The sequence below is a fragment of the Glandiceps talaboti genome, chromosome 13, assembly GCF_964340395.1.
Source record: "Glandiceps talaboti chromosome 13, keGlaTala1.1, whole genome shotgun sequence".
NCBI lineage: Eukaryota > Metazoa > Hemichordata > Enteropneusta > Spengelidae > Glandiceps > Glandiceps talaboti.
In genome coordinates, this window is record NC_135561.1 from 15,231,724 (window position 1) to 15,375,902 (window position 144,179).

At 35.9% G+C, this 144,179-nt stretch overlaps 7 protein-coding genes across 7 annotated transcripts in view; 3 read left to right on the forward strand and 4 right to left on the reverse strand.

Annotated features, from left to right (window-relative positions):
- Nucleotides 1–4,172: 4,172 nt before the first annotated feature.
- LOC144444753 (amyloid beta precursor like protein 2-like) lies at nt 4,173–45,271 on the reverse strand. The gene is made up of 10 exons (XM_078134279.1): nt 45,102–45,271; nt 18,215–18,388; nt 15,026–15,155; nt 12,542–12,772; nt 11,165–11,436; nt 10,616–10,774; nt 9,757–9,988; nt 8,853–9,077; nt 8,290–8,429; nt 4,173–7,454 (listed from the first exon to the last, which is right to left on the reverse strand). Exons 1-10 carry the CDS (start codon nt 45,174–45,176, stop codon nt 7,197–7,199), a joined length of 1,896 nt encoding a protein of 631 aa, XP_077990405.1. The 5' UTR covers nt 45,177–45,271; the 3' UTR covers nt 4,173–7,196.
- Nucleotides 45,272–47,702: 2,431 nt separating this feature from the next.
- Nucleotides 47,703–65,828, forward strand: LOC144444980 (putative lysosomal cobalamin transporter). Its single transcript, XM_078134529.1, has 16 exons — nt 47,703–47,765; nt 51,421–51,499; nt 52,400–52,497; nt 53,109–53,172; nt 53,738–53,832; nt 54,869–54,936; nt 55,346–55,434; nt 56,115–56,188; nt 57,808–57,933; nt 58,316–58,536; nt 59,629–59,731; nt 60,339–60,443; nt 61,601–61,744; nt 62,925–62,979; nt 63,297–63,400; nt 65,444–65,828. Exons 1-16 carry the CDS (start codon nt 47,703–47,705, stop codon nt 65,558–65,560), a joined length of 1,605 nt encoding a protein of 534 aa, XP_077990655.1. The 3' UTR covers nt 65,561–65,828.
- A 5,725-nt stretch (nt 65,829–71,553) lies between these two features.
- Nucleotides 71,554–74,935, reverse strand: LOC144444322 (uncharacterized). The gene is made up of 3 exons (XM_078133736.1): nt 74,889–74,935; nt 72,521–73,114; nt 71,554–71,597 (listed from the first exon to the last, which is right to left on the reverse strand). Exons 2-3 carry the CDS (start codon nt 73,053–73,055, stop codon nt 71,554–71,556), a joined length of 579 nt encoding a protein of 192 aa, XP_077989862.1. The 5' UTR covers nt 73,056–73,114; nt 74,889–74,935.
- Nucleotides 74,936–78,697: 3,762 nt separating this feature from the next.
- On the forward strand, nt 78,698–84,713 carry LOC144445070 (uncharacterized). Its single transcript, XM_078134621.1, has 3 exons — nt 78,698–78,893; nt 83,185–83,354; nt 83,912–84,713. The coding sequence occupies exons 1-3, from the start codon at nt 78,709–78,711 to the stop codon at nt 84,523–84,525; spliced, it is 969 nt and encodes a 322-aa protein (XP_077990747.1). The 5' UTR covers nt 78,698–78,708; the 3' UTR covers nt 84,526–84,713.
- Nucleotides 84,714–93,684: 8,971 nt separating this feature from the next.
- Nucleotides 93,685–124,167, reverse strand: LOC144444166 (tyrosine-protein kinase JAK2-like). Its single transcript, XM_078133578.1, has 18 exons — nt 123,814–124,167; nt 117,109–117,928; nt 111,259–111,390; nt 110,437–110,594; nt 109,499–109,653; nt 108,384–108,509; nt 106,849–107,102; nt 106,018–106,218; nt 105,105–105,256; nt 104,525–104,660; nt 104,010–104,163; nt 102,229–102,407; nt 100,156–100,272; nt 99,160–99,358; nt 98,648–98,772; nt 97,947–98,128; nt 95,785–95,889; nt 93,685–94,983 (listed from the first exon to the last, which is right to left on the reverse strand). The coding sequence occupies exons 1-18, from the start codon at nt 123,849–123,851 to the stop codon at nt 94,782–94,784; spliced, it is 3,435 nt and encodes a 1,144-aa protein (XP_077989704.1). The 5' UTR covers nt 123,852–124,167; the 3' UTR covers nt 93,685–94,781.
- An 84-nt stretch (nt 124,168–124,251) lies between these two features.
- LOC144444167 (ubiquitin-ribosomal protein eL40 fusion protein) lies at nt 124,252–127,774 on the forward strand. Its single transcript, XM_078133579.1, has 5 exons — nt 124,252–124,303; nt 125,429–125,536; nt 125,903–125,989; nt 126,671–126,773; nt 127,591–127,774. The coding sequence occupies exons 2-5, from the start codon at nt 125,434–125,436 to the stop codon at nt 127,682–127,684; spliced, it is 387 nt and encodes a 128-aa protein (XP_077989705.1). The 5' UTR covers nt 124,252–124,303; nt 125,429–125,433; the 3' UTR covers nt 127,685–127,774.
- Nucleotides 127,775–131,167: 3,393 nt separating this feature from the next.
- LOC144444514 (leucine-rich repeat-containing protein 58-like) overlaps nt 131,168–144,179 on the reverse strand; it is a 17,493-nt gene continuing 4,481 nt past the window's right edge. Inside the window, exons 2-3 of the mRNA XM_078133957.1 lie at nt 137,286–137,692; nt 131,168–136,842 (exon numbers count right to left, since the gene is read on the reverse strand). Of these exons, the coding sequence (XP_077990083.1) occupies nt 136,640–136,842; nt 137,286–137,692 (610 nt within the window). The 3' untranslated portion in view covers nt 131,168–136,639. The remainder of the gene's footprint in view (nt 136,843–137,285; nt 137,693–144,179) is intronic.

Below are 144,179 nucleotides of genomic sequence, written 5' to 3' on the forward strand. Positions count from 1 at the left end.
CATAACTTCAGTGTACGTCACACCGAACCAACAAAACATCGTTCCATAGATATAAATTTCAGCTGGTGTACCAAGGACGGTGATTGCAGACATGAAGCTAGCCGTTAACGACATCGCCACTGGTACGGCATGCATGTTACGGTTCGCAAGCAGAAATTCACCGGAGCTGCGCTGCTTTCCTCCCGCAATAGCATGGTAAATACCGATACACATTGATATCCCTAGTGTACATCCGAACACTACATAGTCAGCAGTTGAGAAAGTACCTACTTCGCCGGGAGTACTAGTAGACATCGTTCTGTAGGATTCGGACAGACGCGACTTGAAGATAAATGAACTGTGGTGCGTGTATGGATGTTGACTTGTGAGAATGACTTTAAGAATCGTGTGTTACATTGACTCTTCATATCGTTTTCTTCAAATACGCTCTTATCACTAGTTGCTAAGTCTGTTTATCTTTTGATATATCTTGGCCTAGATTTATGTGACAAGGTTATCAAAACACACTGTTGGCGGACTTTGAATTATGGTTTTATACAAATATTAATAATAATTGTTTCTGTAAATACACCTTTATGGTGGCCACATTTTATGAATAGATTATAGTTAACTTGGAATGATGATCAATTTACCAGTGCGATTTGTAGTCCCCGTTAGGGGAGCGCCCTCAACATATGAGCAAGAAATTGCTTTTGGCTTTCGTTTTCATGAAGGCGGGTTAATAAATCTTTCTTGATTTCATATTCTAATTAATCCATAACCATGACCCTTTATAGCACGTCATGTCTTCTACACCTGAAACAGTGAGTATTCCCCCCCCCCCCCAGAACACTGTACATAAGATATACATTTACAGCCAAAACAGGTAGTGTTCCCCCAGAAGACTGTACATCACTGTACATAAGATATACATTTACAGCCAAAACAGGTAGTGTTCACCAGAAGACTGTACATAGTACATTTACAGCTAAAACAGGATGTTTGCCAAAAGTCTGTACATACATTAATACAGCTAAAACAGGGAGAGTTCGCCAGAAGACTGTACATAACATATACATTTACAGCTAAAACAGGGAGTGTTCGCCAGAAGACTGTACATCACGTGTACAGCTAAAACAAGGAGTGTTCCCAGAAGACTGTATATCACATACACATGTACAGCTAAAACAGGGAGTGTTCCCCCAAAAGACATTTTCTATGTCAGCTGTGCGATTTCTTATACTCCAATATTTTTTCTTCGTTCAGCCAAGGAAAATACAAGTCATTTAAGGGCTCTTATCACAAGTAGTGACAAAACCCTTAGGTCACAAGTATTTTCCGACTGAATGAGATCACCTTATTAAACATAATTCATGAAATATGGGAATAATTAACGGTGATTTGGAACGTTTTGATCACCGCAGAACCAGTGACGTAGACAGAAGTTGTTGTGACGTAGGACGACCAGTGTATATAATCCATATTTTCTGTTCAAAGATAATACCTTTAGTATAATGACTGTTATTTGCACTGTAGAGAAAGATGTTTCACACCATTGTTTCAAAGTAATCCAAGTTCATCAGAACTTTGATATCTGCATAAAAATTGTTACCAGTTGTCCTCGCCACAATAAATGGTGTCAGCATTTTTCTAGTACGAAATATAAATGAACAACCATTGCACTTTTTACTTCTTATCTGATTTAATCAGGACAACTGCTAGCCAGTAGTGAGCCTTTGAAATATTATTTTGCAGTGTCACCAAAATGAGAATCGTCAGTCTAACCCCCCGCCCCCTCCCCCCCAAAACAAAATAGTTCTGATAAATACCGTTAATCACATTTACCTACACTAACAGTCAAGTTGAGTGCAATATAATGTATTTGTATTTATCAGAGCTGTTGTTTACTTTGACTGAGTATTCATCTCTTGTCGTTGCAATCAAAGAATATTTGAAAGGTTAGCAACTAAACTAGTAAACTAGTTGTTCAGGTTAAAGAAAATGACAACTTTAAGCTCTGCATTGGTTGTAAAGAACCGTCAGCGGTTGTGTGAAGACTGCCCTCATCAGGTCAGTGTCAGAAAGCTCGACTCAAAATATCACCAGTGTAAGAAGTATTTTCACGATTAGGTGAGACCACGATCACATGAACTAAAACTTCAGAAGTCCAATAGACATGGAAATACGAAAGTCTGTCTGTAAGTGTGTTGTAGACGTATGTTGGAGTTCGTGTGCGAGTCGCAATGAAAATATTGACAGGTATTATTGATGTACTGAGGGGTTCACTTTGGGAATTGTCGATGTACTAAAGAGTTCACTTTGGGAATAAAGCAGAAGGCTCACATTATACAGTATAAAAGTAAGCCAATAAGATGACAAATATGGTATTTGGTTAAATGACAAAACTAAAAAAATATTTGATGGTATATTTCTATGGGAGTCCAGCTTATTGGAGACCAGGTAATAAATCTGACCTTTAGTATCTGAAGTGTCATTTACAGTGAAAAGTTCCCAAGGGATCTCTATATAGCGTTATAGCCTATGTATAAATGGTATAATTAGTATGCAGAGTTGGTCATGATAGTAAATCGCTGTCTGACAGACTGGTTAATATCTATGGGTATTCCTAGGGGAGTCTTTGAAAATATTCTAACCAATATGGAGTGATCAGGTATATAAGCTGAGACATTGACCAACATGTCAAAGATATATATTAGTTTGAGAGATTGTAATTTAAACAGAAGGTGAATGCATAAACACTTTATATACTAATGTCTCTGTGATCTGCTGGATTTTATTTTAACTTGGGGATCATGATGATACATTTTGTGTATTGTAGCTTTGTGATGTACTTTTGTAGCGAATTATTCATGAGCTTGTCACCTTCTATGGAACACAGACACTGACAGACAGACAGACAGACAGACAGACAGAAACACTGACAGACACACAACACAGAGACATAGGCATATATACATCATTCTCTCATTGTAATGCCATACCGGTATCCTTTTTATAACTGATAACTGCCATGCAAATGCTTAGGTGTTTGTATGATGTTTCTTAGAGCTTTACTATCTGCAACTGGATTGTACTCTCTTTTTCTTGCTTGTCGTGCATATTTGATTAATTAGATTTGCATATTCTCTTGAAGAGACATTGAAAGGACAGTTTTCACGTTTGGGGCATTTTGAATCCCCTTTTAAAATAAATTGCTTCATTACATATATGACTTAGTCGTAATATCGTTCACCCTGAACATTACTGAATCATGTGTGGGTTAAGATATATGTGTAGCTGTACACACATATTATACTGTACAATAAATCTGATCAAATTGATTTTTGGGTCTGCACCCAAGCATCAGTGCCACCAATGCAATCATGATATCAAATCTGTCATTGTACTACTTAATAGCTAAAACTGATTTCTGACAATGTCTAATTATTGGTATTTGAATAATTGTCAGTGAATATATTGTTTGTTGTCTGATTAAAAACACAGTACTCCTGTTACAATTAGCGCAGGTTTACAATATCAGTACTATGAACAATTGTTGCCCTTTCAAGGGATACTTTGAAAATGCTATAAATACCACAGTTATTATTTCCAGATTAAGACATGTCATATAAGCTATCTGTATAAAGTGTTTGGCCACTTCAAATATTCTGCCATTTATTTGTACGCTAAATGTTGCTGAGTAGATATTATTCCTCATTATTTTTTTTTCATGCAGCCAAGGAAAATCTTTGTGACCTAAGGGGCCTTGTCACTACGAGTCGCTAGATAAGTAGTGACAAACCCTGAGGTCATGAGTATTTTCCTTGGCTGAATGAAGAAAAATATTGGAGAATAACGAACGTAATTACAGAAATATGAAAGAAAAATCGAGGAAACTAATGGTAATTTTGAATGTTTTGACTCATATTTTGAACACAGCAGAACCAGTGATGTAGATACGTAGTCATGATGTAGAACAACCAGGGTATAAACTCCATATTTTTTTTGTTCAACTTGGCTTCTGGCATGGTATAACAAATATCACATTATCAGTTTACGAAGTGACACTGACAGCAAATAAAGTAGCATACATGTTGTATCTTACAAACTAGTGTATACATACATCTCTCTTCTCGCTCATCATGAACGACAAAAACACAACGACAAAAACAACAACATACAACATTTGTTGATTTTTTTTTGTGGAGTATGTTTAATAATAAAAGTGATAAAGATGTTACAGCACTGATAAACTGACTGACTCACCAACTGACTGACTGACTGACTGACTGACTTAACATTATAATGCGGGACCAACTAGTCATATGGGTGCCTTAATAATCTATGCTGGTGGGTCAAATATCACACAAACTCAGGCCTGCGTATACATTATATAATAGCTATCGGTATACAATGTGATTCTACAATAGAGGCGTTTTGAAATAGCAGAGGACTTTCATTTACAATTGAACACTAGTATGATAAAAGTTGGCATACACCACAAAACACATGACATTGATGATTTAAACCCCTTGTCACTATATATATAGACGTATTACAACCAACACTTAGAAATTAGCCCTGTAAACATCACCTTAGCTTCAATTTTTATATCATCGTGCTGTAGCCAGTCATAGTATACTATCCTTTTTTGTTATCCTTTTTAGAGACTTTGCAAGTATTGCCCACATTTATTGCATCAGCGCATGAACATGCCATAAATCCAACACAACATGGAACTATTATATATATAAGTAATTGGTCTAAGTCGCACTGACTATTATTTAGTTGCAGCTTAGGAAGAGAGAGGCTACTCCTCCTAGAAGCAGTTGATGAGATTTTTTTTCTGAAACTAGAATGAATGTCTGCAGTCTGGTAACATCTTCTCATGGTGTACTTGTTAGATTCATGTCCTCAAGTGGGTGCTGTGAACTAACAAAGCACCTGTCTTGAAAGACTTTCTATACTTTGTCAAATTGTACAACAACAAGAAGCAATACAAATAGTCCATGCTGGGATGGATTTCAGTGTGACCAGGATGGTAAACTTTTTTTTTCTTTCAATTCGTTATCTCTCTCTCATCACTTATCAATATATTTGAAGCGAAAAAGCACATGAAGTTAAAACGAGTAATGATGGTCTAATAAATATTTAGGAATTGGTCAAGTAATATATCATTTTATGAATAGTCTAATGCCACTACACCCGTCACTCTCTATCACATTGGAAAAAAAACTGAAACTCACACTAGTATGGTATACGAGTACGTTTCTACACCATTCTGTGTGTGCAGCGTGGTGGTCTCGTCCACTAGTTCTATTAATTACTACTACAATATATAAAAAATTTAAACATGATTACAAAAACCAATCTTCTTCTCTCTTTTTTTTTTTAAAATCAAAAAATATATCAGTATTGGAAGATTAAAAGAAAGCAAGCCAGGGAAAGTGTACTGGTCCCCATCTCAAGTACAGTGGATCGACCTAATATGAGGAAACAAATGGACTATTCCACGGCTGAGATGATAATGGGGGGTATAGCAAGAAGTAGACAATACAACAATCCCCTTTCTTGATTAAAATTGTAATCATAGTAAATTCCAAAAATTAAAACCATAGTTCCCTTGTCAACAACTGATACACGTCTACAGGGATGAGAGTGTGGCACCCCTGTAACAGGAGGTGTCATCCTAATCAACCTTGTCAACAAATTATACGAGTCTACAGTACAGGGATGAGAGTGTAGCACCCCTGAAACAGGGGGTGTCACCCTAACCACCCTTGTCAACAAATGATATAAGTCTACAGGGATCAGAGTGTGGCATCCCCCGAAACAGGGGGTGTTACCCTAACCACCATTGTCAACAAATGATACAAGTATGTAATAAAATGATACTGTAACTTGTACAAACAAGTCTTTCTCCAGGCACAAACTTAGGGTTTGTAACTGTTGACGCTATGGCAACCAATCAAAACAAAAATGATAAGTATAGAGATGAGGTTTTTGGACAACAACAGAATACTGAAAATGATGTAGGACACACTAAGTTCATCTTGCAAAAACTTACATAATAATCTTTCTATCTTGGAGAATTGACAATAATGTTTCAGTTTGTCATTTGCTCAGTACAATTTTTTTTTTTTTAAACAATGGAACGGCATTAAATACTTCAATACTTTTTATCACTGATTACATAGGTGCATGATTGCGTGAGTAAATACCATGAAACAACAATGACATACTATCCTATGCACATCCGGCACAGTTCATAGTTCTTCTGATTAACACCTGTTTTCATGTAGACATGACACACAACACAATGACCAATATTGGGGACAGTGTTAAGTTACAGCAAAGCGATGAACAGGAGGCGGGCGGGGGGACAGTGTGCATGGCAACAGATCGTTTTTTTTGTGTGTGGTTTTTTTTTTTAGATATGCAATTATGTCTGCTGTTCACTTTTAATATTTCATACCTTGAGGTAAATGCGTTGGTAAACCCCCAACTAGGTAATTTCGGACTGATAATTTTTACCTTGACTATGCTTGTCACCCTTTTATAATATAAGGGCCAAAGTTGTCTGCTGTGTCATGTTTTGAAAGGAACACGTTGCCACAGAAACACGATAACAACATGCAGGGAACAATTACGGATCTTGACTTGGAGTATAGGAAAGGGAATGCAATACAGTAAATATATTAGTCTCTTTGTGAACTGCATGAGACATTGCACACTTAGGCAATAATTACTTGACGAAACAACAACACCACAGTAACAGGTGAACAGAGTGGGTAAAGATATGGTTTCAGGACAGGATCGTGTACTATTTACAAAATAGGAAACCACCCCCTTTCAATTCAACCTACAGTTGCACCCAGATATGTTCAGTTTACTTGAAATCTTTCAATGTCCATCATAAATTGGGTGGAAATAAGAATAGATATACATCTCTCATGCATTTCACAAAGTACTTCACACAATCCACCTTCAAATGAACTTGAAATAACATCGCTCAATTTTTTTTTTCAATATTCAAAAAAATGAGCCTGAAATTCGATTATCGTTATTATGACAATACATGTATATCTTTTCCTAACCATTGTTGTGTTAAAATTGTTACTGTATACAACTATATAATGTACTAAATGTCTGGAAAGATCATTTCTGACAACAACTGAAAAGTTCATTTGAGAAGTGGATCTGAGTCTGCCTAGCTTCTACTGCATTTCAAAGTATTTATATGTGGGGTTTTCATATCCATTCTGTTGCATCATGTTGATGTGCCTCTGTTCCATGGTCATTTTGGGATCCACTTCAACGAAGCCATGATTGACTGGTACTCGCTGAGACTTCTTACGCACAACCACCAAAGCGATAATCACAACTGTTGCCACAGCGACGGCGCCACCAACAAGGCCTAATGCAAGGGCTGATTTCTTCATGTAGGGCATCTTCTTCTTAACCACTGATGGTTGCTGTTGACAAAAAGTAAGTTGTAAATTTTAAGTCTCAATGTTACATGTACAAGACAATTTAGCTGTATGCCATGGAAGGGTTCGATTATTTTCAGGTTTTTTTTTTTTTTTTCATTAGGTTAAAAGTTTTCATAAATCATGGATGCATTCTGGCATCTGCTATGTAACAAGAATAATTAATCTGATATTTCAACTACATCAGTACGGGAAATACAATGACAAACGCTATCACCGTCTTGCAATTTTCTACTAATACCACGCCTTCTTTTGTGGTGATGACATGATGATATTCGTTCCACCACTTCATTCAAATCTTTTAATGTTGACATATGCATTCAAATTCAAACCCAATCAGTGGTATTATAGACTTTACATCAGATCTCTGGTATTATAGACTTTACATCAGATCTCTGGTATTATAGACTTTACATTAGATCTCTGGTATTATAGACTTTACATCAGATCTCTGGTATTATAGACTTTACATCAGATCTCTGGTATTATAGACTTTACATCAGATCTCTGGTATTATAGACTTTACATCAGATCTCTGGTATTATAGACTTTACATCAGATCTGTGGTATTATAGACTTTACATCAGATCGCTGGTATTATAGACTTTACATCAGATCTCTGGTATTATAGACTTTACATCAGATCTGTGGTATTATAGCTTTTACATCAGATCTGTGGCACTGACAACGATACTAACATAACTGAAACACTAAAAGTAAAATATACACAGGTATTGTGGGGGTTTCATTGCCACAATTGTTATCTGAATACAATTCTGATGATATTTTGTGTTACATCTGAACAGCATACCATACTTACGTCAGCAAAGGCTTGCTTGACTTTGAAATTACTGTTCTTGTTAGCGGCATACTGTTGAGCCATTGGTTTATGTTGTTCAGGTAGGACAGACTCGTCTTCCTTCGTTTCGTCGTCATAAGTTGTCTCCTCAGGGGCGGCAGCTGTAAGATGATCAAATTGTCTCTGTATAAGTTATGATTGAACACTTTACACACACACACCGTACGTTATTCAAAAATGTCTGGCCACTGTAGAATCCATGTCATGTCATAGACTGTAATTTCAGTATCATTCATGTATTTCCAACAAAAAGTACCATCTGTGTCACCCTATTAGAGGGTTACGACAGTTAACCCTTTCAGGACTAGAAACTTTCCTGCCAAAATTTTTGAACAAAAATTCTTGTTTCTCTAATTTTTGGAAAAAGATCAACTTTATTTTAGACCAGAATTCAAGAAATATTACTTCCCAATGAAGTAATATTCTTAAATTTTACAAAATGTTCTTACAATCAAGTTTCTATTTATTCCAATGTCGTCTCTAGGAATGAAAGGGTTAACATCCTACAATTATTGTAGACTTACTTGTATCTACGAGCATTTCTTTAACATCTGGGTCCATCATTTCCTCCTTCTCATTTTCATCTATCCAATCAAACTGAGCTGGTTTTTCTACTTCTTCCATTTCGGGTTCTTCCTGCTCAACTTCAAGTGCTACAGGTTTGGTGTTGTCCATTGCGATAATTGGTTCAGGCTTCAGGAAGAGTGAACTCTCAATGTAGTCTTGGTCACCATCACTCACCATATCATCTATGAAAACCGTGTACAAGTTAGTTTATTCAATGTACATGAAAAATTCAACAAATTACTTATAGTATTTGAAATACAACGAACACATCTCAGTAAGATGCGACATGTCAAGTTTCATAAACATACATGTATCATGGGGTGGGGGTGGGGTTAGTCTAGTTTCATGACGGACAGTATACACACTGTTACCGTCGAGTTAAGGTCCCAACGAAAGGTGTCAAGTGTGTTTGAACGTCATGGTGAGCGAAGAACAGCGGCGCATGTCAGTAGTAATCCATCACAAATTGACAGGCTGTCATCATTAATAATACATTTGATACAGCTGCTTTTGACCATGTTTTGACTATCGTGGGAATTTAGCACATAATAATGATATGCAAATGTCTAACTCCTCCTCCAGTTTGTTTAAACTAAGATGCGAGGGCGTCATTGTGTTTATATGAACCCTGTGGGAGGAGCACAGAATTATGTGCAATTGTTGGGGACCTTGACTAGATGGTAAAAGTGTGTATACTGTCCGTCATGGAACTGGACTAGGGTGGGGTGGGGTTCTTATCAAGATACCATCAACAAGAGCTAGCTACCAAACAGCCTGGCATCCATGCAATTATGTTTCTAGAAATCATAGACAGCACTGGTCCTAGTTTAGCTACAGAATACAACGATAGACAACACTTACTGATTTTATCTTGTAGGACAGAGTACATGTTTGGTAGTTGTTTCTTCAGCATTGCAATACTCTGGTTGATACGGTCTTCAATTTCAAAGAGGTGCTCCAACAGTGCTGGTTTGATTTCAGTAGCCTTCTTGGGATTTGATTGTCTCAGATGTTTGAAGTGGTGGACACTGTGGACACGGTCTTTGTACTCAGCACGGATGAACTTTTGTAAACCATGCAGGATGTCTTTAGGCTGTAAATACACACAAATAAAGTAGTACTTCATCCATTGTTTACTTAGTGAGTGAGGCCAAACATTTTACTCATTTTTTACATAAAGATACACACATATATCAACTTCAAATACAACATGTTATACGGCATTAAAAAAAAAAATTGTGTGGTTCCGATTACATTCGATTTTAAAATATGTGGGGTGGGTAGATTTTTCATTTTATTGTATTGTATATTTTTTTCTGTGCGAGTGTCTACTTCAGGTTTTCCACTGTTTTCCAAATGGTCTCTGTGTTGTTTATTTCTTACTATCAGACGTACAGCCATTACAGATTGGAAGAATAGTTTTATATTGTCTTTTTAAGTCCACTATTTCTTGCGAGACTTCACAATTTTTGCGATTTTATTATTTTTCTCGAATACTTAAAAAAAGTTGTCTTTTTAAGTTGATGCCAGTTTCCGCACTCACTATTTCTTGCGAGACTTCATGATTTTATTATTATTTTCTCGAATACGTAAAAGAAAAGTTTATGGTCGGCATGAAAATCTAGGTGGGGTCGGGTAACTGGAACCAAAAAAAACTTCTTCTTTTTTATTTGGCCTACACCAAGCCAATGATTTATAAGTATGGAATACAGTTTCCTACCTTGGGGTTGCTAGCTTGGAGTGCCTTAGTGTACATATCCAGAGCTTGTTCCTTCTTCTTGTTGATAGCCTTTTCAATGCGAGTAAGATGCGTATCCCGTAATTGTTGTTTGAGAGCTTCTGCCTCTTGTTCTAGTGACATTACAGTGGTCTGGAATCTCTGCACCAAAAAAAACAACACATATTGGATGAGTAAAGAGTACATTACTGAATTGTGAATATTCATTAATGTCAGTGAAACTTTGGGATTAGCTTCTCAGAAATATTTTGACTCTTGTGAGTACAAATTTTCACCAGTTAGAGACCAGGGTGGGAACATTTCGGTATTTCTTCCCTGTTTTCCTTTTTGCATAAAAGAGAGTGGTTCGTAGTATGATTGATATTTTGTAAGCTATGCAGAATGTCTTTGTGCTATAAATTCACACAAATATAGTACGTCATCCATTGTTCACTTAGAGAGTTATATTTTTGCTTTAAGAAGGTGCTCAGAAATTACACACCAGCTTGGTACTCTTGCTCGGAGAGAACGCTAATGTGTACATCTACTCACCTCCATCATTTCCTTTCTTTCCTTCTCAGCAGTTACTGGGTCAGACTTCTTCAAATTCTCGTAGTTTTCCTCGGCTTCCTCCCACTGTCTCATCACTTTGGACATACGTTCTTTATGGTGCTGTTCCAGACGTTCGCGGGCTTTCTCAAATTCAATATGCTCTTCTTTGGGATCTTCCTGTTCTTCATCCAGAATGAAGTAAGCGTCATGTTCATCCTCACTAGGGTCAACTCCATCGATGCTCAGAGGTTCAACATTTGGGAGTGGTTCAGCTGAAGTAGAGAATGATCAAAATCAATTATTATTCAATAAATCCAGCCTAGATTACATGGGTGTACAGAGATACAGCTGAAGAAATGTTCTGCTTGGGCTGCAATGCGACTGTGTTTGTTCTGTATTTAGTTATTTATGGTGAGTTGAAGTAAACCATATTAGTAGTCATCGTGTGAAGTGATCTCAGGCCCATACACTGGTAAACATGGTTTTGCTGACATAGCACAATCATTGATACAGCATGTATGTACACGACATACTGCTTTTATCAATTAACATCAGACTGAGACAGTAATAGGTAATGGGAAAGTAATTCTACAGCAGTGCTATGGTTGCTATACTTTCATGTCAATGAAATGGAGCTTCGACAGACACCCACAGTCAATGTCTTCACGAAGAACCTGAAAACATACTTATTTGCGAAAATTTTCAATATGTAAGTGTACATCACCTCTGAACTATACTTTGTCTTGGATACAGGTGCTCCATAAATTTTCTTATTGATTGATTGATTGATTGATTGAATGTACATGTACATGCTAAGCATCCTATGACTTGTGACACCTTTGGAAAGTCTACTGAAACTCCTAGAATTACTCCAAAGTTTATTCTGCATGCTACAGTACATGTAGTACCAGTATGTGTACCTTTAGATCTACACTGTAATACTATATATACATGTACAGATAGAAACTCCTAGAATCACTCCAAAGTTTATTCTGCATGCTACATGTAGTACCGGTATGTGTAACTTCAGATCTGTACAGTGGTCCATCTATAGCTTTTATACCTTATTCTATGGATGATTAGTTTGTCCATTCGTAACAATTTACCCATGAAAGGTAGGCAATGTTGACATATATGTATCATATACAAATGTACTTACTTTCTTAGTAATAATATGTTCTTGTACAACGACCAAGGGTTCTCATTACTTACGCGTAACATTTGCCTAGCGGTATAAAGCCAGCAAATGGACAGATTGACAAAGCCTGCCAACCTGAATAGGTAAAATGTTACTTGTAAATAATAAAATTGGTTGTGGTACAAGAACGTAACTATGTTTTACCGACCAGATGAACGTACATGTTTCAGGACACTTACTTTCTTTCTTCTCTTCTGGTTCTACTGGACAGCATACAAATTCCACACCACTGAATTTATCAACGTTACATGGTAGCAGCATGCCATACTTGTGTATTTCCATCTTTAGGTTTTCACAGGATTCCTTGGCTTGCACACGCCACTTGTCGTGAGTTGTGCACAATGATCCGTGTATGTGTGAAAACTTACAGCCACTGGGTACCATTAGTGCGTCACTCTCAAACTGACCAACTGCACAACGAAACACAAATATATCATTACAGTCGCCATTGCGTAACAAATTTGGAAAAGGCACTCTTTGAAGTTTGCTGAAGCTCACATTTTGTACTCGCATAAATGCATAACAGAAACTTTCTTGAGTCATATATATGTTAATGCAGTCAACAAATACCTTCATTCTTCAAAACCTTGGAAAATTTACATTCTTTGCCATGAAAATATACAAACAGCTATTGGAAGAAAACCTCTCTACATAAGATGATTTATTTATTTATTCTATGTTGAACATACTTTGGTGACCATGAACCATTATTCTCATTCAGATATGTACATTTATGGCCCATGGCCTACAGTACCGAATGACAAATATTATTATCATATATATATACATACAATGTATATCTCATGAGCTGATTTTGCATGTGTACGTGTTTATCAGTACAAACTGTATTTTTTTATGTTATTTGTATGCAAAGAGATGGTGTTCCCATAGAGGATAAATAAATAAGGGTCTGTCATCTAAGATGAACTACATCTACTGCATATACATGTAACCCTTATTAAATCAATTACCTCAAATGTCATTTCCGTTCTCTGAGAACCTAGGAAATGGTGCCTGCCTGACTGACTAACTGCAAGGCCTTGAAAATATCACCTGAGAAATGACATAGCCTGAGAGCATCCATGGACCCAACAATACATGTATAGGACCTAAGAAATGACATACCCTGAGAGCATCCATGGACCCAACAATACATCTACATCTATAGGACCTAAGAAATGACATACCCTGAGAGCATCCATGGACCCAACAATACATCTACATCTATAGGACCTAAGAAATGACATACCCTGAGAGCATCCATGGACCCAACAATACATCTACATCTATAGGACCTAAGAAATGACATACCCTGAGAGCATCCATGGACCCAACAATACATCTACATCTATAGGACCTAAGAAATGACATACCCTGAGAGCATCCATGGACCCAACAATACATCTATAGCATCTAAGAAATGACATACCCTGAGAGCCTACATGAGACCAAACAATGTATCTACACCAGAGCAGTAAGAGAGCCTAACATATAGATCCCATTATACAGAAAGGTTTAACCCTTTCAGGACTAGAAACGTTCCCGCCAAAATTTTTGAACAAAAATTCTTGTTTCTCTGTAATTTTTGGAAAAAGATCAACTTTATTTTAGACCAGAATTCAAGAAATATTACTTCCCAATGAAGTTATATTCTTAAATTTTAGTAAATGGTCTTACAATCAAGTTTCTATTTATTCCAATGTCGTCTCTAGGAATGAAAGGGTTAACAAGAGTGCCAAAAATAGACCCCATGACAAATCTATAGTAGAGCTGTCATAGCAATGTGTACACTGCACTTCAATTTGGAGCAATACTGTTGGCCTCCTCAGTACATGACTATCCATATTAGATAATGAGGGAACATGCTTGATCAAATGCCTTTAATACTCTAACTGAAAGAGTCACTTCCATGCCTATTATGCAAATGGTTAAATCTTTGACAAACTTGTTGAGACTTGAAAGACTTCAGATACCACACAATGCTTGCCTAGAAAGCCCCATTAGGATTAGTCTTAAAGTGGCACAAGCTGAGTTTCTAAAGTTGTTACTCAAGTCAAAAGAATTACACAAAATCTCAATTGACAATTCTAGCATGATGTTAATGTTGGATGCATGCCTTCTATAACATTTCAGTTGTCTTCTAGCTTTGTACAATAGTTGAGTGCATAATAGTGATTTCCTTCACATTTATATTTGTCAAAAAATATGTCATAGCATCGTTTTTATAAGTTATATCTTATTACCAGGGTTCATTCAATTGCAAGTGACGATTAAGTATGCTTCAGTAAATAGAATACTGCGAGTGCTGTTTGAAACATGTAGCAAAATATTATGCCCCACAAATGTATTAAACACAGCTTATGCCCTGTTAAAATTAGAATGAATAGGGCTTTCCAAAATTTGCCAGGATGGCGTTCTACTTCCTGTCTATGTCTACCTTGGGGGTATACATGATAGGTTATTTGGTTAATCATAGAGCACTGCTGCTTTCCTTAATGTCTGAACAATGTGAAAAACATCCCTGATTTACACTTCTATAGAATACCAAGGGACAAAGCTCTTAAGAAACGGTACTATGAGGTAATGATACCCCAATCTGAGCGAGGGCGCTGTATTCTCAATTTCCTGTTTGCAGACTGCAATGGCCTGTTAGACACACTTACCTACACATCTGTAGGGTGTCACTTTGTGTGTATGTTTACATTTACCAATGTTACCAATCTTACACCACTCATTAACTTCTTCTTTGTCATTAGCTTCCACAATATTGGTTATATCCATTTCTGGGTACATCTGTAATTGGTGAATAAATAAAAACATCTTACTTACAATGTATATTTGTCTGCAGTGTGCCCTCTATGTCAATTTGATGCCACTGATGCACACAATTTCTAGTGATGCACCAAAATTTGGTATTCCCCTATCTCTTACTATGTGGTGACTCATACAAAATTCCATTTGTTACCATTTTGACCCACAAGAAGAAGATTGTGGCTGTCATCAGATGGCACACTGATTGTCTGTTTCTGTGTATTGGAACATGGGTTTCAAATTTCATTGAAGAAACTGGGTGTGCACCTTTCAAAATGTCTACTACATCAGTAATTTTAACACAGAAATTGTTCTTAAGAACATTTCTTAAAACTGAAATCTGGAGAATAATCACACTATACAAAATTGATTGACTGATTGATTGATTGATTGATTGATTGATTAACTGATATGGATTTGTTTTAGAAAGTTGTCTTCACCAATATCATTTTCATGATGCTGTATGTTAGTATTTTGGATACTAAAATATCTTTATTAAAATATTTTAATTTTAGTATTATATAATATATATATATATATATATATACTTTTTTTAATCATACATGTATATACTTTAATTCTCATGATGCTGTATATTAGTATTTTGGATACTAAAATATTTATATATATTTTCATTTTAGTATTTTACCAAAATATAATATGGATTTATACATGTTAGTGTTTATTAAAATATTTTTAGAAAATAGACTAGCAGAATATCACTTTCCTACAAATTCAATTCCACAAACTATAAAAGATGATTTATATGACATGATTTATCCTTTATTTATTACCTTTATATGTAAAAAGAATGACTATCTTGAAATAATCATGTTTTATGAAAAACCTGCATAAATTTTCATTTACTGCAAACATACATGTATAGACAGTACATATATATTTATAGAATTTGAGTCATAAAATACAACAACATTCACTGTAAATGATCAGTGTGCCCTCTACCCCAATTTGACGCACCACTGATGCACACAATTTCTAGTGATGCACCAAAATTTGGTGTTCCCCTATCTCTTACTATGTAGTGACTGACAAGAAATGTCAGTTTTTATCATTTTGACTCACAACAACAAAATTTTGGCCATCATTAAAGGGCACACTGTGAGTGTTTGTTTCTGTGTATTGGAACATTGGTTTCAAATTTCATTGAAGAAACTGGGTGTGCACATTTCAAAATGTCTAATCAATCAGCAATTTTAACAATATTTGACAATAATTCTTAAAACTGAAATTTGGAGAATAATCACACTACATTTTGACTCGTAAACAACAAAATTTGGCTATCACTAGAGGGCACACTGCACTGGATACATAAATTTGCAAAATGTACATGTACACACGGAGTCTGCAGTTAGGGGAATTAAGACATGAATACGTAATCTACAATCGCTATGCACTGTATTCACTGTCTGGACCTACACAAGCAGTAAATTCCCCCTACATACGACTACAAACCAATGAGACCCATATTTGCATTATTCACTCAGATTAAAGAGTTCAGATAGCAAAAGACTTTAGAAAATCTTCAGTTTCCCTTGAGTATTTTGACCATAATTTAAGGAAACTTGACTAATATGTCTACGAAAAAACTCTGTTAGATTTTACATACTTCATAATGCTGAAGAAAAAAAATCCTGCCAACAGCTACTGTCATTAATATGGATGTCACATTTATACATCGTACGTGTAAAGGGGAAGCCATCTTGGCTATACATACAGCATGCAATAAAATGGGTGTGTACATATTTCAAAATGTCAACTCGGCAAATTTCATTGCCAGCAAAATAGATTGACAATATTTCCAGTATTTTTTTTAATCATGATGCCTTTTTCTGCTTCATGTTTCACCATTTGAAAAGGGGTGTACATTTTATCACGTTTTTAAATCTCTGTTACTATGGTTACAAAGCCTTCAGTAAAAACACTACGACTGAAAAAGGTTAATACTCAAATACTAAGAGTAAGAAAATGAAAGTCAAACAACTGCTAAATGATAATGTCAACGGTCAGATGGTGGACTACATATTAATTTACGGTCAATTGTTTGAGATGTTTACTCTATAATTTGTAGGTATTGAGTGTACTTTGAATAAAGGGCAACAGTTTTTTAAAATACTGATGATATATCAGAGACTAGCGAAAGCTGTCCTTGAAAGGCCATCTACGAATGTATCTCATTAAATAATTGCTATTAATGACAGTGCATATTTGTACATCACAAATGGTATGTTAGGTTAAAATTTGTTGAATTATTAACTTGCAGTCCAGTAGACTTATTTTAATACCAGTTATTATCATATGTTATGTTTATACACACACATCTTGTTATTAAATTTGACACTGGGATTATATGCAGTGACCTCAGAACAATAGTACACAGACAATGATGATATGTACACACAAATTATGAATATTTCTTTTGACCTTTTTACAGTGTGGGAACAATACACAGACAATGATGACATGTACACACAAATCATGAATATTTCTTTTGACCTTTTTACAGTGTAGGGACAATACACAGACAATGATGACATGTACACACAAATTATGAATATTTCTTTTGACCTTTTTACAGTGTGGGGACAATGCACAGACAATGATGACATGTACACACAAATTATGAATATTTCTTTTGACCTTTTTACAGTGTAGGGACAATACACAGACAATGACGACATGTACACACAAATTATGAATATTACAGCTCACCAGGTTTTGTTCTTTCCTCTTTTTATTTTTACACAGGTTTACTGGATTCATTTTAGCTTTTTGTTCATTTTCTGTATTCTTATTCTTTGCTTCATACTTTTTTTTTGTATTTTAGCCCTTGAAAAAGACTATCTGTGCACAATTGAAATGTTCGGATTCAAATAAAGTAGAAGTTTTAACCAGACTTACATGTACACTTGTCCTTTTATTCAAACTCAAGTTATGCCATACTCAAGTGCATCTGTGTTGCAAAGTTTATCGTACCATATCACTGAAGTTGGACTGATACATATTTGTAATTACAAACTCACCTTTTTACAGTAATCTAGTATTTCTGGTTTGGTTTCAAAACAATCAGAACTGTCATCTTCATCATTTACCCATTCACCTGTTGTGATGTCGATATGTTTGTTGATCTCTCCGCATGACATTGCTATCCTTGGAGCTGGGTGTCCATTGGACAGGTCAACTGCACTAGCAAGAGCCTACAATAAAAAACATACAAAACATTCTTACATTTAATTTCATCATATACAGTATGTGCACAGGTATTTTCATTCACACAAAATTCATGTCACACAAAAAGTTGTACAGACAAGACTATTTATAGCATGAGCCAGGGAGGAGAAACAACACTCTTTTTAAATCATCTTTATTTTGAGAGTATGAATATCTATTTTATAATAATTATTTCATCTAGCCTTTCACTTTTATGTTCAATCGCAAATAAAGAACTGTACGGTGATCAGGCTATATGTACATACAAGACATGTACATGTACATGCTCAAGATTAACATTACAGTATTCATTACATGTGTACATGTATGTCCTTTGCGCAAGGTTAATGTAAAAAGTACATGATGAGCACACACACACATTATCATTTTTTACATGCAATACAATTCAGTCTACATTGTATATGTGTATATCCAACTACATGTATACAAGTTATTCATATCACATACACACTTTAAAGTACAGAATGGAATTCTTCATTCTACTTTTGAGAGAGAAATTACACTTTAATCACAAGTTCATGGTCACTGAGTTCTGTTCCAGTATCCGTAAAAAATTCATCAAATCCATCAACACTGAATACATGTAAATTGTGAACACAACTACATTTTGTACGTCACACCCAGTTCAGGGTCACTTCTGATAACAGTGTTCTCTCTGCATTCTGACAAGTTTGAAGCCATTTATAAATCGTCAAGGGTACAGTAATTTACATCTACATGTACACTGTATATCATCATGGGAATTAAATACAGGGATGAATTCACCTCATATTCAATGAATTATTGCAGTCAGAGAACAACTGACAATTGATCACATTAATTAAGGCTGACCACAGACAGCATTACACTGATAGTGCTGAATTGACTATATCTAAAAGTGGGATATTTGGCAAAATAATGGAGACATACATTGTAATGGTGCCCTTATCAATATTCATGTGATTTACATGGTGATTGATTTATGTCTAGACACTGGCAGAACACTTCAGCTATAGATAGATAGATAGATAGACGTAGATAGATAGATAGATAGATAGATAGATAGATAGATAGATAGATAGATAGATAGATAGATAGATAGATAGATAGATAGATAGATACTAAGATAGATAGATAGATAGATAGACGTAGATAGATAGATACTAAGATAGATAGATAGATAGATAGATAGATAGATAGATAGATACTAAGATAGATAGATAGATAGATAGATAGATAGGTAGATAGATAGATAGACAGATAGATAGATAGATAGATAGATAGATAGCTAGATAGATAGATAGATAGATAGATAGAGACAGATAGTAGCTAGATAGATACATGTATATGTAGATACATGTACAATGTATATACAGATACATGTACATACATGTATGTAGATAGAGGCAGACATAAATAGATAGACAGAGATAGATACTAGATAGAGATAGATAAAGACAGATATATATAAGACAGACAGATAGATAGAATGTTGATAGATAGATAGATAGATAGATAGATAGATAGATAGATAGATAGATAGATAGATAGATAGATACATGTAGATAGATAGAAACACAGTAGATAGATGTACAATGTACATGTTTGTACATGTACTCTGTTCATATTACAAAATGTATCAGTCTATACATGTACATGATGTACATATGTACAAATGTATGTATATTACATGTCTTTCAAAGTACAATAATAATCAACTAGTGTAAATTTCTCACAGACTTCTCTAAACTATATTACATGGTACATGTACATGTATGTTATACACAACCCAACAAATATCAACTCCAGATATTTTAATAAAATGTATCGATAGTACATGTGTACATTGTATTGCTAACTATGAAATTCACAACTGAATTTGATATTACAAAATGTCCATCTACAATGTACATGTAGTTAAGCATATGGAGTGCTAGCCATGGTTGTCTGATTTGTATGTAATGAGGTTATAGAAATACCTTGAGGCCAGCCCACTGAAATGCGTGACTGAGTTAGTGTAGCGCCATACAGTATTACCTTATTCTCATTACAGTATGGGTCAATGCTTACTGCTACAGATTTTCATCATGTCTATAGCTACACCTAGGCTATATGTGTACATAAATGTACCATGCAGATGTCCCTGTACGGATCATACAAAACAGGGCCAGATATTTATTGAAAACAATTTCCTTTCAGCTGCAATTTTGCACAGCATGACATACGCAATACTGTACATTTCTACACACATGTTCTCTGATTTTATTCAGTTCTGAATAGGTATTAGTTGAAATAAATATTCTTATCATATGTATGGCATACATATACATTCACATCTTGACTTCTAGAAAATTCATGTACATGTGTATGTACGACTATAAAAATAATAACATTTATATTTTATCACTAACGACACGCCTACTACAGACATGCCTGCTGGCCATTTCCCCATAGTGTTTCCAATAAATTAGATAACACTGTTTTTCTTGATGTTGGCATAATTACTACCAAACAGTTGGAATTGCAGATGATTAAGCTCTATTGAAATACACAGCAGGGGGGTTACATCACAAGATTAAAACATAGTGTGTATGTTATTTATATACCATTTGTTTTTAAGAGTGTATTACTGCGGTTCCAGAAAAATTCATGGTTGAATATACAGTATCTGTATGCATATAATTTTTCAAAGTTTCCCCTCCCATCCCCTCGTAGAAGGGTTGCAAATTTTAGCAGAAATGCCATATTAATCACACACCACAAATGGACACTGGATTTACTAAACAACATCAGCTGCCAATGCCAGATGGTAGTTACATTGAAACACAATAGCTGGCAGCCATTTCCACACATAATCAACAACCCTGTCTCTCTCTCATTTTAGAGAACTAATGTCAGTGACACTTCACCAGGAGGTTTTTTATTCTTGGTTTCATGTATCAAACAGAAGCTCTAAATACATATCTGATATGGCTCTAACTGTACATTCGACACCTCTCACAGGAGTACATCAACAAGAAATACTACACAGTGTTATGATATTTCTTTACTGAGTCACTACTGAATCTGAATGTCCTCTCTGTTGTCTTCACCACAAAGCGATGATACCACCAAGTACTTCAAAACCACATACACATTCTTTGTGATCCTGTTACCAATGCTTCTAAATCATCTCTACAGAACTCACCACATGTACATTTTGTACTTGTTTTTCCTTTTTGATACTTGTATTCTCTTCCTCAGAAAAAACATGTCACAAAAAAAAACGCAATGTCACAACTTGACATTCATGATTCATAACCTACATGTATGTGTACGTAATCATGTTAATCAAATTGTAGATATTTTTGTTTTCGAAACCACAGACTACATACATGTTTGTTTCTCATCAAGTATTCACAGCTGTACAATAATTTCTATAACAGGTTGATTTTCAATAACCTTGATTATGACACAAACAAAGATACATATCATTCTTCTCTGTGTTTGAAAACCATATTGTGTTCAGCGTTTTTGTTAGGGACTGTAAGCAGTTAAAATCTATCTGAGTTCGTCTGACATTTTACTGCAGTTCATGGAATGAAACTACTAGTACATGTATGCCAATTTTACCATGTTCCCACTTTCTGTTACTGGGGTTCCCCAACCTTAGCAAAAACACTGGTGTTTCTTCTTTAGATTCAACTGTAAGCATTCGATGGATCTGTCATTTCTATTATTGAAACCATACACATCCTGTTTTTTAGAATAGTTTTCACTACTTAAATACAGTTTGCTATCTCTATCTAATAAGTTGATTATCCACTTGAAATGTTCATCTTATCTGTACACTTCAAACCCACCCTTATAAACAATTATGTCTCTTTATGGTAATGGTATTCAGTGTTTTAGCCGAGAGCTGGTCACCATAAGTAGGTAAAATCCATTTTACCTCTTTCTCCCTTTCTGTTACAGGGGTTCCAAGGCTTAGCAAAAACACTGGTAATACAATGTACATGTACAAGTTACAATCCATTATGTCTTTTTATCATTTATGGCAATGGTTATACATTCTGAGAGACTAGAAAACCGTAACAAGAATGTTGAAAAACCATACAAATTCTTGGCTATACCCAAAATCCTGCCACAGTAATTATCTTTTACATGGACTGAACCTGAAGAGGGATACTCTACATGTAATATTGTACCAACATTAATACTAGTCATTTTCTTATCACCTAGTAAATGACACAGGACATACATAGTACATGTAGCCTGATTTCTCAGTATTTGAAATGTATCATGTACATGTATCTCACATATCAAGAATAGTATAATTTCACTAGTGTTTTAGTGTGCAAACATTGGACAATCTTTTGTATGCCATTAGTTTATTTATCAATGTTCAATGATTGTTAGTCTGTATGATGAAGATATTTGTGCCAGCTATCAGCCACCACTCATCAAGAAGTTCAGAAGCCTAATATTATAATTTATAGGGCTGAACAACATGATATATATCTATCTTACTAATCATAGTTCTTACAAGTTAGTCTATTAAATGATTGTCAGATATACATTTCTAAATGGATAAAGTGTTTTTTGTTCATTATTAACAAACCCATGACATGTCGCAAGTGGTCACAATGTACAGTTAAGCTGCTTACCCATTTTCCCCGAGCATGCAAGTTCTGACCATGACATCAAATTGACTTGTTTGCATGGGGTCAAAGTTCATGTCACAGTGAGTAGAGGGTTTATTCGTAACTACATGTACAAAATGTAATCATGTACGTTTCTGTTCCGGAGCAAGGTTATGTTTCTGAGTCCACAGTTACTGGCTAGGTTTTCATTATAGCAAGAGACCCTAAGGCACACTTGTGTGAACTGAATAACTGTCAAGCTCTATTCTACAGCTACACAAGGGAAAATGCTAAAATTTGCATACATACTATTTCAACCAAATCTACAGTGAAATGACCCTGGGAAATTAAAACCTACGGATTACCACAAGATATTCAGCGCAGCAAACTGAAAAGCCAGCTGAGTTGACTTCATCCATTTTGCAATATTAATGTTTCTAGATCTACAAAATAGGTCAGGAACTGTGAGCCAAGCACAGAAAAGTGAGCGTTAGATAAACCAGTCCCACAACTGACATTTATTACAAACGCTGCCCTCAGAGACTATCAATTATCTAACATGTCAATATTCTGACTCGGGTTGCAGAACATCAGTAATAGAGAGAAGCATTTAAACTATGCTTCATTTCCTATACCTTTGTCTACAATTATGAGCAAGAAGAACCCTGATAAAAAAAAAGTCAGGGGTCTATAAAAATGTTTTCAATCAACTGTATAGTGTGACCTTAGTGAGTAGACGACATCATCTATTACAGAAAAACAAATTTAATATTTCAAAACTTTGCGATACCATATTAAAAAGTCTCTACTGATTAAAATTCCAAACATTTCAAATTAAACTTTCATGACGGATCACTGTTTTCAATAAACAATTTAAATTGGCCATCTGATGCTATTTACATCTTATTCAAATTACTGTCGGATGAGTTTTGTTGACAGTTCATTTTTTTTGTTTTATTAAAATTAAATTGATATATATTAATATTTATAATTAGAATCATGAAAAAAAAATTGGGGTGCAGAACTCATAAAGAGTATTTTTGTACTTATACATTCATGAATATATTTTGTACTGGTTTACATGTACAATGGACTCACTCATGCATGTATATATGTATATTTGAAGTATATTGGACTCTGGTAGTGATGGGCCAATCAAGAGCCCAAGAGAAACTGATGAAAAGACAATACCCCTTGAAATAGCTGCATTGTAACTCATTATCTCTAGTACAATGCACAATATTGATATCTGTAGATTCAGTAAACTGTGTTTAACCCCTAAGGTATGTGATGATATCGCATCTCCATATCTCTCTGTAAACATAACAGTATGTGCATCTCTCTGACAACACTGACCACATGTTTAGTGACATCTCCATATGATGTCGCTTATTAAAAATAATGATGTACATAATGAAAATGTACATCTCTAGCAATAGTCAACACTGACCACCTGTTTTGTACACCATAACGTGATTTATGTCATATCTTGTCTACTTTTTTTTGTACATGTTTTTCATTTCATATCTACATGTACCTGTTTTGTACACTGTAACACGATTTATTTCATTTCATATCTACCTGTCTTGTATACCGTAAAATGATTAATTTCATTTCATGTATCTATCTGTTTTGTACACAGATGATTGATTTCATTCATATCTACCTCTTTTGTACACCATCACATGATTTATTTCATTTCATATCTGCAAAATGTGCCTTCACCTAATTAATAATTCATCAATGCTTAATTGCAATGTTTATTTCAATAGACTGTTCAATTTTAAATTTTAAATAAAATTACTACCTGTACACCAGTAGGTGTCTGTCTTCATCTAAGAGAGATCACTCTCTGAGGGAGTAAAATCAATATAAAATTTTAAAATTTAACAGTGACATCTGCATATATGACCTGGTATACCATCAGTAGCAATCCTAAACTTAATTAATGCAAATTTTTCACATTTTTCTAATTATAAACTTGACATGCCTGTGTCACTTAATCACGATAATGACCCATGAGAGGGAAACATAATTATCAAATATTTTGTGACAACACGTGACAATTATTCATATTTCTGGTCTCCTATCTCATCAAAATACCCATTGTATTCATAATGTTATTTTTAGTCTAACTGAAACAGGAAACAAAAATACCTTCAAAAATAACACTATACGTAACTGGTATATAGACAAAATGTTTGGACTCTGGCCTGTAATATTACATTGTATTTTAATATTAACATGAAAAGAATGGCTGACCAGTATACATGTACATTGTATGTGTACATTGTCCCCACCATTGTCACCTGTCAATTCCACATACTACTAATGGAAATTATATTGACAATTATAACGATTATCAATCATAATCATCATCATCATCATCATCATCATCATCATCATCACCTCAAATATATGATAAACCTAAACAAATGTGATCAGAACATTTCGCCAAATATAACATACATCAAATATTCACATATTCAGCAACACACTACATACAAAAATGTACATGTACATGTACATGTACGTATATTTTACCCACTATATTATACATCCTGTTTGCAGTACATGTTTGCAAATATTGACAGCCAATTACCACAGTAATTTCATTTTGAATATCATGATCATATTTATCATGTCAAACTAATTCCTATCTGGGGAATTGATCCTCTTTCTACATCACACATTTCTTATCACTTATGACACAGTAAGTCGTAATATCCATTATGGATATCAAGTTGCCGATATGAACACCTGTGTAATGCTATGTGTCGATATCAGAATCCGCTCTAAGAGGTGAAATATCGTTTATAATATGAGAAAAATGGTCATATTTCTTCAATATCACTTCTGATATAATATCCTATTTTATTTTTTATGTATTTCCTTGCTGTTGTTTGCACCTGTGAAATATTGGATGTTGATTCACTCTACGGTATTTCTATGTAGTATTTCATTACAATGTATAATGAGATTTCACTGCTGTCATAGATGAGTCATGCCATGGTTGTTCTTCTGATATATTCAAGTATAGAACACAGTTTATTGATTTCATTACACTAGCTTGAGGGACTCACTGTGAATCACACTGACTCATCCAAACCAACGTACATGTTTCCTTCACCATTTCTTCAAGGGCCATTATGCAAATACAAGATGTACATGTAACATGTACATGTCAGTAAAGATGTAATTTTCTATTTTACTGCAGTATGAATAACCTTTTTTCTTTTCTTTGACAGTAGTAACTCTTTTTGTGTTACCAGTATTTTTTTTCCGGAAATGTTTGGGAATACCGATGACGTGGGAAAATCCAGAAATATTTGAAAACAGATTTAATACGTCATGGTTATAATATAATAGAACTATAATTTCAGTGTGGTGAATCAGGTAAAAAGAAATTGGGGTCTCAAATTTTCCAGATTAATATTATCAAAAATATACTTAAGTACATACATGTAGGAAAAATTGATGTCAGTCCCCTTAATTTACTAGAGTTCTCATCAAAACTACATGTATATGACATATTAAATTCAAGGATACTCAGTTACTATGGTAACATGGTTCTGAAGACTTACAAAAATGCCCATGGTAAATCAAGATGTAATCCTTGAATATTACATGTATAATTCATTAGGTGAGATTGGTTTACAGTTTATAATATTTCCAATTCTCCAACTCATAAAAATATAATATTCTAACTAGGACAACAATGGGACCTTTCCCACTTAGTAAAGAGCTGCATTTGTCACATTTTGCAACTCCTCTTTAAGATTCACATGTACAATGTACCCAGTAATTAATAAAGATCTGATTAAGGGAATGAGTTTGCCCTTCAACTAAGTACGTGTGAAATGCTATTATGGAACAGTAAAATTTCAATGGCACGAACACAATGAACTTGAAACTGATTACTTATATACTTGAATATTATAAACTACATTATCCTAACAAGTGTTGTGTGATATTTACAATGCAGATGTTAGTCGCCAATATTTGTCTTCATTCAGCCATGGCACTTATGAGTGACCTAAGGGGCTTTGCCACTACGAGTTGCTAGACTCGTACAATGTAGTGACAAAACCCTTAGGTCACAAGTATTTACTCGCAGAATTAAGAAAAATATTGCTGAGATTAACATAATTATACCAGCTGCCTGTAATATCACAGAAAAATCGAGGAAAGAAATGGCAGTTTTGAATGTTTTGATTCATACATGTATTTCGAACATAGCAGAACCAGTGATGTAGACACATGTTGTTGTGACATAGACACGCATTACTGTGAATGACCAGGGCATAAATTCCATATTTTTTTATTCAACTTGGCTGGTGCATAATATAATACACTACTATATAAATCAACATTATATACAATGTATGCAGTAGATGTACCCAGGAGAGCCGTATTACGTAATAGATACACTTGTCTTTATTTCACAATCGTTTCAGAACTTCTCTCTATAATATGTACATATCTTTAACACTTCACAATGGCAAATTACATAACTTATACATGTATGTGGCTACATGTATGTTTTGAATGAAATGAACTCTAATGTTCTCAATCTGATTTTCATAATATGGTAGAGACAAAAATTACAATGTATGCTGGTAGGACATTTTAGAAACAGTTTATGATTACAATTACAAGAACTGTAGCACTAACTAACTGTCAAACCCTAGATTTTCATATCATAACAGAGAAAATGTTGCACGACCTTTGTCAACCACTTATAAATTATTCATGATAAAAAAACAACTAGTGATTGTATTATGTTTAAATTATTCTGATCACTCAATGTTTTATAAATATCTGTGGGTATAACTACAGTGGCAAGGAGAAGAAAATTCTAGTAAAAGTAGAGGGAAGACTGGGTAGATTTTACTAGCTACCATGTTTTGTCCTTCAACAACAGCATGCTAATAGTAATACTCATTTGTAATTGTACACAGTTCAAGGATAGAGACATGATGTAAAGTGGGGTTAGTGGGAAAATAGGCTCTAACTGTCCAATTACTGACAGCTCTACAGTTTTTTGTACTTTGCATGGCTGGTTATAAGTGTCCAGATGTCAGCTATTTGTCATCATGACAAGTATTACAAAACAACCTTGACAGTACAATCAGCTCAATCTATTACTTACAATGTAAAAGCAGTGTTCTCTCAGTCTCACCATCATGACAGTGCCCTCCCCCCCCCCCCTCTCTCTCTCTCTCTCTCTCTCTCTCTCTCTCTCTCTCTCTCTCTCTCTCTCTCTCTCTCTCTCTCTCTCTCTCTCTCTCTCTCTCTCTCTCTCTCTCTCTCTCTCTCTCTCTCTCTCTCTCTCTCTCTCTCTCTCTCTCTCTCTCTCTAAAGTGAGATGGTAACAGGTTGTAAATACATTAATTTTACATACTCACACAAAACAATTTTGTAAATAATCTTTTTAGTAATAATCTTGTTATGACATCATAAAATGACAGCATCTGTCAGCATATATATCATATTTATGATATGTAGAATGTAACATCTGGCAGTTTCATACAGTGGTACAACAAGAGTTTATAACTATAAAGCTCTTTGCTAACGTTAAAATTGCTAACAAAAAATGTCAATTTACAATTCATGTAACGATGTTTAATGTTAATATGTCAATGCATATTTTTAATGACATTAAAATATGTGTTCTGGCATTCTCAGAACTGCTAAGATTGCATAGTAGAGCGTTTCTGTACATTTTTGTATATGTATAATAAATAACATCATCAGACCATTTGTAAGTTATATCCTAACACCACCTTTGAGTTCAGTGAATTGCAAGTAATGGTTAAGTATACATCAGTAAGTAGAATGCTGCAAGTACGTTTCAATATGCAGATATACATGTAATTAGTAAATTACATGTACATCAACAAAGCATATAAACTTAACTTGTGCCACTTTAAGTTCAATTTATAATTTTGATAGTAACAAAGTTGTACATGTAGATACATTATCATACACAACACAACACAACACAACACAACACAACACAACACAACACAACACAATGCAACACAACACAACACAACGCAACACAACGCAACACAACACAACACACATATACATGTCATGTATATGTGTGTTGTGTTGTGTTGTATGATGTATCATACTACATTTGTACATACAATTATACATGTAGCAGTTCATGGGGTAATGTACATGTACATATTATATTTTCAAAGAGATGAACTTCCAAATAACTCTTTTATATTGATTTATGATGAATGAAATGATAATATATACATGTAATCATCTGTCACCATGTGTGTCACGCTAATGATATGTAGAATATGTAAACTGGGAAACTGAGATGGAAACATGACCTGTTGCCATTGGGGAAACAGCAACCTACAAACAATGACCTACCACCAGGGTGCCCCATATAATACCAATAACAAACAATGGCATTGTTGATAACTAAGTGAAGCCATACCAACTTGTCAACAACTCTGCTCTCACATGACCCTAATTTGCATACAATAGAAGCAAGATACATTGAACATCCCATAGATGTTTGTGTTGTTAAAGTGTGCTTGTGCACGAATCTTACAGGCATATGCTGGATTTAATATGAGAATGATTGTGTGGCAGAGCAGCAACAAAGGTTGGATATGATGAGCAAAACAAACAATCTCATCGAAGTCTATTGGCTGTACTGCAAAGATAGCCCTAATGGGAGAACTTAGAATTGAATGAGGGGTCTTTGATTGGATTGGTTTCATTATCATCACACATTGAAATATGCTATTATAAACCCATGAAATCTTCAAACTGTTACACTGAATTCAACTGATGTAGATAGTAATGCAGATACAGATATATAATATATACTGTGTAAACATACACGTAGATATTTTCACCACGAGAAAGTTTTGCGATTTTACAGGTCTTCAACTAGTTCTCAAACTCAACCACTAAATTTTTACTAATTACCAGACTCATACATTCTGTTCATGTACAAGTAAAACATTTTAGTCACTACTTATTTTTTGCATTTTTATTGTCCTGGGAAGTAAGTGAAAATAAATCTTGAGCAAAAAGTTTTACAAATTACAGTAAGTTCCATTATCAATCAACAAATACAGAAATTTGTTTTTGTTTGTACATGTACTTGGTTTGACCATTGTACTTTTCTCTGTTACACAGGTACATGATGTACATACCTATATGTATGTACATAAATTATGACCCAGGTGCATTGTTCTTCGAGTTTAATGACTTCATGCAGCTGTTCCACAAGTACCACTAATTAATTACATTATTCTGAATTTAAGGCCACAATTTTGTCACCGAAAACACTTTTTAAAGTATCAGATTAAACTTAAGACCAAGAACTGAATATATGATATTCTGTCAGGTGGTTATTGTCTTGATAACATTTTACATGTAATGATAAAATAAGACGACTTGTTAATTTTCACCACTTTGGGATGGGTGCGGAGTCTCAGAAATAACAAGAGAGGGCTAATCGCCTTAGTTACAAATGGACACTCATGAGAATATTGTTTGGAATAAAACACTGAATTATCATACCATTAACATATCATATCAAAATTTTCATTTTTTTTATAAACATGTAAACTTTGGGGCAAACAAGGGACTATTACTTTGTAACTTACTGAATTATCAAAATGAGTTTTGATGATTTTTTGGGGGGCAAAGAAACCTTAAATCTGTTGACATGTGGAACAGACAGGAGATATACAAGGCTGAATAAATTACTGCTAACTACACGATGTATAGAGAAATATGGCTGCAGGGAATATTACATTAGGCAATGCTAAAATGTCTGATATCTCACAAATTGTAGGCGTAATTTAACATGCCATGTACAGATCAATAATGAGCTGTTACCTGTACATGTACTGTACATTGTATATGTACCTTCACTAGTCAAGGAATGAATGTCTACATGTACAATGTAGACTGTCCTTTTCTAAACAGGAAGTGGTGCTGAGTCAGGAAGAAACAAATCCAAACAAGTATTTCCTATGTTCATCTAAATTTCAACCAATACTACAGTCACATTATACATGTGTTAGTACCAATTTTTTAATGATGATCTACATTTTATTTTACATGTACCTTTAAATTTTTATAATTACACCTGTAAAAAGAATCTTCCATGTAGAATACTACACATGTAATAAGTATGGGATAACATCAACTTATACCATCAATATGCCGGAAATATGGAATTTATACCCTGGCCGTTGTACGTCACACAACAACGCATGTCTACGTCATGACAATGTGTGTCTACGTCACTGGTTCTGCTGTGTTCGAAATATGATTTCAAAATATTCAAAATTGCTAGTACTTCCCTCGATTTTTCTTTGATATTACTGTCACTGGTATAATTACATATTTTATTCTCCAAAATTTCCGTCATACAGCCAGAAAATACTTGAGACCAAAGGGGTTTTGTCACTACTTATCTAGTGACTCGTAGTAACAAAGCTGCCTTCGGTCACTCATATTTTCCTTGGCTGAACAAAGAAAAATATTGGAGAATAACAACATCAACTTGTACAGATACAGATGCAGAATATACATGTAGATAAAATTTAGCTCCGTCTGATTTCTTCCATTTTTTTTTGACTAGGGTTCAGCATTATTAAAATTATATGAAAATTTATGCATATCTTTTTCAGATTTCCCGTTACCATAGAGACCAAAGTACAGCAAATATACATGTCTTAGGATCAAATACATCAAATGAACACCAACACAACCATTTCTCTCTCTCTGTGAATTGACATATCAAACCATAGACTGTCTATTTAGCCTCATGAAAGATCTAGGCGTTGTTTCCACTTATTTAATGCATTCTCTCACACCGTTGGGTGGTGTGAAATGGTTACACAAGTGGACCAACCGCAAGACTTTTCAGACTACTGTCTATGGTGAAATATATATCTGCAAAATGTCAGCCAACTCATTTTGTGACATCGTAAATGTCAAAGGTTATATGAGATCAATTCCACTCAGTTTTAAATAACTACCGAGACACTTCTTTTTCAATAATATTTCAATGAAAAACAATACCTGAGAGTGAGAACATACATGAATACATGTACATGTAGTGTTACCCAATCTCCACTATATGCTGATTATAATACATGTACATGTACAGTAAGTAGTACATTACGAATTATATGTACACAGGGTTGTCGCATACATGTAATACATGTACGTACATTATATAGCTTGTGTACTCCTTACAAATGTACCACTGCAGTATGGGTTCAAACCTGCCTAGAGCTGGCTGGGGTTGATTAAAAAAATTCCAAGCTTAAATTGTATATTAATGTACATATACATGTAAGATGGGTGATGCTCAGTTTGACCCTAGTGAACATTGCAGGTTTTCCATCTACATACTCTGGCTTCCTCCTGTATTTAACATTAGGGCACTTAGTGTGGGTACTGCAAAAGTGGTGACTATATTATTAGAATTTATGTATTTGATTTGGATCAATAAAGCATTTCATTTTCATTACTACATGCTTACAACCAAATGTACATAGCTGACTTGTCTGTTTTACCTTACTGTATTCAGGAAAATGTCAAAAGTTACCCGTACATGTACATATACAAATGTAGGCGAACTGCCTCATGTATTTCACCCTTTTTTTGCGGCTCAATAGAATGAACGACAATCCCCATTAGAAAACAAAGGGAATTTCATGCATACATCCAGGGTACAAACAGTTGACAACGCATAAATTATGTATGTACCCCTATGTACAATGCATCATAGATGTTGTCAAGGGATGGAGCATGCGAGACATCTTGGAACCGATAGCCGATTCATCATTATCCTTTAGTTCTTTGTTACCATTTTTTCTCCTTTTCAGCTGCCTGTCCTAGACACATCTTTCATTCTATCCAACATACATGTATTGTTACATTCTGTAATCCCAACAGAAACCAAACAACGTGGCTGTATAGGTGCATGGATTTTCCTTCACACTATGAAACACTCATTCCTATATATTTTTTCCCTCACAAAGAGTGTCCACAGTATATAATATGAAGCTACATGTACATGCTCGACATGTAGACAAGAAGAAGAATGGTGAATTAATCAATACTTAATCCTGTTATACCCAATTTGAGTTTACTTGTAGTCGAAAGAAAATTTGTAACCATATACTCTGTAAGCCCCAGCTTGAACTTAGTTGTATATTAAGCCTGACATACTTCACTGCCGAGTCAGGATTATTTGTAGTTGCCTCCTTGAAGGAATGTTGAGCTCCCCTGTGGGAGGGGAAGGCTGTCAACACCCTTCACTTATGCTGGCATAGTTGGGTGGTAGTCAAGCATTACTATGGTAATAACTGACTTTTCCACCACAACCACGGGAGAAATAGTGTGTCTATAAAGAAGTCACTTCTTTTTAAAAGATACCATTTTTTGAGCAGAGTGAAATCAAGTTGGATTGGCCTGGACACGTCTAAGTACAAGGCAGACTATGTATTGACAACGTGAGTACAATTCAATATCTTACCACTTCCAATGAGTCTGACATGGGTGGCTTGTAATACAAGTAAGCCCTTTCCTGCTGAGCACTGCTACAATAAATGTTGAACCGATTGGCCTACATTACAATGTAGTTTGATTCAGACTACTGTGCCTGATAATGACTTTGACTTGATCTCACTTCACTGCAGTAATTTATGGCTTGGATTGTTATCATTTGGAATGAATTTCTGCATATAAGCTTATTTGGATACAAATGGATAGATACAATAACAGTGTTTCCTTCATTGTTATTGCAGGATGTAAACCAATGCATGACCCATCCCCAAACTGCATGCTCCATGTCTCTACGAGAACTTTCCAGTCTTAAAATTACTGACAATGAAACGTCTATTCTCACAGGTGATGCATTGACAAGATCAGGTGACACTGCATGTAGAGTTCACCTTGTATTTGATGAAAATGATGTTGCTCGACCAGCAAGTCCCGCAGGGGAAGGCAATGACAACACAAGCCCAGCGACAGAGACACATAACTCCCCAGAGCAAGACAGAGGGGAAGTACCAATGGATGAACGTATTGATAGTGAGGATGATTATCTGAGATGTGCGGTATATAGAAACTGTCAACAGCAAGCCGAAAATACAGCCAGACGTATTGCTCATAGGCGCCGAATGATGGAAATTGCATCTGAACGTAGAACAGAAAGTGATCAAGACAATTCTAGTCTTGATAGTGATGATGAGGAGTATATACCTTCTGAATTGTCATCAAGTAGTCTCCCTTCTTCCTCAGGGGAGGAACAGTTTTCATCTGATACTCAATGTTTGACCGAGCAGGCTCGTCGGAGGGTGCGACATAGTATCCTTGAAAGGATTGAAGCCACATGGGTAGATGACGAGTATTCAGAGCCTGATGAGTACGAGCATACTGATGAAACTGACAGTGAGGTAGAGGATGATGGTTGGTCCCCAAGACTGACAGAACGTCATCCATATGCCTTTGATAACAGTGATGTACCTGGTCCAAATATTGAAATGGGTGCCAGATCTCGCCCCTTAGAGGCATTCTACCATATGTTCCCCTCTCGCCTTATCCGTAGACTTAGACGGGAAACAAATCGTTATGCTAGATGGAGGCAACGAAGCAGTGGGCGTGATAAGTATTGGTCACGGGTAGGGGATGATGAAATGCGTGCTTTAATTGGTGTAATGGTGTTGATGGGTCCAGACCCTAAACCAGAGATTGGAGACTACTGGTCACACCATCGCACACTGAGAAATGATTTCATTGCCAGTGTAATGCCACGTAATCGTTTCCAGAAGTTGATGCAATACTTTCACTGCAATGATCCCTCAAAAGATCCAGCTAACCTCCCAAGTGGACGTAGACGGACAAGGGAAAGGTGTCGTACACCCTTATACAAAGTGCAACCAATACTAGATGCAGTCTTGGACCAATTCACTACGGTGTACAACTTGCATGAACAACTAGCAATCGATGAAGGAATAGTTGGCTACAAAGGAAGGTTTGCTGGTATCCCAACTGTATTTATCAAGGGAAAACCAAGAGCTAAGGGCTTCAAAGTCTATGCATTGGCGGATGCTGTGACTGGCTATATTGGCAATATGAAGTTCATGACCTCCACTGGAAGCCATGAGAGGGATTCCCGAGATGTTTCTCGAACCCAGAAAATCTGTGTTGATCTCCTTCAACATGTAATGGGCAAGCATCACACCCTGTACACAGACAGCTTTTACACCAGTATTGGTATGGCTCAAACACTGCTTGAGGACCATGACACATACCTCATTGGCAGTATAAGACAGGATAGAAGGGATTTCCCCAATGCATTACGCACAAATGCTCGGAGAAACCCTGACAGTGCCCAAATCAAGAATCTACAGAGGGGACAGTTTGTCTCTAGGCAGAAAGGTAACATGGTCGTGGTGAGCTGGAAAGACTCCAACCTCCTAAATTTGCTGACAACATGTTACGAGGGGTACAGAACTAATCATCGCAGAGTGGTGCGATTTATTCGCTCACGGGAAACAGGAAGAAAACAGCCGTATTCTCTCCCTGCACCAGAAGTCGTAGACCAGTACAATCAGTACATGGGTGGAGTTGACAGAGCCAACCAGCTACGCTGCTATTATACAGCACAGAGGCAAACCCACAAATGGTGGAAGTATATATTCTTCTACCTGTTAGATACAGCAATAGCAAATGCATGGCTGATGTACAGAGAAAAAGTTGATCCAAAAAAGTCCCATAAGAATTTCCAGATTGAAGTTGGAATGGCACTTATTGGTGGATTCACCACCCGACGCCAAGCTTTGAGAAGCTCTGCACCTCCACTTGATACATACAAGAACCACACACTGATACACAGCCAAGCCCGTGCTGCAAGCTGTAGGTTCTGCATCCAGATGGGAAGAAAAACAAGAAAGGGATGCTACGTCTCTACCGTTTACAGATGCAGGGAGTGTGCCATCAACCTGTGCAAGGACTGCTTTCTGCCATATCATCGGGTTGCCACTGGAACCCCCAGCACAGTTCAAGAGACACAGTATGAGCCTGAATTACAGGAAGAGGCCAGAAGACGTTGGGAAGATGCATCAAGGCAAGGGCGAAGGAGAGGTGCAGCAAGACGACGACAACAAGCTATAAGTTCTCGACCTACTACCAGAAGTGGACGTTAAAGACAATAAACTATTGTTAAGGACTATAGTGGGCCCCTGGGTGGGGTGTCCTCAAGATATTCTCTGACATACTCAGTGCCAAAGTGTGGTAACTGACCCCAAATATCTTATTTATTTTACTGCAGGACTGGTTGTAGCGGAAAGAGATATCCGTACTGACCCATACATAGTATAATAGGTATACCCCCAGTCCTATTTGCAGGTAATTTTTTGTCTGTGCCAAGTCAAAAATTACCAACTATGAAGTGAGATCAAGATGTACTTACATTTCCTGATGGTAGACTAAATTGTATTACGTTGTACTTTATGCTCAGCCAAGTCAGACTCTTTTGTAGTCAAGGCAGCTAACTCGTACTCAGTTGTAGTCAGTCTGACCAGTTCGTAAAAATTGTAAGTGACAGAAAAAGTCCAACTTGCTATTAGTTGTACTAGTCTATTTTTACTTGTACTAGATTGTATTGAAGGTATATGAATTGTACTCTCTTGTAGTTCGACCAACCAACTTGAAATAAATTGTAGTTGCTGAAACTGCCCAACTTGTAGTTAGTCAGTCTGTCAATGCTAAACACTAACCATTGGCAAGGACCCAACTACAAGTAAATTCAAGCTGGGAGTGAAAGACTCAAACCCTTTGGGAAATAGAGGATTAATAACCATTTTGTCATGCAGTTCTCAATAGGTAGTGAAAATTATTCATTGTGACTATATTTTACCATACTCTTCTTATCAACAGGGAGCACAGTGTTTCCATGACAACACTGACTAGTATTTATTAGTTATACTGCAAGTGTCTGATCCCCTGTGAATCTGTTTTCTGTCAGCCACTCCCATTACACAGGTGATACTCACAACACGTAAATGGCAACACTGTCGGAATTCCCAACTACTTCCATATTAATATGCATCTGTGGTCATGTGACACGGGACACTTCCTGTGATTGGATTGTTCAGTCTGCTAAAGACAACCACAGGGCTTCCTGGCATGCTGTTCCTCTACCTCCTGTCTAGTTCACCCAAGACCAACCTGTTTCCTTTAAACACAATACAAGTCTTTCAAGTCTAAGCCTATAAATCACAGGATACAAGCTTTTATTGATAGTGCCAGCATACCATTTTCACGTTCAAACCACTATATCAGTGGAAGGCTTTTACTTCATTTATCTCTCTATGCAATCAATTCAAGTGATCCCAGTTCATTATGTCGGGATCTAAAATTGCAATACTGAGAGCAGCGCGCAGTCGACATTTTACAAATTACATTCATATCAACATTTCAATTTTTTTTGTGTTCTGAGGGCAGGTTAATACCTTTGTAGTCTAAAGATATCTGTGATATAGAAGCTCAAGACCTCGGGGTCAGAGATGATTTGATATTGCTGCTAGAATCTAGACTAATATTACTGTACATGTACCTTCTCAAATTCTAACCTATTTAACCTGCAAGAGTGACATGGACACACAATGTACATTTGTAATTGTAGATGGATACATGTGTACTTCAAATTTTGGCTGATATTGAGGATCACGATATTAAAACTTTCCCATAATGGATAAATTACTTGTCTTATAATTGCCACTACATATATTGTATAATTATAATAGATAGTATTCTCATGCAATTAACCAAAATAATCTTTCATTTTGATCACCACATTTCATCGCATCTCACTCAAATACACCAAATGTATGTGAAGAACTCAATAAACCAATCTCAAAGTCGATAACATTTTGGCCAACCAATCATTAAATCTACATTTTGTTTGCTGTCAGGCAGTCTCGGTGTCGATATGGTATCGAATCATCTCTATTCTAACCCTACAAGATTCAATGAAGGATACATGTAGCACTAGACTACATGTACATTTTGTAGCAGTCAAGGGCCATTGAACCCCCCCCCCCCCAAAAAAAAAAAATGAATATGAAAAATCATACACCTTGAGCAAATTTGCATACTATAAATGCATTTTCATGACTCAATGATCAAATGTGAGAGAATGAAGAAGACACTGAATGAAAACTGACGCCTACATAACACATGAGTGCACCCAGACAGTCTGATATGAATCCTGATCATGTCTGTAGCAACCATTGACAGTTTTTAAATTACACATCCAAATGTACTTATTACAGAGTCTATACACATAGTGATTTGTATCAACCTAGCTAAATTTCAACATGATGTAACGAAGATGTTTCTTGTCACCCTACTGTCTAAGTTACAGTACATACAGTACATGTTTACATGCAGTCACGACTTACTTACATTTATACCATGCACGAGCCAGGCTCAACAAAAAATATTGAATATGTCATTCTACATATACATCACGACTGCATGTACACTGTATATCACGACAACACGTGTCTACATGTACGAAACTGGTTCTGCTGTGTTCGAAATATGAGTCAAAACACTCAAAATTGCCATTACTTTCCTTGATTTTTTTTTAATATTACTTGTGCTGGTATAATTATATTATTCGGATTCCACAATATTTTTCTTCATTCAGCCAGAAAATACTCATGACCTACGGGTTCTCACTACTTGTCTTGCGACTCAAAGTGACAAGGGGTCCGTAGGTCACTCATATTTCCCTTGGCTAAACGAAGAAAAATATCAGGGAATAATATCTACATTGTAAGTACATTCACAATACTGTTCTTATTTACATGTACATATTTCCATTCAATTTCTCATACTAGGATGGTGTTCAGAATATAGTTTTAATATCACTTAAAATCTAAAATGTACATTTGTATACCAGTAATGGCAGTATAAAGATAATGAGAATGCTATATAAAATGTTGTAATAGTCTGATTTTCTTATAGTACGTGAAAGGGATTGACAACAAGTACAGTACATGTGCAATGTAGTTTTTAGTGAAAATAAAGACCCGCCCATACACTGTATTCTTCTATTTTTGAATACAAATGTACATGTATAGTGAAGCCAGAGATGAGCAGTATCCCCCCCCCCCACCACACCCTACCCCACTCCATCTGAAAGATTTTGAAGGAAAATGATATCAGAAAAATACAACAAAGTTAAATCCCATCAGAAAAGCAAGTATTCTGTGTGCAATTATGAAATATCATGACAAATTGCACATTCAATTGATCACTTTCATGTAACTTGCCTGTGATACAAAATGTAGCACTTAGTCTGGTTGCCAACATGATCTCTAAGCCTAACGTGTGAGTGGAGGTGTAAATGGTAAAGATACCGTACAGGAGGAACTAGACTTGATAGCACACTGGCAGTGGCATGAGCGATGACTGACAGAGATCATTCTGACATACATGTAACCTCTGCTGGATTTTTTATACTGGAATCTGTGCTACGTGCAGAAGTATCTACCACATACATGTCATGTAATGTATCAAATACAATTATCATCTTAAAAAACATATATAATACAATGTATAGTAATTTGGACTGTCACTTCTGTATATTGAAAATTTGAATGATCAGTTGTGCATAGCGTTGCACTCTATTGAACACACATAATTCAATTACTGAAATAATTGCCAGTAATGCTAGTCCTTTTTCTCAAAACTACCAAAGTTCCTCAGGGTTTTTTCTGTGGTTTCCTGTCATATTTCTGCTTAAATTTAATAGGAAACTGTTGATTCCAATAGATTGTTCCCTCTTTTTGTTTGCAAAGGCACAGAAATAATTAAATAATACTAAATGCCAATCAAACATACAATTTTGAGTTTTACATGTAAATATGAGGTCATTCATTGTCAGGACTGAGCTGTTGTCTTGTTTACAGTTTGAATTGATTCCCTTGTGTACTACATTGTTTATTACAAGATGTGTCAAACAACAAGTACTTGTACATTGTACTTACCCATATTAAATAAAACACTAGTTTCAGATCGGAGGTGACTAACTAACAGAGATACATGTATATGTAAGAAAATACATTTAAAATTCAGTTCTTTTCCCAATCCTTGAAAAAATTTTCTTAAGGGCAATAAGTACATGTAGGTAAAATCTAAGAGTTTCCCCAATTTTTATTTATAAATGTACATGTACATGTACCTGCAATTCCAAATTGGGCATTATGGTTCAAAGTACATGTACAAATGTATGCAACACTAAGCGCAAGGAATACCAAATAATTTTCAACCCCCCCCCCCCCCCATCAACTGTCAGTGTTTCTAAATCTTAGCAAAAACACTCTGCTATTGGTAACATCACAACTTAAATTAATAAATAAATAAACGACTTGATAGAAAATATGAGGGACTCAGATACATGCACATACACGTACTTCATATATTACAATGTACATGTACTGTATCTGTACATGTCCTTACGTTTATATGTACATGACTCGAAATTAACAGTAGTCCTGTGTCCACAGACTACCAATTCTTGTCATGGGGCTACCATAATTTGCAGCTGGTAAGCCGCTCAGGCTACCACTGATTATGTGATGATTTAAAGGATGGAAGATTTACAGACATGAAAGTATTTTAATAACAAACATATTTCCAATAGACACACTCCTGTTTTCAGTTCAGGAATATAGGACTATTGTCACTGTCCTTGAACTATGACTTTCTGAAATTGGTAGCCCTCTAGGACTACCAAAGAAAAAAAGTTAATTTTAAGCCCCGATGTACATTGTACATGTACATATCATTGATATACGCGACAATTTTTTTTTTCTTTGAAAGAGCAAAGTTACAAGTAGATAAAGACAAAATCTGACACTTATTACTAGATACATGTAAGTTTGTTAGATTATACATGATCAGAAAATAGAATGTACATATTATAATACAGAAAAGCTTTGGAATGTGTCTGACATCATGATGTATGACCCTTTGCAACATTACATGTATAGAGAAGAATGAACCACAGACTGAATTAAATATCGCTATAAATACACGTAGAGTCTTTACTTGTTTACTTCTTATCTATAACAAACTATTATTATCACTATAATAATTATGCAAATTAGAATACAGACTATACTGACATGATAACCACGCTTCTGTACATGTACATGACAAATCCAGGTATTTTCTATAAATAATCACCGCCATGTAATTCCTACACCTGCATATACCTTCTCTGACCCCACTTCACAGCACCTACATTTTACATGACACGGCATCCGTAAGTTGGAAATTATGAAATTTTCCAGTTATATAGTGTACCGATCACCAGATAATCAATATTCTATAAGCTTAGCAGCTGCATGGTAAACTGAACTCCAACACTTTTGTCATTTACGGCCATTTCAAAATTACCTTTATTCATGGCGATGTTAATAATTTATGTTACAAGTCTCCTGTATAAGAAGGGGCCCACTATGTATTTTCACTGGGCCAATTGTAATTCTATGTTATGGATGGATGGATGGCAGGATAACAGATCTAAAAAAATATGAAATCCTGAAAATTATCAGTCAATTTATTGAAATCTTTTGCTACTTTCTGTACTTTATTCTGAAATGAGTGACAACAACATGCATTCTACCCAAGTTCTTATTTTATTTCATAATCTTACCAGAGCTCTCCCACAAAATCTATGGTTCCGGTTGCATGTAAAAATTCATGCGCCAAGAGGAATTTTTAGTAACAATTTTACCTCATATTCCCTACACTATGACTGGCGTTCTCAAAGTGCTTTCAGAATACATATCAAAATTCATAAATTTTCAAATTATATAATGCACAAGTTATATAAATCATCAGTGATAAAATTGACAGATGGATTTTTTTTTTAAACACAACTTTATAAAATTAACACCCTACATGTAACTGTTGGTAAGGCTTTTCAATAAATTTCCACACAGCAAAATTTCCATATATCTTTTTAATGAGAAAAGTAAATATAAAACTGCTATGCAGCTCAGCAATGAAATGAGAAGACAAAAAAACAGAATAGTGTATAATATACATACATTATGTATCACACGCACAATGGCAGAAATACATGTACATGTACCATGTATTTTGGCTGATGTACAAAATGCAAGTTAACAGATTTTCTGTCCGAAAAAAAATATTTTTCCTTACGTTTTCATCATCTCCTTCACATTTCTTGTCAATTTTTTTTGTTTTTTAATTTGCTGTAAGATTTGTGAACCCTGATGACAAAAGATGGGAAATTGTATAAAACTGGCTATAGATTTACATCACGCTCTGTTGCTCATAATTATTGACGATGAACCCCAGTAAAATACGCTAGGAACTCTGGCAGATTTTATCTACTTACAGCACTTTTAACAAAAGTATGGCTTATTGAATGAGAAAATATTGGTACAGAATGAATACATGTAATTTCACAGTTGAAATTCATTTGGAAAGCCACAAGCTGTCATCCTGTGAGTATTGCTCAATAGATTCTCTAACAATGTCCTCCCCACTTACCATATCACATATTTGACAGAATCATACAAAAAAAAATGTACTTTCGTTTCTACTGGCAGAGGTGAGTAGATGTAATGTTTTACCATTTTTGTTGTTGTTAATTTTAAGGAGAAATACACCAAAGCTTTATTCTGAATACCTGAATCAACTATTTACTCATCACTGATGATAGTACTACAGTATACATGAATACTAGATTGCTGTCCATGAGTAAACTGCTTTGAATCAGATACATGTAGACCTGACGACTTGTTTGTCAACAAAATGTACACGTAAACATGTGGTATGAATTCAGGGTGTGAGTTTAACTTCTACACTTGGTAGTTCGATTTAGCTCAGTGAACTGTTTCAGCTACAGTTTTCTATTGATTTCCATTGATGTAACAGATTACCACCTTAGAAATGTTGTAGTCGAGATACAATGTTTAGTAGTCTACAGTGTATATGTCCTGGACTACTGCTAATTTAGTAGTCTAGATACAGTGTTTGAACTTTAATAGTCTACATTTTTTTGTATGTGCCCTGGACTACTGATAAATTTGAGTTCTATATGATGACATGACCACTTGTAATCATGTATATCACACTAGAAATTCACTTCAAGTACGAGACAATAAACCCCTCTCTTCAGGTCAAGTTCATGGAAAAGATAATGACGTGGCAGAATTAGGGTTTTATTTTAATAGAAGTCAAAAATATGCAAAAAAATATCTTGAAAAAATATCATTCCAGTTAGTTACTGCAGGCTTTAAATGAGGTAAAAACACCAACCTCAAAACAACAAAATATTGAATTATACAGGATTACCGAACTACATATACATGTACATATTTTAAGTTAGTGTCATTTGACATTCAAATAGGTAAGCTGTGTAAACCAATGGTTTTTTCTGAGTCTATCAATGACAAATATCATGTTGTCATTCAAAATACTTATACACAGACATAATTATATGGCTCAAGAAATGTAGTCTCGTCAATCGATGTGTCTGCGATCAGATTGGGGCTACAAAAGGATTTTGAATGTAAAATTTCAATTGACATTCAAGGCCAGGAATCAGCTGACCTTCACCAAAGGTAAACTGATGGTAAGTGTATAACAGAATGTTAAATTGCGTCTGACAAACAACTTGCATACTAATTGTAATGGGAGGACAGACATAAAAAAGGTGTCCCTCAAATAATGCATTAGTAATGTGGTTATAAAATGTCAAATATTACCAAATATACATCAGTTCACTTCAACTAGTCGTGATTTTGGGTGGGTAACTCAATATAGAGCCTGAATTTCTTCATCAAAACTTGCCACAAACTCTTGATAGACATTTTTAATCAAATTAATACATGTATACTGTAGGTTCATCATGTGATCAATGTGTCTGGGGATGACATCACGAACAGTAACAACCTCACTTTCCCTCTAAACGTACACCGAGGTAATAATGTACATTTGTAGGTTCTGGGACTTTACCTGATGTGTACTTTTTTTAGTTAAAAAAAACGAGTGACGTCACAAAACTTTGTACAAAAGACACAATAACTCGAATGAGTAAGTGAGTAAGAAAAGCCGTGTCATAATATTCACTTCCTGTCGCAATGACTGAGTGACAAATTTCGCGATGTTGGGCAACTGACTAAATAATACATAACTTCAAATCTAACCTATCTATACAGTATCAATATGAACCTACCCTTCTATTTCACAATTCGACATCTATATAGGATTAGTAACAAACGTACGTGTTAAATTCAATCTACTGAAACTAATTATGCATGTACACATCTTCTTTTAATTCTTTCCTATGAAGCACTACTTACAAAATATGCAATATTTATCAAACTGTCACACTCGTTTTACTTTCCAATTTCAGATAAACAGTTCACAGATAAAACGTGGGCCGTAGCGAAGGTCTCTGCGGGAGTGAGATTTAAGATTAGAAGCCATTTTGGATTCGAACGTCAACATGGGCAGTTTTCAAATAACTCGCGTGATCCATTCGGACAGTGTTCATTACTTTCAGTACAGGTTATCTTCGCCAACATAGCAACTCTTTCGATTTGAATTTCATACACAATACAATGTATCTATAATTTAAACTCACGTCACAGTACTTGGGAAATGACGAACGGTATATGTTCGCACGTACGTACTTGGCACTGGGACGGCACTTGGCCAAACGCTGTACGTACTTGAAAAGCTAGTACGTAAAGACTAAAGTCTCTTTCGTGAGGCGGAACCATCGATCATTCACTTTCAAATTTCTACTTTGAGACTATACTTTCTACTATTTCTACAACAGACACAGTAATTTACTAAAACAGTGATGTCGAGTAGTTTCATTTCATCATTTTCGGACACAAAAGTAGCGATATAATATTGAGACGACAACCCTTGGACTCGGCCCCCATGATCGGCTTTGTTGTGCTGTCGGACAAATGAAATGTCACAAATAAAAGAGACACATTACCTCAACATAGCTTGCCTGGCTTCCCGTATATACAAGAGCTATCAACGCCAGTAAAAAACACGTCGCCCGCACCATTATGGCTACGTTTCTTGTCAAAAAATCACTCAAAAAGATGACTGTGTATCCGTCTGCGTGAAAATCTTCCTGTGGTGGTTCTCCTGTCTCAAAGGGTTCTTATTTCATATGCAAATGACGTAATTTTGAATACCCGAGCATGTAAAACCCACTGTAATTGGATATTACCCAAACGGGAAAGTCATCGCCAATGCAGTATAAATGATATTATATCATGCATATTGTTTATTGAATCCCGTTATAGAATAGTTTTTAAATAATCGAATCGTTATTTTATAATAAAAAGACTGGGAAGATACAAAATGATGGTGTTGCAGTCCAAACTTAGTGTTTGATGACATCCAATAGAAATCGTCGTTTTAAACAGAGGCTATCAACTGGGTAAGCACATACCATATTTACATCAGCATTCGTGCGTTGTTGTTCACGCACTTCCACTTAGAAAGCGCCGCCATCGTCAGGACTACATTTCGTTCCTAAACGTTTGCAACTTGAACCCCATATTCATATTACATATCACCATCACAAAACTGTTTTACTTTTTTTTCACATAATACGAAGAAAATCAAAGTAAAATCGAAATGCAAAGCAATATAAAAGTACATTGACAAAAAAAATTAATCAAATCGAAAAGGAAAGTTCAATAAAATCAAAGGAAATGAAGTTATATTAGTAAAATCAAAATGCAATGCTGAAGGACAAACGTCGCAATCATATCAAACCGTTTAATTATATAGAAGTAAACTGTTTTAGGAACTGTGTCTTCTATAAAGACTAGTATTATTGTTATTGCTGTTATTGTTGGGTTTTTGTAAAAATACACAAACATATACCATGTTCATTTTGTAGACACAGCCCATGCACCTCAAGACTTGTTAAACTTTGAGTTGGGAGACTGTGGGATTATCGAAAAATAAATTGCAATCTAAGCTTAAATATAGAAGGTAAAAAAAAAATATCCGAAACTGTATGATAGAAGAAAAAAGTCAAGGGATACGAGTAAATAAGTTGCCATGCAGGAGTTGACGGTTTTAAACCATTTGGAAAAAGCCAAACATTGGCGACAGTTTTCATTTGAGTCGTGGCATGCCTTTGTGGCATACCGAAGTTGCTTCGGCAGAAATATGCGCTCCTTGCGAGATTGTCAGAATCGCTCTTGCCTGGAAAATGTCTGACTACTGATTTCACATAAATAGGGAAATTGATTTTTATAGCATTATATATCTTGACAGTAAAAGGTATACGGAAGAGCTGGACTCGGAGATGGTGATATGTTCACCTATCATCAGACCCATTCGGGCAAAACCATTCTTAGGCCTACAAAAAATAATTGTTTGGTTCAGGTTACCCGACCCCACCTAGCTTTTCACTGCCGACCCTAAACATTTTTTAAACGTTTTCGAGAAAAAATAATAAAAATTGCAAAAATTGTGAAGTCTCGCAAGAAACAGTGGGTGCGGAAGCTGACATTAACGTAAAAAGACAAAATAAAACTGTTCTTCCAACTGAGCAGTGGCTGTATGTCTAGCTGATAAGAAGAAATAAACAACGTTACAGAGACCATATGGAAAACAATGGAAAACCTGATCATGAACTAAACGCTCACACATGAAAAAAAAAATCTACCTACCCCACCTATTCTAGTAATGAGCGGAATCGGAACCACAAATTTTTTTTATCAGGCCTAAACACTGACATAGCCATAGGGTTGAATTATATTCTTGGGCACCATTACCATAAAGGTCATCGCATCTGATGGTTGTATCATTGGTAGGGGAGAATTGGAGAATTTCTTTAATTTAAGAGTCTTTTTAAGTCAGTTTTTAGAGTATTTTAAACTATACAGAGACAAAATTAATAACATCACGACAGTAAAAGGTTGGTGCATCTGATTGTTAGATGAATGAGTACCCCTTTCATCGGGGGGGGGGGGGGGTGGTGAGTCCTAGGGTACGCTGCCCCCCTAAAAGATCTTAAGGTTTTTGGTTCTAGCTCGATCTGTTTAAGGCAGCAAAGATAACATTCACAGCTTGGGAAAGCGATGCATAACAATTTGAGATTAACTTCAGCATTAACTTGAAACAGTCGGTGATGTTCTGCAACTAGTGTGATAGGTAAAGCATGGATATGCATAGTTATAGTTATGTTTCAACGCCACTCTAGTTAAAGTATTGAAGAATATAGGTAAGGAACAGAAACAAGAACACAGTTCAGACAAGGTCATGCCATTGTAGAAATGTATTTTTTTCTTCCATCACATTCCAAACAACAATAACCTGTATCCAAAATTTTCAAAACTTCATGACCCCGTACTGTTATTTCAAAAACAGGTTGATCCCTCCATCCACCCTCTCCCCCACCAGTCCGAAGAAACTGACCGGTCTGTATTCAAATACAAGCTTCAGATTAGCGTGCAGATCAGTGACTACAGACTAGTCACACTAATTGTGCACTTTGAGCAGTACATATTCTATAGAGCGCCCTCAACCAGATCAAGTGCCAATTTCAGGAGCAAAAACGTTCAAAATGGCTGCCGTTCCGCACACAGTTCTTGCAGTGGGTTGGATACCATTTGTTGTTGTCGTTATCGTAAGTGACATTTTCCTTGTATTTGAAGCAATTACTTTTGAACACATAAGTGCACCATTTGTTCAATTCAAGTGGCTGTAGGGTACCAAAATATCCAGTGACAGTATGTACAAAGTGAAGCAGTAGGCTGGAGATAGATGACGTTGCATGTACCAGTTATTATACTGTAGTGTCACTTTCGTCTTCTAGTGAACTAAACAGGAAATACAGAAATAATTTACATGGAAAACAATTTCTTTGTCACTAAAACATTAAATTTTTCCTCAATTTCGGATACACGTGCTTTTTTTTGAGGCTCACCAACCTATATTCTTTTTCCCTAAACATAGCAGAAGTTTTGACCTGCATTACAGACGGTACGCGGTATATCATAATAAGACAGAAGTGCACTCAACATAGTTTACGACAGTGCGCCGTTGGCCATCTCTGTACTGCGAACTCTTATTTAGAAAAAAATAACTTTGCCAAAGAGACGGAAATACAACCATTCACGTACCATCTGCACACCCTCCCCAATTTGATATGCAAACGTGTGACCTACATGTTGTATTTATTGTCTAGACGTTCTTTAATCGTCACGCTACAGTGAACAATGTACAAACTCACTTGATTCATGTGGGTGACACTTCCATGTTTGATTTAATTATGATTTAATCAACTGACCTGAACAGGTTGTAAATAAGAGCTAGATAATCCGTGCATCAATTAATTGATTTTTTAATTGTGTTATGATAATTGTCTTTGTTCATCATTCAGTCAGTCAGTCAGTCAGTCAGTCAGTCAGTCATGGAGATATCTCCCTTTATTATACATACCAAGGATACATACTTCCATGTTTATATAGTTCAGTTCAGTTCAGTTCAGTTCAGTTCAGTCAATAAATACTAGTTTATCAATATGACAGGTGACTATTTCCTTAAAATATTAATGTCAGCAGCAAAGTACATTAGCGACTCTACATAAAAATCAAATTTGTTTACATCACGATGTAGTAATTTATTTTGTATTAATTCCTGGAGGAATTACTACCTAAAGGTTACAAAGCTCAAATAAAAATGAAATATGAAGAAAAACCGTGTATATGATATGCTGTAAAGTGTGTTGATAAAAATGTTAGTCCTCATCAAATATATTTATTGCCAGTCCACTTCAATTGTTACATGTGTTTATTGTATGAGTGATAAAGGGAATTCTTATTAGGATTTTTAAAAAAAAAAGCAAAACTTACATTGTACATCCTGTTTCAACAAAGATATGCTAATGAGGTCTTTGACTAAGCATAGAACATGAACAACGAAAATGAAACCCCAACAACCATGGACAATGGAAGTGAAACTGTCTAGGACTCTAGGCACCAACCATATATCTTGGAGAGTTGCCTCCCTGATCTATGCACCGATTAACAATGCTGCAAGCCAATGGTTGCTGTGGAAACTGTCTGCAGTAAAAGTCAAATCCAGATCTTTAGATGAGATACACATTGCATAAACTATATATTCACAAAAAGAAACTATTTTGTTAATTTTAGATACTCCTTTCCAACTCTTCCCCATTGTTCAACTGTGCTCGCAATTTCATTTAGCGGACACTTTTTCAGTTAACGGGACACTTTTGTGTGTGTAAAAAGTGTCCCCATACCATTAATCCAAAACAACTGTCCGCTATTACAGTTTCTGCAACCCATGAATGAAACTGTCCTCAGCATGTTAATCATTTCTATAGCACTGTCTCCATCTTGTCAACTGTTACAATGCAACCAACATGTGCTGCCCTCCTAATTCTGCAGGTTTCCATAGTTTATTGACATGACAATGCATATGTGCACCAGGGTTAGTAACAGAACTGCGGGTGGGTAAAAACAGAAATACTGTTCGAATTGGGACTGTAACTTTTTACAGTACAGGTCTTTGCCAGGTTAATGGATAATAATGGATTTCACACTGAACTTTTGGGGGAAACATTGAGATATGCTGGATGGGTTGTCTGTAGTGAATTTTGTAATTAACATGATAATAGGCAAGGGGTTATGTAACAGGACTGTAGATGACAAGGTTGACTCTCTGGTGAAAAATTAGAAACTCATAGAATTCGAAGTATAACTGCTATAGAACAAGTCCTCAGTCACTACCTGAGAATAATCGGACAGTGTTGGGTAAAGCTCCATTATTTTGTCCAAGGCGCAGCTTTACCCAATTGTGTCAGATTATTTTCAGGTAATAGCCGACGACTTGACCAATAACTATCAGATAAAGAAAACAAATTTAATTTATTTTTTATTTTAAATTTCTTTTATTTTACTTATTTCGTCTGTGCTTTGTAACCTTTAGTAATTCCTCTGGGAATGTTTATGTGTTTGAATAAATTTCCTAGGTAATGAGGTGCAGATAATAGTTCCAGCCACAATTTTGTTCCCCTAGATTCTAGAAATAATCTTCCATCCTATTGGACTGGTCGATTTCAGACTGTTTGTTGTGAATCATGTGACTTCTCAAATTTCAAAGTACTTCATTTATTTACTTGAAATCTAATCAAATATAACATTAATAGGGGATTATAATGCTAGTAATACATTGATTATATAATTAATGTGATTTCTGTAATGTTGACAGGAAACATACCAAAGATTTGTAGTACAAACAATGTAACTGTGGCCCTGGACAGGCTAGTGTATGAAAGCCATTGTGTCACTAGCCACACTGTTTTGATTATATTAGATATATTTCAGTTATAAAATTTGGTGTTTTCAAAACAACATTACAGTACTTCCTATTATTAAGAGTTGTTTCAGAGATAACATGGTCCACAGTTATCTCTGTTTAACAGTGAATAGTTATGTAGTAATTGAAAGTACATTCGAATTCCAATTGTCGAATTGGGATATTTTCTGATAATCACAGCTATTCATATCCTACTTGGTTAAAGTTAATATACAATAATAACACTTCAGCAAGCTTGTAAGTCAATGTCCTGAGAGCAAATCTAATGTTCATGGGATCAAGTACAAAGTATTCAACCTCATCTATCTGTAATGTGAAAAATAAATTTTGAAAAAGCTAGTTGACACAAGTTTGATTATGTAGAGTGTATTAAACTGTAAACATTATGACTCAGCTTGGTATCAACAGAATGGTCTTTAGTATGTTTATGATAAGGATGCAATGGGTCCTTAGGTCAAACATGATAACCATGCCTGATTTGTGCACTTTTAAAGTCCGGGGTTATATTCCCAGAAAGGGGGGGGGGGGGGGGGGGGGGTTACTTCAAAGTGAATACATATCACTTAGTCATAAACCAAAACACAGTATTTTAGGAATCAGAAAAATAAATACACACAAGTATGATTTCATATAAGAATTTGGAAAAAAGGAAAACGGTACACCATATTGTATCCATATATCCTACATGTAACTTTGTCTGACCCTGTCAGGTGCTAGGTGTTAGCCATTCTCGCAAACCAGAGTTATTATTTCTACCACTACATTTCGAGGCCCGTTAAGAATGTTGCCGTAAAATTAGGCCATGGTGTGCGACGATGGGTGTCAGCTAACATGAAAGGAATGCTATCTTAGAAATTATCAACTGGTACTTTCAAAATACCACTCACTCAATGCAATGCTATCTCAGAATTGGTGTTTTTCTTGATTTATATTTTTAGTTGGTTCTACTGTTTACAATCTTCTATGTACGGTATTATCGATTCAAGAAAGACAGTGAGACGAGTACAACTATTACAGGTAAGATATGTATTTTTTGTTTGAAATTCATGTACTTTTAAAAAAAAAATTCATTTTATGACAATTTTCTTGATAACTTGAGTAAATATTTACTGTGGCATGTCACAAATGTTAATAATTTGTTGCCTTCACAATTGTAAATCTGTTTACAAACAATGCTAGATGTGACAATTGTACTATTTTAAAAGGTTTTGCCATAGGTAGGTAGGTAGGGTGCAGCCACTTCCGTTTTTTGATTATAATCGATTGCATTCGCGATAGCGTGTGTAAGTGGCATGTAGCATGTGATCTAGCAAAAGTAGTCAACTTTAAGTGACAACTGTCAATTTATGCACCAAAATGTAAGTCTTCAGTGTAGATTAGGCGGCCATCTTGGAAAGCGGCCACCATGTTGGATTTTCAGATGTCGAATCGGATAGATTTACAACATAACCCACTAAGAACATCTATGCAAAGTTTCATGCTTGTATCACAATTTGAATGATACCCTCTCTTATCTGCTCTACTAAACTGGGTTTAATACATAATTGTAATACTTTGTAAGAATTTTGAGTGAAAAGTAATCACATCTAGTCTACAAGAAATATCATCAATAAGTATTAACAGAACTATCACAAGTCACTAGTCCAGATATTGAGAAGTGACGTGTACATTTTATACAGATTATTCACAGTGTTTTTGCTAAGGTTTGGGAACCCCGGTAACAGAAAGGGGGAAAGAGGTAAAACTGGTAGTGCTTCCCATGCAATGTATCATAGTTTAGGTGGGGAACCCCGGTAAAATGATGTGGGAACCCCGGTAGATTTTACCTACTTACCGCCCTTAAATAAAACACTGATTCAATACTTGTGTAGTAGACATTGTGTAATTACTGTACATACGTCTTTCTTCACCTTTCAGCTGTGTTAGCACTGACTGTAGCTTTACTGGCAGTGGCCCTTGTACCCGTGGATATATTCCTGGTATCCTATATGAAGTATCCCAATGGAACTTTTAAGGTCAGTATATTAGTCTAGTGCTATACCTGTTGACGTTTTCTACCATCACTGTCCTCTCCATGTATAGTCAAAGCTGACAAATTTCACCAAAGCTAAACCTACTGCTGGGGAAAGGCTGAACAGTGCATGTCAGTAGTAATCCATCACAAACTGATGGGCAGTTGTAATTGATTACTTCATTCAGACAATATTGCTCATTAATATTCAATTAGTACGGCTGTTTGACTTTATATCAATGCTCCAATACCATCAAAATTATCGTTGTCGGGGATAAACACAGAATCTTGTGCTAGAGTAACCAGTGTGACTATATAGTGGAGATGATCCTAGTAATCATAATTTGTATAGGAAACTAGACTATCAGTTTATATACTAGTTTTACTGTTTGCCTTGCAAGCAAGAAAGCAATATATACTCTAGACTAGTACTCTTTTCAAAGTTGGAGATTTTGGAAAGATAGATAGACAGACAGACAGAGACAGACAGACAGACAGACAGACAGACAGACAGACAGACAGACAGTCAGACAGACAGAGACAGATTGCCATTGATTGATCGATTTTGCTTGCTTGCTTGATTGATTGATTGATTGATTGATTGATTGATTTTAGGAATGGGCCAGTAACAATGGAAGTAGAGAAGCTATTGGAGATATGATGCTGTATTGTTACTATTGTAAGTACATTTGATATCTTTAACTATCACCAGTGTTGTCAAACTCAAATCTTATGTCAATAAAAATATATTTGCTCAGAAACTTCTGGAAAATGGAACATTTGAAGTGATCAACCATAACTTGTTGAAACATGTCGTTGATTGATTATTAGTCTGCACAAGAAAAGTCAAGAGAATCATGGAATAATCTAAGAAATGGGGGAAGCTATGAATTCTAAAGTAAAGCTCAAAATTAACTTTGTTCTTTGGCAGTCGCAGTGCACTTCTACCAATTTTCAAAATTGGTAGCCCAAGGATGGTGACCATTAGTCCCATAATTACAAAACTGAAAACAGCGTTCCTCTATTGGAAATATGTTTGTTGTTAAAATACTTTCCTGTTCCTAAACCGTCTATCCTTTCAATGTTTGCTTTAATTAGCGGTAGCCTGAGTGGGTTACCAGGTGCAAAATATTTGTAGCTCCATGACAAGAATTGGTAGTTTGTGGACACAGGACTATTAATTTTGAGCTCTGATATAAGCATTAGTATCATGTTAATAGTAGTTATTTTGTTTGATTTTACAGCAATGTACTTATTGGAGATTGTCTTCATGTTTCTACTATTGCCATTTATGTATTTCTACTATGAAGAGTATGATGAAGATTCAACCACTAAAAGTGTAAGTTATTATAAACCTCTAGTTAGGTTCAATATTGGTCTCCATAGTAACACCATGTATTCTGTAAAAGTGTAAGTTATTATAAACCTCTAGTTAGGTTCAATATTGTCTCCATAGTAACACCATGTATTCACTAAAAGTGTAAGTTATTATAAACCTCTAGGTAGGTTCAATATCGGTCTCCATAGTAACAATATTGGTCTCCATAGTAACACCATGTATTCTGTAAAAGTGTAAGTTATTATAAACCTCTAGTTAGGTTCAATAGTGGTCTCCGTAGTAACAATATTGGTCTCCATAGTAACACCATGTATTCTGTAAAAGTGTAAGTTATTATAAACCTCTAGTTAGGTTCAATATTGTCTCCATAGTAACACCATGTATTCACTAAAAGTGTAAGTTATTATAAACCTCTTGGTAGGTTCAATATTGGTCTCCATAGTAACACCATGTATTCTGTAAAAGTGTAAGTTATTATAAACCTCTAGTTAGGTCCAGCATTGGTCTCCATAGTAACAATATTGGTCTCCATAGTAATGCCATGTATTCACTAAAAGTGTAAGTTATTATAAACCTCTAGTTAGGTTCAATATTGGGCTCCATAGAATCACCTTGTATTCTCTGTCACATGATTACTGACAAGTGCTTTGGAATTGAGGACCTGATTCTGATTCTATGCATGTTACAGCAGCAATCCCTCATCTCGGTTCATTTGTTGGCTTCTCCTATCGGATAGAGATTGCCTGTCGCCACCTCCTGTGTAGATCCCTAGTCTATCAATATCTACTTGGTGTACCCAGGTCCATAAAATGTTCTACCTCTGTTGATTTCATGGTCTTTCCCCATTCAGTCCACTGAAGAAATCAATTTAGTCTAGACACAATATTTGGACATGGTAACATTTCCTGCAAGAATGAATGTTCATACTCAGTAATGAATAGTTCTACTCACAGAGTCAAACAGTTTCTTGGAAGCAAATCCCCAAATCTCCACATACATAATAACTCCTTCTTTTCTTTATATTTGTCCACAATAGCGTATTTGTGGAGCTCTGAAGTTCACCATTGTGTTTGTGATTATAGCGGGTGTGTTGCTACTTATAGGGTAAGTATACTGTAATAAAATGTTAATAAAAGTGACAATATACAAAACTGAAATACCATGGTTCTTAATTGAGACCCAGTACCCCACCCCACCATATTTGAGCCCAAGTAGGAACATTAACATTGCCTACTTTCACCAAGAAATTTTGTGTTTTGCCTTTGTACATATTATGTATAAGCCTGAGTAGTTTACTTGGACTGAAAATTGTCGCACAAAGATATTAGCGAGAAGACAATGTATACTTTTAGACAGAGATGTATATACAGATATAGTGATAGAAGTGAAAAAGACCGAGAATTTGCAATATGTAGATATTACAAAATGTACTTATATACTACCCATAAACACAGAATTTGATTAGTAAGGGGCATTTGTCAAGTTGGCAAATAACTTTGTATTCTATTTGCAGTGCATTTATACCAACCCAAGCACCACCAAACAAAAATGAAACAGAATGGCAGAAATTACAGGATCTATTTGAAGGGTTAGGAACAAACCGTAAGTTACTACTCTGTACAGTATATTGTCAGCTGTGTCTTCATTTAACTACACTGTATGACTTTTGATCAAATTGAAACTTCAAAAGTACTTGGCAGATCTACATAAAAAAAAACATCGTCTTATTATTATTATTAATAACAGCTTGGATTTCAGTATTAGTTAAAATATACTGGTTGTGTTCTAATATACTGTATTCCAGTTTTTATATTTGCACGAATACTTGCAGTGTTCTCTATGCTCGTGAAAGTGCAGCTGAAAACACTGCAAGCACCAGTGCAAATACCCCTGACTACCCACACTGGTGGAACTCACATGGAATGGGGTTCTGTTATTATTACATATTTTTATCCAAAACAGTAAATTTCTATAACAATATACTGTTCTCAGCCCCCCCCCCCCCCCACTTGAATAACTTCTGTGTTGAAAGAAATACTCTGTTCGTTAACAAGTGCCATTGCCACTGCCATGACTGTAGATGGTGTCAACACTCCAGACACTTGCTTATTCTTGCCATAGAGGGCACTTTTCTGCAAAATGTAAAGGGCATGTGAAAATAAAAATATTTTTTTATTTTGATGTCGGAGCTGAAAATTTGGGTTGGTCAGGTAATGAGAAACAGAAAAAAAAATAGGGTCATCCTAATCAGTATAATATTGATTTGGTTTTCAATCTGTCAGATGGAGAGAATGCAGTGTCATTTTGCATTAATTGCCTGACTCTGATTGGCATGCTGTTACTTGTTGTGTACACGGTAAGTCGAACTTTGATTGGCATGGTGTTACTTGTTGTGTACATGGTAAGTTTAACTTGGTGTTACTTGTTGTGTACATGGTAAGTCGAACTTTGATTGGCATGGTGTAACTTGTTGTGTACATGGTAAGTCTAACTTGGTGTTACTTGTTGTGTACATGGTAAGTCTAACTTGGTGTTACTTGTTGTGTACATGGTAAGTCGAACTTTGATTGGCATGGTGTTACTTGTTGTGTACATGGTAAGTCTAACTTTGATTGGCATGGTGTAACTTGTGTACATGGTAAGTCTAACTTTGATTGGCATGGTGTTACTTGTTGTGTACATGGTAAGTCTAACTTTGATTGGCATGGTGTAACTTGTTGTGTACATGGTAAGTCTAACTTTGATTGGCATGGTGTAACTTGTTGTGTACATGGTAAGTCTAACTTGGTGTTACTTGTTGTGTACATGGTAAGTCTAACTTGGTGTTACTTGTTGTGTACATGGTAAGTCGAACTTTGATTGGCATGGTGTTACTTGTTGTGTACATGGTAAGTCTAACTTTGATTGGCATGGTGTAACTTGTTGTGTACATGGTAAGTCTAACTTTGATTGGCATGGTGTTACTTGTTGTGTACATGGTAAGTCTAACTTTGATTGGCATGGTGTAACTTGTTGTGTACATGGTAAGTCTAACTTTGATTGGCATGGTGTAACTTGTTGTGTACATGGTAAGTCTAACTTTGATTGGCATGGTGTTACTTGTTGTGTACATGGTAAGTCTAACTTTGATTGGCATGGTGTAACTTGTTGTGTACATGGTAAGTCTAACTTGGTGTTACTTGTTGTGTACATGGTAAGTCTAACTTGGTCTTACTTGTTGTGTACATGGTAAGTCTAACTTTGATTGGCATGGTGTTACTTGTTGTGTACATGGTAAGTCTAACTTTGATTGGCATGGTGTAACTTGTTGTGTACATGGTAAGTCTAACTTGGTGTTACTTGTTGTGTACATGGTAAGTCTAACTTGGTCTTACTTGTTGTGTACATGGTAAGTCTAACTTGGTCTTACTTGTTGTGTACATGGTAAGTCTAACTTTGATTGGCATAGTGTAACTTGTTGTGTACATAGTAATTTAAGTCTGACTCTGATCGATCAGAAGCAAATCTCTTCCGAAAACAACAGACATGCCATAGCAATACTGTTACTTGCAACATTTCAAACTGAATACAGCAAACACATAATTCCTGTCTATAAGTAGTGTCCTGTTTGTTGTTGTGTTGTTTGGTGCAATGTGCTGTGTCAAATGCACTGAGTGTTTCCCTGGTGTTGTGTTGTGTTGTGTTGTGTTGTGTTGTGTTGTGTTGTGTTGTGTTGTATGATGTGGTGTGGTGTGGTGCTGTGCTGTGCTGTGTTGTTTTGTGTTGTGCTGTGTTGTGTCAAGTGCACTGAGTATTTCCATGCTATTGTGTTGTGTTATGTTTTGTGCTGTACTCTGCTGTATACCGCTGTGCTGTGTCATGTCGTGTGTCGTGTCATGTTGCGTCAAGTTGTGCCATGTAAAGTGTACTGAGTATATATTGCCCAGCTGTTGTCAATGTTTGCGTTGTTTTGAAATTGTATGTTTTTGCTGACAGGCATATGGTATGAATGCACTGCCAATTGATATGATCTTTGGTACCAAGAATGCTAAAGATGAAATCCTAGAAGTACAAGAAGATGGTGATGCAATCAAAGGAGAAATAGCTAGTATCAAAGGAAAGGTATGACATCACTAGCTAGTATCAGGGCAAATGTATGACATCACTAGCTAGTATCAGAGCAAAGGTATGACATCACTAGCTAGTATCAGAGTAAAGGTATGACATCACTAGCTAGTATCAGGGCAAAGGTATGACATCACTAGCTAGTATCAGAACAAAGGTATGACATCACTAGCTACCATACATTAAAGGTATGGCAGTTATGTCCCTTTCTTAGCTTTTTCATGACATGAAACAGAACCAGTCAGTCAATTAGATGTTGTTAAAATCTTGATGTAGATTACAGCAACTTTTTACCCATTTAAATGCCAACTCACCATAAACATTTACAACAACATTTATTATAAACTAACTGAAGTGTGTTTTTTGAACTTTGACACAGTACAAGACCAAGGGACGTACCATGTCGAGGCGAGACAGAAACAGAATCTCGGACCTCGAACAGAAAGAGAAACTGATCAAAAGAAGACGACGCCATCTACAGAAGGCCAATACTAGCTGGTTGAATAGATGTTCTTTGTTATGGAGACCCTTTGAAGTGATACTAGGGATAGTTTTATCACTACTGGCATTACTAATAATGTTATCTTTACTTCTTACAAGGTTAGTCAACTACATGTAGTAGCAATTTACTCTGAGCCGTTTCAACTGTGGGTGATTGGTATATGCATACATTCTATCTCAGCTATCTGAGCAAACATGCTTTTTCCATGAACTGTTTGTGAATTTCTTTGTACACAACTAAGTACAAGTTAGTCTTCTTTGTCCTTTGATTGGAATGCACGTATAATCTCTCCTCTAGACCTTTATAAGTGTGAATGATTATTATGTACATACAAACTCTCACTGAACTGTTATAACTCAGTTGATGATTAGTGTTCACACATATACATGTATAACTGCCGGCATCAGACCATGGACGAACAGAACCTGTTACAAACAGTGAAAGTAAACAACTAAATTGGATTAATAACACTTGGCACCACACGTTGGAACAGCAGAGACTTGTATTACACACCATGGTTAAGGGTTTGATAAGAACAGTTTTATGGCCTCTTTATGTGCACATGAAATGCCAGGGGGACTGGAAATTTGTTTGTGAACGTGAAGTATTATGTAAAGTGGCCATAAAACTGTTTTTATCAAATGATGGAATGTCATACAAGTCTCTACTAATATGATGTGTAGGTGTTATTAATCCAATTCAATTGTTTACTGTCTCTGTTTGTAACAGGTTCTATTTGTCAACGGTCTGATGTCGGTAGTTGTATATGTGTTCTTGGCATACCACAGCAACTGATCAAATGTCATGTGAACTGAAGTCTATGTTTTATATTAGCACAAAAACTGAATGTCCATATTTTATCATACCACAGTAACTCATAAATGCCATGTTTTTAGCTTATCACAGTAACTGAATGTCATATTTTGATTACCATAGTAATTGAATGTCATATTTTGATTACCATAGTAACTGAATGCCATGTTTTTGATTACCATAGTAACTGAATGCCATGGTTGTGATTAACATAGTAACTGAATGCCATGTTTTTGATTACCATAGTAACTGAATGCCATGGTTGTGATTAACATAGTAACTGAATGCCATGTTTTTGATTACAATAGTAACTGAGTGATATGTTAATTTGTGTGTTACCATAGTAACTGACTGGCATGTATTTTGTTCTATTTCAGTATTGATAAACTACTACATTCCCTTGGACCTAAGACAGGTTATATCTTACCACAAAGTACTCTACCCAATCCACTTGATATAACGCTAGTCTATTGCCAACAGGTTAGTATACATATCACTTCCATCCATCCATCTGTCCAACCATCCACCCAACCATCCATCTATCCATCCATCCATCCATCTCCATCCATCCGTCCGTCCATCCATCCATTCATCCAACCAACCATCCAACCAACCAACCATCCATCCTTCCATCCATCCATCCACCAATTCATCCATCCATCCATCCAACTATCCATCCATCCATCCATCCATCCATCCATCCACATCCATCCATCCATCCATCCATCCATCCATCCATCCAACTACCCATCCATCCATCCATCCATCCACATCCATCCATCCACATCCATCCATCCATCCATTCATTCAACTATACATCCAACTATCCATCCATCCATCCAGTCATCCATCCAACTATCCATCCATCCATTCATCCATCCAACTATCCATCCATCCGTCCATCAGTCAAGTGAGTTATTCTGAACATATATTAATTCAGGTGGTTGTCAAAGGTTCGCACATTTCAGAAAGTTTGGTAACAAACAAACCCAGATGTAATAGAATTACAGTGATTGAATTATTATCACTTACTATCTTTTTGTATTGATAACAACTTGATGATCAAATCATGTTTTATATTTTGTAGGTCTTTCCTCTAGATTACGTAGTGATGTGTTTAATTATCCTGTATTTTGTATTTGCATCCATGGCTGGTGTTAGGAAGATTGGAATCTGGTTCTGCTGTCTTCGTGTAAGATCAATTATTATTCTCTAGTTTCTCTAGATGTGTTTTCACTAGCAAAATGAGAGACAGTTAACACCTGTAGTTTCTTAGCTAGAAATGTTTTTTACTAACCAGCTTAGAGACTGGTAATACCTTCCATAGTTACTGGTTGGTTACCAGAAAGGGAGAATTTGAGGGTTTGATGACTGTTTCATCATTTTAATGTCAAATGTTTAGATTGAGACTTTCATTGTATCAGCAATTTCATTATTGTCACCCTTACATGTTACTACATTCAGATAGAGTACTACTCCTGTGAATTGTAGTATTGTGACTTAGTTTATGTGTAAATGTGTTTCCACATACCGTAGTTTAAGGCCATTTGTGTTGGTATACTTTGGGTAGTAGCACCCCTGGGCTCTTGGTGCTTTCTGCTGCACTGTTACGCGCTTTGCTCATGGAAGTATGTCTACAGAGAATACCCAACCACACAATCATTCAAATACCCATGTATACCCACAGGGAGAAGTGAGCATGTAGTTGATTGATTGATTGATCAATTGATTGACTGATTTATTTATTGATTTATTATTTGGTTGAATGGTTAATCTTTGTGGTGAAATAAAACTTATTTTTTGTTTGCTCGGTGTGATAATCTCCCAGAAGATAAGAGATAAAGCTATTTGCAAGTGCTAAATGTAACCAGTCTCTTGGCAATTATAAGATTATGGGTGTTTTACTTTACTTAAGAGAAGAATGGGCAAGATGTGTCCTTATTTAGTCAGTAAAGAGTCAATTACAGAGAAAAGTAGCCAGGGAAGGAAGAAAAACAGTTTTATATCATCACAAAAATTAGTGAGACATTTGATCAATATCACACACAAAATAAGTTTTATTGCACCACAAAAATTGACCATTCAATCGATCAGTCATTCAACCAAATAATAAATCAATCAGTAAATCAATCAATCAATCAATCAATCAATCAATCAATCAATCAATTACATGCTTGCTTCTCCCTGTGGTATACAATGCCCACGTGCATTTGTCCTAGGTTTCTGTTATGATATGGAATGGCATGAGCCTAGACCTGGTGCCTTAGCAAGCAGTTCCACATGATTTATTAAGTTGTAACCAATTCTGTATTATAACACACTGATATAATGTGTGGTTTTATTTTTCAGATGTTTAAAATACGTCCACACAGAACCAAAACACAGGGTCTTCTCTTTCTCTGTTTTATACTGATGTTTATCATTCTGGCATTGAATGTTATGTTCTTTAATACCATCCCACAATATGTAATGTACGGTTCACAGAAATATCAGGTTAGTGTATTCTACAATACCATCCCATAATATGTAATGTACGGTTCACAGAAATATCAGGTTAGTGTATTCTACAATACCATCCCATAATATGTAATGTACGGTTCACAGAAATATCAGGTTAGTGTATTGTACACTACCATCCCATAATATGTTATGTATGGTTCGCAGAAATATCAGGTTAGTGTATTCTACAATACCATCCCATAATATGTACTGTACGGTTCACAGAAATATCAATACCATCCCATAATATGTACTATACGGTTCACAGAAATATCAGGTTAGTGTATTCTACAATACCATCCCATAATATGTAATGTACGGTTCACAGAAATATCAGGTTAGTGTATTCTACAATACCATCCCATAATATGTACTGTACGGTTCACAGAAATATCAATACCATCCCATAATATGTACTATACGGTTCACAGAAATATCAGGTTAGTGTATTCTACAACACCATCCCATAATATGTAATGTACGGTTCACAGAAATATCAGGTTAGTATATTCTACAATACCATCATACAATATGTAATGTATGGTTCACAGAAATATCAGGTTAGTGTATTCTACAACACCATCCCATAATATGTAATGTACGGTTCACAGAAATATCAGGTTAGTATATTCTACAATACCATCCCATAATATGTAATGTACGGTTCACAGAAATATCAGGTTAGTGTATTCTACAATACCATCCCATAATATGTAATGTACGGTTCACAGAAATATCAGGTTAGTATATTCTACAATACCATCCCATAATATGTAATGTACGGTTCACAGAAATATCAATACCATCCCATAATATGTACTGTACGGTTCACAGAAATATCAGGTTAGTATGTTCTACAATACCATCCCATAATATGTAATGTACGGTTCACAGAAATATCAGGTTAGTGTATTCTACAATACCATCATACAATATGTACTGTATACAGTTCGCAATAGGATGAAACTAACCCATGGAAGGGTTCTTCCCAGAGTATTTGAAACAGTGCCATGGATAAGATCATACACACTTTTGATAAGGTTCATTTATTGATTAACTGATTCAGGCAGTGTTTTATAAAAAATATTAAAGTTCTGAAATATGAAATAGTTGTGTGACTTATGTCAATACGCAGTTATTTTATTTGATGGATTTTTTTTTTGTTATTTAACAGAGTGTGAGTGGTAATGTGACAACAGTTGAACACTGTACTACCAAGACAAATATAGGTAAAGTACAATTAGTGAATATTAAATAACGTTTATTGTGTGCACACAGACAGACAGACAGACAGACACACACAGATACACACACACACACACACACACACACACACAGACAGACAGACACACACACACACACACCACATATTATTCCAATTATAGCACATTTCTGTTTATTTCTACCAATTGAAACCTGAAAGACTGTAGAGTTTCAATCAGGTGAAATAATGTTTTTCACATCTCACATCTTTTGTTACAAATTACACAAACACAATATAGACAGTCACACTGATTGTGTACGGTGATATTTTTGTTGCTTTCAGACGAGTGTGTAATGACACAGATGTCGGCCATATTGACTAAGTATTTCTACCAAATGTGGTTTTTTGGCGCATGTTACTACTGGGCAAACTGGGCATTCATGGGGGTAAGTAAACCATGTTTTGATCACAGTGTAAGTCTCCTCTAGGTACCTATGGTTAAAAGCCTTTATTAGCTATTAAAGTGGTCATATGGATAAGGATTGGGCATTTAGTTTGGATTTTTTTTAATTTATCAAACAGTTTTATAACTTCCGACTTGAAAAATCAATGTGAAACAACATATGCCAAGTCCTTGTTTGTAACTCAATACATTGCAAAAAGCTACAAAAAGTGTAAAAAGTTTGTTATTGTATGTACAATATGAAACAAAGATTTTACACTTTTATTAATCTTTTTGCAATTTATTGAGATGTTGATAAGTTGATTAAAATTTACTTCTAATGTGATTTTCAGTGCTGGGTGTTCGGTACTACTTTAATGTGTTTACCATCATGTATTTACATTGCATCAATCGTAGAAGTGTGAAGCTACAGTTTCCATCATGGTTTACGTCATATATAAACGTGTCGGTGTCATACTTGTGAATGTTTGTTTAGGAGGAGAGAGAATGGGGGTTTAGTCCTAAATGAATGAAGTTCGTTCATTGAACTTGTGCAACATTTTGTGACTGTTCCGTACATTGATCTAAAATAACATTGTGTATTTAGATGTTAGTCTCCAATATTTTTCTTCATTCAGCCAAAAAGAATACAAGTGACCTAAGGGGCCTTTGTCACTACAAGTCTAGCGACTCGTCATGACAACAAGTCTGGCGACTCCTCGTGACAACCCTTAGGTCGCGAGTATTTTCCGGCTGAATGAAGAAAAATATTGGAGAGTAACATAATTATACCAGTGCCAGTAATATCAAAGAAAAATCGGGGAAAGTAATGGTAATTTTGAATGTTTTGACTCATATTTTGAACACAGTAGAACCATAGACAGTGGAGGGGAGAACCAACAACATAGACACGCATTGTCATGACATAGACATGTGTTGTAGTGATGTAGAAACATGTTAGCTCTTAAATATGTTGATGATTTGACTATGATTGAGAATACATCTGTTAATGATTGTAATAATATGCAAATTGAACTGCAGCGATTTGAAAAGTGGTCACAAGATAATAATATGTCACTCAACCCTTCAAAATGCCATTCTATGGATGTATCATTTGTCAAGAAACCTCCGCCATCAACGTCTTTGCAACTTGCTGGACAAGAACTTGTATCGACAGATGTGCTCAATATACTTGGAGTCAAAATTGCTAAAACCATGAAATGGGATATACATATCAGTGACATTACAAGGCGTGCGAGTAGCCGTTTGTTTTTGCTAAGTTCACTTAAGAGATTTGGCCTTAGTAGAAGTGATCTGATCACAATTTATATCGGGTACATTCGACCTTTATTGGAATATGCTGTACCTGTATGGCATCCTGGGTTAACCGTTAAGCAACATGATTCATTAGAACGTATTCAGAAAAGGGCTTGTAGAATAATATTGGGTATGGCCTATGTATCATATCATCAGGCACTTGAGACATGTAAAATTGTAGATATAAAACAGAGACGCGATAATATATGTTTAAACTTTGCGAAATCACTCAAAAAGTCTAGATTACACAGTGACTGGCTTACTAAGGAACGTAGCGATGAAATCGGCCTTGAATTACGTAATTCTCGCCAACTATCTCTACCTAGGATACGTACACAGAGATATGCTACAAGTGCAATTCCTTACATGATTAAATTATGGAATGATGACAAACACACTTGTTAGAAGCATTTTAAATGGTTCAGTGGTTAGTGTCTTCGTGTGTGTCTGTTGCCGTGCCCTTTTGTTAGTTGTAATTGTGTAAAGTTATTTTAATTCTGTCTCAACATGAAATGTAAAGGTTTTAATGTTTGCTATATTTTAAATTTATCAGTTATGTGAAGTTGTCGCAATTCAGTCTCTGACTGCTACGAACAATTTTAATAAACCATTAATTATTATTATTATTATTATTATGTAGAATGACCAGAGTATATATTCCATATTTGTTGTTCAACTTGGCCCGTGCATGGTATAATATACTGTTTTCTCTGTCTGTCTGTTTGTCCAGATATTCTTAATTGGGTTCCTGGTTGCACTGATTAAAAAACGAAGATCATCAATAGAAGGGGAGATTGATGAAGACGACGACAGTGACGATAGTGATGAAGAAATGCTACAAGTCTAGGTTGGGTCATCCCTGTAAAACACAAATGGTTTAATCTTACCATTCTTCAAGACAATTCCATTATATAGTGTAGGGGTAGCAGCCTTGAAGGACTATGTACGTAGCTGCAATATTATGGTATTACTTCTCAGTTAATAAACATTGAACTGCTAGAAGCTAATAATGTATATTAATCATTGGTACAACTTTATGTCAGATGTTCTGATTGGCTGATTAACAAGTTAGATCAATTCAAAATGATTTAAAACAAATCTGATTGGTTGATATCCATATGTTAAAGTGGCCATATGGATGAGAATTTGGTATTTATTTTGGATTTTTATTTGATGAAACAGCTTCACTATGTTTTTCTACTTGAAAAAATAATGTGAAATAACATATACCAGTCCATGTTTGCAACTCAATAAACTGCAAAAGATAAAACAATGTGTAAAATGTTTGTTATTGTACGTACAATAACAAACTTTTTACACTTTTTGCATCTTTTTGCAATGTATTGAGTTATGAACATAGACTTGGTATATGTTATTTCACATTATTTTTTCAAGTAGAAAAACATAGTGAAGCTGTTTCATCAAATAAAAATCCAAAATAAATACCAAATTCTCATCCATATGGCCACTTTAATAGGACCACACAGTGTCCTGATTGGGTAGTATAATTTAGATTTATTTCAGTTCAGTAAAAAAAAAATATTTATATTTACAAAGTATAACAAGGTGTGCTCTTCCAGTGTAGGATTTACTCAGGCAAAGTCTGTTTACAAGTTTACCCATAGACGCAGGGTCTAAGATTTACGGTACTGTCAAGATACATCGTTAGTCGTTGTCATCTTAGCTTGTCTTAACTACATTATCAAATAGTTAATGTAGCCACACCCCTAGAAGTCGTTATCGAAAACTTTTACATTATCATATGTATCTCTAACATGTAAATTATTACATGGCTACTGCATGATGACGCATTGCCATCGCTTAGCAATGCACATATATTTGCATAATTTGCTCATGAATATTAATAGTCTGACAAGTTTGTCATGGTTGAAGGGACTGCCTGCTGTCATTGACAAGGCTATTGGGTAAAAATTTTCAAATTGTTATTATCAGTTTTGACAATGTAATCAAGACATGTTGAGAATACGAGGGCTAGGAGGTACGACCAGCTAACGATGTATCTCAACAGTGCAGTAAACAGGCTAGGGCTAGGAGGTACGACCAGCTAACGATGTATCTCAACAGTGCAGCACAAACCAGACTTACTCTGGCAGTAAGAGTTTAATAATATTTACACCTAGCAGTCAATGAACTTATCCATGCTATGTAATTGTAAGATTTAAACTAGCATATCAGATTGTATTATTCAACCATGTTTTCATTTTAGAAGTATACTCACCTTTGTAATACCTTGGTATTTTCTGCCAAAATCATTTGAGGGAAATATTTGTATTTCAGTAACTTTGTCATATGGGATGTCATTAACCAATATACATTATACAGTCTCAGCTTGGCTTGCTTGGTGTAGGTTTATGGTTGGTGGAGGGTTAATGGAGGGTCTATGGTGTATGGCAGCTTATAATATATACACACTTCCAATGCTGCAGGATGGCAATTAATATACAATTACTACGTCAATAAAACTATGTGTAGACGCCGCTCTACTGAAACCACGGTATAATTAAACCAACTTCCATTCAGTACCTTATCACTGTTGTATCAACATGTTGTGACAATAGTTTTAGTTTGTGTCTATCTTAGTAAACCGAAGACTTAATTACCAGAGTATACTATCAGATATGACAGGGTTTTTTGTCAGTATTGGGTATATTTATATTTGACTGGCACCTTGACTTTTACCATCCGAGTCAAAGTTTCTAGTCTCACATTAGAGTAGGTTTATTTTATAGCCTAATTTTCATCACCAGATGATAACCAGATAAGTAGTAAATTCATTTTCTGTTTATAGTTATTAAAAAGTTTATCTATTATTTACATTTAATATTCCTATATACATGTACATAGTTTGGTTTCGTAAATTTTATGTTTAATATTTTGCTGGTTCACAAACATTTTTTTTATATAACAATTATGAAATATTTTTGAATAAAATTTAGGTTCATGAATTTTAGTATTCAAGACAGTTTGAAGTCTGAAGCAATTACATGAAATGTAAACAAGTTTATATGTTCTGACCTGGCCCAGATATCTTCAATAGTTTATCGAAAACTGACCAGAACCTTTTTTTGTGTGATGATTTTCCAGTAATTTATGATAGTCTCAGGACCCCTAGGGTGGTTGAATAACTTGGGGTAAGTCTCAAGACCCCCTAGGTTCAATAACCTGGGGTAAGTCTCAAGACCCCCTAGGTTCAATAACCTTGGGTAAGTCTCAAGACCCCCTAGGTTCAATAACCTTGGGTAAGTCTCAGGACCCCCTAGGTTCAATAACCTTGGGTAAGTCTCAGGACCCCCTAGGTTGAATAACCTGGGGAAGGTCTCAGAACTCCCTAGGTTGAATAACCTTGGGTAGGTCTCAGGACTCCCTAGGTTGAATAACCTTGGGTAAGTCTCAGGACTCCCTAGGTTGAATAACCTGGGTAGGTCTCAGGACTCCCTAGGTTGAATAAACTGGGGTAGGTCTCAGGACTCCCTAGGTTGAATAAACTGGGGTAGGTCTCAGGATTCCCTAGGTTGAATAACCTGGGGTAGGTCTCAAGACTCCCTAGGTTGAATAACCTGGGGTAGGTCTCAGGACCCCCTAGGTACACCAGGGTAGGTCTCCAAACCCCCTAGGTTGAATAACCTGCAGTATTTTTCAGGACCCCCAAGGGTAGGATACTTACAATGGTAGTTGGATATTTATATTTGTAAGAAATGATTAATACATATATATGCAATATTATTTTTTCATTGGGGATTCAAAATTATGAGAATTATCAAACCTTTTCAGTATTTTATTCACGTTACATTTTTGGAAAATGTTTAAAAGATTAGAATGGGCTGCGTTCTTTAGATCCGGCCACACACACTCTATTGATATATTATAAAGTATACCTTGTTGATAAACGTGTTGACTTAATTTGTAAAATGCAAAGTTATTACAATGGCAGAATTGCTGTAGGCATGTTTATATGTAGACATGCATTCATGAATAGATGTTGGAGAGACTCCAATGCCTATAATTTTTGGTATATAATATTTGTGATTAGAACACAAAAATATTGAATGTTATGTTGTTTGATTGATTGATTGATACAGATATAATAGTCTGCTGTACTTCCAAAAAGGATTTCACTTTTAGTTTGTCTATTTCTCTGTTCACTTCAGAATGACAAATTTTCGCATCATTCATGAAATTCACCTCAATGAAATGTAGACAGAAGAACATAACTGAGAGTGTGTCATGTGATCATACATATTTATATATTACTTGCAATAAAGTATGTGTTAACTGCATAATTGTGTTCAGTTTGTTCATTTTGTTGGCAAACTGTACATCACTTATAGACCATTGATTTGATGAATGTGGTGGGTGTCTCGGATATAACAGTCGTAAAGGGCAAATTTTCAATCCCGGGTTAGTGTATCGACACTTCCAAGCAATGTATCGAGCCAATATTTTCATGAACACAGTCCTCAAAATACAACTAGTTTAACAAATACAATGACAGATTTCTTTCCTGTCTATTCATAATACCATAGTCCAACATTAGGAGATAAAAATCTCTAAAATGACAGTTTCATAGGCACTCTGCGACCTCTGTGAGTGTGACATATGGTCAGAGTCATCTAGCATTATGAGCGCCATCTTAGTCCGACCATTATTTATATGCGGAGTAGGTCTTTAAATATTTGCTGGTGTGTACTTTAATTTGGCCAAGGAAATGTAAACCCATTCTTACAACCAGGAAGACCGTACAAAGTCTTGACATAGAATTCAAGATAATAAGATAAGTCCTATTAGAATCCTATGGTAAATGGTCACTCAATACTATGGGAAAATAAGACATTGATGGTTTCCATGACAACAAGATTGCAAACCCCAAATTGCTTTATTTATTCAAAAGTACTAGATATAGCCTTTCATATAATACAGACAATGGCAAATGAATGGTGGACAGATGAACAGATGTTGGATGGATGGACTAAGACTTTTCCACCAATTGTTAATAATGAATAGATATATTTCTTGGCATTTCCGTGTGTGTGTGTGTGTGTGGGGGGGGGGGGTGTTGGTGGCCGAGCGATTAGCTCGTACACCTCATACGTCTGCAGTCTGGGTTTGAACCCGCCCGGTGTCGGCTGGGTTTGATTAAAAATCTAATGCTCAGTTTGACCCTGCCAAACAACGCAGGTTTTCTCTGGGTACTCCGGTTTCCTCTTGCTTCTTCAACAATAGGGTGCTGCTCTTGTGGCGACCATTCAACAAATTTCCGAATTTATTTGGATGAATCAAGACTGATCATTTATTTCTTTCTTTATTTATTTATATGATGACATCTCAATATAAAGGGAAGTGTAAGACACATGTACAGACAGGATAGTAATTACATTAAACTGTATTTATCCATTTATTTCACACATCAATTTCTGCAAGCAACTTCTAAACACATTTTAATTTGTTTTGTAAATTGAGGTACAAAACATGGACATCTCACATTGTTTATCAAATGAAAATTTGTACTCGCAAAGGAAAATATTATTCAAGCAAATCCCAAATCCTAAATTTTCACTAACATCTTAACAACATTGTCAGGGGTATAGTTTACAATTTTTCATGTAGAAATACAAACGTATATACATCAAAGTGGCCATATGGATGAGGATTTGGTATTTGATTTTGATTTTTTAATTCATCAAACAATCTCAACATAGCTTCCTACTTGAAACATAAATGTGAAACAACATTGACAAAGTTTGTGTTTGTATAAACATTGCAAACAAGCTACAAGATGTGTAAAAAAGTTTATTGTACGTACAATGTACAATAACAAACATTTTAGACATTTACAATGATTTTGCAATTAACTGACTTACAAACAAGAACTTGGCATATATTGATTTTCAAGTAGGAAGCCATGATAAAATAGTTTTATAAATTACAAATCCAAAATAAATACCTAATCCTCATCCATATGGCAAATTTAAAGGTACATTAATTAAAGTCTAGTTTATACCGTTTCGGAGTAAAATTTGACAGGTACTCAAGACATTCTACTCACTGATTTATACTTAACCATCTGTATTCAACTATTCTTTCAATACTAGAAGATAATTGTAATAATATAAAAGGCATGCACTGACATCAACTGGAATAGTCTAGCTGAGGTTTTAAAGTGGCCATATGGATGAAGATAGGATATTTATTTTGGATTTTTAATTTCTAAAATAATTTTATCATGGCTTCTTACTTGAAAAGTCAATGTGAAACAACATAGACCAAGTCTGTGTTTGTAACTTGATCATTACTTTGCAAAAAGCTACAAAAAAATAAAAATATGTGCAATGTTTGTTATTATACACTAACAAAGATTTTACACATTTATTAATCTTTTGCAATATATTGAGTTTAACAAAAAGAAGGATTCGGCATGTGTTGTTTCACATTGAGTTTTCAAGTAGTTAAGCCATGCTAAAATTGTTTCATAAATTAAAAATCCAAAATAAATACCCAATCCTCATCCATATGGCCGCTTTAAGTAAGTATTTTTAGTTCAATAAGTTTACAAATTGATGTTTACACCACTTTAATCAAATTCCAAAATGAATACCTCTTTTTCCTCCACATGACCACTGTAACCACAGGGGCTTGAAATTGGCCATATTTGTTTACAAATAGTTTTTGTTTATCATTTATGTTTTCTTTCATTACAAAAATTTTTAATTTTTTTTTTGCTTTTTTTTGCTCTTTAAAATTTTCTTTTCTCAACAAGAGACTCTTTCACAATGTGTGGGGACGAGGAAGGGTCACCAGTTGAGGGCGCTCAGTAGAACTAACTCATGAATAATTAATAAGGTAGTCACTCATAGTAAAGGTGGTTACTGAAAACCAATAAAAGAACATGTTAAAATTGATTTAGAAAAAAACACCAGATTTTCAAATCAGCACTTTATTACATGGCACCTTGTAGGGAAAAGATATTTTTAAAGAGCAAAAAAAAAGTAACAAACAAAAAACAAATTTTTGTAAAGAAAGAAAAAAAGAACGAAACAAATAAACAAAAACAACTATTTAAAAACTAATATGGCCAATTTGAAGCCCCCGTACTGTAACAACACTGCTCACATACACATGGCCTTCAATATTTGGGGATCCACGAGTGTATACTGTCTACTTTCCGAGCATTTCTTTCAACAACAATAACATCACTCCTTACATGCATACTGACTTTTATTTCTGTGGTTCTTCATGTGTCTTTTCATATTATTCTTTTGAGCAAAACGTTGATCACACTTTTCACAGACAAATGGCTTTTCTAATGCATGGATCCTCTTGTGTACGTTAAGATTGCTATTACAAGTAAAACTTTCACCACACTCTCTACAAATATACGGTCTTTCATTTGTGTGGACCCTCATGTGGACTGTCAGATGATTCCTTTGAGTGTATCTTTGACCGCACTCTTTACATTCAAATGGTCTTTCGTTTGTATGGACTCTAAAGTGTATTTTCAACGTTTCATTTTTAGTAAAAGTCTGACCACACTCCTTACATACATATGGTCTTTCATTTGTATGGTTCCTCATGTGTACTTTCAGATGACCCCTTTGTGTATAACTTTGACCACACTCCTTACACATGAATGGTCTTTCTTTTGTGTGGCTCCTCGTGTGCACTTTCAGACTCCAATTTGTACAAAAGCTTCGACCACACTCTATGCATGCAAACGGTCTTTCATTTGTATGGATCCGCATGTGTACTTTGAGACTCCAACTAGTGGTAAAACTTTGACCGCAAATCTCACATAAACATGATGATGGTCTTTCTTTTGTATGGATCCTCATGTGTATTTTAAGACTCCAACTTGTGGTAAAACTGTGACCACACTTCTCACATAAACATGGCGATGGTCTTTCATTTGTATGGATTTTCATGTGTCTCTTCAGATTATCTTTTCGAGTAAAACTTTGACGACACTCCTTACAAACTAATGATCTCCTTTTCACGTGGATTTTCTCGTCTTCATTTCTAGCTGCTCTATGTTCTAAACACTGTTCTTCATCCTTTGGAAATGTATCTTCCTTAACATTGTTATTACTATTTTCAAACACAGGAAGAGTTCTACTTTGTTTCTCTAGCCTATTATCTTCACTTCTTGTACTATACTCAAAACAGTGTTCCTCAGGGTCTGGTAGTGTCTGTTCCATAATATCGTTATCACTATTTTCGACTACAGTAGTAGCGTTCACAGAGTTCTGGTTCTCACTGGTCACTCGCTCACAATCATCATTCCTCGTACTATACTCTGTACAGCAATGTTCCTCACAGTCTTCAGCCATGACTTCTTCCAATGTACCGGTAACAAGTCCAGGTTGGCAGCAACAATTATATTGTTTCTCTATCAACATAAAACATAGAAAGGAAGTTTACAGGAGATTTCATCTCAGCTTGCACATACCATTCAACAATGTATCAAGATTAGTGAGACTGGTCACAAGGTTTCATGTTAAGATAGACATACTAAAGATAACACATAGACATCCCTTACATAGTGTCAAAGTGTTTACAGGAGATTTCATCTCAGCTTGCACATACCATAAACAATGTACCAAAGTAATTTCCAAAATTACAAAAACTACATCTTCAAATGATATAATCAATTCAATCTTTATTACGCTACACACACTACCAGAGAGTGTGGTATGGTACAAGTTTTTAAAATTAAATAGATGGTCTTGTTATCATCAATGCATGTTGAGCCTTGCATTCTTAATACATTGCCTAATTACTCAAAATTATATGCAAAATGCTCATTACAAGTAAAAATAACATCAACAATCTTTATTTTACAAATGTACTTTGTCATTGTCAATATATATTCAAAATTATACTTGATTCTTTAGATATTGCCTAATTACCCCCCAAAAAACAGTAGTTGTGCCAATGACTCATTGTAACTAAAACCTGCATAAAGCTGAACTGAACATGTATATCTTAATATTATCGATTTATGTACCAAATCATGTGGAATTTGAAGCTTGCATCCTTAAGATATTGCCCAATTACCAAAACTAATTTATCATGCAAATCAATGAACTTAATGGAACACTTATTTTATCATCAGCAACATATGTACCAAATGACATGAAATTGACTGTGCACTCTTTACATATTTATAGAAATTAATTACAGAAAATCATTAATTATGCAAATGAATCAACAAACTTTACAGGATACATTATGACTTGTTATGATGTGTACCAAATTATATGAATTTGAAATTTGTTCTCTTAAGGTATATAAATAGCCTAATTATTGAAAATCATTATGTGCAAATGATTCATAAAATATTCATAGGGATGTTTACCAAAACTTCACCAGTTTTTGCCCCAGCATGCATGCATGCACATCAAGTTTCACTACCCTTCCTTACGGAAGGTACAAATAGGACGACCCCCTCCCTGGCCGGAGAAACTGAGCGGTCCCTAAATCGACACCTCCACTCAGCGTCGTACCATGCTTACATCACGTATATGTTTAACGTTTCAGAATGGAATATATTATTTGACGTAGCTAGTCGTAGGTTCACCGTTCAATGATATGTCGAATAGAGATAAAATAACCGTTTGTCTCTAGAATCATCAAATACAGCGAGCATGACGTTGTCTAGTCCTGCTTGGAGACGGTGCACTCGTTTCGCTCAAAGGAAGGGACGACTTAAGCAGGACTAGTAGATGTTGTATGTTGTCGAGCTCACCGCCTCGCCGATCGGTATCGGCCTAGAATTTATATAGCACAGCAATATATTACTGCAGTAACTGTAGCATTTTCGCTCCGTCTGTCTTGCTCTGTTTTTCTTTGCAAATACAGCGTAAAACGTAAAATGTTGAGCAACACAAAATAAAACATTTAAAAAAAAAAGAATAAAAAGTATGGCAAATAAAAACAAATCAACAATTATTGCAGCTACATATCGATTTGTAATAAATCAAATTTCAGTCTAAACGGTACACTGGCGCGCGAGATGAGCCTTATTTTTTGTCAAATAATATTATCCATAATTTGTCTCATTTTGTGTCTTCCAGCTACAATCAGGACAAATGATCACTCATCTTCAGTCTTGCTAGCATAAATCAATGTCATAATACTATGAACACTGAATAAATACCTACCTATCTCGTACTCGACTCTTCCGTTACGTCTGACTCCTATTTTCTTCTGTCGAATGTCGGGCTGTTACACATGCGCACTGGTATTGACGCGGCAGGGCCAAGGGTTGGGCCAGCTATCACTAGAGGGGGCGCAACCATTCATCGTGTAGTGTGTGTGTGTGTGTGTGTGTGTGTGTGTGTGTGTGTGTGTGTGTGTGTGTGTGTGTGTGTGTGTGTGTGTGTGTGTGTGTGTGTGTGTGGAGGAGGGGGGGGTGAATTATTGGGATGGAATGGGCACTGGTGGTGGATCCAAATTATTTTCTCTTTTAGTATTCATGCACCATTTCAATATTTACATTTTTTCTGGTATACATGATTTAAATGTGGCTAGCACGTCTTCCTTATAAGTATGTTTTCACCTGAAGTAGTATCACTCTATGTGCTTCTTCAAGTCTTATCATAGTACTTCCTCGGGGTGACCCTAAAACTAATGACAACCCAACATGACAGAAAACGAATGACATCATCTACAGGTTGTAAACAGTGGAATGACACCCTTTTCTACATTCAATTTAGTTGGATGACACCCTCTACACCGCCCCTCTATAGCATAAAAGCCTGGGCATTTTAACCGACTGGGTCGGCGGCTTGTTTTTGAGTTGCACATGTTTTTTCTCAAACTGCCCCCCCCCCCCCCACCAGCTTCGATGACCAAAGCCAAAGTGACTCCGCCCCTTTAATAGCATAAGGGCCCGGGCATTTTAACCGACTGGGGGGCGGGCGGTGTTTTGGAGTTGAACCACAGGGAGCTCAGGCTCAGTTAGTGTTGTTTACAAATACAAACAAAGAAGTAAACAAACAAAACCCAAAACAAACAAATAAATAAATAAATAAATAAATAAATAAATAAATAACAAACAAACAAACCGTTGTTGTTTATTCATGTATTCATGTATTTATCTACTCATTTATCGGTTTATTTGTTTGTGTTTTTTGTTTGTTTGTTTGTTTGTTTGTATTTATTTGTAAACAAAACTAACTGAGCCTGAGCTCCCTGTGGTTGAACATGGGTTCTCTCAAACTGAACTCCCCCCCCCCCAGCTTCGATGACCAAAGCCAAAGTGACCCCCAGTAAAGACCATATTTTCCAAAATGACCCCCCCCCCCACACACACGCACACACACACCTGTATATTCATCATTTTTAGGTCTTAGTATGGGATGCTACTGTATGAATATAATTGAATATTGCCATTTATTAAGAGAACACAGAAGACATAACTTTTGGTACAATTTTTTATCTTTATACATGTTTATTAGACTGTCAACAGTCGTCTTGACTTTTTGTGTAATTTATCTTAATACTTTTGTAACCCCGGAGTTTAACTGAGTAGAAAGTTTGGCTTGAACTTTGAACTTAGTCAACACTACCCGAGCCGGGTTCAATTAGACTTACTTAAAAATGACTCACACACACAAACTATTTGGTAGATATCAATTCTCTTTTCGTACTTTAATTCCTATACAAAACATTTGACAATTACTAAGGAGCTCCAAACTGACTGTATTGAGATAAAACAAAGACGGCATATAGTTAAACTCAATTCACGTTACACTTAGCTATATCAAACGACAGTTCAGTAGACGATTCCAAACACAAGGTCGCATTGATGGATGAGGCGATGACATTGGTTTTTCCAGATGCCGCTTGTCAGTCTCCGTCCGTTGGTTTACTCATTTGATTGTAACGTTAGCCATATCAATGTTCTCTCTCGACTTCAACTTTCAAGGTCTGAAAGTTTAATCAATCGGAGCAAAGGATAGAAAGAATAAAATACTAACTAATGTCATCATAACAATTAAATAACTCTACATTTAAAGCATATGTATGGTGTATCTCAAGATACAAATCACAAGTACAATTGGAGTAATGCTTGAAAGAAAGAAATTAACAAAATCACAAACTTATGATTCTCTAGGCAATCATATTAATGAGTTCGCATAAAAGTCAGATACTTTATGAGATAGATCGACAACAAACAAAGTGCTTTGTAGTAAATGTTTCCGAGTCGGTTACCAAAAAAGGTCAATTAACACAAACTTAAATAATGCTAATCAAACGGTGTAAATCATTCTGTACTTAAAGTTTGTAGAACAAGACTGTGGCATCAACGTACCTGAAAGTTTAATCAATCGGTGCAAAGGACCAACCACGCTTTCTCCAAATAGCACAAGCTTAGACCACGATGTTCTGCTGCTAGCTCTCAAGTCAAAGTGAGGATAGAATTATAGTCCAATGTGATATTGGAAATCTGAATGGGATTCCTATCTGTGATGTCATACTTAATACGTGGCGGGAAACTTTGTCACATGACTTGATTATATGACGCCATGAGTCTTCCCCTTGGCCTATGCAAATTCCAATACAACATATGTGTTAGGATGATGACAGATAGGGGTTATCTTAAGGTCATCATTGCCTTGACTCATTAATTTGTTACCAAAACTTTCACTCTCTGTGGTATATTCAGAACAAAACTATTATCATGTGTTACACTATTGTTGCTGAAATTAATAGAATTAAACATGGTGTGCGCAGGGCGTTCCATGAAGTCAAGACGGATTATCAAGCCTATATGATATTTTATGTGTTCGAATTCTCATTGAGTACTACTACTAGTGGCGCGCGTTCTGTATATATGTGCATTGTACATGCTGACTATTAGATTATATGTTATAGGTTATGTATTTGCACACAATTAGTATTTAAATAAAACATAGAAAGAATACGACGAAATATAATCTGCGTCTGATTACAAACTACATGTTTAATATCTAAAATCTATGGAACATAGAATTTCATCAGGGTATCTCGGTATACAGTAATTACTCTCTTGTTGATGATTGTCAGTATTTATTTATTTATTTATTTATTTATTTATTTATTTATTTATTTATATATTTATTTATTTATTTATTTATTTATTTATTTATTTATTTATTTATTTGGCTTTTGTTTGTTGTTTTAATTATTTTCTGTGTTTGTTTGTTTGTTTGTTTTCGTAAACATAACTAACTAAGCCTGAGTGCCCTGTGCGAAAAGTAGCGACACTTCATCATACACATTACATTATATTTCGAGGGGCTTAGGATGCTTTTCTGAAAACCTTGAAAGTCATAATCGAAATTAATGGAAACACGATTTTTTTTACATAAAAAACATACAACATACTTTTGTGTTAAAACGATCGACAGGAAAAACCCGGAAATTCAGATTTCGATAAAACTGAGTTGGCGAGTACCAACGTTTATTTTCGTTTTACACTCACTATAAAAACTGGATCACGGAAGCATAATTATTTTATTGGATGATGATCGTAATGGTCATAACAACAAAAACTGATTATCTGCAACTCACATAAAGTTCATCGAGGTATGCTTTAGTTCATCAACGGTCACATGGGTATCACGTGAGACCCCCCCCCCCCCCTCCTCTGGTATCTATATATCTGGAATCCACGCGGTTTGGATTTTTACATTCGTCTTACAATCGCTTGCAGGCTACACCAACGCCCGTGCATACCATTTCAGTATAGGGTATTCGTCCACACTTGCTTTGATGTGTAATACTGTATTATTGTTTAATCACACTACCGGGGCAGTCAGACCTAGAACTTACACATAGCCATTCATACAAAGCCCTTCCTTGTAGAATTTGTCTCCAAGTTTATGCAAGAGTTGAATCGAAAATGACACACACATATGTGCAACACCCCCGAAATAACAGATACAGTAGTTTGTGAAAGCTAGCTTAAGCGCTTGAATGCTCTATATATTCAAGATGGCTGGCCAGCAACGTGTTAATAACATGTTCTTCTCTATTGACACATTAACACAAAATGTACCTGGTATACAAAATGAACTGCGCAATGTTATTGAGTCGGAAGATGTTAAGTTCAATATCATATATGAAGACGACGAAGACTTGACGATACAATACGATGACACGCGCCAGATTGGTCAGAGGTAACTTAGCTTAAAGTTCTCACAGTACAGGGGTTAGTCTAGCCTTGCTTCCACAAACAATCAAATCAAACTTAAAGATCATGATTTTTCTTAATGTATAGTGAATAATTCACTATATATTAAAACAAAAATCATAGAGATTGATTCGAGTGCCTAGCCTTGCTTCAGACTGGTAATTTGAGGGCGGATATGAAAATCACCATATATAGGCCCTACTTTCAAAATATTCTTTAGTATAATCGTAAATTTGGAGTTGTATTTTATTGTATTGCTTTATTGTCGCTTATGTGTGAATAAGAATATTAAAGGTACACTGTACAGAAATATGTACCATATTTAAGGACATGACTAATAAGTTACACTATTAAAGTTTACAGACTTAACCGTTCACAATATATATGGACCTTTCAAAAAATTCGGTCTTCTGATAACGCCCAATTTCAAACTAGGATTGGTATTTAGGAATTTTTTTTCTTTTTTTTATCTTTGACGATCTGTTCAAATGTTCTTTTCATATCTACAGAAGTGAACAGAGACGTCTTATAATGATACTTTCAGTTTACGCCAGTACGTTGTAATTGCCACCATGTTGTTTTGATCACACGAGGCAATGACGCCTTGTCATGTTATGACATCTACAAATCTCACTATAAAAACTAGGTTGGGTCGGGTTGATAACCGGAACCAAACAATTTGCTTTGGCTTTATGAGACATCATGCCCCCACCTCTTGAATAAACATGACCTCAATACATATTTAAGTGAACAATATTACACTCAATAAATAATAATAATAATCAGTTTAATTTGCATAATTATAAAACAAGCGACCCAGCAGTGGAAAAAGCGCTGTTATTTCGTATATTTGTTACATATTAAAATGGTACAGAAGATGAACCTCAAATGTTGTACTCGTTGAGCATTTTCTAGGAACAGTTCAACTATGCGACAATTAACAATAACTAATATTGGTTCGTCAACTCATTCTTTGTTATTAAACCTGGTCAAACACATCCATGCAAAACATATATCCCATAATAATTAGCTTATGGCTTCACAAAAGAAAATTTCTTCTTTATTGTTCATATGCAACAGAATATATGCGATTAGTTTTGTTTGAAATATGCACCAAATTTAACTGAATTTGTAGAGTTTAAGATATAGCCTAATTACTGAAAATCATTCACTTTGCAAATGAGTCATTAAAACTAAAAGCTACATCACAAAGCATGTTAGCAGCTTTTGTTGATGTATGTAGTATATTACAATTGTACAATACAAGTTTTAAATTCCATATAGTTTTATGCACACATTGATGATTACAAATGACATGTATCATATAAAGCCAGATTATTCATTTGCTAATTAATGGTTTTAGGGGTAATATTTTGGTAAAAGTTCAGATTGCTTATAGCACAGCATAACTATATGCAAATAATGGGGTATACCATGTATGATAGTTATAGCTATGAATTTTACATTCCCTTATGGAAGGCATTCAGTTTAATCTGGTTTAATGTTTATTTACTTCACTACCCATTCCTGTATTTATCTTTGCAATATGCATCGGCATTGGACTGTGACATGGCTGTGGGCGCGATCTTGTTGCTATGCAAATTTTACATACATTTTTGATGTTTTGTTTATTGATTTGCCTACCCATTCCCGTATTTATATTAGCAATATGCATCAACATTTGACTGTTGCCATGTTGCTATGGTCATGATCTTGATACTAGGCATATTGGCATACGTTTTTTGAAAGTCTATTCACTTGCTCACCAAACAATTTTATCATCTTCGCAATCTGCACCACCAGTTGGCTGTTGTCATGGGCATGGTTTTCTTTTGACCAAATACAACCAAAAAAAAATATTAAAAATAGTAAATGATTTATTTCAACTTGACCTGAACAGATCTGAATATTAACTTTTTTTCTTTTCATATATAGATTTGTCACCATTTATGATTTTTCTGTTCTTTCAAAGCTCTTACATATTCAAATTGATCAGCTTTGCCCAGAATATACTAATTTAGAAGATTGTACCGGGGGGGGGGGGAACTCAACTAGTTACAGGACTAGACAACTAATCTTTGTCTCCTTTCCCACACTGTATATACCACAGTAATGCGTTTCAATGTACGTTGCTGTAAATTTATATTGCATTTATAACAAGACAGATAGATAGGCAAGTGGGTATCATTAAAAAAATGCCTAGCAACAAGATCACGCCCATAGCAGTATAACTGTGTTATAACACCATTGGCGCTATTTTAAGTGTGTTGACTTTTACAATACTTGCGGGAGACATTTTCAGTTCCAATCTGGTCTCCTTTGCACATGGTAGATTCCCAAATGCTAAAAAAAGGGGACCCTTTGAAGAAAGTGACATAGAAGAAGATGACATGACAGAAGGAGTAACCATCTTTGTACTTACTACACACAATGAAGACATTGATACGGATATTTTCGGGAAGCGATGTTTGATAATTAGGCCAGAATGGGTTGGTGATGCTGATGCTAATGTTGTAAATAACAGTACTGTATACCAGTTGCAGATCCAGTTGAACTGAAGAAACTTTTGCAGATATTCAATAACCAAAGACATTTCTTCTATCGGTAAGATAAGGTGTTTCTCCAGCTCTTCTTTAAATCATGGTATATTTTGTATGTATGTATATGTATGTATGTATGTATGTATGTATGCATGTATGTGTGTATGTATGTATGTATGTATGTATGTATGTATGTATGTATGTATGTATGTATGTGTGTGTGTGTGTGTGTGTGTGTGTATGTATGTATGTATGTATGTATGTATGTATGTATGTATGTATGTATGTATGTATGTATGTATGTATGTATGATCGACCATGGAGGTATAAGGGGTTATACCTCTATGGTATGGTGCATATATGTATGTGTGTTTATTTTGTGTGTGTGTGTGTGTGTGTGTGTGTGTGTGTGTGTGTGTGTGTGTGTGTGTGTGTAAACGAATAAAAGTGCCAATGGCATTGTAGCACAACTGTTAACAGTACACATTAATTTTTTTATAATGAATATGTGGTCTTGTTGCTAGACATATTTGCATACATTCTTTGAAAATTTATTCCCATGCCTTCCCATCCATGGTGTTATATCTGCAACATACACTATCATTTAATGTTACTATGGGCATGGTCTTGTTGCTAGGCATATCTACATACAATTTTGCAATACTCATTCATTTACCTTCCCATCGCCTGTATTATATTAGCATTATATTTCATTGTTTACCTGTTGCTAAGGGCGTGGTCTTGTTGCTAAGGGAATTTATATATTTTAAAATAATGTTCATTAAACTGGCTATCCATCCCTGCTGTTATAATTGTAAAAAACAACTATCATTTGAATGTTGCTAAGGTTGTGATTATGGTTGCTAGGGCCAATTACATAAGTATGACAATTGTAGACTAACAGTAACACTTAAAGAATCATAACCAAATTTCATCCCTAGTAGTTTGAGAGATAAAGCTCAATACCAAAATCACTTGCATCATCTACAAGACATACATACATACATACATACATACATACATACATACATACATACATACATACATACATACATACGTACATACATACATACATACATACATACATACATACATACATACATACATACATACATACATACAGACAGACAGACAGACAGACAGACAGACAGACAATTATTTACCTTGAGCCAACCTGTAGTTCTGTGTTAAAGTTAGGTAGACAATGTTTCCAAGCAACCTAGGAGAGATTACTTCCCGTGCCATTCACACACACTTGTTACATTATGTTAAGTACCCCATACAAATTTTAATGGTTTAATGAGTTGTGTATTAATCTTCAAAAAATGTATGCAATGTAAGAAATGATTGCTTGGCAACAAGACCACGCCCATAGCAACAACCAATTGGTGTGTATAATGCAAAGATAATGGGGTAGGTTAGGCGAGTGGATATACAAACAAGTGAATACTTATCCACCTAGCAACAAGGCCGTGCCCATAGCAACAATGGTGGTGTATATGATAAAGATAACAACAGGGGTAGTTAGGCAAGTAGATAAACATTTAAGAAAATGGGATATAGTCACCCAGCAACTAAGAAACTGCACATAGCAACACTAAAATGATCGTGCATATTGTATGGGTAAAAATACGGATGGATTGGCCCGTGGATAACATCTTTAAAACATTTCTCACAAACTTTCCAGTTGTGCTACAATGCCATTATAGCGCTAGTAATTATGCTTATTCATTTCAGATGTGATGAAGGTCCATTTTCTGTCTTAGCACTTTGTTCGGCAAATTACAAATTTTCCCATATGAATGAAGACGAAAGGTCTCTGGTTATGGATATCGAGCACTACCTAAAACAAGAAGGCCCATTTAGAGCCGGACTCGAGAATGTATTACTTTGGCACATACTGGCAGGTAACTGTTATGGACTGCTTCTCAATTAAGTCTTTACTGGTATCAATTAATCTTAAAATTCCAATTCACAGTCATTTTAGTCTAGAAGATAATTTGTGGCTTTGAATCATTTTTTCATATCTAGAGGAATGGGAGCTGTGATGAAATTTCAAGTTAAAACAAATCCACCCATGTAGCCATCATTCAGAATAAGTATAGCTTAGTATTTATTGTGGGCAGTTACATAATGTCCATATATAGTACATTTGTCATATCAGGACGTTTACACTTTTTACTTTAATATAACTGTTGTGGGAATATTTTTATTTGCATGAATAACTCTGTTTCCTGACTTGAATCTTCCGTGATTATTCTAGATGTGGAGAATATGATTTAAAGTCGCACATAGCCTCTATACTACAGTCAGTCATGTCGCGTTGATATATTTTAGTCCCTAATACAGCGACTTAAAACGTCAACTTTTATGATGACCATGGACGTCTTTAAACAGAGACGGTGGAGAGAGAAATAGTCTTCCTCTAACAAAACATGATTTTATTAATGACTTTGTATTCCAGGTGTATTTCATGAACCACAGCTGCGTGGAGTTGATATTTGGACCAATGCTCCATCTTCGTCACCAAGGATGAATAACATATTACAATCCATTATAAGGAATATCTGCCGTGCACTGAGAACACCACTAACAGAGGAACAGCCACCATCCGAGGAACAACCGCCACCTGAAGAACCATTATTTATACGACATAAAAGAGTAACCAAATCTCGTTATATGGATCGGGATCGGCGAGAAGACAGACACATGTTGTGTACGAATCATCTCAACTCCATTCATGTTAACCCCATATATCGAGATGCCCTTCAGAACCGAGTAGTTTGTATAATTGATGATTATATTACTCATGGTAATACATTTGAGTCTTTACGAGTTCTGTTGACAAAGTGTAATGTTAAAAGGGTTATCCATTTTGCAATAGGCAAGTTTTGGACATGGGAAGAGAGCGGTGGCCAACAGTACAAAGCTTTGTCTTGTGAGATAGTACAGGGGGATGTGTATATGCCTGAAAATCGGCAATACCAATTTGGAAATGACAACAGGGTCAACTGTGTATTCAAAGATGAGGCTAGAGATGAACTTTCTCAACTGGCACGTATTATTGAGAACATTTGAAAGAACATTTGAATATGCAAATCACAAAGTACTTTCCGAAAACTTATCACACAATGCTCCACTTATGTAGCATTTGATTGGTGAATTATCGCGACTTTAAAACAAATTCTAACGCAAGTACATGAATAATTAAAAATCATTTTAATTATTGTGTAAACTAGCCTAATTAATGTGCAAGGGTTTTATAAAAAAAATATGTGAACAAAATGTTATTGTATTTCAGCAGTTTTAGAGATAACTTTTACAAAAATTGTTAATAGTGTCACGGACCAATATTTGAATATCTACTATTTCGCCAATTTCATCCCATGTCCAAAAATATATCAAATTCACTTATAAATTGAGCTCCTAGACAAATAGTTTTAGCCTTGGTTGTTATTTCATTTGTTTAATAATAGAAACGTAGACACTTTCTTAAAGAGTTTGAACGATACAATAAAGGCCAGAGTAGGAGAAGAGAGAAGAAAAAAAAGTAACCATTTCGTTCGGAGAGATAACTGGCGAACCATAAATCTATGTCTGTTGCGTTATTCCTGAGTTCCCGTGTGATCCAGTACTAGTACAGTACGAGAGTAAGTTTATATGGAGTGTACTTATACCTAAACATTCAATTAGTTTTAACAGTACTTATGAAGTGAATCCTTGTTAACTATTGCGTCATTTATAAATCAAGTCCTTATAATTATATGGAAAATCAATAATCTCTGTAAAAGGGTCCAGAAATTATCATAATCACTATATATGCACGCATGATGCGGGGGGTGTGTGTGTGTGTGTGTGTGTGTGTGTGTGTGTGTGTGTGTGTGTGTGTGTGTGTGTGTGTGTGTGTGTGAATGTGTGTGTGTGTGTGTGCAACTTACCTTGTCAAGTCAAAAACCGCCAGGCATTACTTTTGATGTCTTGTTGGAAAATTGTTCAAAGCAAAATGATGAAATGACAGTTGTGTGATATGCAAATTGGGCCATGGATCTAAAAATGTGTCTTTTTGGTCAAATATCTATAATTCCAAAACTACTGGGCAGATTGAGCTGAAATTTGGTGAGAACGTTCTTAGGGTGTTTAGATTAAGAAGTGTTCATGACATCATGATCTCATGAGTGATATACAAATTGGGGCTAAAAATGTGCCTGTTTGGTCAGAAATGTACAATTCAAAAACCACAGAGCAGATTGGGCTGAAATTTAATGGGGAGATGTGTGGATGAAGGTGCAATCACAACATGATGATCCCATTGACAATAAGCAAATTAGATCTAAAAAATCTCGATTTTGGTTAAAAAGATATATCTTGAAAAGTACATGATGAATGGGCCTAAAACTTGGTGGGTGTGTTTCTGGAGGTGTCTTTCTACAGTTATTGTTCAACATATTTTGACACAGCTGGTCCTAGTAACTATGACGACGCCCCTAGTTACAGTGAAGTGACGACGCATATTACAAATATAACAATAGGGATGGGTAGGTAAATGAATAACGAATTCTAAAAATGTAAGCACATATGTGTAGCCACAAGACCACGCCCAGAGTTACAGCCAAATACATTTGTGCTACAACACCATTGGCATTATTTTTGTGTGTGGAATGAAGCTGATTTTACTAGCCGTCTTTCTTTCTCCTTATATTGTTTCGGTTGGCTAAATATTCACTCTGCTAAAACTATTATTGCAATAGTTCTGTTCTATCATATTTTCCTTGTCTACATAATATGTACTGTAAAATGTTATCATAGTTACATTGTTATTATGCTTAGAGGACCCAGAATTTCATTTAATTAATCGTGCATTGTGCGACTTCTCTGGAAATGGCTGGAAGAAGCCTGCTGTATACTGAAGGAAGCCTCAGGAAGGTCTTCGCTCTTATTTCATGGATTAGAGTTTATCCCGATCTAGGTATTAGAGGTTAGAATTTATCCCGATCTAGAGATTAGAGTTTATCTCGATCTAGAGATTAGAGTTGATCCCGATCTAGGTATTAGAGTTTATCTCGATCTAGGTATTAGAGTTGATCCCGATCTAGGTATTAGAGGTTAGAATTTATCCCAATCTAGGGATTAGAGTTGATCCCGATCTAGGTATTAGAGGTTAGAATTTATCCCGATCTAGAGATTTAGTTTATCTCGATCTAGGGATTAGAGTTGATCCCGATCTAGGTATTAGAGGTAAGAGTTTATCCCAATCTAGGGATTAGAGTTTATCCCGATCTAGGGATTAGAGGTTACAGTTTATCCCAATCTAGGGATTAGAGTTTATCCCGATCTAGGGATTAGAGTTGACCCCGATCTAGGTATTAGAGGTTAGAGTTTATTCCAATCTAGAGATTAGAGTTTATCCCGATCTAGGGATTACAGTTTATCCCAATCTAGGGATTAGAGTTGATCCCGATCTAGGTATCAGTAGTTAGAGTTTATCCCAATCTAGGGATTAGAGTTTATCCCTATCTAGAGATTAGAGTTTATCCCTATCTAGGGATTAGAGTTTATCCCTATCTAGGGATTAGAGTTTATCCAAATCTAGGGATTAGAGTTTATCCATATCTAGGGATTAGAGTTTATCCAAATCTAGGGATTAGAGTTTATCTCGATTTAGGTATTAGAGTTTATCCCAATCTTGGGATTAGCATTTATCCCGATCGGGAGATATTCCTGATTGGAATATTATGTACATAATATTACAAAGAAATATTCACACGATGTCTCTTGTGGGACCACATGTCTTTATTGTGTAAACGAAGATAGATAGATGAATGTTTTTATTTGTTATCATTCAAATATATATTGGAATGTCAACTTCAGTTATTGAATAATGCTTTTACTAGCTACACAAAACTGTAATCAATTCATTTTTACTTGCTTCGTAAATAATTTGATGTCTACGGGAGCGCTTTCTTTTTTAAATTCATTTTATTTAACTTTAGTGAGTTTTACTTAGTTTGTCATTGATTTTAATTCAATGTTATTTCATTTAAATCGGATTCGTTTGAGATATGAAGTGTGAACGTTGGTTTTTATGTACGTACTAATATTACTTGGCATCCTTTTGATCGACTTAAAAGAAATTAGTTAGAACTTATTCTTGTAAATGTTAGGAAGAGTGTTCGATCTTCGAATGACGTCACAATCACGATAGTCATATTCTAAGCGACGTGTTCCATTTCTGAATCAGTAGTCTTGCATTCTGTATGTAAACATACATAGTTCAGACACGCGTGAACTGATCGTCAGATTTTTACGTGTAATATACTACAATTATGGGTTGCTGTCAGAGCACCGAAAAGGTGTCAGGGCAAGACCTCGAATACTCGTCTAAGGAGGAAAAAGTGTTCGCATCTAAAGATTCAAAGATAGATATTGCGTCAGACGACTTGCGTGACACTTCAACAACAACAACGCCCTCTTCGGTAAAATCCAACGAATGTAGTGGTTTCTTAGAAGAAGAAGCGGACGATAATAAGAGGGAAGTAAAGTTGGAGGAAGATGGTGATGGAGAGAGAATGGTACTTATAAGTACAAAGAAGTTGAGAAGAATAAGACATTTATTGGAACGCTTGTCACGTAAACAATCACGAAGACAAAACCGTGTAAAACCTATAGACATCACACCAACAGCACCTGCTGCGCATGCTCGAGACAAAGACACGGTGATATGCGAATTCCAAAGATTACATATTGCACAAGAAGTGGACCAAGCATATTATTTACCCGGTCAAGTTCCACCAAGTGACAACTTATCAAAGCCAGATAGGTCCCTGAGCTGTCCGTACAACGTATATACATTTTACCAAGGGAGAGTTCGTCATGGACATGACGGACATCACCATTTGAAGTAGCTGAGTGTGTTTAATTTGACCGTGTTTTGTTACTAGGAGACTCTGAGGTGGATGGTCAAAACTATTGGAAAAAAATCACAGTTACTTGAAGTCGAAGAACTAGAAAATTTGAAAACGTAAAAAATATTGGTGCGAAGAATGTGAAGACAAATAACACATTTTTATAGGCACCACATTGAAGACAAGTTATAAATAGAATATGCTAATTATTCCTGATTTCAATCGTCCGAATTAGCATAAATCTTGTAATCAAATGTCACATATTTTTGTTTTAACGTTATTCGTGAGGATTTTTAAAAATATTTTTATCTTTTGTAGGTCTATATATACATCTTTATATATTTTACAAATAAAATATGTACTATTATTATCATTATATGATTTTAGTGTCTTTGACTCCCGTCATGCATTACACCAACGACGTATCTTGTACATATTAATTTAAATTCAATGCTATACTACTTATACTCTTTTACAAATAACGAGTGAGAGAGAGTGTGTGAGTGAGAGAGAATGAGAGTGAGAGCGAGAGAGTGAGTGAGAGAGAGAGTGTAACGGAGACAGAGACAGAGACAGTGAGAGACAGCAAGATGGAGTCAGAGATTGAGTGAGTGAGTGAGGGAGTGAGAGTTAGAGTGAGTGAAAGTGAGAGTGAGTGAGAGTGAGTGAAAGAGAACGAGAGTGAGAGTAAGAGTGTGAGAGACAGACAAAGACTCACAGAGTGAGAGACAGAGATGGGGAGAGAGAGAGAGAGAATGAGAGTGAGTGAGTGAGAGCGAGAGAGTGAGGGAGAACGAGTGAGAGAGTGTTTGAGACAGAGAGACAGTAACGGAGACAAAGACAGACAGAGTGAAAGAGACATAGCGAGGAGACAGACAGAGAGAAGGAGTTAGTGTGTGAGTGAGTGTGTGAGAGTGAGTGAGAGAGAGTTAGAGAGTGAAAGTGAGAAAGAGTGATTGAGTGTGAGTTAGAATGAGTGAAAGAGAACGAGAATGAGTGAGAGAGACAGGCAGAGACAGACTGAGACAGAGACAGTGAGAGACATAGAGATGGAGAGTGAGAGTGAAAGAACGAGAGTGAGAGTAAGAGAGAGTGTGAGAGAGACAGAGACAGACAGACAGAGACACACACAGTGACAGAGTGAGAGGCCAGGGACAGAGAGAGAGATGGCGACAGAGAGATTGAGTGAGTGAGTGAGGGAGTTAGTTCTAGATGTATGCATGCATACATACATACATGTACATACATACATCATACATTTTATATACATGTATATGCATACATACATACACACACACACATATACATCCATCCATCCATCCATCACCAATCAATCAATCAATCAATCAATCAATCAATCAATCCATACAGAACCTTCTGTTACTGACTTTCCTTATAATTTGAGACATATATGATGGATGTAGTTTATTGTCAAAAGTAGCATGTACAAATGAATGCAGTTTATCTCAAATGTAGTTGGTAAAATTCAAAAAACAGATGGTAAAAATTAAACCAAAGAACATGGGATCCAAGTGGGTCAGGCACAGGAGAGGGTTTTCCCCCTTCTGCCCCTGGACATTTTTGAAATTCATGGATTAAAAGTGCGCCCTCTTGTGATATTATTTAGCAGGTTATCAAAACAATACCCTCTTCTCATCACAATTGTATTTTTAAGTTTAATAGAAAAACTAACATAAAAATTCTCTCTCAAAATATAATATTGCATGCCCTATCATTCAAATATTTCCACCATTATGAAAAATTGCAGGATTCATTCAAGGTACTAAGTCAGGTCAGTATTCTTAGTAATTTGATTTGATGGTAGTATTTTGTTTTGTGTAAGCATTTGTCAACAGTAAGAATTTTTATAAGTTAAGAGACGGCAGTGCTGAGACACGCGTATGAGGGAATCTGAAATTTTTTCTAGTTTCTGCTCTTGCATCACAACAATTTTTTTTTAGCTTATACCTTGGAAGCATATTTTTTTTTACCTTGAGTTGGTCAGGAAATAGTTTTTTCTCTATTTTCGGTCCACGACAATTTAAAAAAAAAAATATTCCTCTGGCTACTCTGCGAGATATCAACTGGTGTAAACCTAAACGATAAACAAAGCTAGCATTAAGGTCAGAGTGACATTTACTACATTATTATTACATTGGGCAACTCTTTCTTGCTCTGGTATTTTTAATTCAAAATTAATGTATATATTTGTTGATGTCTCTGTGTCGTATCCATGACAACGTGATCATGTCAGTATCCATTGTGTCCTTTCACCAAGTTGTGTCTCTAGTGTTTGTACTGTATCTCTTGGTGAAAATACAGGAATACGATGCAATACAATACAATACAATACAATGTAGTATAATACAATGCATATGATGCAAAGCAATGTAATACAATACAATGCAATATAACGAATTGCAGTGCAATACAATACAATGCAATACAATGTAATACAATGCACTGCAGTGCAATGTAGTATAATACAATACAATATAATGCAATGTAGTACAATACAATGCAATGTAGTACAATGCAATGCAATACAATACAATGCAATGTAGTACAATACAATACAATGTAGTACAATACAATACAATGCAATGTAGTATAATACAATACACTAGAATGTAGTATAATACAATACAATACAACGCAACACAATACAATGCAATACAACACAAAACAACACTTTCATACTACTCTCCATCACATACTTGTAGCTATAGACTTCAATATAATATACCTAAATATACACATGCAATCTTGCCATAGGAGCATACAGGATAGTTGGTGGGTATGACAATCAAGCTTATAATACCCTTACAAGAAAAACTAGTACCTTGTCAAAATTCTGATTTTTACTCTTAATATTTTGGCAATTTAAACAAATGAGCATTCTAAAATTCTAATCACAAAAAACTCAATATATATATATTTCCTATAATATAAACGTTCACTAAACGTGTAATGAAAATATTACAGTCCTTCTATGTGTATTTTCATCTACGGATCAGGATGTTATCTCCTTCCTCACATTGGGTACAATACCATCTGATCCCTTTGCAATAATGCAGATGCACACACACATTGGAGCAGTAATAGATACTATTGGCACCATTGCTGCATTGTGGTCAACACTTGTAAGATACACAACAACACATTTCCACAAAGTTTTACAATGTCCTAAATAAAGGAATAACTAGACTGTAAGATTGTCGTGTGTCACTTCGCCCTCACTGGGGTTGATCGATGTGTGAGGGCGCCCTGTCACAGTGTACACCTCACAGACTAAGGAATAAGTGTATCAGTTACACGGTTACACTCCTTTCCCCCCGTGTAAACACTACAGGAAAATTGCGATCAAATAAATGCCTGACTCAACACTGACCTGACATTGCATGTATAACATACATTACAGCATGAGGTTTTTTTTTTTTTTTTTTTTTTTCGGAATGCTTTAAAAATGGCAATTATTATTGATCAAAATTGTACAAAAACCACCACTGATACAATCAAGAGACAACCAATCACTGATTGATCTTAGTATGCAAATAATATACAAATGACAAAACCAATGGTTAACCAATCAGATAGTTTACCAATCATCAGCCTTTAACCAAATATGCTAATGAGGTACAAGTACATATAAATCAGTTAAACTTTACAAACGCTACTTCTTTTTTCATTTTTAATAGTTTCTGTAGAAGATTGCAGTACATTGTACATTGTACACTTATAGAACTGAACTGTGTGATTGTCATTCAAGATACATTTTGATATACTACATCTACAAGAACCTTGGACTACATTTCATATGACTGACTGCTTTATACAAAATATCTTTCCAAAGCTTACTTCAAAGACTCTCAATATGTAAATGATGAACGTGAAATGACAGACAAATATAAACTACACATGGCTATCAGCCAATCATAAAAGACACATGGCTATCAGCCAATCATAAAAGATACATGGCTATCAGCCAATCATAAACTACACATGACTATCAGCCAATCATAAACTACACAGGGCTATCTGCCAATCATAAACTACACATGGCTATCGGCCAATCATAAACTACACAGGGCTATTGACCAATCATAAACTACAAAGGGCTATCAGCCAATCATAAAATACACAGGGCTATCAGCCAATCATTTAATACACAGGGCCATTGGCAATATTTGTTGAAAGTTTTCCATCGTTATCATGATAACAGTCAATGGATGTGATGTAAACGAGTAAAAGAATGGATGTGGGCCAGAAACCTTTTTTAGAAATTTATATGAGACTTGGACTCCCACACGACCCCATCTCTGTTATTTGACCTTTACCAGTGACATTTGACCCTTACATATGACATGTGATCTTTTCTCAATGACACATGACCCTTATCAATATCAAGTTATAATAATTACATGTATACAACTTACAAGCCAAGTTGAACACATTTGAATAGGAAATATGGAATTTACACCTTTGTCGTTCAATATCACAACTATACGCATCTGTGTCATCAGTTTTGTGGTGCTATGTCACTGGTTTTGTGGTGCTATGTCACTGGTTTTGTGGTTCTATGTCATTGGTTTTGTGGTGCTATGTTAAATGAAATATGATGCTCAGTTTATAACCCTACCGAACAACTCAGCCCCCCCCCCCCCCCCCCCCCCCCCGAGTATTTCGGGTATTCTGGTTAACTCCTTTACCACTGCTCATTCAACAATTTTCAACAATAAAGATAATTTATTGTTTAAATTTCACATTTATGTCACAATATCCCCAAATTTTTTATCTAATTTCTAACTGTTCCAACTCATAATTTTCGGTTTAATTTATGTTACCATTGACATCGGCACATGAAACATCACACTAATAGTAACCTGTATTGTATAACTCTAAGGCACAAGTCAATTAGATATCAATATAACAGTACTGTTTACATTTGAGACACTGATAATTAAAAAAAATACTGCTGATGGCAATGTGCACAACTGAAGTCCAATGTCTGACATACACATGCAGTGAGAGAGAAACACACTTCAAACATGAAAACACCCCTCCAGGATAATGGAACATCCCATGGACTTTGGTCAAGTGATTGTGTAACATTATGTAACTATACCTACTTCTTACAGGACCGATTGTTCGGAGAGAAAATCACTCTTTTGGACATAACTTTAAAACCACTGATCACAGCACTTTCCTTTTGAACAACTTTTCACCTAGACACCCTATGTAATATCTCTATTAAATCTCAAGGCAATTGGTCAAGCAGTTTTTGACTTTAAGTCATTTACACACACACACACACACACACACACACAGACACACACACACACACACACACATTTTATGATGCCTCCAGCACTACTGAATTACTTTTAGTCAGTGTTCAGTTGTACTAAAAAAACACAACAGAAATCAAGATTTCAAGGATCTCTCTATATTTAAAAGTGTAGCTAGCAGATTACAGAAACTAATCCCCAGCAGCAAACTACATTCAAGTGTTCATTTACAGGTTGTTATTTGCACACACACTATATAATACCGAGTTATTGTAGAATGGGCCTCAGAAATAAACTCTTTAATTAAAGTTTTACTGTTACCTATTCTCAGATAAAATGAATAAAAAAAATCTGAGGTCATCAGACAAATTTCTGAAATAAAAGTCAAAAATTTAGTCATTTTTAGAATCCAGTATGGCAACTGAATCTACTATGTTATATATATATATATATATATAGGACAATCAAAGAATTCCTTGAAAACAAAATGGAATTTCTTGTATTATTTCAAAAGGATCAGGACTCCAATGGCAAAAATTGGAAAGAATTGAAGAAACTAAATTTTCAGGGGCAGGTGGTCCTCTAGGTGACTTCTACCTTAACCGATTGAAGCCATATCATGAGTTTTTACAATGCATAACATTACCTTCAAATACTTTATCTGTAATATGACATCCATTTTAAATGCCACTTATTATCATATCCATATTCAAATTGACCGTTTTGGCAAATCACAGTCAACCATGCGAAGTACACCTCCATGAATAAATAATTTGCATATTCATATTGTCCTTTTTTGACCAATCACAGTCAACCCTAGATTGAAGTACATTGAATAATGCTATTTACATGACATTGGTCATTTGCATCTTCGTATTGTCCTTTTTTGACCAATCACAGTCAACCATTGATTGAAGTACATTGAATAATGCTATTTGTATGGTCATTTGCATCTTCATATTGTCCTATTTGACCAATCACAGTCAACCATAGATTGTGAAGTACATTGAATAATGCTATTTGCATGGTCATTTGCATCTTCATATTGTCCTATTTGACCAATCACAGTCAACTCTGTAAAGTATATGAATACATTATCCATGCAGAGTGTAATTTTCACCCCTATTCCTCACTTGTCCTGTGATTAATACTGGCTGATGATGTTTGTCATCAAAGCAACAAGTTCTGTAAATGTTGGTCGGTTTGTGTCTTCCCACTCCCAACACTGCCTCATGATGTCATAGACATTTTGTGGACACTTGAGTGGCTTCGATAACCTTCCACCTTTCTTCAAATGGTAATACAAATTTTCCAGTTTTATCTCTGCACCATCATGGTAATAATACCTAAAATGAAATATACATTTGTAGAGTCACAAATACAGGTATGTAGATAGGAATTTATTCTTTCTTATAAGCTCTTAGAAAGTTATACCACCAGTGTATACTATCATGGCAGTGAGAGTGTGTGGGCCATGCATGACTTCGAATACCACACTACATGTACTGTACACACTATCATAGTGAGAGTGCTACCACCACACAAGATTGCTTATAGTGCAAATAGAAAAGCTGTTTTAATTGTTGATAAGTTTTGCATTTAGGGAGAATGTGTCTTGGGGATCAATTCCTTGACAATCAAAAGTTCTTAAAATCTCTCCAAACCTTGCAGTATGAAAGCTTTTTCCTGGTCTTTTTAAAATAATAAAGAAATTTGGAAGTTCACCATCTTGTTATCAATGAACTAGCTAATCTTTTATTTTCCTCCAGTCATCAGCAGCCATACTGGATTCGACAGCCATATTGGATTTGGTAGCCTTATTAGATTCGGCAGCCATATTGGATTTAGCAGCCATATTGTTGGCAGCCATCTTGGATTTGGTAGCCTTATTGGATTCGGCAGCCATGTTGGATTTAGCAGCCATATCGGATTTGGCAGCCATATTGGATTCTAAAATGGCTTTTATTCTGATATCAATTTGACCTCTATCTAAAAAGCTTGTATTATACCTCTGATTTTTTCCATCATTTTAACTGAAAATGGGTTGGAGTTTTCTTGAGAACAAAGCAATAGAAAATTCGATGGTAACAAGTGTAAGAATTAAACTAGGTTCAAAGATACTTGTGATCTGTTTGTCATTAACCTACTTTGGTCTGTCTCCAAAGGTAAAGATCTCCCACAGTAACACAGCATAGCCCCATACATCACCCTTGGAGGTAAACTTACTGTGTGCCATACTCTCTGGAGAATGCCTGGAAAGATGAAATTAGAAAATGTGAAAAGTCTGACCAACAGAAAGGTATATATTACTAAATATATCAATAACAGAGCCCCATGACATATGAGTGCAAGCGTGGCATACATGGGGTAATATGCATGAGTGCTTGCAGTGTTCTCTGCACCTATACTTTCATGAGCATTGCAAGTGAAAGTGCAGCAGAAAACACTGCAGGTATGCAATATGTCTTTGGTATTGCACTGCAGTGAAAATACCACTAGTACGCACATGCACCAGTGCAACTAATCTCTGGTACATCAATGTAATAATACTGATTATTAATTACTATCACATGTACAATTCTTTTTTTTTCAAATTTAAAGAACTAATTCCAAATCTGTTCTTCTGTAGAACGTTAAATTATGAAAGATAATAATGATAACTCAACTTACCAACATTGTTACCCTCACAATGAAGGATAATGTCTGTAACACTTACCATAATACTGTAAAAAGGTGTGACCTGTTATACTTACACTTACCATAATATAGGGCGATGTCTGTTACACTTACCATAATATAGGGCAATATCTGTTACACTTACCATAATATAGGGCGATGTCTGTTACACTTACCATAATATAGGGCGATGTCTGTTACACTTACCATAATATAGGGCGATGTCTGTTACACTTACCATAATATAGGGCGATGTCTGTTACACTTACCATAATATAGGGCGATGTCTGTTACACTTACCATAATATAGGGCGATGTCTGTTACACTTACCATAATATAGGGCGATGTCTGTTACACTTACCATAATATAGGGCGATGTCTGTTACACTTACCATAATATAGGGCGATGTCTGTTACACTTACCATAATATAGGGCGATGTCTGTTACACTTACCATAATATAGGGCAATGTCTGTTACACTTACCATAATATAGGGCAATGTCTGTTACACTTACCATAATATAGGGCAATGTCTGTTACACTTACCATAATATAGGGCAATGTCTGTTACACTTACCATAATATAGGGCAATGTCTGTTACACTTACCATAATATAGGGCAATGTCTGTTACACTTACCATAATATAGGGCAATGTCTGTTACACTTACCATAATATAGGGCGATGTCTGTTACACTTACCATAATATAGGGCGATGTCTGTTACACTTACCATAATATAGGGCGATGTCTGTTACACTTACCATAATATAGGGCGATGTCTGTTACACTTAATATAATATAGGGCGATGTCTGTTACACTTACCATAATATAGGGCGATGTCTGTTACACTTACCATAATATAGGGCAATGTCTGTTACACTTACCATAATATAGGGCAATGTCTGTTACACTTACCATAATATAGGGTAATGTCTGTTACACTTACCATAATATAGGGCAATGTCTGTTACACTTACCATAATATAGGGTAATGTCTGTTACACTTACCATAATATAGGGCAATGTCTGTTACACTTACCATAATATAGGGTAATGTCTGTTACACTTACCATAATATAGGGTAATGTCTGTTACACTTACCATAATATAGGGCAATGTCTGTTACACTTACCATAATATAGGGTAATATCTGTTACACTTACCATAATATAGGGCAATGTCTGTTACACTTACCATAATATAGGGCAATGTCTGTTACACTTACCATAATATAGGGCAATGTCTGTTACACTTACCATAATATAGGGCAATATCTGTTACACTTACCATAATATAGGGCAATGTCTGTTACACTTACCATAATATAGGGCAATGTCTGTTACACTTACCATAATATAGGGCAATGTCTGTTACACTTACCATAATATAGGGTAATGTCTGTTACACTTACCATAATATAGGGTAATGTCTGTTACACTTACCATAATATAGGGCGATGTCTGTTACACTTACCATAATATAGGGCAATGTCTGTTACACTTACCATAATATAGGGTAATATCTGTTACACTTACCATAATATAGGGCAATGTCTGTTACACTTACCATAATATAGGGCAATGTCTGTTACACTTACCATAATATAGGGCAATGTCTGTTACACTTACCATAATATAGGGTTGTGTTGATTTGATCTTTGTCTATAGTACTGCTGGTTCTGACTGCCAACATTCATGACTCTTGCTAAGCCAAAGTCACTGATTTTAACTCTCTCTGATGAAGCCACAAGAATGTTCCTTGCTGCCAGGTCACGGTGCACTACATGTTCTTTTTCTAGGTATTCCATACCCTATATGGGGCAAAGGTCAAGAATTGAGAGTTACTATTTAGTACACTATAAGAAATGGGCAACTTTGTCATCAAGATAATTGGAAAGAAAGTATATATGAGAGAGAGAGAGAGAGAGAGAGAGAGAGAGAGAGAGAGAGAGAGAGAGAGAGAGAGAGAGAGAGAGAGAGAGAGAGAGAGAGAGAGAGAGAGAGAGAGAGAGAGAGAGAGAGAGAGAGAGAGAGAGAGAGAGAGAGAGAGAGAGAGAGAGAGAGAGAGAGAGAGAGAGAGAGAGAGAGAGAGAGAGAGAGGCTTATGGGAGAGAGAGAGAGAGAGAGAGAAGAGAGAGAGAGAGAGAGAGAGAGAGAGAGAGAGAGAGAGAGAGAGAGAGAGAGAGAGGAGAGAGAGAGAGAGAGAGAGAGAGAGAGAGAGAGAGAGAGAGAGAGAGAGAGGAGAGAGAGAGAGAAAGGGAGAGACAGACACACAGACATACAATGTATGACTTAGTATTTGTATAATTTGGGTATGAATACTTTATTACCTTGGCTATTTGCTGAGCATAGAGGCAGAGTATCTTCATTGACAAGTGAACATTTTTCTTCAAGTAACTATTCAGAGATCCTTTGGGTAGAAACTCCATAATCATCATCAAACCAAGTACTTCTTCTGCAAAATAAAGTGGAAAATCATGAAGACTTACACTAGTGTCTATAATAATTTCATAATAGACTAGTGAATGCACAATAAATTACAGAATAAATGTAGAATACTAGTGATTGATTGAGTGATTTAATCACATGATATATCTGTTCAGTATTCACTCACTCACTCACACACACACACACACACACACACACACACTCACTCACTCACTCACTCACTCACTCACTCACTCACTCACTCACTCAATCACGCACGATGCAACCTATGGTATTGTGTCAGATGTATGTAACAAGCACTCACAAAAGAACAAACGACAGTAAACGTAACAGCCAAAAAAATCACCACGTGTACACTACATCAGATTTTTAATCAGATTGGGTTCATACATACCCTGACATATACCCTTGACCTTGACCACCCAGTCACAATCTAACTTAGAAGTTCTTTGGATTTCTTTCCTGAAGTCTTCCACATGAGCTGCACTTTTAGAAAGGCTTATAGGTAGTTTCTTGACTGCTACTATTTCATCCTTCTCAGGTATGTTAGGGTATTTCTTCCAGGTTCCTTTATACACCTCACCATAGTGACCCTGTCCAGGTATGACATTACACCAAATCATTATGTGAATTGGGAACTTTAATTTCTTGACATTACATGTATGTGTGTGAGTACTAGATGTTGGATTAGGATTAAAATTGGGCTATAAATAGATAATCCTTATTTGTATAATCTCATCTCCCTATTTTAATCCCTATGGCTCTACTGATAATAATAATTATTTGAGATATTATTCCCCAATATTTTTCTTTGTTCAGCCAACAAAAATATGAGTAACCTAAGGGGCCTTTGTCACTATGAGTCGCTAGACAAATAGTGACAACCCTTAGGTCACGAGTATTTTCAGGATGAATGAAGACATTTAAATTGGTGAATAACATAATTATACCAGCACTGTGTTATCAAAGAAAAGTCGGAGAAAGTAATTGGCAATTTTGAATGTTTTGACAGCAGAAAAAGTGACGTTGACATGTGTTGTTGTGACACAGATGCACGTTGTCGTGACATAAAACAACCAGAGTATATATTCCATATTTTTTGTTCAACTTGGCTTGTGCATGGTATAACAATCTTTATAGTATACTTGGTATGTCTGTAACAATATTCAGTGCTTGTCTCCCAAGAAGTCCAGTGAGGGCCATCCCTTATGGGTTCAGTGTTAATGCAGGAGGAAACCAAAGTGCAGCTGGGGGAAAACCTGTACTGATTGGCTGAATCAAACAGTTACTGAATAACATTCTCATAACTTGCATTGTGACCAATTCAATCAAAAGAGTTTTCAATAGGTAAAATTTAAATCATTCCTGTAAAATATGACATAGCTCTTACACTGCCAATAATAACTTCGAGCTCCAGGGATTTTGGTTCAATATGTACAGTATCAAAGATGTCTTCTGAGCTGTCATCAACAACTATGTCTCTTGGCTGGTTGGGTTGTGCTTGAGACTGAGAATAGAATTTAATAGTTTAGAACACTGACAATCAATTCCATGCTGGTGTACAATATACACTATCACGACAGTGAAGGCGCTAGGGCCACGCACGTCTTTTCACTATCACAAGACACTGTAGCTATTGTCCATTAGAATGCCCTACTAGTGATGGCTCTGGGGGGCCAGGCAAGTCTTTCACTATCATAACATACTGTAACTGTTAACCCTTAGCACACCCTACTAGTGATGGCTTAGAGCCAGACCAGGTAAATCTTTTGACTATCACAACACACTGCAAATATCAAATCTTAGAATGCCCCACTAGTGTATGCACTATCATGGCAGTGAGTGCGCCCCTGTTCTAGCCATTAGCCATTTGGTTAATGGTGTCCATTTTCAATTAGCCAAATAGAGAAGTCGTTAGCCACAAACTTTAAACATTGAAACTACAGTGGGCCCTCGCTAACTCGCGCCTCGGTAAGTCGCGGATTCGGCCAAGTCGCGGGTGTCACCTTGGATCCCATTTTTTCTTTAGTTTTCCTATTGTTTTCGGAACTCCTCTTTGTGTATTTTTTTAAACAAATGGCACGCCTGCCAATTTCAAACTCGTTGGTGTTTCGATGAAGAGGTGTCGCGGTTTGACTTTGATGTTAGCAATTGCCTTCTATTTATTCGGACTGCTCCACATTCACAAGTTCCTTATGCACTTCTCGGCTAGTCAACAAACACGTCGACCATTTTTGTCTGGCTGGTGAACGGTGCGTGCATTGATCGTGTTAGATTCGAGTCGCAGGATTCGTCAGTCGAATTCGAACATCGTCCACAAAAACAAATTAATAACTAAAGCTTGTCTCGCATTAATATATCGTTGACTTGATTGATTTAGAAGTCACCTAAAAACGTTTTGTTTCTTCAAAATTTTGAGGAAAACGTCATTTATATAACGAAATTTCGGTCTACGATCAACTGAATTCGTTCATCACTTGCGTCTTTATGTTTATATATCTACCGACATCATGCATCACGCCACGTGTTGCCGAACCTTGTGATTTCTCAACTCAACCTCATCATTTAGGAATGTTACTGTACTGAGAAACATAAAAAATTAGTTGTTGTTTTAGAATATTTAAAACAAATCCCGTTATTCAATGATATAAAAGTCAAAACTGCACTTCCGCAACCCGGAAATTCAACAGCATTTCTTGGCCCTACCATGGCCGCCAGGCGTGAGCTTGTAAGTTGTACTGTTAGTTTGTCGACCGTTCAAAAAACAAAAAAGAAAGTCTTGCCGCGATTGATGCTTTGAGAGTCACACAATTGTACGATAATCTTCCTCAAAGATTTACTGTTAACCCAGGACTGTTACAATATTACGTCCATGCGTCCATCACAATAAATTTCGAATACATACCGTCATGTTCGTGAACTTAAAAGATTTACCCTGGATTTACTGAATATTGAAACTTTGATTTCGTGCGTATCTTATTTTTTTTTATGAATATCGCCAATGAACTTGCACTCATAAAACATGTACTGGGCTACTGTACTAGTTTCATCTGCACATTACTGAAGAATGAAGAAAAGCTGACGTGTGACGTGTGTTAATGTGTGGTTATGAATATATAATGAGCACCTCGCTAAGTCGCGGCCCTCGCTAAGTCGCGGGTTTCTTGATGGACCTGGACACCCGCGAGTTAGCGAGGGTCTACTGTATAATAATACTATTACACTGTCTTTACATGTACTTTCGGACTAAACTTTTAAATTTAAGCTTTCTATTTTTTCCTTCCAGCCATTGCCATGGAAACTATTCCCATTCCAAATTCATCCTACCTCAATATGACATCACAATAATGTAAATTTTATAAATTATTTCGGAGAGAGAGAGAGTTTTATAAATACTTTACAAATTAACATTTCAAATGTATACACACACACTACAGACCCAAACTATGAAATCTTCCCCTACCTGTACTGCAGGTCCCAGATCAAATTCATTGTTCAGACCGTGTCTGCTGTCTGTCAGTGCGTTATTTGGTGGTTCAGCAACTCCACTGTCGCCATTACCAGTGCTGGTTATTCCATTTTCAAAGAATTCTGAAACCGATCTCTCCCATGTGTTGCTGTCTTGGTTGATGTCCACAGTGCCTGGACAGTGAATATACACACACCAATGTAACATATTATTAATTAAAATATGAAGAAATATGAATATGAACTAAGTTATGAATATGAATTCAACCATAAAGTCAGTGAAACATGTGAATCCAAAAACATCTACATGAATGTGAATATAAATATGAATATGAACAACAACTCTTTTTAAATATAGACTTAGTTATCCAAATTAAATTTATACAGTAGAGGTATCTGAATGCTGACAATCATGAAACCTCTCGGTATCTGTACTGAGTATTTATTCTACCAGCTAGGTGTGTCATAAAAATAAAGGTGACCCTATTTTTTTCTTCTGTTTCTCATTACCTGACTGACCCAAATTGTCTGCTCCAACATCAACAGAATTTTTTTTTTTGCCTGCCTCTACTATTTTGTGGAACAGTGCCCTCTCTGGCAAGCATAAGCAAGGGTCTGGACTGTCAATGTAATCATAGACCCTACACTTTCGTGATGTAATCTAGTCGTGTGGAAGTAATGAGATTTGTTCACGAACAAAGCATTTCTTTCATGACAGAAATTATTCAAGTGGAGGGGGGGGGGGGGGGCAGGGGGTTCTAGAGGAGAAGCATTGGCTTTGTGGTGGAAAAGGCCGGTCACTATAAAATAAAGTAAATAAAAATGAAATAAAAAGAAGATAGAGAGGAGGAAAAGGTGAGGCAGAGAAACATGAAGATGAATTTTTTATACATTTGTATTGTATTGTATTGAAAAACATTATTCTATTTTGACCCTCTAGCATGAGGTGAAATGCTATTGCAGGTACTAAAAATCGTTCTATTTTGACCCCCTACCATGAGGTGAAATGCTATTGTAGGTACTGAAAATCATTCTATTTTGACCCCCTAGCATGAGGTAAAATGCTATTGTAGGTACTGAAAATCATTCTATTTTGACCCCCTAGCATGAGGTGAAATGCTATTGTAGGTACTGAAAATCATTCTATTTTGACCCCCTAGCATGAGGTGAAATGCTATTGTAGGTACTGAAAATCATTCTATTTTGACCCCCTACCATGAGGTAAAATGGTATTGTAGGTACTGAAAATCATTCTATTTTGACCCCCTACCATGAGGTGAAATGGTATTGTAGGTACTGAAAATCATTCTATTTTGACCCTCTAGCATGAGGTGAAATGCTATTGCAGGTACTGAGAATTAGCAAGACTCCTTCATTTAATATGAAATGGTGAACGTAACATTGTTAGTCACTTGAAAATCCAATATGGCCACCATGGGGAGTACTTCATGTCCAACATTGCAGGTTGAAGGATTTGGGTACCTTCACTACAGATTATCACTTCTGAAGAAACTGATATATATTAATTACGACAAACAGGTCTCGTAAGCGCATTTTTAAATTCTAGGAAGAAATGTACTGTGTGACTTCCGTCGTGGGGTAGTTGGAATGTGGTTTTCCCTGACACTCATTTGGGGATGCCTTGTACGCAGAGCCCCCAGCGACGAGACTACTTCAAGTTATGAACACTTGATGTCAAAATACAAACTGATCTGAGTACTTCATGTAATGTGTACACGTACACATGTATACGTGTATTATACATGTAAACATTACCTGCTGTTATGATCTTCCTGAAGTCTCTGAGAACACATTTGAAGGTGGGTCTTTCTGTTGGATCTTGATGCCAGCATGAACTAATGATTTTAGCCACAGGTGTAGGTAGTCCATTCAGAGGGGGTCTCATTTCTCTCAAGTACCGATGGCGTATCTAGAGGATTGAAAATGTTGTAAGTATTAAATGACATAGTACATAGAACAAATATCCACTCAATTTATTGATATTCACGTCTTTAGAAGTAATTTGCATATTACAAATGAGGTCATCTCATCTTGAACATTCTTTGTCTAGAAATATTTCCAAATATCTTTCAGATCTATTTGCTTTGAACTTTTGAGTCAACGGTGAACAGCGAATATTGGTAGTAATCCATCGCAAACTGACAGGGGGGGGGGGGGGGGTAAGCACAGAATCTTGTACTAGAGTAACCAGTTTGACTTTACATTGGAGATGACCGTAGTGATTATACCACATATAGGAAACTAGAATACTGAAAATCTACAAATCTAACCTCTTCATCCCGGCACACTGTTGGCTCCCTTCCTTTGTGAAATACTTCCCAGCAAAATACACCATACGCAAATCTATCTAACTCAGAGTTTGCTCGACAGGTCTGCACCAAATGTTCTGGTGGAGTCCATGGCACTCTGAAGACGAAAGGAAATATGTAACTGTCGTTACCATAGTGATTGGGCAGTAGAATTACAAACACAAAATGTCCATCTTTTACTTTGTGTGAATGACATTAACTATGTCGCCATCACCCCTCTCTCTCTCTCTCTCTCTCTCTCTCTCTCTCTAGTTCCTTTCTGATGTATTATGATTTGGTGATCATCATCACTCATGCATAGGGGAAGTCCTTATTTTAACACAGAAATATCAGTTACCCCCAACTGCATGCACGTAAAGATGATGATGTGATGAAATCTCTCTCTCTCTTCCTCTGTGTCTCTCTCTCTCTCTCTCTCTCTCTCTCTCTCTCTCTCTCTCTCTCTCTCTCTCTCTCTCTCAGCTGACAACATTCTTACCAAACTGCATATGTGACAACATCTTCTGATTGGACAAGATGATAAAATAAAACTTAGCCTAACCTTTTCAGCCTTGCTTCATGAGCAAACGGTAGTGCATAGTAGATACTACCAAACATTGGATCACCTAATTTCACAATAAAACCAGTGTCAGGATCACTTGCTACCAAGACATTCCTCGCACAGATACTACCATGGACAAATGATTTCTCTTCCTGTTGTAAACAAATGTATTTAGTACAGACATATGTAAATCATTCTGGGTAAATGTAGATAGTTACATAGTACATGTATGTTTATTCTTACATCTAACTTTATACCAATATACTAAACCCTATAGCTAAGTTTATATGCTAAATATTCTACACCCGAAAGCAATGGTTTTAGTTATGGCTTTTTAAGAGTCATATGTTAATACACCTTAAGAATTACTTCCTGACTAGCTAGCAGTGGGATAATACGAGGCTGGCATTGACACCCAATAAAGATGTAATCATCATCGGATCGTTTATGAGTTATATCTTAATACCAGGTTTGAGTTAAGTCAATTGAATAATTTGATCGAGGTTTTAAATATCTGATTCAATATTTCGAGTAAAAAGCTTGTAAATTCAGTCTGTGACACTTTAAGACAGTAAAAGTTTAAAAATGGCTACATGGATGAGGATTGGCTATTCATTTTGGATTTTTAATTTACAAAACAATTTTATCATGGCTTTCTACTTGAAAAATCAATATGAAACAACATTGACCAAGTCAGTCACAAAATTGCAAAAAGCTAAAATATGTGTAAAAAGTTTGTTTTTGTACGTACAATAATAACGATTTTACACATTTATTAATCTTTTGTACTTTTGTTGACTTTACAAACAGTAGTAGGAACTGAGCCATGATAAAATTGTTTTGTAAATCCAAAATCCAAAATCCAAAATAAATACCCAATCCTCATCCATATGGCCACTTTATCAGTCCTTACCAGGTATTCACAGGCCTGCGCTATTTGTATGACAGCCTTGAATAGATCAGGTGTTTGAATACGGTTGTTATTACGTAAATATTGACCAAGAGATCCAAACTTGACGTACTCCATAACAAGTGTATTTTGACGTACTCCCACAATTCCAACGATATGTGGATTCTCCAAAAACATAATCTTGTCAGCTGTTCTAAAAAATACCTAGGGTACAAAATAAAAAAACATTATGTTAATGATAAATGGTAAATACATGTATCCAAGATAAAAATACTGTCAATGGCAATGTGTACAACTGAAATTCTTCTTTCATGATTTTTCTAGTTAGGAAAGAGGCAGATGATTTGTTGCAAAAATTTTATTCATGTAAAAGTCATGAATAATAGAATTGTACAGATTTGTACTTTGGGCCAATAGCCATGAACTACAATAAATGACCTATCTATGACTTGACTTATACTGAAGGAAAAGGTTGGCTTTTACCTAGTCTAGTTCCTATACGACGCATTACGATTACTACGATCATCTACACTCACGTATACTACTCCCGCTGGGTGAAGGGTAAACAACGCATATCAGTAGTAATCCATCACAAATTGACATACAGTTGTAATTGGTTAGTTCCTTTAGACAATCGCTCATTGACCGAACTCCACCTCTCCAGTCTGAAACTAAAATCATGTGGGGATGCGATAACATCATCACGTTCATATAAACGCAGTCGAGGTAGCACAGATTGTTGTGCTAGAATAACGACTTCCCCTATACGTGAGTGGAGATGTTCGTAGTATTATCGTAACACATCATATAGGAACTAGACTATAAAATTTTTACCTCTTCAAGCTTCTTTTCATACTGTTTATTTGTTGTAAGACATTTGACGGCTACAGATTTGATGTTGTTTTCACTGTAAGTTCCTTTGTAAACTTTAGTGAATACTCCTTCTCCTTCCATGGGATGTCTTTCTTTCAGTAGATCCTTTTCCTGGATCCACACTCCACTGTCAGTGTTTTCCCGTCGATATCCAGGTTTTGGTGACCTCTGTATGTCGGGGATTTCACCTGATCTTCTCAAAAGCAAAGATTTATCTGAAAATATCAAAAATATATTTATATTATGTATGTGCTAATGTACAACTTTTTGGATCAAATTATGAGTGTTGCCATGGCCACAAGGCCACAAAAAAATGAAGATTTGTTTCTGGTCAGTGTGCGCATCACTTAAATACCCTCGAGTTGGTCTTTTTTTTCTCATGTTTGTCCAGCCCATGCAGTCTGCAGATCTGTTGGGAAACACAAAAATAACCCTACCTACTTCAGTGAAGACAACTGCAGAGCCAATCATGAACAAGCAAATGACATCTGCCCCACATACACACTTGCTCTAAAGTACTAAATAAAAAAGAACAGTAACTGCCATAAATAGTAGATTGAGTGACAGGTTTGTGAGAATTATGGGGAACCTGGGGAACCTTTTCAAGCATGTCTGAGATATGGTTTTGGACATGAAAACTGCGCCAACAAAATCGCTGCCAGGCAGCCATATCGGATTGTATCATGACAAAAATGGATATGCACATGTATGTCACAGAACACTGTCCTAATACCAACTTTGAATGAGATCTGTTCAAGCATGTCTGAGTTATGGCTTTGGACATGGAAAATTCGCAAACAGCCATATTGGATCGTATCACGACGAAAATGGATATGCACATGTATGTCATAGAACACTGTCCTAATACCAACTTTGAATTAGATCTGTTCAAGCATGTCAGAATTATGGCTTTAGACAGGGAAAAGGCGGCCATATTGGATCATATCATGAAACAAATTGACGTGCATATGTATGTCATTGTATGTTGCCCCTGTACAAAGTTTGAAAACAATCGGTCCAGGCATCTCCAAGAAACGGCTCTGGACGGACGGACGGACCGACCGACGCACGCATGGACAGACGGATGGAACCTAATCCATAAGTCCCCGTCCCGGACTTCGTCCGGCTGGGACTTATAAATTGCAAATGTGTGAAATGTTTGTTATTGTACGTACAATAATTTTTTTTTACACATTTGTTAGCTTTATGCAATGTATTGAGTTACAAACACAGACTTGGTCAATGTTGTGTTGCATTGATTTTTTCAAGAAGGAAGCCACAATAACATTCTTTTATAAAGTAAAAATCCAAAATAAATACCCAATCCTCATCCATATGGCCATTTTCAACTGAAAATTCACCCATTATTCTTGTTACCAACATTTGAACCATTTGGCAAGAAAGCTTTCCAAGAAGACACCTCAAATTTGGCAAAATGATCGGGGCTAAAGATGTTTTTATGTTGTTGTTTTTTGTATTTGGAAGATATATTTTACCTTTAGGTACAGGTGGCACACACTTCTTCAACTCCACAGGAAGGCATCGATTACTGACTTTATATTCGTCTATGAAGTGTTTCAGTGTTTTATGTTTTGGCTGGTCTGGTAAGCTGACTTCACCGTCTTTATGACAAAGAAATAGGATGACATTATGATCAACTGTTAAATTAATTAGTCATCAGGTTTAAACTGAATCCCGTAAGGGCAAAACCATAAATTGTTGGGCCTACACACATTGTTAGAATACATCATTCTAAACTCTAGCTGTACCACGTAATTGGAAAATAAATTATATGAAACTATACAAAATTTGAAGCTTGCATACTGAACATATTGCCTAATTAATTAAAAAATCATCAAATATTCATATTAACCATTAAGATTATAAGCTACATCAACAAGCTTTTAAAGGACACATGTATTTCTTTACCATCAAGGCATGTAGTAAAATTATCTGAAATTTAAAGCTTGCATTCTGAAGACATTGCCTAATTATCAAAAATGCAAATCACACATCACAATTAAAAATTATAGAAAAAGCTACATCAAACAAGAGTGAGTTGTTCTGGTTGATGTAAGTACCAAGTTATATGAAATTTGAAACTTGTATTCTTAAGATATAGCCTAATTACCGAAAATAATTTATTATGCAAATGTCTCATTAAAACTAAAAAACAGGCTTTATAGGATATGTGTGCTTTGTTATGATTGATGCCTGTGCCAAATTATATTGAATTTGAAGCATACATTAAGTTATAGCCTGATTACTAAAAACCATTATTTATGCAAATGATAATTAATGTTCATTAGATATTTACCAATATCTAAAATCAGTTCGGGAATTTGAAAATCTAATCAGGAAGATGTGTAGCCAGTTTCATTACAATTGATGCAGTAGTTTTTGAGATATTGTGTCCACAGAGAGACAGACACACGCACAGACAGACAGACAGACAGAAGCTTTACATAACCTCCCAATATAGGAGGTAAAAATGGCACTCAAGCAAAAAATACTTTCAAATAAAAGTTTTATTCTTATGCTGTTCAATTGAGTCATTTTCATGAATACATTGTATCCCTTTCCCCTTTTCCAAATTAAATTTCACAGTTACCTCTATTTACATCTACAGGGTAGTTCTTGATGGTATCATCGTAGGCCAGCATAAGACAAAATCCTCCCGGTTTAGTAGGGTCTGGGTTTTGACGTATAAGGTATGTGCCATCTGTCATTTCAGCTTGCTGCATTCTCTCACTAGCATGTGCACGCCTGAAATCATAAAAATGTTTCAAAATTAAATGACTCACAGATATTACATGTATGATGTACAAAAGTAGGCATCAACTGAGGGAAGAGTGTCTGAGGTACACATACAGTGTGCATGCCAAAGAATTGCTTCGACTGGGCTAGTAATTGAAAACATATAACAAAGTTTGAGTTGTGTACAATAGATGATTTTTTAATCTGTCCAATAAGTGTGGTATAAGTTCTATGTTTGTTTCTTAGCCAGTTTTGTCTTTTGGTGAACTTGTCCGGAAAAGTGTCTACAACTTTATTAAGAGAGTGGCAGACAGCAGCAATGTTTACGTACAGTCTGTTTATTCATGTGGTTCTCTCCAGTGCCGGCATTGGAGAGATATTCTCTATTGAATTTTTGTCATTACTTTGTATGCTTGTTCAACTCTTATTCAAACAAATAAATAATAATAAATTGGCTAATTCAGTGCTACATAGAGTCAGTTTTGGTGTTATATTGGTGTAGGGTTCCTGTGCTAGTACTAGTACACTAAGGTAATGAATAGTGACCACTGTATGCAAATTTAGGATACTAGTCCATATCATGTGACATGATCTTAGCCAATCACTGATGGGGATAATATAGTGGTGTTTTAAAATGAATGTTTAATAACTGGAAGAGAAATGCTTAGTCACATGCTATTACACACGGTTTGACATCAGGCCAGTTAATGAGAGAGAGGGGATCCTTAAATTGCACTGTAGGGTGGTGATGTGCAGACGAGGGCTTGTCTGTAATTGTACGGTACAACTTACGTCAATGGTCCATGGCATTTAGCTTCAGCCAGTCTAATTTGCATTGGTGATGCAGTGTCTTCACATAAACAATAGTAGTAATCTACCAGTAACTGATAGTAACCATCTAGTAAACTAACCAATGACTCCGCTTCATCCCAGTTCGCAGTTTCAAATTTCTGAAATTTTTTAAGGAACACAATGGATAGTTTGCCTTAAACAATCTGAGACATCCCCATGGCATTCCTTTCCCAAATTCGGCAAAATGTACCCAGCAATTTCAAGTTGTAGTCTTTGGACTAAAAATCACTTTTTAAGAACACAGACTATTTGACACTTATTGCCTGCCTAGCTATGAGGGCACTTGGTGACTTGCAGATGTCTTTTAACTCATGGCTGTTATGTAGCAACTATTCCCCTCTGCTTTCAGCCTCGGGGAATTAGTTGCTGCATAACTGCTACTGGGGGTATTAAACATCTGTTATTGTCCTCATTGCCAGGCAATAAATGTATAACACATCACATTCTTAGGCATTCTTTCCATAGTCAAAGAAAACCACTGATAGGGGGGTGGGGTGGGGTGGAAACTCTCCTGCAACATGTACATAAATAGTGCCCTAGGAAATAATAGAAAACAAGTGGTTCCCACTCTATGCTAATTGAGGTCACCATGGGTTACTAGTCCATACCATGTGACATTATCTAAGCCAATCAATGAAGGCTACGTGAAAATGATGTGTTTTAAATTGGGTTATTGGTATTATCATGTGACTACACCATAGGGCACTGGTTGGTCAGTTGTGGGGGTACTGAAAGAGTTTTACAGCCATACTGTATACTTACCACAGGCTCTCCTTTTCTTCTATTGATTTGTACCACTGTAGGTCTCTGGTTATAATCATTATCATTGCATGTTATCACAATGTCTGTGATATCACAGAAGTCAAATCTCAATATAATATCTTCTGTACCAGCCTGAAAGTTTAGTAATAGAAATAAAACAATGACTATTATAACTTACTACTGTATACAACAAATATGTCATGTCACTCATCAGCCCTAAATGGCCTTATCCTGACATGGCATACCCACATGTAACAGGCAAGGCTATGACCGAACCCATTGACATGAGAACCCAAGTGTGGCATACTTGGGGTATTTGTACGAGTGCTTGCAATGTTCTCTATGTTCATGAGCATGGAGTGAGTGAAAGTGCAGCAGAAAACACACACACACTCACTCTCTCTCTCTCTCTCACTCTCTCTCTCTCTCTCTCTCTCTCTCTCTCTCTCTCTCTCTCTCTCTCTCTCTCTCTCTCTCTCTCTCTCTCTCTCTCTCTCTCTCTCTCTCTCTCTCTCTCTCTCTCTCTCTCTCATTTTTCATGTCATCAAGTTTATATGCAGTTGGGGGTGGGGGTATAACAGATAATTTCTGTGCTAGAATAACGACTTTCTTTAATAGTTTAACTATCTTAAATATCACCAGGAAGGAGGGACAGTTTATTTTATTGTTTATATTATAAATCACATACATCATGGCTGTGTATCTACTGTACAAACCAGTGTTTACATGCACCAGTGAACATGCAGTCTATTTGTATTTGTATTACAGTGCAATACCGAAAATAACATTCTTTCACATCTGTATGCAAATGAGCACCTGTACATGTACATGTATACATGTATGGATGTTCCATACCCAGGATAACAGTGGACACAGTGTTCTATTACTTTCACAATCTGTTGTTTTGGACTAGGATACAATGGGTAACACTGAAGTACTTTCTCTCTATGTACTACACTCATTTACTAACAGCATTCACATCAAGTGTAAAAATATACTGTTTCAATTTGTTTATTTACAAGCCTGACATGTGGCTTTTGCAATGTGGTCAAATGAAACAGTATACTTTTACACTTGATATGGATGCTATAAATGATTGTTACATATGTACAGAAAATGCTTTACTTTGGTGTTGTGGGTTGTAATGTAATACTAAACCAGTCCCCATGCTTGTGCCAGAATGGGTGCTATATACAGTGTATAAGAATATTTGTACTGTGTTTTCTGCTGCGCAATATGACACAGCTACAGAAAACACTGCAATCACTTGTTCAAATAACAAACACTGGTAGTGGTACAATGTAGTGAAACCTGGTACAATGAATGGGGAACTGAGGCAGTACCACATTTACATGTTATACATGTACCACACTTACAAAACACTGAATAGGCAACGCTGGCATTACAAAATGACTGAAGAACATTTCATGTACTTACAACTCAGTAGTTGAAATTCTTTTTGTTTTATTTGTGTCAGGTTAAACATCACACTCACTCAGAATCAATGACATTTATAAAGGACACTTCCTTCGATTCTTTTTTTTTTCTTTTCATTTTATGATCATCAGACATCCTAGTTTCAGAAACTGTGAAGGAAGTGATGGGTTCAAGCCAATAACTCTTAGGAGTTTACTGTTTAGACAATGACCTCTGACCCACACAATGTCAAAGGTCAAAACATGAAGAGGAACTGGCCAACTTTGGTACATGTAGTTTTATTAATCGTGAAATAATATGTGGGAACTGTGTCTAATTCTTGTTGTCAAGGGGAATACAATCACTTATTACAATGTAGTTTACATCTGTTCACTGGACCCTTACGAGATTGTACATCATGTACATGTATGTGGTATACACATATCTTCCACCCCTTCCCCCCCCCACCTCCTAGGGGTTTGAGGTTGAGCTGGGTCGTAATAATCACATAGTAGCCTACATGTACATACACACTGTGCTTTTGAAACCCCCATCCCCACCCCCCACCCCCACACTATTTGAATCATGGAGACTTTTGATATGACTACATGATTATTACAACACAGCTCAACCTCAAACCTCCCAACCCACCCATATGCCCCCCCCCCCCCCCAAACACTAATCGACTCATTGAGACTTTTAATCTTGACTTTTTAAAGCATAAAAATAGAGGTTTGACCCCCCTCCTCATCCTGAACTATGAACAATTTGCTGAGACAGCATGTTTTTTTAATAAGGGCTGGAGACAACATTAGATGTAATTGGATATGATACCCTTATCAAAGCTGACCACACATCCCCACTGAGTGACACAATACATGATGTAGCAGCACACATGATGAATACACAGTCAGGTACTAAGACAAACACAGAGCAAGTGAAGTTTCGATGAAGACACACAACTTTACTCCATATCTACATCTGTGCTTATCTTAATAGTACCTGACTGTGTGTATGTGCTGCTATATATTGTGTCACTCACTTGGAATGAGTGGTCAGCTTTCATACGATCTCATATGCAATCCAAACTGAGCATGCTCAGATGCAAATGACTATGGGATTATCTGTGGTTATCGTAATACCTAATCTGGAGCTACTGATAAAATTAACCTCCCACAAAGATCAGGGTGACTATGAATTGATCATTCCTGGTTATAAACAATGTAACAATATTGTTTACAATGCTAATTGATTTAATTTATTATGACATTTCCCATGATGCAACATTCAACATGGCGGATTTGCAAGTTCCCTATTACTTCGAATGTTGCCTATACATACAATGTATACATGTACATGTTACATAGCTTGTAAAAAACGTGTATGACATGTCCTCTGCAAAGTGCTCATCAAGTATTTGGCAAACTGTGGCGGGCTGAATATAGGGATTAGTGGGAAAAATGCAGGTGTACGTTGTTTCTGCTTGTATACATTTACATATACAGATGATCTTACATCAAGTGGCAACACCTTATTGCCTCAATATTGTTATTTTATCATATAGTTATCAGTTTTTTTTGTACCTATGATGGTACACAGTGGGAGTGTAATACCAGCTAGTATTAAACAGAGTATTGGATAATGTACAATGTAGAATACATGACAATTATCTGAGACAGAGTGGAGACAGCCTACAGTGTACAAACACCATACACTTTAACTGTACAACTAAATACAGAATGGGGGTAAACCAGGATTGGTCATAACATTAACTGTGTCACCATATGACTCTGATTCGGTTTTGTGAATTGATAAGGCAGAACAGTCATAAGAAATGTAATTCACATGATGAATTATGCGGTAGAATTATGGAGAACAATAGGAAGGCACAAACCGTTAATTTACCAACAAAAATTTCTATTCAATAAATGTATTCTTATATTTCTATTTGTAATTTTGTAATTTTGTAATTTGTATATTTGTATTTGTAATCTAAAATGAAACTTGTTTTAGTGTACCGGTGTACAGGTGTTTTCAAAATTAAATGAATAGAATGTACATATTTTGTGTTCTTCTTGTGTTTTCAAATTTAATAAATGTGTATGTTTCCCTAGACATGATTTGTATGTAATTATGAGTCTGGTTGAAATTTCATTGTTTGCATCAAAATGCTGGTGCAGGCCAGGTGCAGGCCAGGCCAGGCCAGGTCAGGTATAGACTTAATTATATTTTGGATTCACATTTGGATCCAAAGATCTACCATTAGAATTCACAGCTCAATATTTAGCCAAAACTTTCAACACATACGCACTACTGTGCTGTACACACGGCTACAATCATGCTTGGACTTTGAGCCAAGATTTTGTTGTAGTTACACATTCAGAGCTTTAACCATTAAAACAGGATAAAACAGCACTCATAGTGTGGGGTTGGGCACAATTAGAATTGGTGTGAATTTCCGGCCTAAAATATGAGCGGAAGAAGGGATTTTACAACTATTTATAACAATGATTTCTCTCTGATGTTCCCCATCAAACATTATAATATACACCACTAAAATAGAATTCCAGTTATTCATGAATACAGTGAATTGCTGGTAGAAAATGACTGAACCTTACCATACCATTTAGTTGTTATATACCATGCTATATATGGTATAAACATCAGCCTACCACTATTGGTACAGGAGAAAAAAAACGACAACATATCTACACCTGATAAACATTTTAGCATCACTCAATGATGACTCCAACCCGGTGAAAGCATACAATTTGGGAGACATCCCTTACGACTGATGAGAAACACCAAAGTGAGAGTTTTGAAACAGCCATAGTCACCTTATATGACAGTGTTTTATTTAAGGGCGGTAAGTAGGTAAAATCTACCGGGGTTCCCACATCATTTTACCGGGGTTCCCCACCAAAATTATGATACATTGCATGGGAAGCACTACCAGTTTTACCTCTTTCCCCCTTTCTGTTACCGGGGTTCCCAAACCTTAGCAAAAACACTGTATGATGAATGAATCCAACAGGAATCCAAGGCTCTATCATGGTACCTTTCATCATCATCATTTTAAAAAGACAATCTGCACATATTACACATAAGCACATTGATATACTACCTACAGTGTATGTGTGGATATCAATAAGCAAATACAAATGTAACATTACCAGAATGATATCCCACTCTACACACAAAATGCTACTATTTTCTCATACGGATGTCTCTATCATCTTTTTTTTTTCATGTGCAACATTTTGAAAGTGCCTGTAGTTGTTCTGTGCACCCTGGCCAAGCATTGGCAAAACATTTTTTTTTGCTCGTGAACAGGATCTATTACCAATCACACTTCCACAGTATGTACAAGAACGAATATGAAATAGATGTGAAAAATGTGGCTCCTAGAACTGAAGACACTAATTTACATGGAGATTTTGAATAGAAAAGATAACTAATGGCACATTGCTGAGAAAAAATAACCTGACGACAGCTAATCAAAAATCTATAGCATATATAATCTAAAAAAAATTCTGTGGATACCTGACCTGGCCTGGCCTGCGCCTGGCTTGTATCTATGTTTTGTAACGACCGAAAATTCATGCATGGTGTACATGTACAATGGAGATGTTTATTTTTGGTACATTCAACTGACACTAGTTCTCAGTACAGTTTGTCATTTATAAACAACTACTCTTTGTCTAAACATACATGTACATGTAAACAATACAGTAACTCTATTACCAATCACACTTCCACTGCGTACAGCAGCCACTAAGAGATTACTATTATCTGATAAAATAACAACTGAGATGATGTTTCCACTTGATGGAATATCATTAATCACTGTAAAATGCTCAATGGGGTAGCGAGTTATTATATTACAGAGGTGAACAAATCATTTTGTGAACTGGTGGTCCCGGACCAGTGACTTAAATAGAATCCAGTTGTCCTGCTGAAAGGATTAGTGGTCCAAGGTCCCGCTAATGTGATATATTACATGTAAATCTTGCCTATGAATCTGTATATTCAGATGACTTTTTAACATAGTTATTGGCAGTAAGGTACTGGTCCGATGGACCAGACAAGGTAAAATTTGTGTGGTCCGCCCAAAAAAATCGCTAGTCCCAGACCCAGGACCAGTGGATTTGTTCACCCTGTATCATAAGCAGAACAACAAAGGACCTTTCAGACTAAGTAGACATTTGACCTAGTTTTTGAATCCACCTGGGTAGCAATACCGGCAGTAATAATAATGTTGGTTTTTATATAGCGCTTTCCCACTCTGTGCTCAAAGCGCTTTACAATTACAATGTACATTTGTATTATCCCTGGCACATGGATCTATAGTGACACAACGACCCTTTACTTCCTCAACTCCCTGGGGAGCATACATGTACAATCACAGTCCTTCTATCATGAGAATGAACTAACCTGCTGTCCATATATGACTGTGATTCCGTTATCTCCACTCACGTTGATTTCTTCTCTTCCTGGTCCTTCACTAATGAACACTTCGTTGTACAAACTAGCATTCTTACATTCAAATTGTTGGATATATTTCATCTTGAGTTCCACGACTTGCCACTGCTGTTCAGCGCATGCTTTCAGTCCTTCTTTTAACCGTTTCTTCATCACTTTTGTTTTATGAGGCCATGACAGCCGTGGTGGGATAACCTTTGGCAGGAATAACTTATAGTCATATTTCTTTAAGAGTTGTTTAGCATCTATACCCTCCTCCTTACAAATCCTCGCCATGTCCATGACGGCCATTCCTAATATCTCTTCATCCTTGAAGGTCTCCCATATACTACTGGAGTTCAGGAAATCGTTCTTACACTGGAGAAAATAGTACTCGTGGGCAACTTTTCCCATGGGAATATTTTCGCTATCCCTCTGCAACTGGAATCTGAGACGGAAAACTAGCTCCATAGGTCGTTTGATTATTTTATTTGGACTCAACCATGTCTTCAAATCTTTGGTAGCAAGTCGAAACAAGTTAAAATCTCTGTTGGATATTTTTTGATCTTCATCAATGTTCAGTTCTTGTGCGATTCTACAGCAAATTTCTTCAGCTCTTATATTTTCTTCCTTAAAAATGAATGTTTGTCCTGTGTATGTTGTGACAGAAAGCTGAGATACTCCTAAAGGCTGATAGGTCGCCATTTTGATTTCAACTGTGCAGGTCTTAACAATGTAGTGTACTTCAATATCTTGAGACTTATAGTTATATTGACACACAGCATTAGGTTGTCTGTGAAAGTAAGAAAGAAAAATGTAGCATTATTAAGAAGCAACCATCGAAAAGCTGTAATCAACAGCACATGATTTAGCCTGTTTATTTGCTTAATCTGCGCTACCCGCATTAGATACAGCATCAGTTTGCACATGTTTAGCTCCTACTTGGGTATCATTCTTAGATTCTGTGTTTACCAGAATGTGCCATCCCATCAAATTTCAACCCCATTCATTGTGTTTACCAGAATGTGCCATCCCATCGAATTTCAACCCCATTCACTGTGTTTACCAGAATGTGCCATCCCATCGAATTTCAACCCCATTCACTGTGTTTACCAGAATGTGCCATCCCATCAAATTTTAACCCCATTCACTGAGTACATGTAAGTGTTGAGATGCCAGGATTTCATCAAATATCATGTTTTAGACCTAACTGGCATATCAACAATGGAGTCATCTTATGTTGAACAATTCTCAATCAATATAGCCCATGGAACATCCAAACCAAAATTCAGCACTCAGTACATGTAGGTGTTGAGATGCCAGGTTTTCACCAAGTATCATGTTTGTAGACGTAATTTGCATATCAACAAGAAAGTAATCTTATTTTAACATTTTTCATTTTTTATTTGTAAATTTTGTTGAACAATACCCACTCACTTTAATGAATTAATTTTTTGACTAAAAATAACATTTTTTGACCGAATTTGTACATCACGGGTAGTTGAAAATTCTTCATCTAGACATCCTGCAATACATACATGTACATGTACACATAGCTTCCAATTTTCAAAACAAACTGCTACATACATGCTAAACATCCCCACCAATTTTCAGACAAATTCGCTTATTAGTTTTGAAGTTTCACTATTTAAGTCAAAATTTTAAAACTGAAAAATCATAATGGAACCCTGTGACTCAAAAGTACTCTTTCTGCTGTTTCCTGTGTTTGACAGAATGGTCAAATAAAGTACAAATGGTTGACATAGTTCCCAATGACATTTGCAACATATTACAAAACATACCGAAAACCTGGAAATTTTCACAAAAGGCTTACACTTACAGGTAAAACATCGAGGGATCGCCGAATGATTGTACGTACATGGATCATACACATTTTATATTTCCTAACAACTATTTAGTTTAAGAAACAGGCTTTCCTCATACCACTCATTGCAAATATAAACAACACCACATTCCTGCCAACAAGCAGGCACTGTATGTGCACACACACATGTACATACAGGTATCACTTGTCACTTTGAATCAATACAGTCATTTGTACGTGTCAAAATCTGAGCCTGCAATGTGATGACTTTCAATAGCTTGATTGTTCCAAGGAGATGCATGTGTGTCTGTGTATCAGTAGGGGTCAGATGGTGTTGTTTATAGTTGTATTGAGTGGGCTGAGGAAATCCTGTTTTTTATCTATCTAAATTGTTCTTAGGAAACATAAAATGATGTATGATACACAGAGTCGTTCAGCAATCCCTCCATGTTTTACCTATATTTTGAAATTCACTTCTTTTGCTGGATAACAAATGCCAAAATAAGCAGTGTTTACAACAATAAACTGCCTTCTTGTACATGAACACAATGTACCAGTCTGGTAATCAGTAAAAATTAGTCTTTGAAAACTACCTGAAAACTGTCAAATCTATACATTTTGAGTAGCAAAAATATCTACATGTAGGTTTACAGCAGAAGGGAGTTATGTACATGTACATACAAAAAGACAAATACTTCGGATTGGGTAATCTACATGTAGTGTACTCTACCCTCTCTGAGTGTGTTGATGCTGCTCTGGCTGTCTAGGAAGCAGTTACCGATGACTTGATTTTAGTTGTCTGTCCAGTAGGCTGAAGTATCACTTCTCGTTGTTGACCCGAACACTAGACTCATTACAATATGTAACTCAATGAAAGTGCCAGACACAACAAGTACACATCATTCAACTATACATGTAACTGGTACATTAAAAACACAACATATTGTAATAAATATCAAAGCTGCATCTGTAAAAAACACTTTCAATACATAATATGCATGTAATAGCATATTTAATGGTAACAGGACAAGCTGTTACCAGCTACAATGTAACCTGTATACAACATGTATTATGTAAGTATAATTGGACAAGTGTACACATGTTGGAAGGGCCTCTCTCCAAAGTCTACTGTATTATATGGTGTACATTTAATTCATGGTCTACCATACAAATCTGCTTTGTCCTAAGGGGTTCATTACATTCCACAACCCACAAACCTTTAAATCAGATACAGATATTGATATCAGATGTTGATATCAGAGTTTTTTGGTAGAATGATTTAGCTCTATTGTTGAATTTTAGTATACCCCCCCCCCCCCCACTGCACTCACCTGTTATGTATTTACAATATAGTTTAAAACAGCCAATCAGAGAAAGGAAAAGAGAATATCAAAGCTGCATCTATAAAAAGACTTTCAATATATAATATGAATACATAACATACATTACATAACGCATTACATAACGTATATACATGTAATGGTAACAGGACAAGCTGTTACCAGCTACATGTACACAACATGTATCATATAAACCGGGGATTGAACTGAGTTTCATTGGCTAATGTACATGTATGTGGATACACACAAACGTCTCCCACAGTGCAAGCCTTGGTGACAGTACAGTATTTGTTATGACCAGACATTATTATCTGTACAGAACTGGATTATTATTAGAATGAGTGACCATTTAGGGGTTTTAAAGTCGATATGATGTGAAACTCTCCTTGTACAGGGCACAAGGACGAGTCATTTTTAAGAGTATCTGCCCAAGGGGTAAAATCGCTTGTCTGGGGCAAGTACAAGGTCTTTATTTCGAGACCTGAAAAGTGTAATAAATTATTACTGACACAAGCTTCCATACAAATACTGCTATGAAGATTTGTTGAAGTATTACTTTTCATAGGTTGCATAAATTTATGATTCTCGTAAATATATAAATACTTTTGCAGTCTGTGTATTTTTTTTACTAACATTACAGGAATACCTCACAATTCTATGCATCATCACATTTGAAAGATTTGTTTACACTTGACTATGAAAATCAAATGGTTGGTTGAACATAGACAAGTATTATTCTGATTTAAACCTGATGTGGAAGTTAGTGAGCTAGGGGGTTCAATTCTTGATATCTTCATTTTACCACCTAGGTACAGCATAAAAATACAATGTAACTTGATTTGACCCCCTAGGCACAACATAAAAATAACATTCATTCAATTTTAACCCCTAGGCACAGCATAAAAATAACAATCATTAAATTTTACCCCCTAGGCACAGTATAAACATAACAATCATTCAATTTTACCCCCTAGGCACAGTATAAACATAACAATCATTCAATTTTACCCCCTAGGCACAGTATAAACATAACAATCATTCAATTTTACCCCCTAGGCACAGTATAAACATAACAATCATTCAATTTTACCCCTAGGCACAGTATAAACATAACAATCATTCAATTTTACCCCCTAGGCACAGTATAAACCTAACAATCATTCAATTTTTTGCTCAAAATAATGATTTTTGCTACACATACATACACGTAGCTATTGTATAGGCAAGCATGAGAATATGTTGACCTTCTTGTTCTGACTGTGTAATAAAAATGTGTCAAGAATTTGGTCTTATTACCGTTTACAAATGTACATTGGTATATCCACTCTTTACATGTACATCTGCAGTCTGACACACATACTTGATGATTCAAATCCTGGTTTTCCTTATCTCAAAATACTGAGAGGAATTGCATTGAATATTCAATACATTTGTTAAAATGTCTTTTCATTTTCAAACGCATTGTGTATTGTTAAAATTGACAAAGAAAAACAGCAAAGCTATATTTGTATCAAGGTTTCATTTCATGTCACAGATCACCGAACAGTTTGTACCAACAATATGCTTTTGAAAGATATGTTGTGCACTTTCTGTTTGCATTTTGTTTTTGGTCCTCACAAGAAGTGTTGTAACTGTTAGTCTAGTTCCTATCCGATGTGTTATGATTAGTACAATCATCTCATTTAGGGAAAGTCGTTATTCTAGCACAAATATTTGTATTAACCCCGACTGCCATTCATATAAACATGATGACTTTAATGCATCCCCCATAAGATTTTAGTTTCATAATGGAGAGGTGAAGTTTAGTTAATGAGCAATTGTCTAAAGGAACTAACAACTGCCTTCCAGTTCATGATGGATTACAACTGACACGAGTCGTTTACCATATAGTGGGGTAGCACAAATTTTTGCAACGATAATGACTTTCCCTATACGTGAGTGGAGATGATCAAAATAATTGTAACTTGTCATAAAGGATTACTACATTGTAGACTACGTAATGGTATACATGTACATGTAGACGTAATAAAGGACAGAAGTTTTTGTGACACGTTTTTATTGAACAATGTCATTTTCAAATTTTGAAAATAAACGTGGGCAATATAAAATGTGTGATTCCAATACCACAATGACACCTTTCAAAACAGGTATGTAAACGTAGAGTTGGTACTACATCTTTTGTTAATTCATGTACATCTAATAATGTTCTCTATATGTTCACAGGTTTTATTTTATGAAAAATTTTCAAGTTATTCTTCTCAAATTAAATCCTTGGGCTACAACTTTCTGAAATTGGTAACCCACTAGGATTACCAAAGAAAAAACTTAATTGCAAACCCTGTTCATAACATGCATGTCTGTTTTCTTTCCTCAGTGATGTCTGCCCATACTTCATCAAACTATCAAAGAAGATGTATTCTGACTGATATTTCATTTGTTTTTGGGTGAAAGCAATATTTGTCAAAAATAAAAACAATTAAAAAGATAAAATAATATAAAATAAAATTCAAAACCTACACTATTCCCGGTCCGTGAGGCCATATATGTATTACTATTATTGGAAAAACATTGTGTAGTTATGATTACACTCAATTTCAAAATATGAGAGGTAGGTAGATTTTTTTATACATATTTTTCCGCATATATGTGAGTGTCTAGTTCAGATAGTTATGTTTTCCATTGTTTTCCATATGGTTTCTCTGTTATTGGTTTCTTCCCATCAGATGTACAGCCATTACCGATTGGAAGAACAGTTTTATATTGTCTTCTTAAGTTGATGTCAGTTACCGCATCAATTATTTCTCATGAGACTTCACAATTTTTCCAATTTCATTAACTTTTCTCTCAAATACGTAAAAAAAAAGTTTTGAGTCAGCAGTGAAAAACTAGGTGGGGGCGGCCGGGTAACTAGAACCAAACAATTTTTCTAGGCCCTAGTTTTTGACATAAGTATAATAAACTAAGATACACTATAAAGATGAAAAGTTTTGATTTACATATATTATATATTATATATCATTTATTATTTTTATATATTTATATATTATTCATCTGGCGAGAACCTGTCAACTCTCTCCAACATGACCTACATGTAATTATGACAAATCTGTGTTTGGAAAGTACACGTGGATATCAACAAACAAACAAACAATGAACCAATAACAAAATAAATGAATTCGAAAGTGCAATGAGAAGAAATGTACATTGTAATTTAAATGAACATACGTGGGAATCATAATTCTTCATGCTGCCTGGCATCAATATTTGGTAACTTTTCAATGATTTGTCTTTTCTACTAACACAGGATTCATTTGGCAGATTTGTGTGTAAGCTGAATCTCCCAGGGTACATGTCCAGCATGGATGACCTAACCAGTGATGCTTCCACCACCGTAATGTACTGTGTACATAATCATGTACAACTTTTGTTGTTGACAATGACAATGTTGTTTTATAACGTTAAGAATAAGATGTCGGGCGTTGCAATATTAAAATATTTAGAGTAAAAAATTACCTTTGTAGATAGTTCGATGTTTTGCATCCTCGATGCATCACTCGATCCTACAGGAGACTGAGTTCTATACATGGGTGTAGACTAACAATGGCGTTGGTCATAAATTTACAAATCTCTTCCTTGTCGCTCACGACACAATAATATGAAGAGGGAAGCGTTTGAGACCTGTGTACTGAGTGTGCGTGTACCGGAAGTAAGCAAGCCGCGACTCTGATGCTCCGCACGGTTTATAACGACGGCGTCAACGACACTGCAGTGAATGTTTGGATTACTCGTGTAATAAGCACCGTTAGCAAATGTTAGAAAAACTCTCACTTTCTGTAAATAAGGAATGTTTTCTCGACGGAATCGCTTACAGGATGACGGAAGGAATCACATCTTCAATAACAATATTTACAGCGCCCTCATATTGAGGTCAAAGGTAACGTTGAGAAACCCGTCCAGTTAACCTTCGACCTCTTCGCTCTCTGTCGTCAGATAGCAGTAATAGGTGAGTTGCACACGACAACTTTTACGTGAAATTATGTACACTTTTGAGTGGTTTACGACAAAATAATGATTTGATTACGATTATCATTATTATGTGTATCATTCCATTGTTATGAATATGCTAAAATATGGGAAATTTTGTATTATTTAACAAACCATGCCGGTGCACTGTGACTGACTGAATTATGAAGCATGCATTGCGTATTGATCAACGAGGGATCCATCTTATTATTAGGGGGTCCCCGTACAGTGTAGTTAATCCTCTCACACTCTGTCGTAAACTGTGTGCTCACTTCAGTGTCTTGTGTATTATTATTTAAGGAGAAAAGTTAACTCATCACACGTCAATTGTGTGATAAATTAGCAAATCTATTTAAAAAAATAAAATATTACATGTAATGATGTATGATGTATTTCATGTCGAGTGCAACGACAATAACCCAAGAATCTTACATACAGTATCAATTAATTTATTGTCAATAAAGCCCTTGTTGAACCATAATGATTGAATGATGAAAGGGACAATTGTGAACACAATGAAATATTACCAGAAACCCAGCACCATATCTCGCATTAAAAGTAAATTTTAATAAACTTACACTGTATCAACATCACTGTAGTTAATACAAAACGTCAAAGCTGTTATCATTGAAGGAGTGAAAGTTTTCCGTCAAAATTTGATTAAAAGTGCGAAAATGAAGTTCAGCAATCGCATTGATGCCAGGACACCCCCCCCCCCCCCCCCCCCCCCCCCCCCCGCTTAACAGCTTGTGTGACATAGTGCGATCGTCTGTAATTGTATATGGCCAGTCTAAGTTCTCCAGTCTGAAACTAAAATCACATGGGGACATGATAACGTCATCACATTTACATTTATATGAATGCAGGGGGGGGGGGGCACAGATTTTTGTGCTAGGATATGGACTTTCCCTATTCATGAGTGGATATGATCCTGGTAATTGTATCACGTAGTATAGGGACTAGACTAGGTTTATTGGAACTCTTGTGATACATTTACCCAGTATAAAATTGTAACCTATTGCATTGATTAGAGTATTGCATTCTCTCCATTTACAAAACAACATTGGTTGGTAATCCTGTTTGTGATTTGTGTTTCAATTAACAGCCACAATGCAGATCTTTGTGAAGACCCTGACTGGCAAGACCATCACCCTTGAGGTGGAACCATCAGATACCATAGAAAATGTCAAGGCAAAGATCCAAGACAAGGAAGGTAGGACTCAACAACGGCATTTCATCTAGAATAAGAAGCTTTATCACTTTATGGGTTGATTTTGATTTAACTGCAATAATTGTAGCATTCAAAGTTATTTGGAGGTTTTCTTTTTTTCAGTTTTGGTTTGTTTTTTTTTCATTCTGTCGTTTAACTGCAAAACAACTGCTACTATTCCTGCTGGGCAAACTCAAATTGACGACACCACGCTGAAAACTTGAGCGAGATGTCAGCATACTACCCGTTTCAAAATGCTGCAGTGCGATGTTGTGAGGATTTAGCTCTTAGAAGGCATGTAACTTCATTGGACCGTGTGCACCATTTTTATTTTAACAAGTTTGTAACTGTTAATATGATTTCTTGTAGGTATCCCCCCAGACCAACAGAGATTGATCTTTGCTGGTAAACAGTTAGAAGATGGACGTACTCTCTCAGACTACAACATTCAGAAAGGTTTGTTTTACAAATAGTAACTACTGGTAAGAGAGATAATTACAACACTGTAAGAGAAAATCACATGATTGATTGTTGTAACAAATGGAATTTGGTGGAAGGCCTTTGTGTTTTAGTATATCCACTTCTGTTAGAGTAACATGTGATATAATATTCGTTTGTTTTGCTGAAGTTTTGTAACCCCAGTAACAAACAGGGTAGTCTGAAAGGTCCAGCTGTAGGTCCGTCTATGTAACCACTCACTACCCCATGGGTTGAGCATATTATGAAAGCAGAAACAATTCCTGGACCTTACACAATTTACAGACTACAGAGAGGGTAATTGTGGTAATAATTTGCATATAGCTTTCCGTACTAGTCTTGATGGGAACCCTGAAAAAGTACCTGTGGAACTCCAGTAGATTTTACCTACATCTTACAAAATGTTGCAAGAATGAATGTTCATAGACTCCTGGTTCATACCTTAATTTGTAATGAAAATTTGTACTGACAGTCAAAAGTTTCTTGGAACTTGGAAGCAAAGTTGCGAGTAGAAATTTTCATGACTAAACAAAATGTTTGGATACACAGAACAACCTGGACTGCCTTATTAAGAACAAGAAGACTATTAGATTAAATAGAGCCTTTTTTGCATAATTACCTGATTCCAATTCAGTGATATTTGTTGTTATTTTCCTACAGAATCTACACTTCATCTTGTACTGCGTCTCCGTGGTGGTATCATTGAACCAAGTTTACGTATGTTGGCACAGAAGTACAACTGTGAAAAAATGATCTGCAGAAAGTAAGTATACATGATCCTTTCCATGTATGTATGTTCCAATGACTTATCAATGGCTCACGTAATGATTCCCTTGGTAATTCATTGTGATATCTACTGTTCATTTTATGGAGAAAAATTAATTTTAAAGACCGTTGACAAAATCTCAACATACATGTAGGACAGTTTCATTCCTGTAGTAAAGTTTCATGAGATATATATAATTTCTGTGAAAGAAGTTACTGACAAATACCTGTTACAGTACATTCAACATGCGTGTTTTGTGAACATTTTAAAAACCAGATTGGGTAGGGGTATAGTAAAACTTGTAGAGTGTCGTTCTTTGTGTTGCGGCATGATGGACGAATGGTTAGCATTACTGGCTAGGAATCTGAAGGTTGCAGGTTCGACCGCCATTGTTGCCGTTTTGTTTCTGAATGGCTAAAGTCCCCGGGCAAGATTTGAACCACGACTGTGCCTCAGTCAACCCAGCTGTATAATTGGGGACGTGGTAGGATAGAGGTTGCGATGTGAATGCTTTAATCCTATGCGCTTATAGAGGCTGCAATGTATTGTATGCTCCCTGGGGAGTTGAAGTATAAAAGAGCCGTTGTGCCACCATTGATCTATCCCAGGGGTAATGATTGTGAGCGCCTTGAGCTCTCAGGAGAAAAGGTGCATTATGAATTCACATTATTATTATTATTATTATTATTTATGCCGTTTGAAATGGAATTCTGGCAGATTTTACCCCCTTAATGCTCTCTACAAAGACTTTTTGATTGAATTTAAGGTAAAATGGATCGAATTTGTAAGCTGCTTTTTCTTTCTATTTTCTCAGGTGTTATGCTCGTCTTCATCCCCGTGCCACAAACTGTCGTAAGAAGAAGTGTGGCCACACCAACAATCTTCGCCCAAAAAAGAAGCTGAAGTAGACGACAAAATGTTTGCTACTGTACTTTCAATTGAACTTTCGTTGAGATTTACAGATGTAATAAAATAAAAAGTTAGATTATAAACTTGAATATTCTGTGTGAAAGAGCTTGTGTGTGTGTGTTATGTAGTTCAGTGGATTGTGTGTATAATTCTGATGCTAGGCTTGGGAGAGATAAACATCACACAAGATTTGTACATCTACATAAACACATGGACGGACCTAGACTAGTTCCTATACAGTATCATTACAATTTGCACCTCCACTCACAGTATAGTCAAAGTCATTACTCTAGAAGTCCTGAGATCTAATTTAAAATTCATCCACAGCCACCCACACAGTCATTAACATCATGTCTTTGTTAATCAATCACACAATTCTAACCAATAACACAGACAGTCCCTCATAAAGTTAGTGTTTATTGGGGCAGTTACGTAATGTCTCCAAATATGGTATTTTTGTCAGCTCAGGATGCTACTTATACACTGTTGACATCACTGTAACAGTTGGGGTTCACTGATTGGATGAACAACTTTTTGTGCTGATTGAGGGACTTTGACCAGACGTGGTTTAGTTATAAGCCAACGTAAACCACGTTGGCATCCAGACTAGGATGAACTAGTCTGTAAGGTACGCCATGACAGGGCGCCCTCAACCATCGGCCAACCCCTAACCTAACATAACAAATGTTTTAGGTTTATGTGTTCCCTGTGTTAGAACTCACTGATGACATTGTACGTCAACAAATCTGGATTAGTACTCTAGAACAGTAATGAATAAATAACAAGAAAAGATTCACAGTAAACTAATCTTTATGGTATTGTCCATAATACACCGAGTCACGAGATGCATTTTACATTTTAAAAAGTTGTTCATATCTTTAGTCCATCTTCTGTTGAGGTGTATATATCTAGTACATCATTAAAGGTGATTCAAAATGCTCACATTCACTATCGCTAATTTGCTAGACTACATGTTTGTGAAATGCATTCTGGTTTTAAAACTTTTCAAAAGCGTCTGTTTTTTTTATCAGACAATCACGATATATTCACTGAAAATTGTTAAAATACCAATTGAATGCACATATGTTGTACATGTTCATGACATTAGGAGGTTGATTGTATCCACGTTGAAATTGTGGATTCCTTCAGGTTGCTGATTTTTGGATGTGGACCCAACAATCAATTTCATGGGATTTATTCCCCATTAACAGATTCATAATGCTGGCAATTCAGTAATATAGTAAATTAATGTTCTTTTATACACAACCAAGTTGCTTGCCGAAACGTAAAACATTAACCAAAGTAACTTGGTTGTGTATCAAAAAAACATTACTATGTGATTGGATTTATTGTTTTATTAAAGTGGCCATATGGATGAAGATTGGGTATTTATTTTGGATTTTTAATTTATAAAACAAATTTATCATGATTTTCTACTTGAAAAAAATCAATGTAAAAAAACATATGCCAAGTCTATGTTTGTAACTCAATAAATTGTAAAACATAGATAAATGTGTAAAATCTTTGTTATAGTACAATAACAAACTTTTTTTTTTTTTTTTTTTTTACACATTTTTTACCTTTTGTAATGTATTGAGTTACAAATACAGACTTGGTCTGTGTTGTTACACATTTATTTTTCAAGTAGGAAACCATGATAAAATTGTTTTAAAAATTAAAAAATCCAAAATAAATACTTAATCCTCATCCATATGGCCACTTTAACCACAGGTGATTCAAAACTGTTCAGAGTGTAAGACACACCGTGCAAATCATTATATCTAATAAAAGAGTTATTAAAAACGTTTCAGTTACAGCTGTGCAGTTTTCAGAACTTCTATTCAAACTGATGCGGCTGTGTAAGTTATAAAACACATTTGTAACATTACAGCTGTTCATGTTTGTGCAAAAGACACGTCCTTGGTTTAAGTCACTTTATTGTAACTTTCAGCTTCAAGTATTGAATTTCTGCTGATATTCTGAATAATTTCTACCCCAATCAACATCAACGGCGCCACTGGTTATGTCACGCACAAAAATACTGATCGTACAAGAACAAATACATGGAACAAATATCATGTAAGATATGAACAGCGCCCTCGCACTAGTAGTTTAAATTCCCTTTGTTTATATTGGGCGCGTTCAGGGTCACGATTTCAACCTGTATAATGTACAATTTATGGATAAGTTTCAGTGAACATATTGTGGTTGTCAGATCGAAAAGCTATACTTCAATTACAACTAATATAGGCTTAACATGGTGACAGATTCAAATCAAACTTTGCTCAAAATATAAACTTGCCCTCAGTGAGGCTATGTACGTGTACATAATATTGACCACTGATTAACAGATACATGTACATGTACTATTTCTTTTAATAAATAATCGACTAATTTTTGGTGAATATATTTTTGGTCACTTGTTGAAAAAAATGTCCCAGTTGCAGCTACTCTGGTGCATGTTATTACAAATGTAAACAGCGCCATCACACCAGTAGGTTAAGTTGCCTTTATTTACAACCCCCCCCCCCCCCCCCCCCCCCCCATCTGGGATTATTATACCTTTGCTTGGGAGAGTTTGTCATTTTACAAGCAAAGAATATATGCAGAAAATCGAATGGGTACTCTTTCTCTTTATTTGGAGATGAAAATGCAGGTGAAATCTGAAGGACTCATATACTATGTTAGCCAATGGCAACAAGTTTGACACTCCAGTCAATGGATTAGTAATATCCATGCACAGACAGGGAAGATTCACACGTTCGAAAGTTGTTTCCACGACAATAGAGTAGTGTTTACTGGAGACTACGTTTGGATATGCGGCGTACATGTGCTATGATCAAGAAGTTTTACCAGGGAAAAGTAGTGTAATACTATCAGAGAAATGGGAGAGGGTCAGTTGCTGACCTGCTCTTTCCTTGTCTGTGGGAACACCATCCTTCTTTTTGGTAACACACACCTTAAAGATTGGGAGGGAAAGGAGGCCTGCCAAGCAAACTGGCATACTTTTTTGTTACTAACTAAAAGTACCCTCATACCTTTCTGAACTTATAACAACCAATGATACTGTTCATCAATACAGCACAAGGACTAAATTCCACATTCCAAAAGCCCAGCCCACCCCAATCCATCGTTGCAAATAGTTCACCAATCTAATGACTTCTGCATTCTAACACTTCTCTCGGTGTTCAATATTGTTGCATAATTCTTTACATCTGTCATGTGTATTTGTATTCGTTATATTTTGCAAATGCATGACAACCCATATTATGGATGCATTGCTGTTTATAAATATATAAATAAATAATAATAATATCAACTCTAGAATGGAAGTGCCTATGGAGAGGGAAAGGGGGAGGGGCACAATTTATTTCTGAAGTCACTTTGTGGTTCAACAGAGATATGTGAGAACACAGTATATAACAAATGTAAAAAAGAGAAATATCAACACACCAAGAGATTTATTTTCTAAATATTGTTTATTTAATTAGGAAAGCATAGAATGCAATAGACTGCACTCCATCTATCTGTGACACATAAAGTCTATAAATGACAGTCTTTTCTTGTATCTAAACTATACACCTCTATATCCAACCACCAATCCAGTCTAAATTGTACATGGATTTAACTGATGGTTAAAAATCTGTTCTAAAAATTACAGTCATTTGCAGCTTATCTTCACAGAATTCCTAGTTTTCTGAAAATGTTTAGTTTAGTACAAAATAATCTACATCAGTTTTTTTGACAGGAATATGTAATATATAGTGTGTTGTGCCACCCTGTGATGAGACTAGATAGAACCACCCTGAACTTTGATACATTTTTTTGTGTTCCTGTAACTCTACATTTAAACATTGATACAAGGAAAGAAGTATTTATGAAGAAGAATCTTTCGATCTACCCTGAGCCGAATTTGGCTAAATCTGATCAAAATCTGATGTCGGGAATTTGGTATGGTTTCTTTATTTACCTACTACTTTATTGTTATGCACTTTTTTTTGTTTGTTCGGTGAGTGTCTGACACCTACATCTGACACAATACCATAGGAGTACAAATCTTGCATTTATGTGTAGCCAATCACAATCCGTCTTACGATATAACACTCGATGATCGAATTTGAAACAAAGAACACATTGAACAATAACAATAACATCATTGTGTGCGTGCGCTCTGCACTTGGGGGTTATTTTTGAACAGACTATTCTGGGATAATGTACTCGCATAATGTATTCTCATTGGTTGAATAAATCCACTCAGCACTAGAGATTTGTATGCGAGTGTCTATGGTACTGTGTCAGATGTTACACACAGAACAAATAAGAACAAACAACACTAAAAGTAGGCAATCAATAAAGAGATCGTGCTAAGTTCACTACAACAGATTTTAACTTTTTGGATTTGGCTAAACAACATAACATATCTCACATTGTATTTCGACCAAACTCAAAGTACATGTAAAACAAAATCATGACATATACAATCTAATTAACATTTTGATTGGTATATTAGTCATGTTTAATATATGTCCACAAAAACTGCAATTTTCTATACTATTGTCTGGTTGTAACAATGTACATTACAACTTTGCTGACACATTTTGGGATTCTGAATGCCCCTATGAATGGTATTTCAGTCAGTATTTTCAATATTGCATGTGTAGATGTGCGTTACTTTTTTAAATTTAAAATTAACTGGTAACATAATCCCTATAGTAATATTGCACACTATCTAGTCTTGGTTATCCAGACTCCTATCACTGTGGGAGAGGGGGTGGGGGTGGGGTGGGTGAAGAGCTCCACTACCAGGCCCACAGATAAAAGTGGGGGGAAAATTAATCCAAATCTTTCAGTACCAAATGTGTTTCAATGCAGTGCATTCTGGGGAATACTTCACATTCAACATTGCGGCCCGCTGAGCAATCCTGAGGTTTTGTCCGGATAGGTTTGCATACTCCAAGCAACCGATACATCTTAATTACAAAGAACAGGCTTTGTTAAACCCATTGTTCATGACTTGGAAGAAATACACTGTGACTTTCAGTGTGGGTGACTTTCTTTCCCAACACTCTCAACAGGGGGAGTTGGGGGATGTTTCTTGTAGTTGAGTCCTCAGCATGATAGTCTGGGTAACCATGACTTCACACTATCAAGTAATATAATTCTAAAAATTTGGCAGCATCTTTCTTTGCTTCATTAGATTACACAAAATAATATGAAAGCACTCATTAACATGACAATAAAATTAATTATACCACAACACACCACACCACACCATTCAAGGGTGCACAAAATTAATGTTTGATGAGATAAAACTAGATATATACACTATGAAATTCATGCACCTAAGTGTGTATAATCCACTCGGTTTAATGTCTAGTTTTACATTCATTAAATCTAGCAACGTCATCTAACTAAAATGACATCTAAGACTAGAGACTTTGTTCCTTTTCTTGATTTCCTTGTATGTATCTTTTTGAGTATAAGCCCCTTATTATCTGGTGAATGAAAGCAGAGGAAGTCATATGAGGTGAGGTCATGATCCCGCATCCCATATATTCAAGAGGGGACTCAGGAAGGTGTGTTTATTAGTCAAGTACTCTACATGTGGGCTTGTTTTCTACAATCTCTTTCTCTCTTTCTCTCCATGTATAGTCAAATGGATAAATTCTACTGAAAATCTTGCTACATCTCCTGCTGGGGAAAGGGTGAACAGTGCCTGTCAGTAGTAATCTACCACACACTGACAGGCAGTTGTAATTGGTTACTTCGTTCAGTTTACTATAAACTCAACCTCCAGTCTTAATGTACGTCATGTAAGAACACGATAACGTCATCACGTTTATATCAATGCTCCAATAGCATTAAACTGCTGCTGGTGGTGTCAAGAATGGAATGCTGTGATAAAAGAAAGCCATTTGACTAGACGGTGGAGAGGGATCATAGAAAACGAGCCCACATGTATAGTTTGTAGACCGGGTGTTTATCAAAAGTGCGGGGACTTATACTCGGATGAACATCAATACACACCTGGTATTACCATAAGAAATCCATGGTGTGGTGTTGCATTGACAATATTTAAAGTGTTTCTAGAAGAAATTAATAACATTGGCAAACTGAATTCTGGCAAAAAGGTAATGAATGTCAAACTTACATGTATGTACGTATCCCGAATGTACTGTAAACCTAGCTATTTTCACTACTAGAAAATGTTTTGATTTTACAGTCTTCAACTCTAGTCTTCAAACTTGTTTTTTTTTTTAAATTACCAGACTGGTAAATTGTGTTTATAAACAAGGAGGCATTTTAGTCACTAATTATTATTTTGGCATTTTACGGTCTTCCAGTGAAATAAGTGAAAATGACTCTTTAGCGAAAATTTCCAGGTTTACATGTTTACAGTTTTTATGATTTGTCAATAAGCTCACAAAGTGATCTGTTGACATCTTGGCGTGTACTCGGTAATTCATTCAGCCTATTTGTACTTGAGGTAGGAAAAAACACACAACCAAATCATGATTTGGCATGCAGTAGCACCCTACGACGACGGCTCCATTCCATTGTAACTGTAACTTTAAATAGACAGCTAAGGTAAGGGATTATGTCGAGCTGTGATAAACACTCAGATGGCTGAGATAGTCAAATAACATATTTGAAATATTATTACAATACTGCCTGATAATCCCAATTTCATCATAAAGTGGCCATATGGATGAGGATTGGGTATTTTTATTTTATTTTTAATTTATAAAACAATTTTATTATGGCTTCCTGCGATATCATCTTAAAGTGGCCATATGGATGAGGATTGGGTATTTTTTATTTATTTTTAATTTATAAAACAATTTTATTACGGCTTCCTGCTTGACACATCAACGTGAAACAACATATGCCAAATCCTTGTTTGCAATTCATTACATAGCAAAAAGGTTAATAAACGTGCAAAATCTTTGTTATTGTATGTGAAATAACAAACTTTTTACACAAGTTTGATCTTTTTGAAATGAAACTTTCTTATAACCAATTATCTCTTATTATTGCAATTATTATTATTATATTATATTACTTAATTACACTCACCAAGACTGTCGTTTAGTACACAATTTGAACTCAGAAAATATTATCTACAACAAAAGTATGTTAAGATAAATAGACTTTCTTTATCAAGGTTTGGGTTTGAGTTAAAGACTTTGATAAAACTATCTATATAAAATAGAAATGGAAAACAGCGTTAGAGTTGATATGACACTAGCCCCATCTACATGGCACTGAAAATCCTACCTGAGATGCCACGCAGGACTAAGGATAGTTTGAAGCCTGTGTAGACGTAAACGCGTCCCAAACCTGTCCTGAAACTGTTCTGACTTAGGACACCTTCGAGAGGTTTCCTGAAACCCTCCTGACTTTGTCCTATGGACTGTAAGGATGGAGTCAGAAGAGAACGCGCGATATCGATGCCGTAACCTTCCTGCGTGTGGACACAAACCTATCCTACAAGTACCTCAGGTAGGACTCAGGACTGACTCAAGTTAGGACAACCTACATCTAGATGGGGGTTAGTGTATTAATACTACTTGACTGTAACAGACACAATGTAGAAAGTATCAGAACATGAATGACAATTCATTACTTGATGTGATGGAATAGTTAAAGTTTACCTGTTCCAAGATGCATTGAATGGACAATGTCAATTGTGTGGTTGACTTTTAGTTTGTTTTATCTTTATCTATCATTTGAAATAACATTTTCATGATTACATATAATGGAATGATATGACCTTTTGAGTTATTGAAAAGGATAAAGAGTAGCGGTATCACTGGCAGAAATAGCTCTTACTCAGAATATGATAAGTTGTCAACCATTGTGCACAAAATACAAAGCATTATACTGTACATAGGAAGTCACACTAAGCAATTCTTGGAACAGGTGAGAGGCAGGTCCATCAACCAGGTAACAATGGCTAGTATTGAACATTTGGTAAAAATAAAGTTGAAGTCTGATGAAAGCCTGCACTTGTGCCTGCCCAGTGTTCCCTCTACAATTCTGTGAGGTTATAAAATTTAGAATGTCAGATGACTGATGCTGCAGCAGTCGCTAGGAGCAATATGGGATGCATATGGCGTAGACACCTTTTTGAAGTAATTTCCGACACTATTAGTTACATAGTATCAGCCAAAGAAAGAAGACATGTTCTTGTTCAGCTGTATCAAAATAAATTTGTTATGTGTCCCTGTAAATTTTTGGACAAAAAATAAAACCAATATGTACACATCGTTATAAGTTTCTCAAAACATACGATTTGGTTGCGATAGTTGACTACGGTGACTGCATTACTTTCATGAAAATAAGTCGTAGACTTGGAGGAAGCACTGCACCTGACTTACCCTCAATAAAAAAAACCACATGAAATAAAAATAAATTGTCTCGAGTGCATACACTATTATAAATTTGGTATGCTATAATCTAAGTCTATAATGTTTCCATTTAGATTATGCCATACATGTATACTACATTATATTTATTTCTGATACATCATCCCTCAATGTGAAGGTCAAAGAATCTTTTTTAGGTGAACTGTTCCATCTTGAAATTTGATTGATTAACGCAGTCAAAGTCATATTATTTTTGTATGGTGTACGTCCATCACCACACATTTACATAATTATTATTTTGTACATTTCACATGGATGACACAGTCATTGAATTTCATATTTCATATATAACTATATTACTCAGTGTTTCCATACACTGTATACTAACAAGTTATTCCTGATTTCACCTGGTCTCCCTCACGCACGTAACAGGGCATTCCATCACATATTTGGAGGAGGGGGAGCAACGATTCCAGCTTCAAAATAATCATCACACCAGTTTATAATCATCCTGGTCGAATCCATGGAATGGTGGAGCTTTATTCCTAGATTCCATCCTGTCCACTGTATCAATAAAAGTGCCATCTAACCCAGCAAGACTTTCTTGATTTTGGAAGCAGCGACAGGTTCATCATCTTCAGAGGTATCTGATTCACTGCTACTTGTGAAGACGGAGGACCCTGGAGTAGCACAGTTTGGTGAACACAAATACTGTAGTAATGGCAGTCGGTATTTACCACAGAAGTCAACAAACTTGACGTTCTCAACGCGAGACTCAAAGTAAACACCTGAAATATAATAACAAAATATGAGCAATATTATTAGAGTTGTAATCTGAGGCGGACAAGAACATTTGGTCATTTGTAAAAATTTCAGAGGCACAATTGTATCACATGAATAATTTATAAGTGCACAGGATGTACATGTACTTATATCACACACAAGCCAGGTTGAACACGTCCAAACCAAAAACATGGTTTTTAGGAGCCTTTTATACTCCCTGTCTCACCTTTACAAAATTGTAATGTATCATACTCTGCTAGGGTTTAATCGCTGAGTCATCATATATACATCACTATGTATAACAATACAAAGAAGGACAATATTATGATTGAAGAACAAAAATTGTGGAAAACAGCTCCATGCTATAATCTGCAAGGTGGGGCGCCCTCGTGCAACAGTCAACCCCTCCCAGGGAGTAAGGAGGTTACAGTCTACTCCATGGCCTTACCTTTACATTTAGGATTGACACACAGACAAGCTGAAGACAAGTAGTGTAAAAGACTTGGAGGTAGATCACTGGGTTTATATGCCAGGTTTTTGTTTTTAATCACACGTCCGGACAACTCTAGAAGCGATGGTGGCTGGTAGGTAAGGTCACGACAGAAACGGACGACCAGTGGGTTTCCGCGGAGACTCAGTTCTCCTAGATAGCGTAGTTTGACGATCTGCGGTGGTAAGACAGTCAGCTGGTTGTTGTGAAGACTCAGTGACTGTAGGTTGGTTAGTTTGGCTAAGGCTGGTGGTAACACCTCTATCTTGTTATCGCACAAACCCAATGATATCAAGTTAGATAGATTGCCTAGTTCTGCTGGTATCTCGGTCAAACGATTTCCTCCTAAATACAGAATTTCAAGACTGCAATAAAGAAAAAAACAAGTCATTGAAAATGACATAGCCCTGCTAAAATTGGGTTTTAAGGAATTATCACTACTCTGATCACGCAACAACATTTGTGAACCTAAATCAAACAGACTTAGATATGTTGTGTCTGCTTGTTGGACATGGAATATGCCTCCAACAATAAAGGATTGGTTGGGTATGGGGGATCATATCACGATGAAAATGGAGTCTGAGTTATGGCTTTGGACATGGAAAATTCACAAACAAAATGCCATATTGGATCGTATCATGACGAAAATGGATATGCACATGTATGTCATAGAACGCTGTCCTAATACCAACTTTGAATGAGATCTGTTCAAGCATGTCTTAATAATGGCTTTGGACATGGAAAATTCACAAACCAAATGGCTGCCAGGCAGCCATATTGGATCGTATCATGACAAAAATGGATAAGCACATGTATGTCATAGAACACTGTCCTAATCCCAACTTTGAATGAGATCTGTTTAAGCATGTCTGAGTTATGGCTTTGGACATGAAAATTCGCAAACAAAATGGCTGCCAGGCAGCCATATTGGATCGTATCACGACGAAAATGGATATGCACATGTATGTCATAGAACACTGTCCTAATCCCAACTTTGAATGAGATCTGTTTAAGCATGTCTTAGTTATGGCCTTGAACATGGAAAATTCGCAAACAAAATGGCTGCCAGGCAGCCATATTGGATCGTATCACGACGAAAATAGATATGCACATGTATGTCATAGAACACTGTCCTAATACCAACTTTGAATGAGATCTGTTCAAGCATGTCTGAGTTATGGCTTTGGACATGAAAATTCGCAAACAAAATGGCTGCCAGGCGGCCATATTGGATCGTATCAGGAAACAAATTGACGTGCATATGTATGCCATTGTATGTTGTCCCTGTACCAAGTTTTAAAAAAATCAGTCCAGGCATCTCCAAGAAACAGCTGCGGACGGACGGACAGAAGGAACCCATTCCATAAGTCCCCGTCCCGGACTTCGTCCGGCGAGGACTAAAAAGAGATGAATAAATATTTTGACCAAGTTACAGTTGTATACTGTAAGATACATTGTGTTGTTCTGTCCTCACCAGCCTCCTTGACCGATGTGTGAGGGCGCCCAATCACAACATACAAATGTACCTTACAGACGAGTACAGTACGTGTATGCATCTATAGTTTGCAGATTGATCAACAGATACATGTACAGTTATTGATAGTGCTTGTAGCTTGGAAATAATTTTTGTTCAATGTTTTTACAATGATTCAATGTAACACAGAGGCAAAGATTAGGTAAAACCTGTATCTTTCGTACCATACGTGTACATGTACATGATGTACTTTAGTCTAGTTATTACAAATGTATGCGTGTAGATATTTTCATTTTTCACGATCCCTCTTAAATTTCTCTGCTCAAAGAGTCAAACGGACATATTTTACCAAAAATGTACCTAATCTCCTACTAGGGAAAGGGTAGACAGCACACGTTAGTAGTAATCCATCACACACTGAAGGCTCCAATTGAAAGTAAGTCATGTGAGGACACGATAACGTCATCATATGCGCCAATAGCGTAAACTACAGCTGTTGACAGTAAGTATGGAATGCTGTGCTAGAGAAATCCACTTGAAAATACTCAGAATATTTTGTAACACAATGATATTAACTAAAACAATATTGACGAAGTTGATATGCAATATAATGGTTGGTTGCTGGGCAACAGTCCTCCATAACTTCCCATTTTGAGAGACTACAGTTAATGAATTTTCTACTGTTATTTGGATCGAATGAGTCACGTCATAATGAAAGATTTTAAACGATACACATTGTGCACTCATGAATATAACTTCTATAATTTTTACTAAATAATGATTGTTCCCAACACATCAAATCATTTTAGTGAGTTACCCTGTTAAAAACTGCTGTGGAAACTCAAGACGATTTCAATCAACCCTATAGTAGAAAGCTTAATAACATGGTCTATTTTTTTTAAATAATAGATAATATGCAATTGTTTAATAAGCATTACTTAACTACATGTAGAGAGTAGTGTTACATCTACATTTGTATTAGTACCCTCCTTTCTCCTACACAGTGTGCCCTCTAATGATAGCCAAATTTTGTTGTTGTGAGTCAAAATGATAAAAACTGGCATTTCTTGTGAGTCATCACATAGTAAGAGATAGGGGAACACCAAATTTTGGTGCATCACTAGAAATTGTGTGCGTCAGTGGCGCGTCAAATTGGCTTAGAGGGCACACTGCTCCTACATGATGTACATTGTACAGTGTTGATGGTGATATGATGGTATAAAATATCACAGACTGGTTCCATTACTGATGTCTTAACATTTAACAGCCCATTTACTTTTCTGTACATATATCTCTGTCAATGTAAATGATTACTAGACGCCATATGTTATTTCAGTCTTTATTGCATCATCCTAATATTTCATTCTACAGTAGCCTACTTGTACATTTGTACATGTATCTGTAGATTTGAATGACTAGTATCCCTATATATGTATTTTGTTGTCCTAAATGACATTTAGATTTTTTTGAATTTTTGCCTGGGAACGGGGGTGGGGGCTGGGTGTTGTTTCACCCTTAGCAGGCTTACCACATGTGACACCTTAGCAAAAAACACTGGTAATGCCACCAAAATACATGTACATGTACATGTAATAAGTCTGTATGCTGTGTCACAATGATGACATGCCAAAACAAGTCGTATGATAGATTTTCATACCCAAGTCCTTACACCTGCATTTAATACATCTCATTAATATTGTACTCATTTATCACTTTATCACTCTACAGTTAAAAACACTTACACAAAATGTCAATATTTGTTGACCTGTGCCATTGTGCAGTTCCAACTGATGGCTATCATTGTATCAATCATACATGAATACATTGCTCACGTATCCGCCCAGGATAAAACAATGACCGAACAAAATGCAAAGTCATGCTGACACCAATAAGTCAAAGGGCCAGTGTGCCCTCTAAGCCAATTTGACATGACACTGACGCACACAATTTCTAGTGACACACCAAAATTTGGTGTTCCCCTATCTTTTACTATGTAGTGACTGACAAGAAATGCCAGTTTTTATCATTTTGACTCACAACAACAAAATTTGGCTATCGTTAGAGGGCACACTGCAAAGGGATATATTACCATGTACAAGTGGTGATAACGAATCAAAGTCACAAGTTTATCACAAAATAAAACTGTTTTCAAAAGGTGCGCATAATTTACAATAGGTGGCATATTTTTTTCATAAGTGCAATTGCTGAATAAAAATGCTGAATCATGTGACAGCCACTTCACATTACCATACAATACTGTAATTCATCAAAAATGAAATTGTTTGTGTTTCATACATTTATGACATTGTTTGGTTTTAATGGTCACCCCACTTTTCACTTCAAGGCTTCTAAAGACAATACATGTACTTCACAATACAATGGTACATTGTAAATGAAGCTATGTATGTACATGTATGTCAACCTGTCTACACATGTATCATGAACTGAAGCTATGACTACATGTACACACAGTTCTTGCTTTACCATTCTCGCAAACGAGAGCTGTTATTTGTTCTGCGACACTGGGATTTTTATAAGCACTACATTTAGCATATACATGTAGTCACAGACCCAATGACATAGACAGGCTATTTTAATCATGAATGTGAAAAAACAATATTTTTACATGATGTGTAAATTTAACAATGTGAACTACATGTATACATGTGTTTACTGTCTTATTATAAATTGTACTACATATAACTACATAAAATAATTGACAGTAACTTACATTTATAACTAGCTCAGAGACTTGCTATTACATGTAGTTCTCAAATCTAATGATCCTCCATTTTGAAATGTTATGGTCACTAGATTTGAAAACCAGGGACCAGTCTCTACACTAATGGTAGCTAGATTTGAAAACCAGGGACCAGTCTCTACACTAATGGTAGCTAGATTTGAAAACCAGGGACCAGTCTCTACACTAATGGTAACTAGATTTGAAAACCAGGGACCAGTCTCTACACTAATGGTAGCTAGATTTGAAAACCAGGGACCAGTCTCTACACTAATGGTAGCTAGATTTGAAAACCAGGGACCAGTCTCTACACTAATGGTAACTAGATTTGAAAACCAGGGACCAGTCTCTACACTAATGGTAGCTAGATTTGAAAACCAGGGACCAGTCTCTACACTAATGGTAGCTAGATTTGAAAACCAGGGACCAGTCTCTACACTAATGGTAGCTAGATTTGAAAACCAGGGACCAGTCTCTACACTAATGGTAGCTAGATTTGAAAACCAGGGACCAGTCTCTACACTAATGGTAGCTAGATTTGAAAACCAGGGACCAGTCTCTACACTAATGGTAGCTAGATTTGAAAACCAAGGACCAGTCTCTACACTAATGGTAGCTAGATTTGAAAACCAGGGACCAGTCTCTACACTAATGGTAGCTAGATTTGAAAACCAGGGACCAGTCTCTACACTAATGGTAACTAGATTTGAAAACCAGGGACCAGTCTCTACACTAATGGTAGCTAGATTTGAAAACCAGGGACCTGTCTCTACACTAATGGTAGCTAGATTTGAAAACCAGGGACCCGTCTCTACACTAATGGTAGCTAGATTTGAAAACCAGGGACCAGTCTCTACACTAATGGTAACTAGATTTGAAAACCAGGGACCAGTCTCTACACTAATGGTAGCTAGATTTGAAAACCAGGGACCAGTCTCTACACTAATGGTAACTAGATTTGAAAACCATGGACCAGTCTCTACACTAATGGTAACTAGATTTGAAAACCAGGGACCAGTCTCTACACTAATGGTAGCTAGATTTGAAAACCAGGGACCAGTCTCTACACTAATGGTAGCTAGATTTGAAAACCAGGGACCAGTCTCTACACTAATGGTAACTAGATTTGAAAACCATGGACCAGTCTCTACACTAATGGTAACTAGATTTGAAAACCAGGGACCAGTCTCTACACTAATGGTAGCTAGATTTGAAAACCAGGGACCAGTCTCTACACTAATGGTAACTAGATTTGAAAACCAGGGACCAGTCTCTACACTAATGGTAACTAGATTTGAAAACCATGGACCAGTCTCTACACTAATGGTAACTAGATTTGAAAACCAGGGACCAGTCTCTACACTAATGGTAGCTAGATTTGAAAACCAGGGACCAGTCTCTACACTAATGGTAACTAGATTTGAAAACCAGGGACCAGTCTCTACACTAATGGTAGCTAGATTTGAAAACCAGGGACCAGTCTCTACACTAATGGTAACTAGATTTGAAAACCAGGGACCAGTCTCTACACTAATGGTAGCTAGATTTGAAAACCAGGGACCAGTCTCTACATTAATGGTAACTAGATTTGAAAACCAGGGACCAGTCTCTACACTAATGGTAACTAGATTTGAAAACCAGGGACCAGTCTCTACACTAATGGTAGCTAGATTTGAAAACCAGGGACCAGTCTCTACACTAATGGTAACTAGATTTGAAAACCATGGACCAGTCTCTACACTAATGGTAACTAGATTTGAAAACCATGGACCAGTCTCTACACTAATGGTAGCTAGATTTGAAAACCAGGGACCAGTCTCTACACTAATGGTAGCTAGATTTGAAAACCAGGGACCAGTCTCTACACTAATGGTAGCTAGATTTGAAAACCAGGGACCAGTCTCTACACTAATGGTAGCTAGATTTGAAAACCAGGGACCAGTCTCTACACTAATGGTAGCTAGATTTGAAAACCAGGGACCAGTCTCTACACTAATGGTAACTAGATTTGAAAACCAGGGACCAGTCTCTACACTAATGGTAGCTAGATTTGAAAACCAGGGACCAGTCTCTACACTAATGGTAGCTAGATTTGAAAACCAGGGACCAGTCTCTACACTAATGGTAGCTAGATTTGAAAACCAGGGACCAGTCTCTACACTAATGGTAACTAGATTTGAAAACCATGGACCAGTCTCTACACTAATGGTAACTAGATTTGAAAACCAGGGACCAGTCTCTACACTAATGGTAACTAGATTTGAAAACCAGGGACCAGTCTCTACACTAATAGTAACTAGATTTGAAAACCAGGGACCAGTCTCTACACTAATGGTAACTAGATTTGAAAATCAGGGACCAGTCTCTACACTAATGGTATCTAGATTTGAAAACCAGGGACCAGTCTCTACACTAATGGTAGCTAGATTTGAAAACCAGGGACCAGTCTCTACACTAATGGTAGCTAGATTTGAAAACCAGGGACCAGTCTCTACACTAATGGTAGCTAGATTTGAAAACCAAGGACCAGTCTCTACACTAATGGTAACTAGATTTGAAAACCAGGGTCCAGTCTCTACATTAATGGTAACTATATTTGAAAACCAGGGACCAGTCTCTACACTAATGGTAACTAGAT

What these genes read in the sequence shown, in the direction of transcription:
- LOC144444167 (XM_078133579.1), top strand. Translation starts at nt 125,434, where the DNA reads ATGCAGATCTTTGTGAAGACCCTGACTGGCAAGACCATCACCCTTGAG. An exon ending in AAAGATCCAAGACAAGGAAG is followed by an intron (nt 125,537 to 125,902) that starts GTAGGACTCAAC and finishes GATTTCTTGTAG; the next exon opens with GTATCCCCCCAGACCAACAG. An exon ending in GAAAAAATGATCTGCAGAAA is followed by an intron (nt 126,774 to 127,590) that starts GTAAGTATACAT and finishes CTATTTTCTCAG; the next exon opens with GTGTTATGCTCGTCTTCATC.
- LOC144444322 (XM_078133736.1), bottom strand. Translation starts at nt 73,055, where the DNA reads ATGGCTGAAGACTGTGAGGAACATTGCTGTACAGAGTATAGTACGAGG. An exon ending in AAGACCATCATCATGTTTAT is followed by an intron (nt 71,598 to 72,520) that starts GTGAGATTTGCG and finishes ATTGGTTTTCAG; the next exon opens with TAACCACCTTTACTATGAGT.
- LOC144444980 (XM_078134529.1), top strand. Translation starts at nt 47,703, where the DNA reads ATGGCTGCCGTTCCGCACACAGTTCTTGCAGTGGGTTGGATACCATTT. An exon ending in AAGATTCAACCACTAAAAGT is followed by an intron (nt 53,833 to 54,868) that starts GTAAGTTATTAT and finishes TGTCCACAATAG; the next exon opens with CGTATTTGTGGAGCTCTGAA. An exon ending in GGTGTGTTGCTACTTATAGG is followed by an intron (nt 54,937 to 55,345) that starts GTAAGTATACTG and finishes TTCTATTTGCAG; the next exon opens with TGCATTTATACCAACCCAAG.
- LOC144444753 (XM_078134279.1), bottom strand. Translation starts at nt 45,176, where the DNA reads ATGGTGCGGGCGACGTGTTTTTTACTGGCGTTGATAGCTCTTGTATAT. An exon ending in ACCAGAAGAGAAGAAAGAAA is followed by an intron (nt 11,437 to 12,541) that starts GTAAGTGTCCTG and finishes TCTCTACTTCAG; the next exon opens with CTGAACCACTCCCAAATGTT. An exon ending in TGTCCTACAAGATAAAATCA is followed by an intron (nt 9,078 to 9,756) that starts GTAAGTGTTGTC and finishes CGGTTTTCATAG; the next exon opens with ATGATATGGTGAGTGATGGT.
- LOC144444166 (XM_078133578.1), bottom strand. Translation starts at nt 123,851, where the DNA reads ATGCATCGAGGATGCAAAACATCGAACTATCTACAAAG. An exon ending in CAGGAAGATCATAACAGCAG is followed by an intron (nt 102,408 to 104,009) that starts GTAATGTTTACA and finishes TTCACTGTCCAG; the next exon opens with GCACTGTGGACATCAACCAA. An exon ending in CAACACAACCCTATATTATG is followed by an intron (nt 95,890 to 97,946) that starts GTAAGTGTAACA and finishes TCATCTTTCCAG; the next exon opens with GCATTCTCCAGAGAGTATGG.
- LOC144445070 (XM_078134621.1), top strand. Translation starts at nt 78,709, where the DNA reads ATGGCTGGCCAGCAACGTGTTAATAACATGTTCTTCTCTATTGACACA. An exon ending in ACGCGCCAGATTGGTCAGAG is followed by an intron (nt 78,894 to 83,184) that starts GTAACTTAGCTT and finishes TATTCATTTCAG; the next exon opens with ATGTGATGAAGGTCCATTTT. An exon ending in ACTTTGGCACATACTGGCAG is followed by an intron (nt 83,355 to 83,911) that starts GTAACTGTTATG and finishes TTTGTATTCCAG; the next exon opens with GTGTATTTCATGAACCACAG.